A 127,523-nucleotide genomic window follows, 5' to 3' on the forward strand; every position below is an offset into this window, starting at 1 on the left:
TCAAGACTGCCTTCAAAACAGACAGAAATATAGCAGCCATCCTAAGAAAACCCAAAGATAAGACTGACCTGAAAAACCAAGGCATATATGAAGTCCCCTGAGCATCATGCCCTGCCACATACATCAGACAGACCAATAGAAGAATAAGTACCCACTTGGATGAACACAAAAATGCAGTAAAAAAGCTGGAACACACTTCCTCACTAGTCCAACATGTGAAAGCCACAGGTCATAGCATCAACTTCAATGGCACCAAAACCCTAGCCACTATAGAAAACCCCAGCCACAGAATTATCAGAGAAGCCATAGAGATTGAAAAAAGACCTGAAAGCATGAATAGAAGAGATGACTCCACCAGACTGTCAATCATCTGGAAGCCTGCACTCACAAACAAAAAAATCTCCACACCACAAGCTAAGCAAACACCTGGGCACAAACAGACCTCCCCTGATACCTCCAGCTCAAACACACCCCAACCAGGCACCCAGATGAAACCTAGCTTCCTAATAAATGATAGCCATCCATTTACTCATAGCCAAGCCATACTAAAAGCCTCCAATACAGGAAATACAATGTTGCCAATCAATCAAGACAAAAAATGCTGCAAAACAGACAGAAGATATTAGAAACACCAATCAAGCAGAACACAGCAAACTCCAAGACCAATAAACACAGACCAAGACTCCCAACCAATCAGGATGAAGAAAAAACCATTCTGGCACAGCAGTAGGCTAGCCCCAAATTTAAAACTGAAACAACTGTAAAAGTCTGACTCACAGACGAACACAATACAGAAGCCTGATGATGGCAGATGAGATTCTGCCAAAACGTTGCTACAACTTTAAAAGCACAACTATAATGAGGTGGGAAAATACCCGAACAAAGCTGAATACCATACATATAGATACCCGAAAACTTGAGAGAGAGAGAGAGAGAGAGAGAGAGAGAGAGAGAGAGAGAGAGAGAGAGAGAGAGAGAGAGAGAGAGTTCCTTTAAGCTATTGCATCTATTTGAGGTTGCTAAACATTTAATTCAAGTGTGTTGTATTTAAATCATTTATTGATATGGAGACAGTGAGTAAATGATTTCCTAAAAAGTGAAAAATAAGACAGATCTGGTTAAACATGGGAGCCCAAACAATATCCTTGGCAGAAATTTTGAGGAGCTTATCTGGGGGAGCCAGGGGGTTGATCTTTCCTTCTTGAACTCTTAGAAAGAATTTGTTTGGGAATGTGCCCCTATTGAAAATTTCAAATCCTCTTTCTAATTCCCCATTGGGACCAAAATAAATTTGTTCTCCAACACTGTTGTTAAAGGAGACTTTCTTCAAAAATGATGGAACTAAATAAACAAAGAATAAAAGAAACAAAGTTAACAAGATTCATTAAAAGATATGAAGAAAACCCAGTTTCTTCATTTCAATTTGGTCTATGCTTAATGAAAAGTAAGCTATTAGATTGTTAACCTACACTACTTCAAACTGGAAGGGAAATATATTTCTATGACATGTATTCTTCTATTTTATTGTCTAACTTTTTTTTGAGTTGAAAACTTCATAAAAGAATGCAATGACAAAATCTAGTAAGGGATAAAGTAATCAATTTCTCTGATCAATTTAGCAATCCAAGTATTTTGACTTCACTTGCATAAAAGGTAGAGAATAGAAAATTCTCCAATGTAGAAAATTCTAAGCCAAGATTGCCTTTCTGCCAAACCAGATATTTACCTTTAAAAATGTTAAAAGGGTAGCTTCAAACATTTCCTTTAAACAGTTCAATTGCAAATTTGTTATCCATTTGAAATAACACTATTTACATTTAACATGATTTGTTGGCAACTCATTTTCCCTTGTCTTACAAATTTAAGTATAGATGTGTGAAATAGTGCTCAGGAATTCTTAACATTCTCATAGAGACCTAGAAAACTATGGTAGCTAAGAGATAGTATCACCCAGGAAAGTCCTACATTGGATCCTGAGATTTAGTTATTCTCTGTGAGTTGTAGTCCTTCCAAAATTAAAACAGTAACCTGGATTACCTGTCATGGTAACTGGAACATTGCCTGTCATGGTGGTTGTAACAATACCTTCCTTTTCTCTCATGAAAAAACCCCAAGAAAATTAACAGGATTTCTTGAAGGGTATGAACATTTGGCTTTGATTAATGAAAAGTTGTGTGCTACTTAAAACTGGAAAAATAAGTATGTTCTGTCATGTGTATTTTCTGTTCTTCTGCCTAGCTAAAATATTTCAATTGAAAATATTTCAAATGAAAATTCCATGAAAATGTTGACAAAAGGAGAAAACAAATAGATCACTTTGCTTTCAATAATTGAGCAAGTCAATGCTGCTTATACAACCTCATGCACTTCCTGAATTTTGTATTAGCCAACATTACCTGCCATGGTGATTGAAGGAAGAGCTTCCATCTCCTCTTATCAATTTTTTTGACTCACTTTGAATTTGGGAGTGTGGGACCGTATGGCCCCTAGAGCATATGCCACAGCATAGACTGCATTGTAGATGCTGTAGCTATGTCCACCCATGATGGTCTCAAAGACAGAATTAGAAAGACTCTCCAGCTTTTCCTCTCCAGTGCAGATCCTTTCAACTTTCCCTTCTGTAACATCAGTGGAGAATGAGCGTTCAAATTCATCTTTCCAGAAATTCCTAATAAAACCATCTTCTTTTTCTAAATTTGGGCTTCCCTTCTACATATATTCTTGGAATCCAGGTAGCTGCCTTGAATGAATTGCAAAGGAAAAAGAACCATGGAGAAAATTAATGGGCAAGCATCTTTGCATTAGAATGGAAGTAAAATCCTTCTGAGCTGCCATGACCCAAACTTTGGCTTTCTTTTCCTTTGGAATACCATCAGCGTCTAAAACATAGATCATTAGCTTCAAAATCACAATGCTTGTAATTTCATCATTTAAGATCACTGCAGTGACTATATTCCCCATGACCATTGAATATAGTTGATCTGCCTCCTCCACCATTTCAGCAGCTAAATTGCCATACATCATTTGTGGGATACATTTTTATTTATTTATTTATTCATTTATTTTATTTTCTCAAATAATTATTAGATAACAGATATAAGTATAAACATGGTTATAAATACATGAAATGGATAGGAATAAGAAAGAAAGAAAGAATAGGACAGGGATGGTAGACATATTTTGGTGCGCTTATGCATGCCCCCTTAGACCTCTTAGGAAAGGGGTGAGGTCAATAGTAAATAGTCTAATGTTGAAGATTTTGGGGTTTGGGAAAGAAACCATAGAGTCAGGTAGAGTATTCCAGACATTGACTACTCTGTTGCTGAAGTTGTATTTCCTGCAATCAAGTTTGATGCAGTTTATCTTTAGTTTGTATCTATTTTGTGCTCTTGTATTGTTTTGGTTGAAGCCGAATTATTCATTGATAGGTAGGACATTGCAATATATAATTTTATGTACTATACTTAGATCGAACTGAAGGCAGCGTAGTTCTAGGTTTTCTAGGTCTAAAATGTCAAGTCTGGTGGCATAAGGTATTCTGCTATGAGTAAAGGAGTGGAGGACTCTTCTCATAAAATATTTCTGGACTTTCTCAATTGTATTAATATCAGAAATGTAATGCAGGTTCCAGACTGATGAGTTGTATTCAAGTATTGGTCTAGCAAATGTTTTATATGCTCTGGTTAGTAGAGTGATATTACTGGAGAAAAAGCTACGGAGGATTAGGTTAACAACTCTTAATTCCTTTTTGGCTATGTAATTACAGTGGCTCTAGCACTTAGATCATTTGAGATGAGTACTCCAAGATCCTTGACAAAGTTTTTGTCATCAACAAGGTCTTGATTATTCAGCCTGTATTTTATTTTCTGATTCCCCCCCCCCCCAATATGTAAGATAGAGCATTTATTTGTTGAGATTTGAAGTTGCCATTTGTTTGACGATTCTGACACATAGTCAAAGTCTTTTTGAAGGGTAGCAGCATTGTCAGTGGTATTGAATAGCTTTACATCATCAGCGAAAAGAATGCCATTGCTCTTAATATAATCACAGAGGTCATTAATATAGAATATGAAGAGAGTTGATCCTAAAACAGTGCCTTGGGGGACACCACTGTTGACAGGTACAGGATTTGATAGGACACTCAAAATTTTGACCATTTTTGCCTGTTTGACAGGAATGCTTCTATCCAGTTAAGGAGATATCCAGAGATACCATAAGACCTTAATTTTAGGAGTAGTTTGTCATGTACCTCTGAATCAAAGGCTTTACATAATATATTATATTTATACATTCTATAAAATCAAAGCAGATTCCCCTCTCTGAGTACATGAAAAGACTCTTTTGAATGAACCTCTCTCTATCTTCCTCATACAGAGATATCAACCCAACCCAGGTCCATCTAAAATACAACAGTAAGAGTAGTATTCTTTAAGCTGGTGCATCTCATCTGGGAACATCCATTTGACAAAATGTGCTGCTGTTTCCTTATTCATCAGAGGAGCTGATCCATATGAGATATAAATGGGGGGAAAGAATACAAGCAAAAAAGAGATTGTTCCAAAGTGGATGACATTTCTGTCCCCAGCAACCTAAAACTAATAAGAATACCAGTGCATGCAAAATAGATGTTTGTGCAGGTAAGATTATCAACCTTAATGCCAACCAAAACAAAGTATTTAATAGTGAGTGCCATACCAAGTGCCTTAATCAAACAGGTGGCAAGAAAGTAGGGGCAGACAGGTACAACACAGGTTATGGAGACAATAAACACAGTGTCAGACATAAAGATCTCAAGTGCCTATATACAAATGCACAAAGTCTGGGGAACAAACAGGGTGAACTCAAACTAAGAATACATGAAGGTAAATATGATATAGTTGGAATAACAGAAACTTGGTGGGATGAAACCCATGACTGGAACATACCGGTAGAAGGATACAAACTATTAAAGAAAAAAACCAGACCCCATAAAAGAGGAGGTGGAGTTGCACTGTATGTAAAGGACCACTATATTGCTACCGAAATGCATGAAACCAAAGATGAAAACCTCCTAGAATGCATATGGGTCAATATAAAAGAAAAAAAGAATGACATGGCCATAGATGTATATTATAGGCCACCCAATCAAGCAGAAAAAATAGATGTCCTTTTTGTCAACTAACAAACATATGCAGGAAACCCACAACAATAGTAATGGGAGACTTCAATTATCCTGATATCAATTGGAAAACTAATTCTGCACCAAGTGAGAAATCAAATTAGTTCCTAACCAACCTAGCTGACAACTTTGTTGTCCAAAAGGTAGAGGGTGAAACTAGAGGGACAGCCATACTGGACTTAATTCTTACAAACAGAATAAGTGATAGAGGGAGTTGAAACTGCAGGAACCTTGGGTGAGAGTGACCATGTCATGCTAGAATTCAACATAACACAAACACAAGCAACAGAACATAATGACACCAGAGTCTTGGATTTTAAAAGAGCTGATTTCAATAAACTCAGAGAGAACTTGGGAAAGATTCCATGGATGAAAATCCTAAAGGAGAAAACAACTCAAGAATCTTGGGAAACTCTAAAAAGTATGATCATAGAAGCCCAGACCAGCACAATACCACTGAGAAAGAAAAACAAGAAATCCAAGAAGAAACCAGCATGGTTGCACAAAGATCTCTCTGGAAAATTGAAAGAAAAAAAGGACAAGTACAAAAAATGGAAAGAAGGATGTACAACTAAGGCAGAATATCAGCAGATAGCTGATGGCTATTTTATATGTGAAATTATGAAATGAATTTGAGTAGAGATCCTGGGAAAGTGTCAGAATAACAAAATAATACTTAGAGGGACCTTGGGGAACCCTATACCATTTCAGAGAAATGGCTGTCCAGTCTTTTCTGAAAAACTTCCAGTGATTGAGCACCCAGAACTTCTGGAGACAAGCAGGCCCACTGGTTACTTGTTCTCACTGTCAGGAAGTTTCTCCTTAGTTTTAGGTTGCTACTCTCTTTGTTCAGTTTACATCCATTGCTTCTTGTTTGCATTGTGCTTTTTTGGAAAATATATTGCCCCTACTTCTTTGTGGCAGCCCTTAAAAGCCTATTGACTATCACACTCTTGGGCAAAGCATGTGAGCCATTTCCTCCTTTCAGTGATCCATGAAAGTACATCTATAGTATGCAGATAATAAAGTCAAAAAAAGGTGAATAACATTTTTACAGAACTATAGATATTTTTATTTATTTATTTATTTATTTTGTCAAACAATTATGAGATAACAGGTATGTATAAACATGGTTATAAATACATGAAATGGATACAAATAAGAAAAAAGAAACAATAAGACAGGGACGGTAGGCATGTTTTGGTGCATTTATGCACGGCCCGTACAGACCTCTTAGGAAAGGGGTGAGATATGTTGAGACTGGGTGTGGCAAGGAATGGCTGGGAGGGGAGGGGCCAGGCAAGGCACCCCTTGATGTGAGTGACATTGAGTTGGCCATGCCCACCCAATCACATGACCACCAAGCTGTGCCCACCCAGCCACATGACCACCAAGCCATGACCACCCAGTCACATGACTGCCAAGCCACACCCACCAAATAAGCCACATCCATAAAACCGGTAGTAAAAATGTTTGAATCCCACCACTGGTTCTTGGTGACATGCAAGGGAAGAAAATTCAGAAAGTACAAGAATATATGTAGACTATTTTCAGAACAGCTCTACAGTTTAGATAATATTATTGTCTCCTAATGAAACAAAGGACTGTGAATATACTTTACGGGGAAAAACTTTGTAATAAATAATAAAATTAAAAGCAACAATATTTCCCTCATTTGAAACTTCAGAATTGGGGGAGCTTAGGCCTCCCTGAGCTTTAGAATTAAAACATGGGTAAGAGTGATGCAGTATGGTAATCATAGGAAGGAAGGAAAGAAGGAAGGAAGGAAGGAAGGAAGGAAGGAAGGAAGGAAGGAAGGAAGGAAGGAAGGAAGGAAGGAAGGGAGGGAGGGAGGGAGGGAGGGAGGGAGGGAGGGAGGGGGAGGGAGGAAATGAACATTATAGTGGTGATGTGTATGAGTCTGTGAATGACAATACTTACAGATACTGATCAGGACATCATGTGAAGGAACACTTTGAAAATTGATCTCATTTGAAAGAAATAACACCACTACTATTACTATTAATTCTCATCACTCCTTATCGCCCATCTCTTCCCACTTGTGACTGTATGACTATAACTTTGTTGCTTGTATTCTTCTGATTTATATTGACTGTTTCCTAATATGATTAGATTGCTTATTGTACCCTATGATTATTAATAAGTGTTGTACCTTATGATTCTTAACTCTTGATGAATCTATCTTTTCTTTCATGTACACTGAGAACATTTGCACCAAGATAAATTCCTTGTGTGTCCAATCACACTTGGCCAATAAAGAATTCTATTATATTCTGATAAATGATAGCAGCAATGATTAAATCTCCCAACTGATAATACTTATGAACAATTGGAAGAGGACCTCTGAGGTTACAAGTGAAAGAAATATACATTGTCTCAGAAAAAAAGAATAAACCAGTGTTCTGAATAGAAGCAACTCAATATATATTAGCCATTGTAACTTCAATATTACCATTCCACTAAACAGCTGAATCATTATCAATCAACCTCTCATGAATGTTATATTAAATGAAATATCACAGATTAAATGTACATCTTTCTTGTTCTCTCTACTTTTAATTCTGTATTTCTGAGGTGATATTAATGTAATGCAATTTTATTTAACCTAGGTTCATAATCTCATGTTTATTGGATTCCCTTGATATCTGGAGAAAATTACAATATTTTTTTATTTGATAGTTACCTGGGAATAGTGTTGCAGAATTACCTTCCTTGCATTTTTAAAAAATGTCAAAAGGAAACATGTTGATTTTATCATAGCTGTACTGCTGTGAACTTTTAAAACTTAGATGTAGAGCAGAAAATAAGAAAGAAACTTGGGAAAAAATTGTTCTAAATGTGTTTGTATGTTGGACAGAAACATATGCAAGGTCCTTAGTGCTGTCTGGACTTGGTTGTTTTCTTTAAAAAAAAATCATGACCCAAACTAGGTAGCATCATCAGTGCAGCAAGGTTGATGTTACCTAATTTGGATAATGAAACATCTGCAAGAAAACAGCCAAGCTCAGAAAGCACCATACACTCCTCATTTCAACCCTGAGCTACAAATATTCTCCTTTATATAATCAAGTCCCATATTTTTTTTCCTTTAAGCATAGTTTAAAAAGAAGGTAAATGCAACTGGCTTAGGGATTACATGATGGAGTGCAGCCTATTAGATGTTTATAACATAATTAATTGGAATTCATGCTCTTGCATCTTTTTCCCCATTTTGTTTTTACCAATTTAACTTAAATTGATTGAATTTAATCTACATGGATTGTATTAGTATGTATGCTACCCAATGTCATGACATGAGGTGAGGGTGGGTGGTATAAATAAATAAATAAATTCACATTAAATCATGGTCTTAAAAAAGGTGAATTACATCTGGGAAAGTGAGAAGAAATTCTGCAACACCACTTTCTTCCAACTTCTCAGTTCCCACAACAGCACATCATCTGTGACCTAGGGGAGGATTACAATTCATTATTTCTCAGCTTTTTATCCAGAACCTTGCCTCCTAACCAGATTTGGGTTAGAGATATTAATGTGAATTTTCTTCCACATTTAAAAATTGAATATGGAAGTTATTAGAAGGGCTTTTCTTTTTTTGCAGAGGCAGGGATGTTGTGAAACCTATAGGTTGAATTGACTTTCACACAGAATTGTCTTAGGCACTCTATTCTGAACAAGGCCAGAAAAATTAACATTTGAAAGAATAGATGTGGAAGAGGAGGAGATTGTCACCTTGCATGTCACCTTGATTTGCTCGTGTAGGGAAAAATGCAAAACCACAAAATTGCAAAAAACCTATATGCTGATAGTAACCAATCTGGCTTCTTTCAAGGAGTCTAATATAAAAATAAGCTTCATTTCTTTATTAGTTGCTCCTTCTTGTTCAGGTCAGATCTTAGAATAATGATGTAGCATTTGGGGGAAAAGATGCAGACCAGTAATCCAGCTGCTGAAGCCAAAATGGAAAAGATCTCCACAGCCACCATGTATTTTCCTTTGGTGCTTAGGTAGGTTGGAACAAATGATACCCAAACACTACAAAAGACCAACATGCTGAAGGTGATGAATTTGGCTTCATTGAAGCTGTCAGGTAAATTTCTAGCTAGGAAGGCAACTGTGAAGCTGACAGCAGTCAAGAACCCCATAAAGCCAAAGACGGTATAAAACATAGGGGCTGAACCTTCATTACATTGCAGGACAATTTCTTCTGTCATTGAATGCATGTCAGAATCTGGGAACGGGGGGAAAGTTGCCAACCATGCTAGACAAATAGTAAATTGTATCACTGAGCAAGGTAGGACAATTGAAGCAGCCAATCTTTTCCCTACCCATTTCCGCATTTTGGAACCAGGCTTGGTGGCCATTAAAGCAAGAACAACAATGGCTGTTTTTCCCAATATACAAGAAAGAGCTACAGAAAAGATTAGGCCAAAAGCAATTTGTCTCAAAAGACATTTCACTTGGTCAGGTTGTCCAATGAAGAGTAAAGTGCAAAGAAAGGAGAGAAGGAGAGCAATGAGAAGGGTATAAGTAAGGTTCCTATTGTTGGCTTTGACAATGGGAGTGTCTTGGTATTTAATGAAGATCCCCAATACTAAGACTGAGCTGAAAGACAAGAAGACTGCTGTGGCCAGCAAAGAAATGCCCAAAGGCTCTTGATAAGTCAAATAAGTTATGTTTTTCTGAAGACAACTATCCTGGTCTTTGTTTGGGTATTGATCTTCTGGACATGAGAAACAATCATCTAAGTCTGGAGAAAACAAACAAACAAGGAAACCATTAATGGAAACAGTATTTTTTTCCAGCATCAATCATCAATAAAACAATAGATCCACTAAGGTTCTGTGACTTACATAGGGAATCTGATTACTTTTTCTTAAAATAATTCATAGTATAATTTACAGTATGTTTCCTGAGAATGCTAGGTACATTTGAACTTGGTTGTTTGATATGAAGATAAAGTATATTTAATTCAAAAGAAACAATGTATACCTAAGAAGGAAACCAGGACAAAACACATGCTCTGAAACCTCTAGCTCCAACAACTGTCTAAAACAAGGGTATCAAAGTCATGGTACCACATTGCCACTACATGACATTTCATGACTTTTTTCTGTTTGCAGAACTGGGGTGGGCATGGCCTACACATGATGCATCTGGCCCATGGGCTACTAGCTTGACACCCTTGGTCTAAAAGAAAGAAATGAACAGCTTTCTGCAAGGAATATAAAACCTTCCATCCCTCACCATCCAGTCAAAGCTGAAGAAGCTTGTTGTATGACAAGTGAAATGTCTTCAAAGAAAAACTCCAAAGTCCATTTGCCTCTTGAAAAAGCAGCCATGACCTGGATGACTGAGAATCTCTATAGCCAAGCTCTGAAACATCTAACAGCCAGATAAGCATGGATTAAAGCAAGACAAACTATCTGGCAGAAAACTATGCCTGTCAACCTGCAAAATGACTTCAGTTGAAACTATTCTTTCTCATGCTTACTCCTGCTTTGTTTCTTGGTTGACATTCATGGGGGGGAGGGATGGGGGAGCTTAGGAATGTGGTGCCTCATCTGCTAGTCATAACATCACCCAGCATGTGAATGAAGGTCACATTAATAGACACCTGTCGGAGCCGAGTGGGAACCTGTGGCTGAATTGATTGGCCCATGTGATCTGGAAGATACAGGGGGGTGGGGAATTTCTATTATTTTAACTAACCCTAAATGAGGAAACCATTTAGAGCTAGCTTCTACTTTCTAAATGCTGATATGATGTATTTAATAAAGGGCTTCTTGAACCTGTGCAAACTGTCAAGAGTCTTGACTGCTTTGAGTTCATTATTTGGAATGATTACAACACTCTAATCATGGAACTACTTAAGAGAAAATAATATTCCCATCAAAATGGCATCACAATTTACTGCATAAAGACAGGAAGAAAACCCAACAGTGACTTGTGCTGTGAAACATTTGCTAACCAAAAAACCAAGCTCAAAGAACATGAAGAACTCAACAATACAAACCTAATATTCCCATATTCTACTCTGTTGTGCCATAGTTGGGCAGATACATATCTGCAGTCTGAACCCTGATTTTTATAGCATTCTCTAGCCTTATTGAAGTGCCAAGTGGATTGCTGGATGTCCTCTGCATGGGACTTCCATTGAATACCATTTGAAAACAGAAACTTTTCCCCAATGCAGCAACACATGCAGTTTTGGTGCCCCACAATTCACCTGAGTTGCACTACTGCAACAAGTGATTTGTTGCAGTAGTACAACAAACAATTGAAAGAAACAGATACTCGCTTACAGTATCTGTTTCTTTCAATAAGTCAGCTAGATGAACATATTGTAAGTCTCATGCATTAAATGTTGTCAACTGATGGGAGTTAGAAGTGTACTTTCTCAGTAAATGCCCAGGCTTTTCCAATATTCTCTCCTCTGAATTTTCAGGTAGTCCTATCTTTTTATCCCTGTACTAGGCTGGAAAGACTTGTCTCCTGATCGAAATGTTGGTCTAGGATGGGACAAGAATGAGACAATTAGATCATTCATGTAGGGCTGGTGGGAGGGTATTTTTATAAATTTTTAAACTTATTGTGGTGATCCATCTGCTGTAGGTATAATCACCTAGGTTGATGACATGAGATAGGCAGCCATATAAGATCAATAAGCAATAAACATTGTGAGGAAATAGGAAGTAAAATCCAGTGAAAAGATCACATCTGCAGTAAATGCAATCACCATTACCAGTTACCTTTACTTCCAAAAAAAGAAGGTACAAAGGAAGTATTTCAGATAGTCTACCCAGAAGAAACTTTAATTTAAAAAATAATAGAGTATATTCAAAGAAATATTAAAAAGGGACAATTCAAATCTGGAAAATCTGCTGAACCTTCTAGTTAGAGTAAACTGATTAGTCTTATCATCAAATATCCTGTGGAGGTATGAACATTCAGTTCAAATATTTCATTGTCAAATAGTTAAATGTGATGTGAAGCTCAAGATTTTCAGTCATGATAATTTTTGTTCATAATTGAGCCCCCAATTATATTTATTAATATAATAAAAATATTCAATATATTCCTTTGCTTACCCATGTGGTTTGCTATCTTCCCTTCTGGACAATTTATACAGTCATAGCAGCAAGATAATTTCCCTTCCACTTTTATCTTGCTATGACCAAGAGAACATTTCTTGTTACAAATGGAAAGAGGTAATGTCTGTTCATAAATAAAATCAGAATTCTTTCACATGAAAAATTTATGCTTTAGCGTTGTTCTTTTCATTGCTTAGACATACCCAAATTGTTCATATTGCATCTAGATCTTGCTATTCCATTCCCAGGTTGGTTTCTGGCTTAAATTCCCCACTCCCTCAACTGGTCCTTATTTCATACCTATCATACTAATCAACCCAAGAATACTACTCTAAAGATTTGTTCTGAGAAAATCAGAACTGTGTGAAAATGTTTAACTTGGGAGCTCTTCAAATATGCTTTCCTTGAGGTTCCACATTTTGAGGAGGTCTCCTACATCTGTAATAGCTGTTTCAAAACTTGCTTGATTTTTCCATCATTTAATGAGACTTTTGTGATTTTAAATAGCAAAAATCTGATTTTCAAAATTCAGCATTTTCTGTCTGCCTGCTTATAGTAGAATGATGTCATTTTGGGAGGCTTTTGTATTTGTTTGAAACTTGGAACAGATTGAATACAAATGTAATTTGATCTTTTCTTTAAGGATTGACAGATAATACAGATCATTTACTCTCTCACAAACTTCCAAAAGATCTTTTTTTCTGGGGTACTTCCATTAAAGTTTTTTTTGTCCACAGACTCAAAAATTGAGAGGTGGATATGATTGTCTGAAAATATTAAACTAAATAGGGATATGATGCTTTTCTAAATCAAGTGTAGAACTCTGTCATACAAATGTAGAAAGAAAGATTTTTATGTCACATGATTAATTTATGGGGGTTTTTTTGGAAAATGAATTTTAGGTGATGTATAATCATATTTCCAATAGTAATATACTTCAAAGAGATAGACAGACTGAATTTCTGAAATTATTTTTGAATAATATATTTCAATACTTTAAATTTTGCTATATATCAAATACATTTGAAATATATTTTGAAAGTAAAGTTTCTTTAGGCTATTTCAAGAATGTGAGGCTGCTTAAATTTTAAGCCAATTGTTCTTATTGTATTTACATCATTTATTGATATGGGGCAGTGACTTAAATGATTTCCTAAAAAGTACAAAATGAGACACACCTGGTTAAATGTGAAGGGCCAAGTAATATCCTTCACAGAAATGGTGAGAAACTTACCTAGGGGAGCCATGGGATCAATTTTTCCAACCTGGACTCTCTGAAAGGACTTGTTTGGGAATGTGACCCAATTTAGAATATCAAATCCAGTTACTAATTCCCCATTGGGGCCAAATGAAATCTCTTCCCCCGCACTGTTGTTAAAGGAGACTTTCTGCAAAAAATGGTGAAGCTAAATGAAGAAAAAAGAAGGAAACCAGAAAGTTAACAGGACTTCTTAAAAGATATGAGAAAAAAAAAAAACAGTTTCTTCATTTCAATCTGGACTATGCTTAATGAAAAGTAACCTGTTAATTTTTTTTGCTTCAGTCTACACTATTTAAAACTGAATGGGAATATATTTCTTTTTTAACTTGAAATTTTTTCAGAGGAAAATACCATCACAAAATCCAAAAGCACACTTTGCTCTGTTCAATTGAGCAATCCAAAAATTGTGATTTTACATTGCTTCCATTAAATGCAGAGAATATTAAGTTATCCACAGAATCCTCAGGGAAAAAATATAAGTAAAGATGGCCTTTCCTTCCAACTTTAAAAAAAAACCTAAAAGGATAACTTAAAACAAATTTACATGGAAAATCCATTTGAATTAACACTAGAGATAGTCCTTGACTTAAAACAGTTCACTTTTTGATCATTTAAAGTTACAAGGGAACTGAAAATAGTGACTTATGACCATTTTTAACATTTATGACCATTGCAGCATCCCCATGGTCATGTGATTTACATTTGGATGCTTGACAGATGGTTCATACTTATGACAGTTGCAGTGTGCTGTGGTCATGTTGTCATTAAGGTTTTCAGGTCTGGTTTAGTAAAATAAAAGACAGAGTTGAGGTGTCTGTGATGATAAGCCAATGTGTTTATTCAGCATTGTGGAAGGAACCCAGATCTATGCAAGGAAGATAGTAATAGATTTCTTTAACTTTCATTTTATTATATAATATGCAGCTGGCATCCTACAATAAGATATAGAAAATATAGAAAGCATGAAAATAGTCAAGCATGGTTCTGTGGTTTCAGTCACATGCCTAATCCACAGGCTAATGGTTTCCTGTGAAACTTTCCATGGCTTCAAAGGCTTGCTGAGGCCTAGTCTTAAGTTCTGTCATCTCACCATATGTCTCACTTGGGCATTCATCAGAATCATCTGATTCCTGACCAACAATATGGCCCTTTTTTGCAAACATCTGAAAAGCAATGTCAATGGGGCAGCCAGATTCATTTAACCATGTTACTAATTTAACAACTGCAGTGATTCACTTAACAAATGTGGCAAGAAAAGTCATAAAATGGGATAAAATTCATTTAACAAATTTGTCACTTAGCAGTCTATTCTGGGTCAAGGACTGCCTGAATTAAATTTCAGCATGAGTTGTTCATATCTATTTTCCTTTTGCCTTATGTTGATAGTTTAATGAAGAGGGAATAGAGTTTGGAATCATCTTCAGGAATTCTTAACACTCTCATAGAGACCTAGAAAACTATAATTTTATTTATTTATTTATTTCATCAAGCAAGAATTTGATAATATATATGTATAAACATGATTATGTATACATGAAATAGATATGAATAAAAGGGAACTTTAAGACAGAGACGGTAGGCACATTGGTGTGCTTATTATGCATGCCCCTTACAGACCTCTTAAGAATGTGGTGAGGTCAACAGTAGACAATCTGAGGTTAAAGTGTTTGGGGTTTGGGGAAAAAACCACAGAGTCAGGTAGAGCATTCCAGGCATTGACTACTCTGTTGCTGAAGTCGTATTTCCTGCAATTGAGTTTGTGTGGTTTACCCTGAGTTTGTATCTATTGTATGCTCGTGTATTGTTGAGGTTGAAGCTGAAGTAGTCATTGATGGGTAGGACATTGCAATGGATAATTTTATGTACTATGCTTAGGTCAGACTGAAGGTGGTGTAGTTCTAAGTTATCTAAACCCAAAATTTGAAGACTCGTGGCATAGGGTATTGGGTTGCAAGTAGAAGAGTGGAGGACTCTTCTCATGAAATATTTCTTGACTCTCTTAATTGTATTAATGTCCAATATGCAGTGTGGATTCCAGACAGATGAGCTGTATTCAAGAATTGGTCTAGCAAATGTTTTGTAACAGATAGGTAACAGATCAGTCCGGAAAGCCCTACACTGGATCCTGCTATTTGGTTTATATTTCTCTAGGAAATAACAATACATGGGCCATCTAGGATTGCCTAGAAAAGCTATTATTTATGAGTTTTAGTCTTTCCAACATTAACACAGTAACCTGGATTACTGAACAACATATGCACAGTGATTGAAGCACTAGCTTTCCTCTTCTCTCATTAAAAAAAAGGTGGGGGAATTAATAGGACTCTTTAAGCGTATGCACAAATCACACTTTGTTTCTTTTAATTTGGCTTTGCTTAATGAAAGATTATATGTTAAATTTCACATCAGTCTCCACTATTTAAAACTGGAAGAGACTTAATGTTCTGTATCATATTCATTTTTCACCCTACTGCATAACTATAGTATTTCAAATGAAAATATTTCAGATGAGAATTCCATGAAAATATTAACACATGAAGAAAAGCAGTAGATCACTTTGCTTTGATTAATTGATTAATTCAGTGTTGCTTATATACCTGATGACTTTCCTGAATTTTGTATTAGCCAATATTACCTGCCATGGTGACTGAAGCAACATCTTCAATCTCCTTTCATCAATTACTTGACCATCTTTGAATTTGGGGGTTTGGCAGAATATGGCCCTCAGAGCATGTGCCACAGCATAGACTGCATTGTAGATGCTGTAACTATGTCCACTCACAGTAGTCTCAAAGACAGAATTAGGAAGAGTCTCCAGCTTCTCTTCTCCAGTGCAGATCCTTTCAGCATTCCTATCTGTCATCTCACTGGGGAATGAGCAGTCAAATGCATCTTTCCAAAAATCCCTTATAAATCCATCTTCTCTTTCAAAGTTTGGACTTCTATTCAACATAAATTTTTGGAAACCTATTAATGATTTTGAATGAATTGCAAAGGAAAGAGCACCATGGAGAAAATCAATGGGCAAGTGTCTTTGCATTAGAATAGAGGTAAAATCCATCTGAGCTGCCATGATCCAAACTTTGGCTTTTCTTTTCATTGGAATATCATCAGCATCTAAAATGTAGATCATTATTCTCAAAATCACAATGGTTGTAATTTCAGCATTTAAGATCACTGCAACGACTGTACTTCCCATAATCACTTTATATAATTTATCCGCCTGCTCCATCATTTCAGCAACTAAATTACCATACATCATTTGTGGGATACACTCTATGAAGTCAAAGCAGATTCCCCTCTCTGAAAAAATGGAAAGACTCTTTTGAATGAACCTCTCTCTATCTTCCTCATACAGAGAAATCAACCCAACCCAGGTCCACCGGAAATGCAACAATAAGTGTAGTATTCCTTTAAACTGGTGGATCTCATCTGGGAACATCCATTTGACAAAATATGCTGCTGTTTCCCTATTCATCAGTGGGGCTGATCCATATGTGATCTAAATGGGGGGAAAAGAATACAGGCAAAAAAAGAGATTGTTCCAAAGAGAAGTGTGTGATGTGTATATTTGTTAATTGTTACCCTTGCTTTTGGTACAAATGGCATACAAGTCTTTCTTATGAGTTCAACAACTAGGCATAAGGAAGTTTCACAGTATGTTTAAGAACAGTTGTGGTGGTGATTTTCATTGTAGATCATTAACTGGTTGTCTTGAGATTCTGCCATGAGGACTCGGCATCTGAAAGTAATAAATAATTGAACTTCCCCTCCTGTTCCAATTTTGATCTCACCTGTGGAAACTTGTAGTTACACAGAACAGTTGCCATATTGACACAGGTCTTAGTACGGGGTCCTCCAATGACAGCTACTGTGTTGGTCTGGTCATTACATTTGTAGTTGGGGATAAATTTATCTTTTGTAGATAGAAATTCCATTGCTAAAAGGTAAATTGTAATATCATCAAAATAGTCAGTAGTGATGTAGAAACCAAGGGTAATATTGGGTAAAATCCCAGAATGTTCATTGATCTCTTTTATAGCAAATGCCAGAGCCAAATTGTGTTGGTAATTATGAGTGAGGAACCTTCAGTGAAAGTTATAAACTGTGTCAATATATTTTTGCTTCATAATTAAACATTGGCATTTAAAATTATTACATATATTTATAAATACAGAAAATGTGCTTCTTATTGTTTATTCTAGACATCTGGGGTGTGGCCTAAGGCAAATAATAGTCCTAAATTCTATGAACTGAAAAGAACTGATATGGGAAATGGATAAGTAAACATTATTCTGTAGCTCACTTCCTTCTCTATTTAAGTCTCTTTTTCTGGAAAACATCATGGTGAGATGTATCTTCCAGGATTAATATGGTTGTTTGCAATAACATTCCTATCTGGAATGAATGAAGGGAGAATAGATACGATTTCAATTGTATGCTTATAACATTCTTACAAGTAATTTGACATTTGGACTTTGTAATCTGTAAAAATAATAATCCAGTTCCATTGCCTATCACAGTTTCTTCACTCCATAGTGATGGGCAAGGGAAGAAAATTCAGAAAGTACCAGGATATATATAGACTATTTTTAGAACAGCCCTACAATTTAGATTAATCACGATTTTCTCCTAATGAAACAAAGGACTGTGAATGTTATTTATGGGAAATGACCTTTGTAATAGTAATATTAAAAGCAACAATACTTCCTTCAGTTGAAACTTCAGAATTTGAGGAGCTTAAATCTCTCTTAGCTTTAGAATTAAGACATGGCTAAAGATCATGTGGTATGGTAACTATTTTACAGAAGGAAGGAAGGAAGGAAGGAAGGAAGGAAGGAAGGAAGGAAGGAAGGAAGGAAGGAAGGAAGGGGGAGGGAGGAAATGAACATTATAGTGGTGATGTGTATGACTCTGTGAATGACAATACTTACAGATACTGATCAAGGACATCATGTGAAGGAACACTTTGAAAAGTGATCTCATTTGAAACAAATAACATCTGATATATGATGGCAGCAATGATTAAATCTCCTGATTGATAATACTTATGAACAATTGGAAGAGGACCTCTGAGGTTACAAGTGAAAGAAATGCACATTGTCTCAGAAAAGAAGAATAAAACCAGTGTTCTGAATAGAAGCAACTCAATATATAAAATAATCATTGTACAAATCAAAGTGTAACTTCAGTGTTACCATTCCACTAGTGAGCTGAGACATAATCAATCAGCCTCTCATGAATATTTTATAAAGTGTAGTATCACATATTAAATATACCTTTTCTCTACTTTTAATTCTGTATTTCTGAGCTGGTATTAATGCAATGCAATGTTTTTAACCTAAGTTCATACTTTTCTCATGTTTATTAGGATTCCCTTGATATCTGGAGAAAAGAATAACAAGTTTTAATTTGATAATTACCTGGGAAATAACAGCTTATTTGTGGAACTACCTTCCTTGCATTTTTGTAAAATGTCAAAAGGAAACATATTGATTTTATCTTAGCTCTACTACTATGAATTTTTGAAACTTAGATGTAGGGCACAAAATGAGGAAGAAACTTGGGACATTTTGATGAGTTTTCATGTTGGGGCTGGGCAGATATATATGTGAGGTCCTTAGTGCTCTCTGAGCTTGGCTGTTTTCTTGCAAACATTTCATGACCCAAATTAGGTAGCATCAGGAATGCAGCATGGTTGATGTTACCTAATTTGGGTAATGAAATATCTGCAAGAAAGCAGCCAAGCTCAGAAAGCACCATGGATCCCTTGTTTCAACCCTGAGCTACAAATATTCTCCTTTATAGATGCTTATGTATACTCAAATCCTAGATTTTGTTCATTTAAGCATAATTTAAAAAGAAGGTAAATTCATTTACTGTCAGTTTCTACTAAATGCAGTATCTATTAAAAATGAAGATATAACATGATCCTTGAGGTCAAGAATGGTCTGAAAGAGGGAGATAATGCTGAACCCATGGTATGAATCAATTAATTAAGATGTAGTTATTTATATACTTTTCTTATTTATCAATTTTTATTGTAATAGATACCACTGGTTACTGTTCTGACCTAGGCTTCCCAACAGCATGAAGCTGGGTCCTCATCCCGATAAACTCCTTTTATTTGATTTACAATGAATTGCCTCTCCAACAAAGTCCCAGCCAATAGCCTGTCAGGATTCCAGCAGTTACCCCCATTTAAATAATGGGTCTCGAGCCAAACTTCAAAAACTTTAAAAGGATTTATTGATAGTTAACATGCCGGCACTGCCTGGGTGTAGCCAACTCTGAGACACATAATTCATTGTCATCCTTGACCCTGGTTTCCCACCACCACCCCCTGGGTGTATCATAATTCATATTCTCCAATGGGACACATCCATAGCCAAGAGTCATAAATCATGTTCTCCAGTTAGAATTTTGCATGGCAGAAACTTCAGTCATCTAGTTACTATCTTTGAAAACATTTATGGAATGCAGATTCAGTTTTGCAAGCTGCTGCACTGCTCCCCCTCCCTTTCTTGTTGGCAACTATAAAAAGACTGGATAAATATTTTATGATTCTTTTATGATAGCTCCCAATTAGAAACCTTTATCAGGCTGGGAGGGCTTTTCTTTTTGGGGGGAGGCAGGGATATTGTGAAACTCAGGCTGCAAGACAAAGATTAGTGTGCGTTATCTGATGAAAAATTGATTTTCACACAACATTGTCTTAGGCACTCTATTCTGATCAAGGCCATAAAAAAACCATTTGAAAGAATAGATGAGGAGCAGCTGTCTAGATTCTGCAAAAACCTTGGAGGAGATTGTCACCTTGATTTGCTAGTACAGAAAAGAATGCCAAACTGCCAAAAACTAGTATGTTGATAGTAACCAATTTGGCTTCTTTTGAGGGATCTAATATAAAAATAAGCTTTATTTCTTTATTAGTTGCTCCTTGTTCAGGTCAGGTCTCAGAATAATGATGTAGCATTTGGGGGGAAATATGCAGACCAGTAATCCACCTGCTGAAGCCAAGATAGAAAAGATCTCCACAGCAATCATGTATTTCCCCTTGGTGCTCAAATAGGTGGGAACAAATGATACCCAGACACTGCAAAAGACCAACATGCTGAAGGTGATGAATTTGGCTTCATTGAAGCTGTCAGGTAAATTCCTAGCTAAGAAGGCTACTGTGAAGCTCACAGCTGTCAAGAACCCCATAAAGCCAAGGACAGTATAAAACATAGTAGTTGAACTTTCATTACATTGCAGGACAATTTCTTCAGCCATGAAGTGCATCTGGGAATGGGGGGAAAGTTGTCAACCAATCTATACAGATAGCAAATTGTACCATGGAGCAAGGTAGGACAATTGAAACAGCCAACCTTTGCCCCACCCATTTCCTCATTTTGGAACCAGGCTTGGTGGCTATGAAAGCAAGAACAACAATTGCTGTTTTTCCCAATATACAAGAAAGAGCTACAGAAAAAATGATACCAAAGGCAGTTTGTTGCAAGAGACATTTCACTTGGTCAGGTTGCCCAATGAAGAGAAAAGCGCAAAGGAAGGAGAGCAATGAGAAGGCTATAAGTGAGGTTTCTGTTATTGGCTTTAACAATTGGAGTGTCTTGGTGTGTAATGAAGATCCCCAGTACTAAAACTGAGCTGAAAGACAAGAAGACTGCTAAGACCAGCAAAGAACTTCCCAAAGGCTCTTGATAAGTCAAGTAAGGGAGAGAGAGGGAGGAAAACCCGAGGAGCGCCGGCCGGGAGGATCGTTGAGCGAGAGCGCTCCAACTGTGGCTTTTCCCTCGACTTCGAGAGTTTTCCCCTCGACTGCTGAGTGAGAATCTGACTTTTCCCAGGAGCGACCCAGCCCAGAGAGCGATCATCTTTGGAGTCGGTGAGAGCCCAGAGAGCGATCATCTTTGGAGTCGGTGAGATTCATCCCATCCTTGCAGGGCGGTGAGCACTGGGAGCTGTGAGACTGTCTCAGAAGTTTGCAGCTAGGGTGTGAAGCAGACTACCTCCTCCCTGCCGCCCCCATTTCCCTCTTCCCTCTTTTCTCCTCGCCAAATTGCTAATCCGGACTCCAGGAGTGATAGAAGCAGAGGTATATTAAAGCCAGGAGTGAATGCTCAATACAAACCTGAGTCTACACAGTAAAAATATAAACTGTTTGAATTTACCAGTGCAAGACGTGCCTCTTTCTCTTAAAAGCAACAAACTTTGAAAGTGTATTCAGTTAACTAGGAGGGGCCCAGAAATCTCATTCATCAAGGGAAAACAAAAACAAATAGTTTCCTGTGAGCTGTTCAATCTTTCCTTCACTCGGATAAAAACCCTTGGAACATTGTGTTACAACTTCCTGTTTACAGAGTAATAGCGATCTGCTATTCAAAGAGCGATAAATTCCTCTCATTCAGTTGCCAGTAAAACAATTAACCCGTTCCTTGCAGACTCTTAATACTACCTCATTACCTCAAAACTTACAACTTTTCTACCTCATCACCTATATCAACGATTAGATAATCAATTTCTATAAAATATTTTATTAATGGTTTAATTGATTTATTGTTTTAATTGATTAATGTGATTAGAGTGTTTAGTGCAAATAGTGTGATTACTGACTAGTTTAAAAGATCAAAATTCATGTAATTTAATTGAATAGCAAAATCATTGATTTAGTGAATTTAAATGAACAGTGTGATTAATGATTAATGTAATTAATTGATTAGTGATTAGAGTAATTAATTGATCAGGCTGATCGTTGCTCAGGAATATTATCTGACTTGAGAGATTACTGCAATTGATTGTTTGATGTAATATTGGCTATATAGATTACCCAAAATTGTTCCTTTAATTAATTCAATCAATGTACTATTTTAACAATCCTACCATGCCAAAAAGAAAATCCTATGCCAAACCACAACCTAAAGAAAAGATAATCCCCATCAATGAACCACAAGACTCCTGCACATGCCTTAAATGCTACAAAAATCTAAAGGATAATGAAAACTACATCAAATGTTCTCTGTGTAAAAAATACGCTCAGCATGACTGCTTGGGATTACCTGAGCAAATGATTCAATACCTAGAATCATCCAATGAGTTTCCATATTTCTGCAAATCATGCAGACCCAAACTGGATCTGTCTGAAAGAGTTGATACCATCGAAACCATTGAAACATCCCCTACCATCGAAACCATTGAAACATCCCTCAACACCATAGTAGCATCCCTAGACGCCGTAAAAGAAAGAATATCCAACCTTGAAAAAAAAAGACACAATGCAAAAACCTGAACATCCAATAGCTACAAACCACATCTCTACCCAACAACCACAATCCAATCCAAAACCCAATCCACAAATAAACACAACCCAGACAAATATTGATATCCCAATCCTCATCAGAGAAGCCGTTGAGCGTGAACGGAAACGTCCAACGCCATCTTATTTGGTCTAGAAGACATCAATGTCAATGATGACATCACAACTGTCGAAACATCATCAGAGATTATCAAGCATCAACCATCTCCGCTGATGAAATACTTGACATTTCCGCGCTCGACCGAGAGCTCAAAAATAGAGACGGCTCTGTGGTTGCACGCTTGTGCAGGGTCATTTGCAAAAATGAATCAAGCAAACGTAAATTCATTTATACTATAAACTCACTCGCCAAAACCAACACCAACCATAAGAACCTCCGTTGCCGCCTGACCTAACCATACAGCAACGTGCCCGCTCCCGTGTACTCCGCATCGAACTCAAAAACCGTCTAGACAATGGAGAGAAGGACCTGTACATTGACTACCATGCTGACTGTATCAAAAGTAAGCCACGCAACCCAATACTCAACTTTTACCCTCAACCACAACCCTACCTCAACCCATCCACCACCACCCAAAACTAGGCACGCACGCCCCCAATTACCTCAATTCCAACTACTGCCGGCCTTAAATGCAAACTACTCAATGCCAGAAGCCTCGTGAATAAAATACTTGAATTTCTCATCCTCCTATATATGGCTAACTTCGACATTATATTTGTCTGTGAAACCTGGCTCAATGCATCTCTCCCCGACTCCATTACCACAGTAAGAGACTATCATGTTTACCGATCAGATCGTGAAAATCGTCGAGGAGGTGGTGTTGCTATATTCTATAAAAAATCCTTACATCTAAAAAATATCCAAGTTACCCAGGAGCTTGCCCTTCCTGAAACCATCATCTGTGAACTATCCTTAAATATCACAATTCGATTCTTACTATGTTACAGAGCACCTGATTATGACATCGAACATGTAAACAAGCTAAATACATTACTAACATGGGCTGCATCCTGCCCATACCCTTTTATCCTTCTTGGTGATTTCAATCTGCCTCATATTGACTGGACCCTAAATGATTGTACAACTGAAATCATACATGCAATCTTCTACAATGCTGTAACAAATCTGGGACTGGAACAACTAGTAACCAACAATACTAGACTAAACAACTGCCTCGATCTCATCTTCTGCAATAGTTTGAATTTAATTTACGGAATACAAACTAAAGAACCCTTTTCCAGTAGCGACCACAATATGATTGACTTTTGTCTCAACATACGTCCACACAAAAATCACCACAATGATGTAATCCCCAATTGTAACTTCAAAAAAGGCAACTATGATCTTATAGACAACGATCTCTGATCCCTTGATTGGCAATCTCTATTCACTGGATGCAATACCGTTGAAGACCATTACAACATATTTTTACTTGAAGTCAAAAGAGTCATCAAACTATATGTTCCAACAACAACTCCCCAAACAAAACAAAAAAGTAGATTACCCATATCAATAAGGAAACTTCAATCCAAAAAGAGATCACTCTGGCGGAAAAACAAATCTGGTCATGTTGCCAATTTCAAAAACCGATACAAAAATTTATGCCACCAGATAAAGACTGAATGCACCAATTATCACATTAAACAAGAGGAAAACCTTCTAAGTACCAATTCCACCCGTGCTTTTTACAATTTTGTAAACAACAAACTAAAAGACTCAAGGTCCATCCCTCCCTTGATAGGACCTGATGGTAAAGACTGCAACGACGACACCATTAAAGCCAACATCATTAACACATTCTTCGGCTCAGTATTTGTAAACAGCAATGGATCATGCCCAGTATTTCCTAGCCGTACCACAGATAACAACAATGATCTAATACATATCGATTTCACAGAAGACAATGTTAAAAAATCACTACGCAATCTAAAACCATCTCTATCTATTGGACCGGATGGAATATGTGCCTACTTCTTAAGAAAGCTATCCACTGCCATAGCCAAACCTCTAAGCATAATCTTTGAAAAATCTTTCAGGACCAGCTCCTTGCCTAACCTATGGTCACAAGCCACAGTCATCCCCATCTTCAAAAAGGGAGACCCAAGCCTAGTTGAAAATTACAGGCCAATCTCCTTATGCTGCGTCACCTGTAAAGTCATGGAATCAATTATTAACCAATCCATCATCCTCCACTTAGAGACAAACAACCTACTCTCCAATAAACAATTTGGTTTCAGAAAAAAACTATCCTGTAATCTGCAACTCTTACACTGCAAAAACATATGGACGACACAACTCGACCAAGGCAAAGCAATAGACGCAATCTACATAGACTTCTGTAAAGCCTTTGATTCAGTGGTACACGACAAACTACTTCTAAAAATAAAATCCTATGGTATCTCTGGACCACTGAATAAATGGATAGAAGCATTCCTGTCAAACAGACAACAAATGGTCAAAATCGGGAGCGTCCTATCAAATCCAGTACCTGTCAATAGTGGTGTCCCCCAGGGCAGTGTTCTAGGACCAACTCTCTTCATACTGTGATCATATTAAGAGCAATTGCATTCTCTTCGCTGATGATGTAAAGCTGTTCAATACCACAGACAATACTGCTACCCTACAAAAAGATATTGACTATGTATCTGAATGGTCAAACAAATGGCAACTTCAAATCTCAACAAATAAATGCTCTGTCCTACATATTGGCAAAAAAAATCAGAAAATAAAATACAAGCTGAATAGCCAAGATCTTGTTGATGACCCAAGCTCTGTAAAGGACCTTGGAATACTCACCTCTAATGATCTAAGTGCTAGAGCCCACTGCAACTACATAGCCAAAAGGCATTAAGAGTTGTTAACCTAATCCTCACGTAGCTTTTTCTCTGGTAATATCACACTACTAACCAGAGCATACAAAACATTTGCTAGACCAATACTCGAATACAGTTCATCAGTCTGGAACCCTCATTACGTATCTGATATTAACACAATTGAGAAAGTCCAGAAATATTTCACAAGAAGAGTTCTCCACTCTTCTACTCGTTGTAGAATACCTTATGCCACCAGACTTGAAATTCTAGAACTAGAAAACCTTGAATTACGCCGTCTTCGGTCTGACTTAAGCATGGTATATAAAATCATACATTGCAATGTCCTACCTGTCAATGAATACTTCAGCTTCAACCATAACAACACAAGAGCACACAATAGATACAAACTCAAAGTAAACCGCACCAAACTTGATTGCAGGAAATACGACTTCAGCAATAGAGTGGTCAATGTCTGGAATACTCTACCCGACTCTGTAGTCTCTTCCCCAAACCCCAAAAACTTTAACCTTAGACTGTCTACTATTGACCTCACCCCTTTCCTAAGAGGTCTGTAGGGGCGTGCATAAGCGCACCAACATGCCTACCATCCCTGTCCTATTGTTTCTCTTATTCTTTTATTTTTCTTATATGTACCCATTTCATGTATTCACAACTATGTATACACTTATACTTATTATCTTGTAAACAATTGGAAAATCAAATAAATAAATAAATAAAAATAAATAAGTTATAGTTTTTTGGAGACAACTATCCTGATCTTTGTTTGAATTTGGGGGTTTGGCAGCATATGGCCCTCAGAGCATGTGCCACAGCATAGACTGCATTATAGATGCTGTAGCTATGTCCACTCACAATAGTTTCAAAAACAGAATTAGGAGTCTCTTCTCTTCTCCAGTACACATCCTTTCAGCCTTCCTATCTATCATCTCACTAGGGAATGAGCAGTCAAATGCATCTTTCCAAAAAATCCCTTATAAACCCATCTTCTTTTTCAAAGTTTGGGTTTCTCTTCCACATAAATTTTTTGAAACCTGGTAAGTCCTTTGAATGAATTGCAAAGGAAAGAGCACCATGGAGAAAATCAATGAGCAAGTGTCTTTGCATTAGAATAGAGGTAAAATCCATCTGAGCTGTTATGATCCAAACTTTGGCCTTTCTCTCCTTTGGAATATCATCAGCATCTAAAACATAGATAATTATTCTCAAAGGCACAATGGTTGTAATTTCAGCATTCAAGATCCCTGCAATGACTGTACTTCCCATGATCACTTTATATAATTTATCTGCCTCCTCCATCATTTCAGCAGCTAAATTGCCATACATCATTTGTGGGATACATTCTATAAAGTCAAAACAGATGCCTCTCTCTGAGTATATGGAAATACTTTTTTGAATGAAGCGCTCTCTATCTTCCTTATACAGAGAAATCAATCCAACCCAGGTCCATCCAAAATGTAACAATAAATGTAGTATTCCTTTAAGCTGGTGGACCTCATCTGGAAACATCCATTTGACAAAATGTGCTGTTGTTTCCTTATTCATCAGTGAAGCTGATCCATATGTGATCTAAATGAGGAAAAAAGAATACAGTCAAAAAAGAAATGTTCCAAAGAGAAGTGTATGATGTGTATGTTTTTTAATTGTCACTCTTGATGTCTTTTTTGGAGACAGTCTCCAAGTCTTGGCACAAGCCAACAGTTTCCTTTTGTAGAAAGAGCATAAAAAGCCTTTCTTAACAGTTTAACAGATTAGCATCAGGAAGTTTCACAGTGTGTTTATGAACAGCTGTGGCAATTTCCATTGCATTGCATTCCATTCCATCATGAACTGGTTGTCTTATGGTTTTAGGAGACCTATCATGAGGACTCAATATCTGAGAGTAACAAATAACTGTTGAATTTCCACCCCTGTTCCAGTTTTGATCTCACCTGAGGAAACTTGTAGTTACACAGAGCAGTTGCCATGTTGACACAGGTCTTAGAACGGGGTCCTCCAATGACAGCTACTGTATTGTTCTCATCATTACATTTGTAGTTGGGGATAAATTTATCTTTTGTAGACAGAAATTCCATTGCTAAATGTTAAGATGTAATGTCATCAAATAGTCGGGTCTGATGTGGAAACCCAGGGTAACATTAGGTAAAATCCCAGAATTTTCATTGATCTCTTTTATAGCAAATGCCAGAGCCAAATTGTGTTGGTAATTATGAGTAAGGAACCTTCAGTGAGGGTTATAAACTATGTAAATATGTTTACTTCAGAATTATACAGTTGGTATTTTTAATTTTTATATATATTTATAAATAAAGAAAATGTGGACCTTATTTTTTACTCTGGGCATCTGGCATATGATCTCTAGAAACTATAGCTCTAGGTTGTATGGATTTGACAGCACTGATATGAGAAAGGAATAGACTAATATTGAAGTGAGAAAGAGTTTTTTCTCTTTTTTAAGACTCTTCATCTGAAAAACTGACAAATTCATTGTGAGATATATATTCCAATATTAACTAGGATAGAATAATGTTTCTATTTAAAGTGAACTGAGGGAGGGATATACACAGTTCTACTCTTATGACATTCTTACAAGCAGGGATGGGATCCGACCAGTATAACTACCGGTTCTGTTGCTCTGTGTCACATGCACATGTGTGAGTTGGGTGAGTCACACGAGTCACACATGTGCAATTTACAACCTGCTGAGCTGCTCGGACAACTGAGCAGTGCTCCGTGCAAGTGCACAGCGGTTGGAATAGCCTTTTTTTCCTGTTTTTTCAACCGCAGCTGTGTTGCGCAAAGCAGCTGCAGTTGAAAAAGCAGGAAATAAAGATCAGGTAAGAGCCCAGGCAGGCAGGTGGGCCAAAACAGCAGCAGACATAGAATTGGTTCTATGTCTGCTGCTCTTCAGAGCTACTGGTTCTACAGAGGGGGACAGAACCTGTAGAATCCCACCCCTGCTTACAAGTAATTTGTCCTTTGGGCTTGTATTCTGTAAAATATAATAATCTAGTTCCATTGCTCACCACAATTTTCTTCATTCCATGGTGACATGCAAGGGAAGAAAATTTAGAAAGAGTGTTACAGCTTTGATTAGTCATAATTTTCTGCCAATGAAACAAAGGACCGTGGATTCTTTTAATGGGAAATAACACTTGCAAAATTAAAAGCAACAATGCTTTTAATGCTCTTTTGAGACTTTAGAAATTGGGGAGTTTAAGTCCGTAGAGGAGGTGGTATTGCTATCTTCTATAAAAAGTCCTTACATCTAAAATACATCCAAGTTACCCAAGAGCTTGCTCTTCCTGAGACCATTATCTGTGAACTGACCTTAAATATCACATTTTGGTTTTTACTATGTTACAGAGCCCCTGATTATGACATTGAACATATAAACAAGCTAAATACACTACTAACATGGGCAGCATCCTGCCCACACACTTTTATCTTTCTTGGAAACTTCAATCTACCTCGTATTAACTGGACCCTAAATGAATGTACAACTGAATCCATACATGCAATCTTCTACAATGCTGTAACAAATCTGGGACTGGAACAACTAGTAACCAACAATACTAGGCTTAACAACTGCCTCGATCCCATCTTCTACAATAATTTGAATTCAATTTATGGAATACAAATTAAAGAAACCTTTTCCAACAGTGACCACAACATGATTGATTTGTGTCTCAACATACATCCACACAATGACAAAATCCCCAATTATAACTTCAAAAAAGGAAACTATGATCTTATAATCAACTATATCTCTTCCCTTGATTGGCAATTTCTATTCACTGGGTATAATACTGTTGAAGACCATTACAACATATTCTTACTAGAAATCAAAAGAGCTATCAAATTATATGTACCAATAACAACTCCCCAAACCAGGAAAAACAGATTACCCATAACAATAAGGAAGCTTCAATCCAAAAAGAGATCACTTTGGTGAAAAAACAAATCTGGTCACGTTGCCAACTTCAAAAGCTGATACAAAAATCTATGCCACCAGATAAAAACTAATTATCACATTAAACAAGAGGAAAACCTTCTACACACAAATTCCACCCATGCTTTCTACAATTTTGTAAACAACAAACTAAAAGACTCAAGGTCCATCCCACCCCTGAAAGGACCTAATGGCAAAGACAGCAATGACGACACCATCAAAGCAAACCTCTTTAACACATTCTTTGGCTCAGTATTTGTAAACAGCAATGAATCATGCCCAGTACTTCCTAGTCAAACCACAGACAACTACAATGATCAAATACATATCGATTTTACAGAAGACAATGTTGAAAAAGCACTTCGCAATCTAAAACCATCTCTATCTATTGGACCGGATGGAATATGTGCCTACTTCTTTAAAAAGCTGCCCACTGCCATAGCCAAACCTCTAAGCATAATCTTTGAAAAATCTTTCAGGACCAGCTCCTTGCCAAAACTATGGTTACAGGCCACAGTCATCCCCATTTTCAAAAAGGGAGACCCCAGCCTAATTGAAAATTACAGACCAATCTCCTTATGCTGTGTCACCTGTAAAGTCGTGGAATCAATTATTAACCAATCCATTATCTTCCACTTAGAGACAAACAACCTACTCTCTAATAAACAATTTGGTTTCAGAAAAAAACTATCCTGTAATCTGCAACTCTTACACTGCAAAAACATATGGACTACACAACTCGATCAGGGCAAAGCAATAGAAGCAATCTAAATAGACTTCTGTAAAGCCTTTGATTCAGTGGTACATGACAAACTACTGCTAAAAGTAAAATCTTATGGTATCTCTGGACACCTACATACCTGGATAGAAGCATTCCTGTCAAACAGACAACAAATGGTCAAAATTGGGAGCGTCCTATCAAATTCTGTACCTGTCAACAGTGGTGTTCCCCAAGGCAGTGTTTTAGGACCAACTCTCTTCATACACTAGATAAATGACCTCTGTGATCATATTAAGAGCAATTCTCTTCGCTGATGATGTAAAGCTATTCAACACCACAGACAATACTCTTACCCTCCCAAAAGACCTTGACTATGTATCAGAATTGTCAATCAAATGGCAACTTCAAATCTCAACAAATAAATGCTCTGTCTTACATGTTGGCAGAAAAAAAAAATCAGAAAATAAAATACAATCTAAATAGTCAAGACCTTGTTGAGGATCCAAACTTTGTCAAGGACCTTGGAGTACTCATCTCAAATGATCTAAGTGCTAGAGCCCAGTGTAACTACATAGCCAGAAAGGCATTAAGAGTTGTTAACCTAATCCTACCAAGCTTCTTCTCTGGTAATATCACACTACTAACTAGAGCATGCATTTGCTAGACCTATACTTGAATACAGCTCATCAGTCTGGAATCCATATCATGTATCTGATATTAACACAATTGAAAAAGTCCAGAAATATTTCACAAGAAGAGCTCTCTGCTCCTCTACTCATTGCAGAATACTTTATGCCACCAGACTTGAAACTCTAGACCTAGAAAACTTAGAACTATTCCACTGCTGGTCCGAACTAAATATCATATATAAAATCATACATTGCAATGTCCTACCTGCAAATGAATACTTCAGCTTCAACCATAACAATACAAGAGCAAACAATAGATACAAGCTCAAGGTTTATCGCACCAAACTTGATTGCAGGAAATATGACTTCAGGAACAGAGTGGTCAATGTCTGGAATACTCTACCTGACTCTGTGGTTTTTTTCCCCAAACCCCAAAAACTTTAACCTTAGACTGTCTACGCTTGACCTCACCCCCTTCCTAAGAAGCCTGTAGGGGGCGTGCATAAGTGCACCAATCGTGCCTGCTGTCCCTGTCCTATTGTTTTTTTTTTCTTATAAGTATCTTTCTCATGTATTCAAACTATATTTATTCTTATACCTGCATCTTGTAAGTGATTGAGAAATCAAATAAATACTAAATGAATAACATGTGATATATGATAGCAGCAATGATTAAATCTCCTGATTGATAATATTTTTGAACAATTTGAAGAGGATCTTTGAGGTTGCAGATGGAGACAGAAGAAATGCACATTGTCTTAGGAAAAAAGAGGTAAACCAGTGTTCTGAATAGAAGCAACTCAATGTGTAATGTGGTCATTGTATAAATCAAAGAGCTGCTCCAGTGTTACCATTTTACAGAGAAACCGAGCTGGAATTAGCCAGCCTCTTATGGATGTGAAGACAATGACATATCATACATAAAATATGTATCCTTCTTGTTTTCCTTACCTGTTTTTTTTCTGAGATTATATTAACATAGTGTAATGTAATGTTTTAACCTGCCAGCATTGGCTTTTCAGTCTCAAGTCTAGTGGGATTCCCTTGAGATGTGGAATAGAAGGGATCATGATGATACTTAATTTGATAATTACTTTGAAGATAATAGCTTAGTTGTAATAATATTTACTTTGCTTCTTTGAAAAATATCAAAAGGGAATAAAACAGTTGCATGTCATTAATGTTTAAAACTTAGACATGAAGCAGAAAATGGAGAGCACCATATCCATCAACCCACCCCCCAAAAGAGGAAATTTTGGGACCTTTTTTATATCAAAGATGCTACCATATTGGGCAGATACATATTTGCAGTCAGGTTCCAAAACTTGCCAGTTCAAAACACAGGGTAAAAACCACTGAACTTCATTTGCTGTGATCATTTTATCAGTCCTCTGATTAATGCAGGATCTGCTATGAAGAATGGCAGTATAACACAACTGCTTCAGTTCAAGGATGGTTTGAAAGAAAGAGATAATGCTGAAGTCATGATGTGAGTCACCAGACAGCATACTAAAAAGCAGAGACATCACCCTGCCAACCAAAGTGTGTATAGTCAAGGCTATGGTTTTCCCAGTTGCAATATATGGTTGTGAAAGTTGGATTGTAAGAAAGGCTGAGTGCCAAAGAATTGAGGCCTTTGAACTATGGTGCTAGAGAAGACTCCTACGGGTCCCTTGGACTGCAAGGTGATCAAACCAGTCAGTCCTAGAAAAGATCAACCCTGACTGCCCTTTAGAAGGCCAGATCCTGAAGGTGAAACTCAAAAACTTTGGCCACCTAATGAGAAGGAAGGACTCGGGAGAAGAGCCTAATGCTGGGAAAGATTGAGGGCAAAAGAAGACAGGAACAACAGAGAAAGAGGTGGCTGGATGGAATCACTGAAGTAGTAGGTGTGAGCTTAAATGGACTATGGAGGATGGTAGAGGACAGGAAGGCCTGGAAGAATGTTGTCCATAAGGTTGTGATGAGTCAGACATAACTTCACAACTAACAACACAACAACAATACTCTCCTTAAAGAGAAAGTCTATCCTATCCTATTTATAGTATTTTAGAGATTAGCCTACCTCTCTGGCAACAGCAGAAGAGATATGCTGCAGACCCCACTATCCAACAAATTTCAGCTGATGGGATCAAGAAGAGTCTTTTCTGCCATAGCTCACACCCTCTAGAACATGAATGTCAAACTCAGAGCATCATGTTGCCAACAGGTAACATTTTGGGCCAGACAAGAAAACTCCTTCTTGCTTAAAAGTCTGTGCTGACCAATTGGCCCCCATCTTCACCCGAATCTTCAATAGATCACTAGAGATGTGCTATGTTCCTTCCTGCTTCAAACTGTTTCAACTCCTTCCTTCAAAATGATGCTATAGAGCACTGCACACCAGTACAACTAGACACAAGAACAGTTTTTCCCCAAAAGCCATCGCTCTGCTAATAATTCCCTCAACATTGTTCAACTATTTACAAAGTGTACACTACTATAACTGTTAATCTTCTCATCACTCCTTATCACCCATCCCCTCCCACTTGTGATTGTAGGACTGTAACTTTGTTGCTTGTATCCTTACAATTTATATTGACTGTTTCCTAGTATGATTTGATTGTTGATTGTACCCTATGACTATCATTAAGTGTTGTACATTATGGTTTTTGATTCTTAATGAATGTACCTTTTCTTTATGTATGCTGAGAGTATTTACACCAAGACAAATTCCTTATGTGTCCAATCACACTTGGCCAATAAATTATTCTGTTCTATTCTATTCTATTCTATTCTATTCTATTCTATTCTATTCTATTCTATTCTATTCTATTCTATTCTATTCTATTTGTGATGTTTTTCTCTTTCTCAGAGCTGGGAGGGAGTGGTCTGCATGTGATATATCCAGCCCACAGTCCGCCAGTTTGGCACTCCTGCTCTAGAACATCATGACCCACAGTGAAATCTGCATTCACCATTTTGGCTTTTGAAAAGACATTGAAGACACGGCTATGCAAACCACTGTAGCCTGGTGCCTCAATGTAATTGTAACATTTTGGATAATGTTGTAAATAATACCTTATCCTTGAACATAATTTGCTCCCTCTCTCTTCCTCTTGGTTAGTTTTATTTTAATTGAATTTTAATTGAATTGAATTGAATTTTTAAATTTAAGATTGCTATTTGTTTTATTGTTTTATGGTGCACTTTTAATGAATGTCTGTAAGCTACCTAGAGTTGTCTCTGGTGAGATAAGTGGTATGCAAATTTAATCAATAAAATAAACATTAGATAAATTTAAAAAAAAACAAAGGTGAATTTACAAACCAAATACTGATGTTCCTTTACAAGCAACTTTTCCCTCTTTATTTTTCTTCTTTATTTTTCCACCTATTATAAGCAACAATAAATAACAGCCAAGTGGAGAATGAAATATTATATTGAGTCTTCAGCTCAAGATAGAAACATTTATTATATTTCAAAATACATCCATTCTTTTTGCCATGGTCTATCAATGACACATTTAGTTTTAAATATACAATTTAAACAATCTTTTGCTCACTAACATTTCAGAAACCAGAGTTAATATTAACCAGAATATTTTTCCTTATCTGTAAAACCTTTAAGTTATCTAAATCATGTATGTGTCTTAATCCCATTGGACATGTTAAAATTAATCTATTACTTACATCCTTACACTATCCTATAGTCTAGTATTTACATCTTATATTAAAAGAAAACAATATCTTTAACATGTGAAAAAAATTGCATTCATCAATTTCAAATGAAATTATAAAAAGAAGAAAAAGCTTTCTGAAAAATCTCAGCAAGCGGAATGAAATATCATCCAAGGTTTAAGAACAAGGAGAGAAATAACATAGAACTAAGAAGAAAGTTCCTGACAATTACAACAATTAATCAGAAAAAGAAAATAAAAAGTCCTGTATTGTATTGATGATATTCAACCAGACCCCATAAAAGAGGAGGTTGAGTTGCACTGTATGTAAAGGATGTGATCTAAATGGGGGAAGAAGAGGAACAAAGGAAAAAGGAGTTTTCTAGGAAAAATAAAGGAACAATGCATGTGTGTTTATATAGAAAGAGGGTTCTGAAAATCTACTTTATAACATCACATCTGCAAATTGAGTACAGGCAAAAGGAACAGTGTTTGATAATATTCTTCATATCTCATAAATTTCTCACTGTTATATGACACATATTTGTCATATATTTGTCACATTTTCTGTAAGAAGTTAACCTGTTAAGAGTTATCACAAGGAAACAAACTATGAAAATAACAAATAGATCATGAACCACCTTGCATATTACTTTTCACTTCGGGAAATTTGGAGTTGCACAGAGTTGTTGCCATGTTGAGACAAGTTTTAGTATGGGGTCCTCCAATGACAGCTACTGTATTGGTCTAGTCATTACATTTGTAGTTGGGAATAAATTTATCCTTTGTAGGTAGAAATTCCATTGCTAAAAGATAAGTTGTATATTCCTCAAGATAGTTGGTAGCTATTGGAAACCAAGGCTAATATTAGATAAAATCTCAGAGTGTTCATTGATCTCCTTTACAGAAAATGCCAGAGCCAAAGTGTGCTGGTAATTTTGAGTGAGGAACCTTCAGTGAGAGTTATAAACTTTGTCAATATATTTGTGCTTCAGATTCAGACAGTTGATACTGTAAATTTTTAAATGTAATTAAAAACACACACCATGGAATCTGTTAGCAAACTGTAGACCTAGATTGTATGGATAGGGAATCATTGATGAGAAGCTGGAAAATCATTTGTAGCCAACTTTCCATTATATTTAAGACTCCTCTTTTGGCAAAATATTAAATTCAAGGTAAAATATTTCATCCAGGATTATTTTGGATTTTAATTTCATTTCCATTCTATCTGTAATTTTTCAGTACTTTCCTAAGGTTCCATTTTTTCAATCCTAGACTTGTAAAGACAAAAAAAAAATTCTCAAATGCACTTGAGGGCTCCCTGTTTCATTTTTGGGCTAAATAAAATGTGAAACAGTTCAGGATTAAACCAAGGGCATCTGTAACTTCTAAAACCATCAAGGTCTTTACTTTCAAAATAAAATTGTCTCAATTTAATTTTCTGTATTTGGACAAGCTGTTATTTTCTCTGAGTTGTGGAATTAAGAATGGCTAAATATGCCCACTGGAATTAGCATATTAACTGAACAACTTGATACGTTTCGGTAGAAAAAATGAAATAAAGATAATACAGCACAAGTTATGATAAGGGAAAGAATAGGAGGAAGAGGGGGAGGGGGAAGAAAAAGATATTTACAGGTACTGATCAAGCACTTCTCGAGAAGGAAGGCTTTGAAAAGTGATCTCGTTTGAAAGAAAGAAGACTAGATAAATAATTGCAGCAATGATTAAGTCCCTGATTGATAATACTTGTGAGGAATTGGAAGAGAACTACTGAGTTTGCAGTTGTAAATAGGAGAAATTAGCATCATGTTAGGAAAAAAAAATAAGATTAAGGTCCTGAATATAACCAGCTCACTGTAATATATAGTCATTGTAGACGTTAAAGAATATTTCTATGTTACTGAACAAGTCAATTGGCCACTCATTAATATTGTCTACAGTTAATACAATAAACATTATCTGGAATTCAAATATCATTGATCAGACATGAATCTTCCATCCTTCATGGAATTCTGTGTTTCAGAGAAGATAATAAAGGAATGAAAGGTCTTGACCTGGACTCACAGTTAGAATAATAGAGTTGGAACGGACCTTGAAGGTCTTCTAGTCCAACCTCCTGCTTAAGCAGGAAACCTTACACCACTTCAGACAAATGGTTATCCAACATCATTTAAAAAACTTCCAGTGTTGGAACATTCACAATTTCTAAGGCAAATTGTGTCAGTTTCTCCTGAAATCGCCTTGGTAGATGGGAGAATGACTATACTTGATCAGTAATCAGCATTATTACTTGCAATAATACTGTGTTTGAAGAATGTCAGAATATATATTTATAGTGTCTCAGTAGATACTGTAACACTGTTATGATCTTTTGGAACTAATACATTAAGGAGAAAATGGGGGAATGGGAAGTCATATACACAAAAGAAGAAAAGAAAACACAATTGGAAAATATATGGGAATATATCTGTTGAGGTCATATTGCTCTCCCTTTTTCTTAATACAGGATCTATCTTGACAAGTAGTACCATAACAGCTTCAAACAACCTTTCGTATTATCACAATTGCTTAGGTCCTAGAAGGATATCATCCTGGAAGTACATCAAAGTAGATTCAATAGGAAGTAAGAGTTCAGTCTATTATAGCAATAGCACTTAGACTTATATACTGCTTTACAATGCTTTCCAGCCCTCTCAAAGTGGTTTACAGAGTCAGCATATTGCCCTCAACAATTTGGGTCCTCATTTTACCCACCTCAGAAGGATGGAAGGCTGAGTCAACCTTGAGCCTGGTGGGATTCGATCTGCCAAATTGCAGTAGGAGTAGCTTGCAGTACTGCACTCTAACCACTGCGCCGCCTAGCCCCCCCAAACTTATGCTCCCCAAAGGAGCATGTGAACATTATCAGAGTACTCCTTCTGTTACATTTTCTTCTTCAGACCCTTAAACAATCAGGAGAACATTTGTGGTACCACCCTTATTATAAAAGTTTGATCAATAAATAAACAATGACGACATTGCAAACCAAACACTAATTTAGTTTTACAAATAAATTTCTTTTTCTTTTCCTTTTTCTTTATTTTCTCTCTGCCATTTGTAAACAACAATAAATAAGAACTCAGTGAAGTTCTCAGTGTTAAGGATTGAACTCAAGATAAAAAAAAAACATGTATTGAATTACAAAATAAATTCATCCATTTTGCAATTGTCTACCAAGCCACATTTAGTTTTCAAAGTACAATTTAAACAACTTATATTTGTTAGCATTCCAGAAACCATAATTCATATTGACATTATTTTTTCCTTTAGCTTTAAAAATGTAAGTTATGTAAATAATCCTAGGGTTAACTTTTTAAAATTACTACTGGATTGATACCACTGTTAAGAAGTAAAAAATGCCACACTCATCAATATAAAAAAGCCTCCCCTACATTTAAGCTTAATTCCAATGATTATTATTGTTATTATTGATAGGTATTATTATATATTTTATTCATCAACCATGAAACTCAGTCAACTGAATATTCAAAAATGCATCACAAATACCATTGACTAAGTGCTAATGGTTGATACAGGTTGCTGCCAGCATCCTAGGTATCAACCAAGTACTTTCTGAAAATGTACGATGTTGCGAATAGCACAGTTTTTTGAAGTTCCACTGGTGATATTGCAGGAAGCTGGAATATCTTGATGTATTTTATAAAATTATTGGACATGGTACAAAGTTTCCCAATGACAATGGGTATCACTGTTACATGTTTCATCCATAATTGCGTAGTTTTGATGTCTAGGTCACAATATTTCATGATTTTTCCAGGTTGCTGTTGTTGTACATTTTTTGTCATCCTGATAAGTACAGCAAAATACTTAGACTTTCTGATACATTTTGGGAGTTTTATGCTTGAAATTTATTGAAAACACGAAACAAAACAGATATAAAACCACTATTAGACCAATACCTTTAAGGAAATTGCAGATTTCTCTCTCTTTCTCCTCTCTCTCTCTCTCGCATACACAGCAGATGAATGCAAGAGTGAATTGATTTCTAATATCATTGCTTTCACCATCTAGATAAATCCACATTAATCAAAATGAAAAACCAAAGAGGAGAAAAGCTAACTTTATGCAACATTCTCAGCAAGCACAATGAGATGTCACCCAAGACTTCTTGGGTGTATGAGAGTGATATCACAATTGATATCATAAGATTGTAAATATAGGGCACTTATCATAAACAAGAGTAGTTACATGAAGGAAATTAAGAAGTAATTCTCCATCATAATCTTCTTCCAAATTCTTTATTCAATTCCCACAACAACATAACATTAGGACGGTTGGTAGTAGTTGGTGTTTTTTATTCAGATATGTTATGAAGCTTATGGATTCCAGGACACAAAGTCAATAAGTATGCACATTGTAATATTAAAAACCAATTTTCAGACACAATTGTCTTCTTGATTAGCTATTCCCATTTATTCTTATTGGAGCTGAGAATAATGATCTAATAATTCAAAGAAAGGATTCAGGGAAACTCTCTAGATCCTACAGTGAACTTGGAAATACAATCACAGCCAATGCTTTGAAAGTCTCCTTCTTCTACCTCTCTATCTACGGATCCTAAAAAATTATGAAACAGTAGTTATAGAAGAGAAACATGTCTGCATGTTAAATGAGAGTTTGCAGTTACACAGGTTCTTTGTGTGTTTATTTTACTAGTACTGTCTAACTTCCTGACTTGTCTTATTTTCTGGGAATCTTCATGCAGAACAAAAGTGTCATGCTACATTATCTGTCATAGTTTTGCAGAGTCGGTGTAATAGGGACATATATCTGTGTCCTTATATATCAAGGTACTGTCTTATATGTCACATTGATGTGCTGAAATGAGGGAACAACATAGAAACCCCAAAGCACCCCCCAAAACCCGCAAACCCTTTATATTATATTGAAAATAAACAAATAGTCATCATTCAAGGGGTCTGGTTTAAACATCAGTTTCATTTCTTTTTAAGTTGCTCCTTCTTATTCAAATCAGGTCTCAGAATAATGATATAGCACTTGAGGGAAAAGATGCAGCCCAGTAATCCAGCTGCTGAAGCCAAAACTATGCAAAAACTATGGTCACAAGCCACGGTCATTCCCATCTTCAAAAAGGGAGACCCCAGACTAGTTGAAAATTATAGACCAATCTCTTTATGCTGCATCACCTGTAAAATCATGGAATCAATTATTAACCAATCCATTATCCTCCACTTAGAGACAAATAACCTATTCTCTTAGAAACAATTTGGTTTTAGGAACAAACTATCCTGTAATCTGCAACTCTTACACTGCAAAAACATATAGACTACACAACTTGATCAGGGTAAAGCAATAGACGCAATCTACATAGACTTCTGTAAAGCCTTTGATTCAGTGGTACATGACAAACTACACCTAAAACTAAAATCTTACGGTATCTCTGGACACCTGCATTACTGGATAGAAGCATTCCTGTCAAACAGACAACAAATAGTTAAAATTGGGAGCATCCTATCAAATTCTGTACCTGTCAACAGTGGTGTCCCCCAAGGCAGTGTTCTAGGACCAACTCTCTTCATAGTCTACATAAATGACCTCTGTGATCATGTTAAGAGCAACTGCATTCTCTTCACTAATGATGTAGCTATTCACCATCACAGACAATACTGCTACCCTTCAAAAAGACCTCGACTATGTATCAGAATGGTCAAACAAATGGCAACTTCAAATCTCAACAAATAAATGCTGTCTTACATATTGGCAAAAAAAATATATCAGAAAATAAAATACAGGCTGAATAGTCAAGATCTTGTTGATGATCCAAACTCTGTCAAGGATCTTGGAGTACTCATCTCAAATGACCTAAGTGCTAGAGCCCATTGTAACTACACAGCCAAAAAGGCATTAAGAGTTGTTAACCTAATCTTACGTAGCTTTTTCTCTGGTAATATTACACTACTAACTAGAGCATACGAAACATTTGCTAGACCAATACTCGAATACAGCTCATCAGTCTGGAACCCACATTACGTATCTGATATTAACACAGTTGAGAAAGTCCACAAATATTTCACCAGAAGAGTTCTCCACTCCTCTAGTCATTGCAGAATACCTTATGCCACCAGACTCAAAATTTTAGACCTAGAAAACCTAGAACGATGCCGCCCTCAGTTTGATCTAAGTATAGTATATAAAATCATACATTGCAATGTCCTACCTGCAAATGAATACTTCAGCTTCAATCATAACAATACAAGAGCACACAATAGATACAAACTCAAGGTTAATCACACCAAACTTGATTTCAGGAAATACAACTTCAGCAACAGAGTGGTCAATATCTGGAATACTCTACCTGACTCTGTGGTTTTTTTCCCCAAACCCCAAAACTTTAACTTTAGACTGTCTACTATTGACCTCACCCCTTTCCTAAGAGGTCTGGAAGGGGCCTAGATCAGCACACCAACGTGCCTACCATCCTTGTCCTATTGTTTCTTTTTTATTTTTTTTATTTTTCTTATATGTATCCATGTATTCATAACTATGTTTTTACTTATACCTATTATCTTGTAAGCCAGGGGTCCCCAACCACCGGTCCGTGGAACAAGTCCTACCGGGCCGCTGGTTTGCTGGGCGCCGCTATCTTTTTTTGATGAAAAAGTGCTTCCGGTGAGCTTTTCTGGGTAGAAAGCTCACCGGAAGCACTTTTTCATCAAAAGATGGCGCGCCAATATGCGATACCGGGCCACGCCATAAAAAAGGTTGGGGATACCGGGCCGCGGCATAAGAAAGGTTGGGGATCACTGTTGTAAGCAATTGACAAATAAAAATAAATAAATAAATAATCTTACAATAGTAATAATCAGCATTATAGCTATTCATTTTCTCCCTCTATATCTATGTCAATATCTTTAAGTCAAATATGTAACTACAGAATTGTGTGTCTTCTTCTCTCCCCCTCCCATTCACAAACTTAATATACATACATACATACATAGAAACATACATACATACATACATACATACATACATACATACATACAAGAGAGAGAGAGTAATATACAAATAAATACAACAATAAATTGGATTTTTATATCATATATATATATACACATATATATCATATATATCAAATTATTGTCTCAAATTGCAAAAAACCCCTATTGAATGAAAGTAACCAACTTGGCTTTATTCAAGGGATAAATAAGGCCTTTCATTTCTTTTTCAGTTGCTCCTTCTTATTCAGATCAGGTCTCAGAATAATGTTATAACACTTGGGAGAAAAAATGCAGCCCAGCAATCCAGCTTCTGAAGCCAAAATGGAGAAGATGTCCACCGCAACCACATATTTCCGCTTGGTGCTAAAATAGGTGGGGACAAATGACACCCAGACACTGCAAAAGACCAACATGCTGAAAGTGATGAATTTGGCTTCATTGAAGCTGTCAAGTAAATTCCTAGCGAAGAAGGCTACCACGAAGGTGACAGCAGTCAAGAACCCCATGAAGCCAAGGACAGTATAAAACATTGCAGCTGAACCTTCATTACATTCCAGGACAATTTCTTCAACCATGAAATACATATCCAAATCTGGAAACGGGGGAGAAATTGCCAACCACACTGCATAAATGAGCTATAAAGACAGAGAGGACAATAGTGTTGGCCATCCTTCTCCCCACCCATTTCCTCATTTTGGAGCCTGGCTTTGTGGCCATGAAAGCAAGAACTACTATGGTTGTTTTACCCAAAATACAAGAAAGCGGTATAGAGAAAGTTATGCCAAAAACAGTTTGCCGCATGAGATATTTCACTAGATCATGTTGTCCAATGAAGAGCAGAGTGCAAAGGAAGGAGAGCAATGAGAAGTGTGTAGGTGAGGTTCCTCTTGTTGGCTTTAACAATGGGAGTGTCCTGGTGTTTAATGAAGATTCCAGGTACCACAGCAAAGTTGACAGAAAAGGAGACTGCAATCATTACCAAAGAAATACCCAACAGCTCTTGGGAAGTTAAATAAGTTACAGTTCTTTGAAGACAATTATCTTGACCAATGTTTGGATATTGATCCTCTTGACATGGGAAACAATAATCTGAGTCTGGGGAAAAATAAAACAAAGCTGTAGAATCATGGTGTAGAACCACAATTGTTTTTATGCATGAAGAATTGAGAAATTGAGTCTACCAAGATCCTATGAATTACATAGAGTTCATATCGGTTTTTCTTAAAATACTGTACAATGCAATATATTATATAATGCAGAGTTCAGTTTTAATCACCCTTAATTTATATAGGTACAATAGCTCTCTGTCTTTCATTCTATCTATCTATCTATCTATCTATCTATCTATCTATCTATCTATCTATCTATCTATCTATCTATCTTTCTATCTATCTATCTATCTATCTATCTATCTATCTATCTATCTATCTATCTATCTATCTACCTATCTACCTATCTACCTATCTATCATCTATCTATCTATTTATCTATCTATCTATCTATATCTATCTATCTATCTATCTATCTATCTATCTATCTATCTATCTATCTACTATCTATCTATCTATTTATCTATCTGTCTATTTAATTATATAAAAGAATATTACACTAATAAAGAATTGTTGATTTCATACCAACAAACATTGCTTCCCTGTCAAACTTTTTATAATTCTTCAAGTAATAGGAATAATCTAAATTTGAGTAATCTATTTTTCTCAAGTATGTTTTACTATTTAGAATGAACTGATTGGATTTAGCATTAAATATCTCACTGAACTATGAAGAAGTTTTTCATTGCTATACTTTATAAACTAAAAAGTTCAATCTTTTCAGCTACAATTATACTTATTAAAAATTCAGTCCCATTTCTATTTATTATATCATTGATATAGTCAATATATTTCTTTGCTTACCCATTTGGTCAGCAATCTTGCCTTCTGGACAGGGTCTACAGTCATAGCAGCAAGATAATTTCCCTTCCACTTTTACCTTGCTGTAGCCAAAAGGACATTTCTCATTACAGATGGAAAGGGGCATTGTCTGTTTATAAATAAAATCAGATTTTGTTTATATGAAGAACTTATGTTTTGAGAATGTTCCATCTATACATATCCAAAAGATTCACAACTTTATTCAAGCCTCCATGTCCCACTTCCCCATTTTCTTTGATTTTAAATTAATGACAAAATGTCTTAACTCAGTTTTTCTCAAACCTGAGTGATGAAGAAGTATGATCTTCAACTGCCAGAATTGCCCAGCCAGCTCGCTGAAGCTGAGAGTTGGAGTCTCTTCAACAAACATTAACTGCTCATATTTTCTCTTGTACTCAATTACATCTGATTGTTGGAGAACACTTGGAATAGTTCTTGCAGTTTGTTGCAAGATTTTTCATAGGTGATTTGCCACTGCCTGTGACTAGCCCAAAATCATTCCGTTGTCTTTGGGTCTAAGGCAGAATAGAACTCACAGCCTCCCAGTTTCTTGCCTGATGCCTCAACCTCTACAGCAAACTAATTTTTCACACCTACTCATTCCAAGAGCTCTTTCCATGCTTGGTACAATGTAGTGAAATACTTGTAGAATAAATATACTACACAAGTCATAAACAAGGATAAATCATCTTGCCTTTATTGTCTTTCCTCATAGAAAATGATTAGTTGAACTCGTACTGCAGAAGTTGTATATGCTTAATATTCCATTGACACTCAATACCACATTTTATTTTAACTTTTATGAATGTTTCATTGCAGCAATCTGATTTTCAAAGGCAAATTATTTATAATCTTGCTGCAACAAGGGGAATAATTTAGTTTTCTGTGGTTTTGTTGGTTTGTTTGAAGCATGCAAAAGATTGGGGGGAAAATGGAATTCAACCTTCTTTTTAATGATTTGCAGAAAATATTGATCTCCAATTTAAAGTCTCTCGCTCACTTGTTTTCAACAGAAGCTGATTAACTTAACTCTATCCATAACCCTTTTTGTTCAGAATTTAATAACTTGGGAAATATATTCTTTGAATGTACGAAGCTGAACTCTCTATGAAGCTATTTATAAATCCATTTCCCTCTTGTAAATTTGTTGCATTTCAGAAATCAATTTTCTGCTTGCTTGTTGATTGGTATATGTTTTTTTTTTAAAGTGTCTGTCTCTCCTTCAACATTTTTAATTTATTTCTGTTGCAATGAATGGTTTCCTTCCATTGAGCTATGTAGGTCTATGGAGATTCTCATTCATCCAGTTCATGGCTTTTTCAAGAGGCAACTGGACTTTCTGATTTTTCTATGAAGATGTTTCACTTCTCATCCAAGAATCTTGAAGAAGTTGACTTTTGTCTCAACATACGCCCACACAAAAACCACCACAATGACGTAATCCCCAATTATAACTTCAAAAAAGGCAACTATAATCTTATAGGCAACGATCTCTCATCCCTTGATTGGCAATCTCTATTCACTGGATGCAATACTGTTGAAGGCCATTACAACATATTTTTACTTGAAGTCAAAAGAGTCATCAAACTATATGTACCAACAACAACTCCCAAAACAAAACAAAAAAACAGATTACCCATAACAATAAGGAAACTTCAATCCAAAAAGAGATCACTCTGGCGGAAAAACAAATCTGGTCACGTTGCCAATTTCAAAAGCCGATACAATTTCAAATTCCAATTTCAAAAGCCGATACAAAAATTTATGCTACCAGATAAAGATTGAATGCACCAATTATCACATTAAACAAGAGGAAAACCTTCTAAGCACCAATTCCACCCGTGCTTTTTACAATTTTGTAAAAAACAAACTAAAAGACTCAAGGTCCACCCCACCCCTGATAGGACCTAATGCACCCCTGATAGGACCTAATGCAACTGCAACGATGACACCATTAAAGCCAACATCTTTAACACATTCTTCAGCTCAGTATTTGTAAACAGCAATGGATCATGCCCAGTATTTCCTAGCCGAACCACAGATAACTACAATGATCAAATACATATCGATTTTACAGAAGACAATGTTGAAAAAGCACTTCGCAATCTAAAACCATCTCTATCTATTGGACCGGATGGAATATGTGCCTACTTCTTAAAAAAGCTGCCCACTGCCATAGCCAAACCTCTAAGCATAATCTTTGAAAAATCTTTCAGGACCAGCTCCTTGCCTAACCTATGGTCGCAAGCCACAGTCATCCCCATCTTCAAAAAGGGAGACCCCAGCCTAGTTGAAAATTATAGACCAATCTCCTTATGCTGCATCACCTGTAAAGTTATGGAATCAATTATTAACCAATCCATCATCCTCCACTTAGAGACAAACAACCTACTCTCCAATAAACAATTTGGTTTCAGAAAAAAACTATACTGTAATCTGCAACTCTTACACTGCAAAAACATATGGACGACACAACTCGATCAGGGCAAAGCAATAGATGCAATCTACATAGACTTCTGTAAAGCCCTTGATTCAGTGGTACATGATAAACTACACCTAAAAATAAAATCATATGGTATCTCTGGACAACTGCATAACTGGATAGAAGCATTCCTGTCAAACAGACAACAAATGGTCAAAATTGGCAGCATCCTATCAAATTCTGTACCTGTCAATAGTGGTGTCCCCCAAGGCAGTGTTCTAGGACCAATTCTCTTCATACTCTACATAAATGACCTCTGTGATCATATTAAGAGCAACTGCATTCTCTTCGCTGATGATGTAAAGCTGTTCAATACCACAGACAATACTGCTACCCTTCAAAAAGATCTTGACTATGTATCAGAATGATCAAACAAATGGCAACTTCAAATCTCAACAAATAAATGCTCTGTCTTACATATTGGCAAAAAAAGTCAGAAAATAACATACAAGCTGAATAGTCAAGATCTTGTTGATGATCCAAGCTCTGTAAAAGACCTTGGAATACTCACCTCTAATGATCTAAGTGCTAGAGCCCACTGCAACTACATAGCCAAAAAGGCATTAAGAGTTGTTAACCTAATCCTACGTAGCTTTTTCTCTGGTAATATCACACTACTAACTAGAGCATACAAAACATTTGCTAGACCAATACTCGAATACAGCTCATCAGTCTGGAACCCACATTACATATCTGATATTAGCACAATTGAGAAAGTCCAGAAATATTTCACAAGAAGAGTTCTCCACTCCTCTACTCATTGTAGAATACCTTATGCCACCAGACTTGAAATTCTAGAACTAGAAAACCTTGAATTACGCCGTCTTCGGTCTGATTTAAGCATGGTATATAAAATCATACATTGCAATGTCCTACCTGTCAATGAATACTTCAGCTTCAACCATAACAACACAAGAGCACACAATAGATACAAACTCAAGGTTAACCGCACCAAACTTGATTGCAGGAAATACGACTTCAGCAACAGAGTGGTCAATGTCTGGAATACTCTACCTGACTCTGTAGTTTCTTCCCCAAACCCCCAAAACTTTAACCTTAGACTGTCTACTATTGACCTCACCCCTTTCCTAAGAGGTCTCTAGGGGGCGTGCATAAGCGCACCAACGTGCCTACCATCCCTGTCCTATTGTTTCTTTTATTTTTCTTTTATTTTTCTTATATGTACCCATTTCATGTATTCATAACTATGTATACACTTATACTTATTATCTTGTAAACAATTGACAAATAAATAAATAAATAAATAAATAAATAAATAAATAAATAAATAAATAAATAGATAAATAAATAAATAAATAAATAAATAAATAAATAAAGTTTCTTGAATGAGAAGTGAAACATCTTCAAAAAATACTAGAAAGTCTATTGTCTTTTTAAAAAGCATCTTTGGGGATTAAGCTATGTAATGTCCCAAAGTGTCATTGTTTTATTACTGTTAGGAATGATAGTCACCTAACAGTTGGGTTCGAAATATATAAACCAGGATAGTCATTTAACACTGTTGTATCTTTAAGAGAATGCTGTAATTGTGATTGGCTGAGGTTCCTCCAACGGCCATAAGATGGAGCCAGAAACCCGGTTTGTTCTCTTCTTGCATTTCCTTATTGCCTTTTGCCTGATCATCATTCTGCTTGGATTGCTGTGAGACTTGCAAACTGTTAGCAAACTCTGTTTACTGGACTTTGTTTATGATACTGGACTTTGTTTCTGGATTATCCCTGGACTGATTGTATTGAATACTACCTGCTTTAACCGTGTATGATTTGGACTGTTTGTTGGACTTTGTTTACCCGTTTATAGGAAGTAAAACCTACATTTTACTGTTCAGTGTATCTGTATGCTGTATGCTCACTATGTTTCCCTGAGTGTACTCATTCTTCTTCTTTTTTAATTTTTTTTTATTCTTTAAAAACAAAAAAAATACAAAAATCTCATTTCCATTAACAGTTATTGTGTCATTGTATATACATGTTTCTTATTTTGTGACTATACATTATTTTTATCCTTATCCTTCACCCATTCGTACCACCTCTCCCATGTCGCATAGTAGTCTCGATCCTCTTTTCCTTTCAGTTCCATAGTGAATTTATCTAATTCAGCACAGTCCATTATTTTTTTAATCAAAACTTCATCTGGTGGTATTTTATCACTCTTCCAATTTTGTACTAATGTGATTCTTGCTGCAGTTAAGATGTGTACAATAAGGTATCTTTTATCTTTATTCAAATTCCCTTTGATCATACCTAATAAAAATGTTTCGGGTTCCAAATTCAATTTATATTTTGTAATCTCAAAAAGCCATCTCTGTATTTTCTTCCAGTACGTTTTGACCTCTATACATTGCCACCACATATGGAAAATATGAAAATTTTGTTTGCACTTCCAGCATTCTCATTTTAAGGTTGAATACATTTTCACCAGTCATGCCTGCACTAAGTGCCATTTACAAAACATTTTATATTTATTTTCTTTGAATGCCGTCGACAAAGTCAGCTTCCAGTTCTTGGTCCAAGTCTTTTCCCACTCATCCAAATTTATATTATGACCCATATTTCTCACCCAGGCGATCATTGATCCCTTAACAATTTCCTCCTCTAGTTCTACCTCCAGTAAATAATTATATGTTCGTGTTATAAATTTTATATCCTTGCCTGTCAAGATTTGGTCCAATTTTTGTAAATCTTTATCTATCCCTAGCTCCTTTACATCTTTCTTAAATTTAGTTTGAATTTGCAAATATACCCACCAGTCTAATATTATCCCTTGTTCTTTTAGTTTATCCAGTTTTTTGAATTCCTTCTGTTCATCTACCAATTCTTTATATCTAATCATTTTTTTTAGTGTCCCTTGTATTTGGATATAATATAGCTTTCATAGGTGAGATCCAGTTTGGTCTTTTCAAATAATGCTTTTTTTTTTTTTAATTTTCTCCCATGTTTGTAAAAGTGAGTCCCTTATCAAATGTCTATGGAAATAGAAGTGGATCTTATTCTTTTTATCCCATAGAAAGGCATGCCCCAACTTGGAGGTCATGACCTTCTATCACCAAAATTCTTTTATTTTTTAAGTTTATCCACTCCTTAACCCATAGTAAAATTGCTGCTTCTTAATATATTTCCCATTTTGGGAGTCCAAGGCCGCCTCTGGTTCTGCTATCTTGTAACATTTTCAATTTTATTCATGCTTTTCCCCCCCATCCATATAAATTTCATTACCTTCCTATCTAATTCCTGAAAAAAATTCTTATCCAATTTTATAGGTATTGTTTGAAAATAGTATAATAGTTTCGGTAGTATGTTCATTTTTATGGCCACTATTCGGCCTAATAGTGATAGTTGTAATTTTCCCAAATTGGCCAGATCTTTCCTTATCTGTGAAAGTAATTTCATATAATTATCCTCTTTTATGGAAGAGCATCTTCCTGTTAACCAAATTCCTAGATACTTAAGTTTTTTGACATTTTGTAGTTCCAATTTCCTTTCCAATTTTTTTTACTTTTTTGGTTATTACTTTTGTTTTATCTTTATTAATTTTTAGTCCTGCTACCACCCCATATTCTTCTAATTCTTGGATTAGATAGGTCCCTGACTCCATTGGACCTTACACAAAAAACACTAAATCATCCGCAAACACCTGTACTTTATATTCTTCATTTTTGCTCTTCAGTCCAAGTATCTCCTTTCTTTGTCTAATCTGATTTAAAAGCACTTTGATGGTCAAAATAAAAAGCAGAGGCGACATTGGACATCCCTGCCTAACACCTTTCATTATCTAAAAGTTTTCAGTAATCTCCCCATTTATAATTACCCTAGCTTTTTGGTTCGAATAAATTGTGCCAATCATTTTCTTGAATTTAGATCCAAATCCCATATTTTCGACCTGTTGGATCAAGAACTGCCAGCTGAGATTGTCAAAGGCCTTCTGAGCATCCAAGAAAATCAACGCTGCCTGCTTTCACGGGTGGGCCTCATAGTATTCTAATATGTTTAATACTATCCTTATATTGTTCCTTATCTGCCTAGAAGGTAGAAAACCATTCTGGTCAATATGAATACATTCATTTAATATAAATTTTAGTCTTTCCAACATTATTGTTGCGAATATTTTAAATCTTCAAAGTAATCTTTTCCAAGCCTAATTGGAATTGTTTGAAACAAATATAAAATTCTGGGTAATATATTCATCTTGATTGTTGAAATTCTCCCTATTAGTGACAATTGTAAATTTTCCGATTTCAGCAGATCTCACGCTATCTGCTGTTTAAGTTTGATATAATTATTCTCTTTTAGTGTACTACATCTTGCTGTCAAATATATCCCCAAGAACTTGATCTTATTCGTGACCTGAATTTTCAATAGGTCTGCCCGTTCTTCCTTTTGTCTTGATAGCATATTCTTTGTCAAGATCTTTGTCTTATCTTTATTTATTTTCAAACCAGCCACCTTTCCATATGTCTCTATCTTTTCTATCAATTTTGGTGCTGTTTCTAGAGGGTCTTCTAAGATGAAAACCAGATCATCTGCAAATGCTTGCGGCTTAAATTCTTTTTTTTTGATTTTCATCCCTTTTATATTCTTTTCATCTCTAATATTTCTGTTTAGCACTTCCAAAGTTAACACAAACAACAAAGGTGATAGTGGGCACCCTTGTCTTGTTCCTTTTCTTATATTGATAGAGTCTGTCAGTTCTCCCTCTATCATTACCTTTGCCGTTTGCTTATAGTATATAGCTTCTATTGCTTGAATAAATTTTCTAGCAAAGCCCATCTGTTCCAGCAGTAATAACATGAATCGCCAATTCACATTATCAAATGCCTTCTGTGCATCTAGAAATATCAGAGCCATTTGTTTTTCAGGATGTGCCTCATAGTATTCCAAGGTGTCCAAGATTACTCTCATATTATCTTTAATTTGTCTCTTTGGCAGAAATCCATTTTGATCAGGATGAATAAAATTATTTAGATATTTTTAAGTCTTTCTGCCAATATTGAAGCAAAGATTTTATAATCTGCATTTAGTAGAGAAATAGGTCTATAGTTCTTAATTTGTAATGGATCGGCCTCCTCTTTTGGAATAAGTGTAATATAGGCTTCTGACCATGATTTAGGTATCTTCTTCTTTAACATAACTTCATTCATAACTTCTAGCAATGGAAGATTCAACGATTCTTGTAATGTTTTGTAAAATTCTGCCAGAAGTCCATCTGGGCCTGGTGCCTTTCCATTATTTTGCTTCTTGAGTGCTTCAGTTAACTCCATCATCATTATATTGCTTTCTAACATTGTTTCAATCTCTTTAGGTATCTGAGGTAAATTAGTATTCTGTAAGTACTGTTTAACTCTTTCCTCATCAATATTCTCTTGCATATATAGTTTCCCATAGAAGTCTCGAATGATTTCTTCTCTTTACTACCATAGCAAACTTGGCCTTGTTCATCTATTAATTGCAATATTTTCCTTGATTCTTTCTCCTTTCTCAATTTGTATGCTAACCATCTACCTGGTTTGTTTGCATCTTCAAAGTAGTTCTGTTTAGCACCTCTAATTTTCTGTGCTAATTCTTCTTTTTCTATTTTACCCATTTTATATTTAACTATATCCATTTTTAGCTTGATGTCCTTTTTCTGTGGCATTTTCTGTAGCTCTTTTTCAAGTATTTTATACTCATCCTCTAAGGCCTTAGAGGCTAATGTTTTCATAGTATTTCTTTTCCTTGTATAGTCTATTATCAAGCTTCTGGCATATGCCTTCATTGTATCCCATACATTCTGAATTGATGTATCTTCTTTTTTGTTTTCTCTAAGGAAAAAAGCCAATTCTTTCTCCATCCACTGTGTGAAGTCTTTTTCCTTTAAAATAGTATTATTTAATGTCCATCTAGATCTTCTTTTTTGTCCTTTCCATTTAATTGTCATTGGATTGTGATCTGCCCAAGTACTTGTTTCAATATTTATTTCTTGAATGTTAGGTATTAATTCTGTTGACATCCATATCATATCTATTCTGGACCATGATACGTGTCTATTTGAATAGAAGGTGTATTGTTTAGTTTTAGCATTTCTTTCTCTCCATGTATCTTTTAAGTTTATTTCATCTACCATTTTAAAAAAAGATTTAGGGAGAGTCTTTCTGTTTTGCTTTATTGTTTTCTGTGCTGTATAGTCCAATTTATTGTCTACAATTCCATTAAAATCTCCCATCATAACTATATTAGCATAGTCCAGTTCAATCATTTTCATATGTAATTTTTTGTAGAATTCTTCTTGTTTGTCATTCGGGGCATAAATTGCAATCAGGAGTGTTTTCATATTATTGTCCATTATTTCCACCATTAGTATTCTTCCGTCATCATCGGTATAAATCAATTTTGCTGGGATAGTCTCTTTAATATATAAAGCCACTCCTCTTTTCTTACATTGTGTCAAGGAAGTAAATATTTTCCCTAATTTTGGCTGTATCAACAATTGTTCATATTGTTTTTTAATATGTACTTCTTGTAGACAAATTATATCAAATTTTAATTTCTCTAATTTATGAAAGGTTTTCCTTCTTTTAACGGCTGAGTTAAGTTTATTTATATTAATTGTAATCATTTTTTCTCTTCCATGGTTATATTTTGTAGTTAAGTTTAGCAGCTCTCATAGATCATGGTTCACATTGTTCTTTGGCTTCCACCTTTCCACCTACTGCACCTTCTCCCTTTTCAATCGCCATTTGGCAGTCCTCTTGGAATTCAATTAATGAGATTTCTTTTTCTGCCTCTTCCTCTTTACCTCCAAAAACTTCTGTATAAAATAATTCCGCTTTCTCAATTGAGTCAATTCTATGTTCTTGCCATGTGAACATTAAACCTTCTGGAATCAGCCATCTATAATTCACCTCTTTTTTAAGTAGCATTTTAGTCAGGAATCGGTATTCTCTTCTCATCTCTCTCACTCTTCTGGGTATTTGTTTAAAGACCACAATCTCCTTGTCTTTATATTTCAATGTTTTCTCTTTTGCCAGTTGCAATATTCGCATTTTAATGGCTTTCTTTGTAAATCTAATGTGAACTTCTCTTGGTAAGCTATTTCTCATCGCATATCTTGTGAAAACTCGATAAACCTCATCTATTCCATCCATCACCTTCTCTTGAGTTATTTCCAAAGCTTCAGCCAGTATTTCTATCATTATCACAGCTAAGTTTTTTCCCTTTTCTTCCTCTACATTTTGGAATCTAAGATAGAATTCTGATCTATCCATCTCCCATCTCAACATACCACTTTTATCTTTTTTTTTATTTTTAAAACAAACTTTATTAAATTTTTTGACACACACAAACAAAACATAGGATGCAGTAACATAAAATATCTTTTCTAGAAAAAACAAATAAACCATCTTATTTGAAAAGAAGATAATTCCAAATTATCACACTTCTATATATATATATTTATCTTATCTAATAAACTTAATATCTTTTCAAAACTTTTCTTTATTACTCCCTTTCCTTCTATTTAATCATATTTCTTCTGCCTTAAAAATATATACTCATTGAATATATTTTCATTAGTATTCTTCCACATCCTGTCAGACTTAAACAAACATTACACAAAACATAAATACATAAAACTTCTTTTTGGAAGGTGGCTTACCCCGAGTTAACTCTTTTTATACAGACATCAATCAAAATTTATATTCACTTAATATACTAGCCCTTCCGGTTGCGTGGCTTCGGCGGCAGCAGGAATTCATGACTGCTCGCGATTCCTGCTGTGCTTGCTGCCAAGGTGCCCTTGATCCAAATGGGTCTGGGGGATATGGCTGCCCTGTAGAGGCAGCCTAAGAGAGAGGGGATCCGGACAGGGGTTTGAGGGTGTCGCAGACCCGCTCCCCAGCCGGAAAAACCCCTTTTTCCCAAGGTGGTGGAGCGGCGGTCAGTGATGGCCGTCACAAAGAAACCTGCAGCCGGGTAAGATTTGTGCTGGAGGAAACTGAAAGTGAAAGTGTTGGCTGAGCCGAGACAATAACAACTCTTAAATACCCTGGAAACTGAACTGCTTGAATTGCCTGAGGATACATTGTTTCCCAAAGAAGATTGGAAAGCTGTGGTGAAAGCTGTTAAGGGGAAGTTTTTTTTTTATTCTCCCTCCCCATAGAAATAACAGACAGAGATCTGGAAAATCTACTTGGGCACCGAAGGTAATTTAATTTAAAACTTAAAGCCAAGGGATAAAGGATTTCTGGACATTGGATTTAAAAAACTTAAAATTCCTTTTATTTTTTACAAGGGGAAGGGAAGAGATAAAGACTCATTATAAGATTGTACTGAAGGAGATTGCTTTGAGCTTATAAGAACAGGATTAAAAGACATTAAGACTTCTAGAAGATCATCTGAGAAGTGTGTGTTTGAATTCTACCCTAAAGGAGGTGAAAAGATAGAAAGAAGAAAGTGCTAAATGAAACTGTTTGCTCTGATTTGGTTTGCTTTGTGACTTTGAGATTTCGGTGAAAGCTTGTTAAAAAAAGGGATTAAAGACATTAGAGTTGCGTTAAAAAAGAAAGAAAGAAAAAATGGCATTATCTTTGAAGGATTACAAATGGAATTTCAAAGACTGAAAAAAGAAGATAAGGGCTCTTTTGGATCTATCTTTCACATCTCTACATCTCTATCCAACAACCACAACCCAATCCAAAACCCAATCCACAAAAAAACACAACCCAGACAAATATTGATATCCCAATCCTCATCAGAGAAGCTGTTGAGCATGAACGGAAACGTCCAAACGCCATCTTATTTGGTCTAGAGGACATCAATGACAATGATGACATCACAACTGTCCGAAACATCATCAGTGATTATCAAGCATCAACCATCTCCGCTGATGAAATACTTGACATTTCCCGCATTGGCCGAGAGCTCAAAAACAGAGACGGCTCTGTGGCCCCACGCTTGTGCAGAGTCATTTGCAAAAATGAATCAAGCAAACGTAAATTCATTTACACTATAAATTCACTCGCCAAAACCAACACCAACCATAAGAACCTCCGTTGTCGCCCTGACCTAACCATACAGCAACGTGCCCGCTCCCGTGTACTCCGCACTGAACTCAAAAAACGTCTAGACAATGGAGAGAAGGACCTGTACATTGACTACCATGCTGACTGTATCAAAAGTAAGCCACACAACCCGCAACTCAGCTTTAACCCTCAACCACAACCCTACCTCAACCGATCCACCATCACCCAAGACTAGGCATGCACGCCCCTAACTACCTCAATTCCAACTACTGCTGGCCTTAAATGCAAACTACTCAATGCAAGAAGCCTCGTGAATAAAATATCTGAATTTTTCCTCCTACTAAATATGGCTAAATTCGACATTATATTTGTCTGTGAAACATGGCTCAATGCATCTCTCCCGACTCCATTACCACAGTAAGAGACTATCATGTTTACCGATCAGATCGTGAAAATCGTCGAGGAGGTGGTGTTGCTATATTCTATAAAAAATCCTTACATCTAAAAAATATCCAAGTTACCCAGGAGCTTGCTCTTCCTGAGACCATCATCTGTGAACTATCCTTAAATATCACAATTCGATTCTTACTATGTTACAGAGCACCTGATTATGACATCGAACATGTAAACAAGCTAAATACATTACTAACATGGGCTGCATCCTGCCCATACCCTTTTATCTTTCTTGGTGATTTCAATCTACCTCATATTGACTGGACCCTAAATGATTGTACAACTGAAATCATACACACAACCTTCTACAATGCTATTACAAATCTGGGACTGGAACAACTAGTAACCAACAACACTAGACTAAACAACTGCCTCAATCTCATCTTCTGCAATAGTTTGAATTTAATTTATGGAATACAAACTAAAGAACCCTTTTCCAGCAGTGACCACAATATGATTGACTTTTGTCTCAACATACGCCCACACAAAAATGACCACAATGATGTAATCCCCAATTGTAACTTCAAAAAAGGCAACTATGATCTTATAGACAATGATCTCTCATCCCTTAATTGGCAATCTCTATTCACTGGATGCAATACTGTTGAAGACCATTACAACATATTTTTACTTGAAGTCAAAAGAGTCATCAAACTATATGTACCAACAACAACTCCCAAAACAAAACAAAAAAGCAGATTACCCATAACAGTAAGGAAACTTCAATCCAAAAAGAGATCATTCTGGCAGAAAAACAAATCTGGTCATGTTGCCAATTTCAAAAGCCGATACAAAAATTTATGCCACCAGATAAAGACCGAATGCACCAATTATCACATTAAACAAGAGGAAAACCTTCTAAGCACCAATTCCACCCGTGCTTTTTACAATTTTGTAAACAACAAACTAAAAGACTCAAGGTCCATCCCACCCCTGATAGGACCTGATGGTAAAGACTGCAACGACGACACCATTAAAGCCAACATCTTTAACACATTCTTCAGCTCAGTATTTGTAAACAGCAATGGATCATGCCCAGTATTTCCTAGCCGTACCACAGATAACAACAATGATCTAATACATATTGATTTTACAGAAGACAATGTTGAAAAAGCACTACGCAATCTAAAACCATCTCTATCTATTGGACCGGATGGAATATGTGCCTACTTCTTAAAAAAGCTATCCACTGCCATAGCCAAACCTCTAAGCATAATCTTTGAAAAATCTTTCAGGACCAGCTCCTTGCCTAACCTATGGTCACAAGCCACAGTCATCCCCATCTTCAAAAAGGGAGACCCAAGCCTAGTTGAAAATTACAGACCAATCTCCTTATGCTGCGTCACCTGTAAAGTCATGGAATCAATTATTAACCAATCCATCATCCTCCACTTAGAGACAAACAACCTACTCTCCAATAAACAATTTGGTTTCAGAAAAAAACTATCCTGTAGTCTGCAACTCTTACACTGCAAAAACATATGGACTACACAACTTGATCAGGGCAAAGCAATAGAAGCAATCTACATAGACTTCTGTAAAGCCTTCAATTTAGTGGTACATGACAAACTACTACTAAAACTAAAACCTTATGGTATCTCTGTTCAACTGCATAAATGGATTGAAGCATTCCTGGCAAACAGACAACAAATGGTCAAAATTGGGAGCGTCCTATCAAATTCTGTACCTGTCAATAGTGGTGTCCCCCAAGGCAGTGTTCTAGGACCAACTCTCTTCATACTCTACATAAATGACCTGTGTGATCATATTAAGAGCAATTGCGTTCTTTTCGCTGATGATGTAAAGCTGTTCAATACCTCAGACAATACTGCTACCTTACAAAAAGATCTTGACTATGTATCAGAATGATCAAACAAATGGCAACTTCAAATCTCAAGAAATAAATGCTCTGTCTTACATATTGGCAAAAAAAATCAGAAAATAAAATACAAGCTGAATAGTCAAGATCTTGTTGATGACCCAAGCTCTGTAAAGGACCTTGGAATACTCACCTCTAATGATCTAAGTGCTAGAGCCCACTGCAACTACATAGCCAAAAAGGCATTAAGAGTTGTTAACCTAATCCTACGTAGCTTTTTCTCTGGTAATATCACACTACTAACCAGAGCATACAAAACATTTGCTAGACCAATACTCGAATACAGCTCATCAGTCTGGAACCCACATTACGTATCTGATATTAGCACAATTGAGAAAGTCCAGAAATATTTCACAAGAAGAGTTCTCCACTCCTCTACTCATTGTAGAATACCTTATGCCACCAGACTTGAAATTCTAGAACTAGAAAACCTTGAATTACGCCGTCTTCGGTCTGATTTAAGCATGGTATATAAAATCATACATTGCAATGTCCTACCTGTCAATGAATACTTCAGCTTCAACCATAACAACACAAGAGCACACAATAGATACAAACTCAAAGTAAACCGCACCAAACTTGATTGCAGGAAATACGACTTCAGCAATAGAGTGGTCAATGTCTGGAATACTCTACCCGACTCTGTAGTTTCTTCCCCAAACCCCAAAAACTTTAACCTTAGACTGTCTACTATTGACCTCACCCCTTTCCTAAGAGGTCTGTAGGGGGCGTGCATAAGTGCACCAACGTGCTTACCATCCCTGTCCTATTGTTTCTCTTATTCTTCTTTTATTTTTCTTATATGTACCCATTTCATGTATTCACAACTATATATACACTTATACTTATTATCTTGTAAACAATTGGCAAATCAAATAAATAAATAAAATAAATAAATAAAAATAAAATATTTTTCTTGGAAATGGCAATTTCTACCTATCAAGAAATACAACGACAGGAAGACTGGGATGAAGGAGAAGAAGCCATCTTTAATGGACAAATGCACTTAGTGGAGGAAGAAAAGCGGAAGGGGGGCAAGGAAAAGATGAACTTAGAACTTAAAAAAGCAACCAAGAAAAAGAAAAATGAGATGAAAAAGCGATATGATGTCAGAAAGCAACAGAAAAGAGAAATACAACAGAGAGGGAAGATTAAGAGAGTGAATTTGGGGAGATGGGGGGTCAAAAAGTTAGAATGGAGAAGAAAGAAAGGGGGAAAGGAAACATTAATTCCTCGGGTGGGCTGGTACAGTAAGATTAAGAATAATGTCAGATGGTGCTCCATTCAAAATCCAAGAAAGAAATACTTAGACTCCATTAATTAGAGAAAATATATATTTTAGTGGAAGTCAAATGGTAGCAACAAAAGAATTTTGAATCTGAGAAAATGAGCGCGTAAATCACATATACAAAGTGATGGCAACATTCCCAACTCCAATAGTTCAATTGGCTCATCCAATTAAAAGTTGTGTATAGCATTATGTGGGCATCTCCAGGTGGTGATGAGGCCTCTGTCCATTGACCTTGACATATTTTGATAAAGAGTTGCAGCTGCACATAGCATAGGATAGAAACCTAAGCAAGAACCTTCCCCCCCAACTTGTACAGTTCTGTTTTGTAACACCTCCAGATTGCTTCTCATAACCATATCCCCCCTCCCCCCATTACTTTTGGCAGCCAAAAGATGCAAAGCAAAGGAAGAAAATCTTGAAGGATGACAGGAACATATACATCTATTAGGAGAAATAAGGAGAACTCACATGGAGAATAAAGTGTTTTGCACTTGATATGTAAAGACTCTAAGTTTTCATCATAGAACTTATATATTATAATTATATCCTGAGACCAGCTGTTGTTGATATATAAACATAATCTTCCACCCTTTGTTTTACCTGATGTCTCTTCAATTCTGTCTGATCTAAATGTCTGAAATCCTGGGATGTATATGGTGTTGTCCCCATGAATTTGTGGATTAAGCCAGGTTTCAGTAAAACAAAGAACAGTTGAATTGTAAAAATCAGAATTCCATCTATTTAAGAGATGAATTTCATCCATCTTGTTAGCAAGTGAGCGTAAATTAGTCAGAAAGATTGAAGGGAGAGGAGTTTTTTTCCCCCATTCCTTAGTCTGTTTAAAATTACCACTCATTTACCTCGTCTCCTTTTTCGGCATTGCCACTTCTTTGCTCTCATTGTTGTAATCCAAAGCACTGGGGAATTAGTTAGAATCTCCTCCGCGTTTGCAAAGACAGGTGGGGGTGATGAATCAGAAAGCTGCTCATTAAGGAAACATTGCCTAATTCTTAGCAGATGGTCTCGCGAGTATTAAATCTGTAGTGAATTGCAGATAATAATAAGGAATAAAGGAACCATTAGATAGCATTTCACTGAGGCAGCCATCATCAGCGCCATCTTGGTAACTTCTAAAACAGACAGAAAATATTAGAAACACCAATCAAGTAGAACACAGCCAACTCCAAGACCAATAAACACAGAGCAAAACTCCCAACCAATCAGGAGGAAGAAAAAAACATTCAAACAAAGCATGAGACTAGCATCAAATTTAAAACAGAAATGGCTATGAAACCCTGACACACACGACGAAGACAAACCCAATACACAAGCCTGATGATGGCAGATGAGATTCACTACAACTTTAAAAGCACAACTATAAAGATGTGGGAAAATACCCAAACAAAGCTGAATATATAGCTACTGCCTTGTAGGTCGCTTTGATGTGATGATATGAGGGAAGAATGCATATCCTGAAACTGGAAAGAAAGAACAAAACAGTCCTGAATGATGAAAGTAAATGATTAGGCTACATTCAAGGGATGTGATATAAATATCAGTTTTATTTTTTTATTAGTTGCTCCTTCTTATTCAAATCAGGTCTCAGAATAATGATATAGCACTTAGGAGAAAAGATGCAGCCCAGTAATCCAGCTGCTGAAGCCAAAATGGAGAAGATCTCAACAGCAACCACATATTTCCCCTTGGTACTCAAATAGGTTGGAACAAATGATACCCACACACTGCAAAAGACCAACATGCTGAAGGTGATGAATTTGGCTTCATTGAAACTGTCAGGTAAATTCCTAGCCAAAAAGGCCACAGTGAAGGTGACAGCGGTCAAGAGCCCCATAAAGCCAAGGACAGTATAAAACATTGCAGTTGAACCTTCATTACATTCCAGGACAATTTCTTCAACCATGGACTGCATGTCTGAATCTGGAAATGGGGGAGACATTGCCAACCACACTACACAGATGGTGAACTGAGCCATGAAGACAGATAGGACAATAATGTTGGCCATCCTTCTCCCCACCCATTTCCTCATTTTGGAGCCTGGCTTTGTGGCCATGAAAGCAAGAACTACTATGGTTGTTTTACCCAAAATACAAGAAAGAGCTATAGAGAAAGTGATACCAAACGTAGTTTGTTGCAAGAGACATTTCACTAAACCAGGTTGCCCAATGAAGAGCAGAGTGCAAAGGGAGGAGAGCAGGAGAGCAACGAGAAGAATGTAGGTGAGGTTCTTGTTGTTGGCTTTGACAATGGGAGTGTCCTGGTGTTTAATGAAGATTCCTAGTACCGCAGCTGAGACAACAGAAAAGGAGACTGCAATCATTACCAAAGAAATACCCAACGGCTCTTGGAAAGTCAAATAAGTTACAGTTTTTGGAAGACAATTATCTCGACCCTTGTTTGGATGTTGATCCTCTTGACATGGGAAACAATCATCTAAGTCTGGGGGAAAAGAACAAATAAGACTGTTTCACAGAACCATGATAGGTTTTAAGCACGAAAAAATAATAACATCCTACATTTTATAACTTTCTATGAGTTCATATTATTTTTCTCAAAATAATTTAAAATGAAATTCATTACATAATACAGTGTTGATTTTCTATATTCTTTTAGTTATACTGCTATCTCAAAAATTTTATATGACATTTTTACTCTACAGGTGGAATAGGAAGGAAAAACAGTTGAAACAGCAGGAAAAAAACAGCAGGGGAAAAAATGCAAATTGGAGAAATTTATTGAGCCTTATAAAATATTATGCTATTTAAATGAATTGGTTGATTGCAGCATTAAATATTTTCCAAAAGTTCTGTTTCAAAAAGCATCTGGACTTTCTTTGTTTTTCCTTGAAGACATTTTGCTTCTCATCCAAGAATCTTCTTCAGTTCTGAATGAAGCCAATCAGTCAGCCAATCAGTCAGAACTGAATAAGCTTCTTGGATGAGAAGTAAAATGTCTTCAAGGAAAAAAGAAAGTTCAACTGTTTTTTGAAAAAGCAACCTTGGGATAAGAAGCACTTTGGATGACTGAGAATCTCAACAGACATTATATCCAGACCTTCTTATTGAATGGGACATATTACTTGGAACCTTGATGCATTAAATAATCTCTTTGAATTATAAACAAGTAATTCACTGATCTATGCAACCTGTTAGATAACTCAAGATTTTCAGACACCATAATACTGATTAAAAATTCAACCTCATTTATATTTATTAAATTGTTCACATATTCAATATATTGCTTTGCTTACCCATTTGGTCAGCTATCTTCCCTTCTGGACACTGTCTACAGTCATAGCAGCAGGATAATTTTCCTTCTATTTTTACCTTGCTGTAGCCAAAAGGACATTTCTCATTACAGATGGAAAGAGGCAATGTCTGTTCATGAATAAAATCAGAATTATTTCACATGAAAAACTTACAGGTTGGAAGTGTTTATTTTATCTGGTATACATACCCTAACTTTTCACATCCTCATCAAAACTAAGTGTCCCATTACCCCATTTTATTTTGTTTTAAATTTTAAAAAGAGCATACTAGAAATATTGCATCCAAGGACTTCTGGTGATGTCACATTGTGGCGATGCAGGAGAAATTTGTTCTGCTCTCCTCCATCGGGTTTTTTGCCTTTAGACAGCCATTTGTGGTGGGGTTTGGTCCTGGAGGGACCAACAAAGTGAGGAGAGACTCTTGGAGTCAATTCAGGGAAGTTGTGATCCCGAATCATCAAAAAAGAGGGCCCAAATCCAAGGTGAAAGAAGTCGCTCTTTGTGAGCAGACCTGGAGGCACGACAAGACAGTAAAGAAGGAAGCAGCAAGAAGATAGTGAACTGAATTTTTTTTTAAACAATAAGTTAAGAGGGGGGGTTATAACTGGAATATTGGAATAGATATTTGCTTGTATTATGGAAGCCCAGAGTGAAAGGGGTGAAGGTGGAAATCGGTGGCAGCGATCTAGCTTCCCAACCCCAATGCTGGGAAAATAGTGAAAGTATTAGTTTAAGAGGAAATTTGGAAAAAAACTGGAATGAGAAGAGTTAAATGGATATTATTAGAAGGAATTATCCTTTGCTAACAGTTTGAATTGAGATTGTTAAGGCTATTTTAATTGAGAAAAGAGACTGGACAGAAACTTAAGGGAAACAACGAGGAGTGACTATGCAACTTTCAGAGGCTGCCATTGAGAGTGCTAAGTTCTGGTAAACTGTATAACTGTAACTAGAAGAGACCGAGAGAACTGTGGACAGGAATAAAACTGACACAAGACAAGTTGTAAGATTTGATTATTATATTTAATATTGTATATAATACCTGAATTTATCCACTTACTTATTATTAGACTATTTAGAGATTTCTTACCCATCTCCTCTTTAAGTTCTTGTGTCTTCTTTGAATTCACTGGAATCTGATAGTTCTACTTCATATAGATAAATTTTATTATAATAAAGGGTTATCAATTGAATATATTATATGGAAATTTGTTTGGAGAGTGATAATTAACTTTTTCACTTCGCCTTTTTTCTCTTCTCTGCTTTTCCTTTTTTCTTACTGATTTACTGTGGATTAATGAAGATATTATATTGCTTATTATAATGATAATTTAAATATTTTCTTCTTTCTTGTTGATTGTTAAGAGTTAAGAATTGATAATTTGTATTCTGAGAACTTTATATTTCGTTAAAAAGAGTAACAGTTATAACAAATTTAAATACTCATTCCCGGCTATAACATTAAGTGATACTTGATTATACTTATTAACATTTGTCAACATCTTAACTTATTGTTAATCTAAGAGTCAGATAATTGATAATTGATTTGCCTTTGAAAGATTGATTGACCTGTTGATTAATTGACAACAATTTTTCAAATTAGTAGTGATAGAGAATTAACCTAACTAATTAAATAACAAAAGAAACATTTTACTAATTAATAGGAAACATTTAAAATTTATTAACTACTTATAAAGTTGATGGTAATTTTGGATAATATAAATAGGATTGTAGATGAGCAATACAAAATTATCAAAGATATGACCAGTATTACCACTATGAAGAACAGGAAAAAACCTGTATCAACGGTGGCATTATCCAGTCCTGCAGTGTTGACTCAACGTATGATCAAAGGGATGTTGGTTCCTGAAAAATCTAGCATTACAACTAGCACTCAATCATTCCAAGCTTCTTTATTAGCAATTCAAGGAACAATGTTAATGTTACAAGAATCAATGTCAAAAAATCATATTGAAAGTAGAGCGGACAGGGAAACAATGAAAACTTAACTGAAAACTGAAATAGGGGAAATGAAAGCTGAAATTATGAACCTGGATGAGAAAATAGGTCTGATTCAGGAATCTATGAAAAGGAATGAAAAAAAGATTAGAACAATTGAACAACAATCTAACCAAACGGAGAAAAAAACTAGAACTTATGGACCAAAAAATTACTGACCATAACAAAGAGACAGAAGAGGCCTTAATTCACCTCAAGATGGTCAGAACCTCTTATTATCTTAGATTTCAGAATGTAGAGGAAGTCAAAGAGGAAAATTTAGCATTGGTGATGGCTGAGCTCTTAGCGGAACTTCTGCAAAGAGATAAGAATCAAATAATAAACAAAATAGATGACATTTACAGAATGTATACAAGCTACACAAGATGGCATAGACTTCCTTAGGAGGTCCACATTAGATTCGCTAGAAGGAAAGTCAAAGATATAATCTACAAGATTTCAAGGGAAGAAATAATAAAGTATAAAGATAGAGAAATAATTGTGCTGAAACAAATTCCAAGAAGAGTCCCGAAACAGAGGAAAGACTATCAGTTCCTCACCAACTATCTTAACAAAAAAAAAAAAAAAAATCCTTTAAATGGATCACTCCAGAAGGTATTTTGACAACATGGAAGGAGAAAAGAGTGAAAAGCGATAATTTAATTAAAGCACAAGACTTTTTTGAACAGATAGGTGGATTGGAAGAGGAAACCAGTAGTAAAGACAAACTTGAGACCTCAAGCCAAGAAGAAGTGCAACAATAAATTAAAGAGAAAGGAAAAGAGCAAGAGAAAGAAAGTAGGGGAGAAACAGCTGCTCGAGAAGAAATGAAGAGAAGAAAGGAATCAAAACTAGGAATCAAACAGCAACCAGAACTAACGAGGGATAAAGGCTAGAATAAGGAACAATGGAAAAAGGACTGAAATTAACATCTATTAATATTAATGGACTAAATGATTCATCCAAGAGAAAAAGAATATTTTCTAAATTAGAGAAATAGAAATTTGACAAAATATGTCTTCAAGAGGTTCATATCAAATTACAAGATCAGAGATATCTACAAAATAAAAAAATGGGGAAATTGTATACATCATTAGCAGAAGGGAAAAAGAGAGGAGTTGTATTATATATTAAAGAAGAAATAATATCAAAATTGATCTATAATAATACAATGGGGAGAATATTAATTGTAGAGGTGGTTATACAAAATAAAAGTATTTTACTGGTAGGGATATATGCCCCCAACAAAAATCAGAATGAATTTTATAAAACCTTATATGAGAAATGAATAGAATTAGGCAACCCAGAGATTTGCATAATTGGTGATTACAATGCAATTATTAATAATAAACAGGACTATGTGAGTGACCAAAAACATCCCCCAAAAAAAATGGAACATATTGTCCAAAAACTTTTTGACATGGCTGAAGAATTAGATTTAGTAGACACTTGGAGATAGTTGAAGCCAGGGGTGACTCAATTCAATTTCTACTCCAATCCGCACAAATCTTGGTCCAGATTAGATATGGCATGGGTGAATAGTGATTTATTTAAAGATATACAAGTTATAAAGATACTAACTAATACTTGGGCAGATCACAACCCACTGCAGATAATCTGGAAGGACTGAATCGGTAAAAAAAAGTAGGTGGACACTTAATTCACAACTATTGAAAGAAAAACGGTATAATAAAAAAATTAGGGAAGAATTAGATGGATTTTTTAAATTCAACAAAAAACAGGATACCTCATTGCAAAATCTCTGGGACACAGCGAAGGAATATCTAAGGGGAATATATATAGCCTACATGGCCAATAGAAATAAAGAAAGACAGAAGAAACAAAATACTTTAACAAAAAAATAAATAAGAGATTTGGAAGATAGATTAATGAGAATCCCGGGGGATGAACAAATTAGAAATGATCTGGCACTATCTAAACATGAAATGAATATTTTAGACCAGGAAGATTTAACCAAGAAATTACAATATATAAAACAAAACCATTTCAAGCACGCAAACAAACCCGGTGGATGGTTAGCGTACAAATTGAAAAAAGAAAACCAATAAAGAACTATATACCAATTAAAAGACAATAATGAAACAGTAGAGACTGACTTGGAAAAAAAGAAAATAATTCTAAGAGATTACTTTGAGAATCTATATAATCATGATAGAGTTGATTTAAATAAAATAGAAGAATATTTGAAAGAGAGAGCTTTATACCCACTACCGGAAGATAAGAAGGAGATATTAAATAAGGAAATAACTCTAAGTGAGTTAAAGGAGGTGATCAAAAAACAAAAAAGTAATAAAGCCCCAGGCCCAGATGGCTTCCCACTAGAGCCACTAGAAAACTTGTTACTAGAGATTTGCAATGAGGTATTATTAGAAGCTAAAATTCTGGAATCATAGAAGGAGGCCAATATCACACTAATTCCCAAAGAGGGTGCATAAATGCTAATCAAATAAAAAATTATAGACCAATATCCCTTTTGAATACAGACTATAAAATTTTTATGAGTGTGGTGGCAGAAAGATTGAAGAAAGTTCTTAATGATAGAATTCACTTTGATCAAAATGGACTTTTTTCCCATGTGACAGATTAGATATAATATGAGAACCATAACTGACATATTAGAATTTTTTTTAAAATAAATTTTATTAATTTTTAAAAGCATACAAAACATACAAGATAAACATAAAACCTTTTTTCTAAAAATTTCTAAAAATTATTTGAAAGTTTTACAACATTAACACATTTCCTTACAATCACATATTTTCCCTTTCTAACTTGCTTTATTTTCTTCTATCTTTCTCTCCATTGTCCTTTTCTAACCTTTCTCCAAGGTTTTATTAACTCATTCAAATATAAACACATAAAAACACAAAACATATAAACATAAAAAAAAAACATCTTTTCTGAAAGTTGCTTAATCCCGGGTCAAAACTCTTTGTACAGACACCAACTCAAATTCATATTCATTTTATATGCCATTCCATATCATTATTACCATTTTCAATTTTTTATATAGCTTCTTCTCTCTCTTAGATTCTCTTAATTTTATTTTATTTATCTCATCTCAATTCAAATCATAATATTTATTATTCTTTGTTTATTTCCAGCTATCGATTTATCTTTCTTCTTTAAAAAAAAAAAGCTTCTCCTGTACACTAATTGGAGTATGACGCCTTTATTTCCTTCCCCTACATTTATAATACTTAATATAAAATACCTAACTTACATTGGGATTCTATTTGGTACATTCTAAAATTATACAATATTATCAATACCAATACTAATCTATTCATTAATATTCATATTCTTTTATATCATAAACACTTAGCACATTACTTTTCAATTAATTAACATACTTTTGTGGGAGCACCTACTTTCCATAATTATTCCCCCCCACGTCACATATTTTAAATCATTATTTCATTAAGGTATTCCTGCTTCTCCTACTTCAAATTTCTCCTTTCAAAAAAAAAAAAAAAAAAAATTCCACTGAAATAACACAATCTAATTAATATTGACATTCATTTATATCTTTCTCTCCAACTCCTTTATATCTTAACCATTTTATCCATTTCAATTAAATAACATGCCTTTTGGGAATACTTATATTTTCCACAATTATTCCCCCCCCATCATATCTCAAATCCTTATTTCATAAAATGTTCCCCCTTTCTTAAGACAAGTTTCACTAAGTTATATTAAACATTTTATCACACTTTAAATTACACATTATTTCCAACTTTCTAAAATTATTTCTAAATACAAATATAAAAAAACAATCTTATGTACCATTAGAATCCCTTTATCAATAAAGTTTACCCATTATCTCTAAAAAAACTTTTGTTTCTTTACATCTTGCTCTCTTCTATTGAGGCTTCTCATCCCCTTTCTCCCTTGCTTATTCTTCTCTCTGTCCTCTTTACCCCTTTGCCTCTCCACCTCCCTTTTTCTCTGCTTTCCTCCTTTCTGTTGTCTTCTAACATAATATCTCTTTTTCATCTTGTTTTTCTCTTTTTTGATTGCTTTTATAGGTCTTAAAGTCTCTTTTTCCTTTTTCTCTTTCTCCTTTCCTTCCCCAGCCAAAGTCACTTGTTCATCAAAAATGGCTTCTTTGTCCCAGTCGTCCTGTTGTCCATTCAATTTTACATAAGTGTAGACCACCATTTCTAAATACTGAAAAAGAGTATCAAAAACATCCTTCCCTTCTTGCTTTTCTTTCTCATATTTTTGATATAAAAGTTTCAATCTTTCCACAAGTAATGCCATTATAAAGAGAAAAAGTTTTCCCAAGCAACCACCCAAGTGCTTTTAATCAGAGATAATTCTCAAAAGTGGTAAAATCACCAAGCAATCCAAGTAGGTTAATTCTTTTAAGCACTTTCTCCTTCACTTTCTCTTTCTGGGATTGGAGTTTGATCACAAAGTTCCATTTAATATATATCTTTCAGAAGCCTTGTTAGTATTTATAGCTCTTTAAAAATCCAGGCAGTCTTCTCCTTATTTTCAAATTCTAATCCAATTTTTCCCTCTCCCTTCCCACTCACAGCAAAAAATCTTTAAAGTCTTTTTTAAAAAAAAATCATTCAGAAATCCTTATCTCTTCAGTATTTAATTACCTAGATTTTCAGATTTCTCTTGTTATTCCATCCGCTGTCACGTTAGGAAGGAGAGTGAAGAAAAAAAAAACTTTCCCTTTTAAAATTCTGTGCGCCGCTTGTAACTCTCTCTGGAAACAATGTAGCAACTTCTCCGTAGCAATTTTCAAGCCCCAGGAAACTTTCTTATCCCTTGGAAGCTTTATCCCGGTCCAGAAACAACTCTCACAATTTCTCCGATTTTCTTCCTCCTGCACAATCTTATCCGTTAGCAGGTTTCTTCATGGCGGCCATTGCTGACCACCGCTCCTCTGCCTCAGAAAAAGGGGGTTTTGCTGGCTGGGGAGGGGGTCTGCAACACCCCTTGCCCCCTTTCCAGATCCCCCCTGTCTTCAGCTACCCTGCAGGGCAGCTATATCCCCCAGATCCAAACGGATCGGGGGAACCTTGGCAGTGAGCTCGGCAGGGATCGTGCTGGATCACAAATCCCTGCCGCTGCCGAAGCCTCACAAACCGGAAGTCCTGACATATTAGAATTTGAGATTAAAAAAAGGTGTCAGGCAGGGATGCCCACTATCGCCTCTGCTTTTTATAACAATATTAATATTAATATTAATATTAATTGGGATTTTATGAAATATCAGTTATGATTTTATGAAATATCAGATCAATTTGATGGAATTTGGTGGTAATTTTGCAAAAATGTTAAATTCAATTTACGCCACAAAGAAGGCAAGTGTAATGATAAGTTACTAAATCATTTGAGATTAAAAAAAGGTGTCAGGCAGGGATGCCCACAATCACCTCTGCTTTTTATAACAATATTAGAAACACTATTGGATAGAATTAGATTGAATAAAGAAATTAAGAGAACAAAAATAAAAAATCAAGAATATAAATTATAAGCATTTGTGGACGATATGGTATTTATCATAGAAGAGCCAATAGATTCAGGGCCAATATTATTGAACAAAATTGATAAATTTGGTAAATTAGCGGGGTTGAAAATCAATAAAGAAAAGACTAAAATGTTAGTTAAAAACTTAACAAATAACAGACAAAAAGAATTAGAGAAAACAATGGGATTACACATTGTAAACAAGATTAAATATTTAGGCATTTGGTTAAGACCTAGAACTTCAGCTCTGAAGGAAGACAATTATACCAAAATATTACAACAAATTGGAAGAGATCTGGAAAATTGGAGTAAAATGCAAATCTCGCTATTAGGTAGAATAGCTACGATCAAGATGAATGTTCTACCAAAACTGTTATATTTATTTCAAACGATCCCAATATTATTAGATAATTTTTTAAAGAACTGGACAAAATTATTATGAAATTTATTTGGGCAGGTAAAAAAACAAGAATTAAAAGAATTTATCTACAAGACAATAAAAGCAGAGGTTGCTTTGGACTTCCCACCTGGGAGACCCAGTATAGAGAGACAGCGCTCATGTGGATAAAGGATTGGTTCAAATTGGAAAATAAAATAATTTTAACATTAGAGGGCTATGATATATAAATAGGATGGCACACATTTCTGTGGAACCCAAACAGTAAAAACCATTCATATTTTTATAGACATACTCTGTGTAAATCTCTGATTAAAATATGGACAGTTATTAGGAGGAATCATTACACTAAAATTCCAAAATGGTTATCAACAATGGAGGCAATGTTTCATCCCAACACAATGGATATCAGTAAAAAGCTTAAATACCACCAAATTTTAGATAAATGAAGAAAAGCTTAAATCAATTCAAGAAATAGAAACCCATGAAATAATTATTGATCATTGGTCCTATTTCCAAATAGCAATGAGATATGATAGGGATTTAAAATAGTTCAGACTAGAAACAAAAAACACTCAATTCGATAAAATACTTTTGGGCCCAGAAAAATATATATCTAAATTATACCATTACCTATTAGAATATGAATTGGCTGAGGAAATTGTGAAAGGACCAATGTTAGCACGGGCAAAAAAAATTCAGCCATAATATAGATCTAGATGATTGGGAAGAAATTTGGCAAAGGAATCTCTTCTTAACAAAATCAGTATCCTATAAAGAAAATTTATATAAAAAGATATATAGATGGCATCTGGTACCCTCTAGACTAGCAAAAATATATCCAGCAGCAAACCCAAGCTGTTGGAAATGTAAAAAAAGAACATGGTACCTTTGGTGGACATGTCCAGAGGTTAAATTTTTTTGGATAAGGATTAAAATATGGATAGAGGAAATTACCCAAAGCGGATTGGAGTGGAAACCTGAATTGTACCTTCTGGGTATAATCAAAGGGGAGTGCCCTCTCAAAGTAAAGTACTTGATTATTCATATACTAACAGCAGCACGAATCTCAATGGCACAATATTGGAAAATGCCCAGATTATCACCTATACACATTATTATTCATAAAATTTATGAATGTGCTGAAATGGAAAGGCTCACACTAAAACTAAAAGGGAAAGATGATGCTGAATATTATTCTATATGGATAAATTGATAGACCGTAAGAAAAGAATATATAAAATAAATGAACCCAGGAAACATATTACTACATATAAGTCTAATGACAGGAATTTATAAAATATTAGTTTTATTTCTCTTTCTTATTGAATAAGTTATATAAAGGATTTATTTACAAAATAACACAGTTATAATCCAATAATAACAATAGACTATTATATAATATATAATATAGATATTATTTAGTTTACAAGGGATAAGGAATATTTGCCATTCAATATCAGTTATGAGTTACTTAAATCATTATCAAATGTATTAGAGAGAAATATGATTTGTGCAGATGTCTATTTGTATGATTATTATTATTTTATTTTTGTATATTTGTATATTTTAATCTTTTGTACTAAATAAAATATTTTTTGTAAAAAAGGAATATTACATTCAATTTTGGTTGTCACAATATAAAAAGGTGTGCAGAGTATAGAAAGAGTGCAGAGAAGAGAAACAAAGATGATTAGGAGTTGGAGGCTAAAACATATGAAGAACAGTTGCAACCAATCTTCCAATATCTTAGGGCCTTCCACAAAGAAGAGGCATTCAACCTATTCTCCAAAGCACCTGAAGGCAGGATAAGAAGCAATGGATGGAAACTAATTATATCTTGACTCTTGATGAGTGTATCTTTTCTTTTATGTATACTGAGAATATTTACACCAAAACAAATTCCCTGCATGTCCAATCACACTTGGCCAATAAAGTATTCTATAATCTAATTAAGGAGAGAACCAACTTAGAATTTAGGAGAAATTTCCTGACAATTAATTGGTGGAATGGCTTGCCTAGAAATTCTGGATCCTCCAACATGGGACATTTTAAAGAAGAGATTGGACAACCATTTGTCTGAACTGGTGTAGGGTTTCCTGAGTAGAGGGGGTTGGACTAGAATACCTCCCAAGTTATTCTGTTAGTTTCCCAACCAGCATCCTGAAGTTGGGAGTTGAAATCCACACTTCATAAAATTGCTGGATTGAAGAAACACTTGCTTAACTCTTTCTTTTTTTTTTTCTTGTTTCCACTGAAATGTGCCCAATTCTGAGTTTTTTAACTTTCTTGCAAGGTTTTCCAGAAGGGATTTGTTATTTCCTCCTTTCTAGAGTGAGAAGATGACTATCCCCAAATCATTCAGCTGGCTTTGTGGTTGTGGCAGGACTAACTATTAACTATTTGCTGGTAATTCCCTCATTCAACTGTTGCCACAAAAATGCTTATTAACTTAATGATAGCCCTAACCCTCAATCTTTTTTGTCCATAAGTCAACAATTTGGAAAAATATTTATATGCAATTATTAAGTTGAACTATGCATGATGCCACTTATAAATCAAATTCCCTCTTAGAAACCTGCAGTCCAATCACAAAGCAGTTTTCTGGGTCATATTGTTTTCCTCTTTTATTCATATAGATTATATAATTTTTATAAAAATAATATCTCCTTCCCCCCTTTTAGTTATTTTTATTTATTTTATTTGTTAAATTTACACGCTGCCCAGCAGCACATAAATGCCGTCAACAGTGAAAGGATAGTTTTTCTGCTTAGCATGCAATCATATTCCTTCACTTGGACTACCATAACTAGTTAGCTGGTTTGGCAGATATAGTATCTCCAACAGAAAGTCTGTGCTAAAACAAAGACTTTCTGCACCCTGTTTAATTTCTTTCAAGGAGGCAAATATAAATTTAAATTTAAGGAGATTTCACCAAACACCATGTTCATGCCATTTTAAAAATAATTTCACTCTGTTGCCACAAATGGTTTCTTTCCATTAAGCTATGAGCATTTCTAGAGTGTCATTATTTATAGTTAAAGATACCTGACTACTTCAGATATCCTAATCAATTCTCCATTATATGGCAGCTCAGCAAGGGCTCAATACATATTGTTTCACAAAAATGGTATACTAGTTCTCAAAGAAACAAACAAAAAATAATTTTATTTTGTCCAGGACCCGGATATATATCTAGTCACTTGAACTGTTAAGTTGATAGGATATCTTATATACCACACATTGAGTTTATATTTAAAAGTAATTAATTCACTTAAGTGCCTACTGTTTCCTATCTCTAGGATTCATTTCATTATATATCTTTGCATTATTTTTTACCATATCCCATTTTATTTTACTGTTTTATCTTCTCTAATTTTATTGTATTTTATTGTGGCTGATCCTCATTTTAATAATATGACCCACTGAGTAATTAGTAGAGATTACTACTTTGGTTTGGGGTGATTTTGTACTGGAACAAATAAATGCTATAGGCATTTAGACTTTTAAGCCATCTTTAGTAGTTTATGTTCATATGCATCAAACAAAAAATATTGAGGCTGTTAATTTGAGTTTGATTGTGATTGTTATTTAATTATTTACCTCTGTGGGTCAAAGAATACATGATTTCCTAAAAAGTGAAAATTAAGACGCACCTGGTTAAATATGAAGGGCCAAACAGCATTCTTGGCAGAAATGGTAAGGAGCTTTTCTGGGGGAGCCAGGGGGTTGATCTTTCCAATTTGCACTTTCAGAAAGGACTTGTTAGGAAATGTGACCCAATTGAAAACATCAAACCCAGTTTCCAATTCTCCATTGGGGCCAAAAGAAACGTGTTCTCCAGCACTGTTGTTAAAAGAGACTTGATGCAGAAAATGATGGAGCTGAATGAAAAAAACAAAAACAAAACAAAGAAATATAAATATTAACTGGATTCCTTGAATCATATGGAGAACTCTCACTTCCTTCAGTATGGTTTATGCCCAATGGTAAGTCATTTTTTTCCACCAAACTACACTGTTTATAATTTAAAAAGAAACATTTTCTCTATCACATAGATTTTTTATTCTGTTGTCTGTTTTCACCTGAAAAAGTGTTATATGAAAATTCCAGCATAACATTGAAAAGGAAGCAGAATGACATATTAACTTGCTTTGATCAACCTGGAATGTTAGGATTTATACATTTACTTTGCTGGCATACGATTTAGACACTATTAAAAACTCCAATATAGAAATTTCTAGGCCAAAACAGCCTTCTGTTCCACCTCAACAGTTATCAATTAGGGAAAAAATAAAATAGAATTGAAAACAAATTAACTTGAAACCTTGAAGTTTTCTTCATTCTAATCATTGACAAAGTTTTTACATGTGAAACTGTTAAATATAGTAAATTGAATATGATACTTTGCCTAGCATTTCATACATAAAATAAAGTTCATATGTCAGTGTTTTTTTCAGACTTTTTCAAAACCTTATGTTTATTTTCAAATTGCATCCAATTTTGCATAAATGCCCCTATTTGTCTAGACTATTCAGATAATATTAGAAAAAGATAATAGATTTTTTTTTTTTAGTTTTTGCATAAGGGAATGCCATGAACATTCAAATATCTGTAAAGGGAGGGAGGCGAACAGTTTAGAATTATGAAATATAAATAAATAAAGACACTTTCAAAAGGAAAGAGAAAAAAAAATATAAGCCAATTTTTTTTTCACATGATCTGATAATCTTCCTGATTTGGATTAGTAAACATTACCTGCCATGGAGACTGAAGGAAGTACTTCCAGCTCTTCTTATCAATTTTCCGACTGTCCTTGAGTTTGGAGGCATACAAGTCCCTCAGAGCATGTGCCACAGCATAGACTGCATTGTAGATGCTGTAACTATGTCCACCCATTGTGGTCTCAAAGACAGAATTAGGAAGAGTCTCCAGCTTTTCTTCTCCAGTGCAGATCCTTTCAGCATTCTCATCTGTAATATCACTGGAAAATGAGCATTCAAATGCATCTTTCCAGAAATCCCTAATAAATCCATCATCTTTTTCTAGGTTTGGGTTTTTCTTCTGCATAAATTGTTGAAATCCTGTCAGCTTCTTTGAGTGAAGCGCAAAGGAAATTGCACCATGGAGAAAATCAATAGGCAACGGTCTTTGCATTAGAATAGAGGTGAATTCCATTTGAGCTGTCATGACCCAAACTTTGGCTTTTCTTTCCGTTGGAATATCATCAGAATCTAAAACAGAGAGCATTATCCTCAATGTCACTATGCTTGTAATTTCAGCATTAAAGATCACTGCAATGACTGTACTCCACATGATCACTCTATATAATTTATCTGCTTCCTCCATCATTTCAGCAGCTTCACTACCATACATCATTTTGGGAATATGTTCCATAAAGTCAAAGCAGATTCCTCTCTCTAAAAACATGGAAAGACTCTTTTGAACAAATCTCTCCATATCTTCTTCATACAGAGAAATCATCCCAACCCAGGTCCATCCAAAATGCAATAGTAAGTGTAGCACTCCATTAAGTTGGTGGATCTCATCAGGGAACATCCATTTGACAAAAATTCCTGCTTGGTCATTACTCATCAAAGGTGCCGATCCATATGTGATCTAATTGGGGAAATATGGATAAACATAGGAAAAAAGGAAATAGACTTTTTAAAAAATAAAGGAAGAATGCATTTTTTTAACTTAACATAATACTTGGGTTTGAGTGGGATACAGAAAGAGGCTTCTCTGTGTTATAAAATACACACTGAGTTATGGACATCTGCACATTCAATACTGGTCATGAAGGAAAAAAGTGAAGGGCCTTTCGTGATATTCTTGTCATTATGACGAATTGCCTCCGGAATCTTTCTCTTAAGAATTATTTTGAGGACCCAACATCTGAAAAGAATAATTAGCTCCACATTTCTTCTCACCTGGGGAAATTTGTAGTTGCACAGGCTGATTGCCATGTTGAGACAGGTTTTAGTCTGGGGTCCTCCAATGACAGCTACACTATTGGTCTGGTCATTACATTTGTAGTTGGGGATAAATTTATCTTTAGCAGATAAAAATTCCATTGCTAAACGATAAGTTGTATATTCCTCAAGATAATTGGTAGCAATGTGAAAACCAAGGCTAACATTGGACAAAATCCCAGAACGTTCATTGATCTCCTTTACAGCAAATGCCAGAGCCAAAGCATGTTGATAATTATGAGTGAGGAACCTTCATTGGGAGTTACAAATGACATCAAATATTTCTGCTTCAGATTCAAAAAGTTGATATCTTTAATGTTATAGATGTAGTGCTTATGTATTTTGATGTTTGAAGCCTTGTCCTTAATGAACAATTGCACTAGATTGTATAGCGAATAACTGATGAGAAGGGGAGATAAGCTAACTTTGAACTGAGAAAGTTTTGCAGCCTGCTTTCTTCCATATTTTAGATACTTCTTTTGGCAAACTGTAAAATGCATGATAAAATATATATTCCAGGATTAATTTGGATGCCAAGGTGCATTTGATTTCAGTTTTATCAACATTTTGCCTGTATTTTTTTAAAGAGCCAGAAGTCAGTTCCATTTTTCCACCATAGAATTGTAAAAACTGGAAAAGTTTCTCAAACACATTGAAGGGCTTACTGTTTTAATTATTGGTTGAGATGAAATGTTAAAGAGCTCAGGATTATATTGAGGGCATCTCCATGTTTTAAATTTGTCAAGTGCCCTAGAAAGTTGAATTGTCTCAGTTTAATCTCCAGTAACTGGACAAGCTGATTTTCTCCTAGTTCTGGAATTAAAATGGCTAACCATAGACATTAGAATTAGCATGCTGAATTAGCATAATGTTTCGACAGAAAAATGGAACATAGATAATACAGTACAGGTAGAAATAAGGAAAATAAGAGGAGGAGCTGGAGGAGCAATAACAAGGGGATACTTACATGTACTGATCAAGTACTTCATGAGAAGGAAGGCTTTGGAAAGTGATCTCATTTGAAAGAAAGAAGACTTGATAAATAATTGCAGCAATGATTAAGTCCCCAGACTGATAATACTTGTGAACAACTGGAAGAGGTCTACTGAGCTTGCAATTGTAAATAGGAGAAATGAGCATGGTAGCAAAAAAAACTAGGGTCCCGAATATAACCAAATCACTGTAATATACTGTCATTATAGACATTAAAGTACAACTTCTATGTTACCATTTAACCAAGGATGTGGGTTGGCACTCATTTACATCATCACAAGATAATACAATGAAAATTATATGGAATTAAGACAAGGATGTATCACAGATCAAATTCAAAACCTTCTTTTTCTTCCTGTGTGCAGTTCTGTATTTCGGAGCAGATTTTAATGCTATGCAATGTCTTAATGTAGGATCATAGTTTTGTCAGTGTCTACTTAAATTCCCTTGAGAGATGGAGTAGAAGGGACACTGACTATACTTAATTAGTAATCAGGATTATTATTTTTCCAATAGTACTGTCTTTGAAAAATATTAGAAGCAAACATGTTTACTATATCTCAGTACTCACTGGAACATTGCTATTAACCTTTGGAACTAATGCACAAAGTAGAAAATGGTGGAGTGGGAGATTATGTGCACAGAAGAAGAAGGCAAAATACAATTAGAAAAAAAAAAGAAACACGTCTTTTTAGGTTATAGTATTCTCTCCTTTGCTAAATACAGGATGTACCTTGTAAAGTGATACTGTAACAATTACCTAAGCTCTAGAAGGACATTGTACTGAAAGCAGGATAGATTTAATAGGAAGTGGAGCTCAGAAATTGAGATTGAGCCTGTTATTGTGAATTTATTCTCTTCCAAGGAGTAGGTAGAAAAATGATTGAGTGCTCCTTCTGATCTATCTTGTTCTCTGGACACTGCAGCAACCACAGTAGAGTTCCATGTCTTAACAACAGAATTTTTACCAAATTCAAGGAATGATAATTTTTTAGTGTGCTTCATGGTTGGAGTAAAAACAAGGGTTATCTCTTATTTTTTCCTACCTATCTACATACTGTTGCTTCTATAATGTACTAGAGCTTGTCAAACTTGATTTCATTGAGGACCGCATCAGGGTTATGTTTGACCTCAGGGATGGGACATGGCCAAAGTGGGCATGGGCAGTTCAACATCACACCTGTTGGGGATGCCTGTGGTGACCCAAGCACTCTGCCAGTGAAAATGGGCTGCTGAATTCCATTTTTTGAATTTTTGGCTGCCACAGCCTCCTGAAACACTCTGAAAGTGAAAACGGAGTAGGGAGCCCATTTTCACTGGCAATAGCACTGTGAGTCAGTCATTCACTTGATCCAGCCTTGAGTTTGATACCCCTTTATTAGTGAGATGCCAGGCAGAAGAGGTATATTAATAATCGCATATCCCAAAAGCCTGGACATAGGTAGGATCTAGCATGAAAGCACTTTCTGCCCTGGCTGTGATGACCCAGGGAGTGGCACAAAGGCAGCACAGTCATATAATCAATAATAATCTCCAACTTTGCTTCCAATGCCTAGGTTACCTTCTGGCTGGAGAAAAACTTTCCCAGGAACAGCCTTTGACTGCAGAAAATTAAGTCCAAAACAGGGCAAACGCAAACTGTAACTTAAAGTCCAAACAAGCCAAACTGAAGTAATTAATTTGGCACAGCAGGGAGCAAGAATTTCAGACTTGAAAGCACGGCAAAACTCACACAGTTGGAAAGATGCCAGGATCACAGATAAGCCATGACAACACAAGATAAAGTCATGTTTGCTTCCAACAGCCTGCCACTTGCAGCTTGCCTTTTTCATTAACTGCGGCTCCTCTGAATTCCTTCTCCCTTGTTCTACCTCTCCCTGCTCTGCCCAGCCGGACTTTGCCATTTCCCAGTTTCCTCCACAGCCAATGGAGCCACACACCCACTCCCTGTCAGCTGTTCAGGTTCTTCCTCGGATTCAGACTTTGACAGGGGCACGACACTGGCTTTATCTTAGGAATCATTTTTGCTCTCAAGGTGTAGCTTGCCCCATTGCTTTTATTTTAATATTTTTTTTAAATGTATCTGGGCTGCTTTATTATATACGTTGCCAAGGGTGCTATAAGATGTCTTGGGTTATAAAAAAATTAACAAATAAATCAACAAGTGGAAGTTAAAATCAAATACAGATCTACTTTACAAGCAACTGCTTTTTATTTTTTATTTTCTTTCTTTTTTCTTTTTTCTTCGTCTGCCATTTATAAACAACAATAAATAACAATCTAATGGAGATTTAAGTATTAAGTATTAAGCTAAGACAGAAATATTTAACCAACCCTTTGGACATTAACTTTTCAGACACCATTATTAATATTGAAATGAATATTTTTCTTCATCTTAAAAAAATGATTTTCAAATCAGTATAGGGCTGAAAATAGTAACCAAAGAAAAGATGCGGAGAATCTACATTCTGAAATAAATTTTGAAGAGATTGTCACAACTATTGTTTTCCATATTACCTTCATATGTGGCTTTCAATGTCTCTACCTGTCCAATCACACATAGCCAATAAATAATTCTACTCTACTCTACTCTACTCTAATGTTAAAAATCATGCTACATCATCTCTCACGCTGTCATAGACTGACTTCAACTTAAATATAGGTGTACACACACACACACACACACACACACACACACACACAGAGAGAGAGAGAGACACCAAGTTAATGCCTTATATGTCACTTTCATATAGTGATATGAAGGAAGAATGCATACCCCTCTTTTAATTATTTTTATTTATTTTATTTGTTAAATTTACACCCTTCCCAACAACACATAAATGCTATCTACAGTGAAAGGGTGATTTTTTTGCTTTGTGTGCAATCATATCATTTCACTTGGACTAGCATAACTAGTTAGCTAAAGAGACTTCAAACTTGGCAAGTTTAAGACTTGTGGACTTCAATTCCCAGAATTCCTGAGCTAACATGAATGGAGGAGGAATTCTGGGAGTTGAAGTCCACAAGTGTTAAAGCTGTCAAGTTTGAAGATTCCTGAGTTAGCTGGTTAGGCAGATGAATAGTATCTCCGGCAGAAACTCTATGCTAAAACAAAAACTTTATGCTCCATGTTTAATTTCTTTCGGGGAGGCAAATATAAATTCAAATGTAGGGAGATTTAACCAAAAACCATGTTCATGCCATTTTAAAAATAGTCTCACTCTGTTGCAACAAATGGATTTTTTCCATTAAGCTATGAGCATTTCTAGAGTGTCATTATTTTACTAATGTAGTTAAAGATACCTGACTACTTCAGATGTCCTAGTCAATTGTCCATTATATGGCAGCTCAGCAAGGGCTCAATACATAGAGATATTCTTCATAAAAATGATATACTAGTTCTCAAACACAAACAAAAAGGAATTCTATTTTCTTTAGGGCACAACTATATATGGACAGTCACGGCAATGACTGTACTCCCTATGATCATTCTATATATTTTATCTGTTTCCTCCACCAGTTCAGCAGCTTCATTACCATACATTATTTGGGAAGACATTCTATAAAGTCAAAGCAGATTCCTCTATCTGAAAACATGGAAAGACTCTTTTGAACAAATCTCTCCATATCTTCTTCATACAAAGAAATCATCCCAACCCGGGTCCATCCAAAATGCAACAATAAGTACAGGATTCCTTTAAGCTGGTGGATCTTGTCAGGGAACATCCATTTTATGAAAAATGCTAAGTTGTCATTATACATCAAGGGTATTGATCCAAATGATCTACATGGGGGAAAGACAGAAGAACCTATTTAAAAGGGAGTTTTCTAGGAAAAAAATGAAGGACTTATGCATATATCAGTATGTACTAAATAACTAGGCTTGAGTGGATATCCAAGGAAAGATCCTAAAAACTAATTTTTTACCAAATAATGTCTGCAAATTTAGTACTGCTCATCAAGCAAAAAGGAGAGCCCTTTGTTGATAATCTTCATATCTACTAACTTCCTCCTCATTAAATTACACATATTTTTTTCTTACAGAATCCATTTCATAAGAGTGATTATCAGGACTCAAAATCTGAAAATAATAAACTTGTGGACTTTCCATCTTGCTCCATATTTTTCTCACCTGGGGAAATTTACAGTTGCACAGAGTGGTTGCCATATTGAGACAGGTTTTAGTCTGGGGTCCTCCCATGATGGCTACCATATTTGTCTGGTCATTACATTTGTAATTTGGGATACATTTATCCTTTGTAAAGAGAAATTCCATTGCTAGAATGTAAATTGTATAATCCTCAAGATAGTTGGTAGCGATGTGGAAACCGAGGCTCACATTGGACAAAATCTCTGAAGTTTTCCCCCCCTTCTTTTGCTGGTACTTTGCTTGTGTGGAGTAACCATTCAAAGTTACAATGGCACTGAAAAAAGTGACTTATGACCATTTTTCACACTTACGACTGTTGCAGCATCCCCATAGTCATGAGGGCCAGGCGAGGAGACGCGTGCCTCAATGTGAGTGATATTGAATTGGCCACACCCAGCCAATAACATGACCACCAAGCCATGTCCACCCAGTCACATGACCACCAAGCTGCGCCCACCACCTAAGCCATGCCCACAGAACCAGTTGTTAAAAAATTTGAATGCCATCCCTGAACATAGATAATACAGTACAGGTAGAAATAAGGAAAATAAGAGGAAGAGCTGGAGGAGCAATAACAAGGGGATACTTACATGTACTGATCAAGTACTCATGAGAAGGAAGGCTTTGGAAAGTGATCTCATTTGAAAGAAAGAAGACTTGATAAATAATTGCAGCAACGATTAAATCCCCAGACTGATAATACTTGTGAATGACTGGAAGAGGACTACTGAGCTTGCAATTGTGAATAGGAGAAATGAGCACGGTAACAAAAAAAGATAAAACTAGGGTCCAGAATATAACCAAATCACTGTAATATACTGTCATTATAGACATTAAAGTGCAACTTCTATGTTACCATTTAACCAAGGATGTGGGCTGGCAGTCATTACATCATCACAAGATAATACAATGAAGATTATATGGAATTAAGACAAGGATGTATCACAGATCAAATGCAAAATCTTTTTCTTTCTGTGTGCAGTTCCGTATTTCTGAGCAGATTTTAATGCTATGCAATGTCTTAATGTAGGATCATAGTTTTGTCAGTGTCTACTGAAATTCCCTTGAGACATGGAGTAGAAGAGACGTTGAATATACTTAATTAGTAATCAGGACTATTATTTTTCCAATAGGACTGTCTTTGACAAATATCAGAAGGATATTCTGATTTTGAAAAATATCAGAAGAAAACATGTTTAGTATATCTAAGTACTCACTGGAACAATACTATGAACCTTTGGAACTAAGGCACAAAGTAGAAAATGGTGGAGTGGGGGGTTATATGCACAGAAGAAGAAGGCAAAACACATTTGGTGCATTGAATGAGAAATTGCAGTCATATGAATTATCTGTATGTTCACGTTCCCGCGACTCTCTAAGTTCTTTGGCCCTCTCGCTTTCATGGGAATCTTCATATAGAGCAAGACCAATGCTGATTTCTTAATTTCTATTTGGTATTACTAATCCTCCAATCTCCCTCAGAGAGAACCACTGAGTAGTGTATAACATAATCAATAAAGTTAACATTAAATTCAAAATAATTTAACAATAAAACTTGTGTGTTGACTCACACATAGCCAATAAATAATTCTATTTTACTCTACTCTATTCTGCTCTACCGTATTTTACTCTACACTAGTCTTAAAAAAACATGCTACATCATCTCTCATACTGTCATACACTGACTGAAACTGAAACATATGTGTCCCTCTATAGATGAATGTAAATAATTAGGCATCATCCAAGGGATCTGATATAAATATCAGTTTTATTTTTTCATTAGTTGTTCCTTCTTATTCAAATCAGGTCTCAGAATAATGATATAGCACTTAGGAAAAAAGATGCAGCCCAGTAATCCAGCTGCTGAAGCCAAAATGGAGAAGATCTCCACTGCAACCACATATTTCCCCTTGGTGCTCAAATAAGTGGGAACAAATGATACCCACACACTGCAAAAGACCAACATGCTGAAGGTGATGAATTTGGCTTCATTGAAGCTGTCAGGTAAATTCCTAGCGAAGAAGGCTACAGTGAAGGTGACAGTGGTCAAGAGCCCCATAAAGCTAAGGACAGTATAAAACATTGCAGTTGAACCTTCATTACATTCCAGGACAATTTCTTCAACCATGGAGTGCATGTCTGAATCTGGAAATGGGGGAGACATTGCCAACCACACTACACAGATGGTGAACTGAGCCATGAAGACAGATAGGACAATAATGTTGGCCATCCTTCTCCCCACCCATTTCCTCATTTTGGAGCCTGGCTTTGTGGCCATGAAAGCAAGAACTACTATGGTTGTTTTACCCAAAATACAAGAAAGAGCTGTAGAGAAAGTGATGCCAAATGTAGTTTGTCGCAACAAACATTTCACTAAACCAGGTTGCCCAATGAAGAGCAGAGTACAAGGGAAGGAGAGCAGGAGAGCAACGAGAAGAACGTAGGTGAGGTTCTTGTTGTTGGCTTTGACAATGGGAGTATTTTGGTTTTTAATGAAGATTCCTAGTACCGCAGCTGAGACGACAGAAAAGGAGACTGCAGTCATTACCAAAGACATACCCAATGGCTCTTGGAAAGTCAAATAAGTTACAGTTTTTGGAAGACAATTATCTCGACCCTTGTTTGGATGTTGATCCTCTTGACATGGGAAACAATCATCTAAGTCTGGGGGGAAAGAACAAATAAAACTGTTTCACAGAACCATGATAGGTTTTAAGCATGAAAAAATAATAACATCCTACATTTTATAAGTTTATTTTTCTCAAAATAATTTAAAATGAAATTCATTATATAATGCAGTGTTCATTTTCTACATTCTTTTAGTTATACAGCTATCTCAAAAATTTTATATGACATTTTTACTCTCCAGGTAGAATAGGAAGGAAAAAGAATTGAAACAGCAGGAAAAAAACAGCAGGAAGAGAAGAAGAATGCAAATCAGAGAAATTTATTGATCCTTATGCTATTTAAATGAATTGGTTGATTGCAGCATTAAATATTTCCCAAAAGTGCTGTTTCAAAAAGCGTCTAGACTTTCCTTGTTTTTCCTTGAAGACGTTTTGCTTCTCATCCAAGAATCTTCTTCAATTCTGAATGAAGCCAATCAGTCAGAAGCCAATCAGTCAGAAATGAATAAGCTTCTTGGATGAGAAGTAAAATGTCTTCAAGGAAAAAAGAAAGTTCAATTGTTTTTTAAAAAAGCAACCTTGGGATAAAAATTATTTTTTTTTTTTTTTTAAACAAGTTTTATTAATTTTTAAAACACACAAATTATCATTATTCATTACATGTTTAAACCTTTTTCCATTGTAAATTTAACAAGTCAGATAAATTATGATTCTGTTTTAAACCATTTCCATATAATATACCAAAACCTCTTATTCAATTTCTCTTTACTTCTCTTTACTCTTATTCAATATCATTATTATTATTTCATCTGATTCTTTCTGACTTAGTTACCATTATTCTCATTCTATATTTCTACAAGTTTTTACCAATTCTCCCCCCAAAAAGAGACATATACACACACACAAAACATAAAAAAAAATCTTTTTGGAAAGTAACTTGGGCCCAGGTATCTCTCTCTTCATGGACTTCAATTATATTCATGCTCATCTTACATATCATTACTTATTTTATTTACCATTCTAAACCTTCTATATTAACTTCTCCACATATTTCACACTTCTTAATTCTACCTTAATTAATCATCTTAGTTTAAATCATTATACTTGTATCTTTTGTCCATTTTTATCATCCCTTTGTCTCATATCTTATGAAAAAAAAAGAAAATCAGTTTCTCCTGAAATCATTAATCAGAGTATGATGCCTTTCTATCTCCCCCCCTAAGTTAACCAAATTAATCTTTAAAATAATATCTAATACCCAATCAGATTTTGCTTGGTACATTCTATCTAACTAATACATCCAACACAATTAAGTGCATAATTAGACAATAAATCCAAATATTAAAAAGAAATACTATAATAAAAATTTTATAATAACATCAATACCATAATTTTATTAAACTCTTTAATTAAAACAATATTCTAAACCTCTCCTATTATTAAGTTTTAAAGCCAATCATTTTTAAACATTTTAACATTTTAATCTCTTATCAACTCTTAAACCATTACAATACTACCATCTCATCTTATGTACCTTGCAAAATCTTTTTAAAAAAAAAAAAAATTATACTTTATCCATTATCCATAAAAATTCCTTTTTTTCCATTTAATTTCAAAACGTTGTAGCTTTTCTCCACCTTTTCCCTTTCTTTCTTTTCCCAACAAACCTTTCTACCCCCCCTTCTTCTAGCCTCTGCCTTACCGGCTTCCCTTCTCTGTCGTATTTCTTTTCCCCTTTGTTTACAATCATCATATTGGTTTTGCACTTTATTTTTCCCTTTCTTAAATGTTTTTTTGGATCTTAAGTCCTTAAATCCTTTAGTTTTCTTCTTTTCTCTTCTTTTCTCTTCTTTCTCTCTTCCTTCTTTCTGGATCAAATTCTGAGATTCATTAAAGATGGCTCCTTCCTTTCTTTCTTGTTCCTCTGCTGTCTTCATCTGTTGTAATTTTTGTTGATAATTAGTAAGCGCCATTTCTAAGAAAAGGAAAGCTTCTTCCACACCATCTTTACCATTTTTTTTTTGCTTGTTCATATTCTTTTCTTAGTTCCTCAACAGAAAGAGCCATTATAAATCTTTTCTCTTCTTTTCTTCTTCTTTCTTCTTACAACAACCAGAATATTCAAAAAATAAATAAAAAGGATAAAACAGTCCCAAAGTTATCAATCAGTCCAAACCAAGGCAGAGTTCTCACTTTCTCCTTCTGGGGTAATATCAATCAAAGAGAAAGAAAGTCCAATTCTGTTTAAAATCTTATTACAATATATTCTAGTCTTCAAATCCTTAAGGCATCTGCTCCAACAAATCTTAGCATACAAATATTTTCTTCTTAATCCTCTCTCTTCCCACTCATCGCTTAAAACCAATTTCCACCTAAAAAATAGGTTTCTTAATATCCAGTTATTTATTCCGTAGGAAAAGAGGAAAGCTATCCTTTCAGCACCTTCAAGCAGCCGCTTTTTCCTCTTCTGGCAGGTATTATTCAGAGAATCATACTTTTCAGGAATTTTATTAAATATGTCTTAGAGTCCTAGGAGCCAAGAAAAACTTTCTCCTCTCAATCACTTTCTCCACTTCCTCCTGCGCATTCTTACCCGGCTGCCAGCTTCTTTGTGGCGGCCATTACGGACCGCCGCTGCACCGTCCTGGGAAAAGGGAGTTCTGCCGGCCAGGGAGGGAGTCTGCAGCACCCCAAACCCTTCTCCGGATCCCCTACTTCAGCTGCCCCTGCAGTCTCAGCCTGGCTCCGCACTCCGGCTGGGTCGGAGCCCAAAAAACGGCTAGCGCGGCGAGGATCGCGCAGCCATTTTAAATCCCTGCCATTTCATGGCCGACAAACCGGAAGTTTCGGATAAAAATTATTTTGGATGACTGAGAATCTCAATAGACATTATGTCCAGACCTTCTTATTGAATGGGACATATTACTTGGAACTTTGACGCATTAAATATCTCTTTGAATTATAAACAAGTAATTCACTGATCTATACAACCTGTTAGATAGCTCAAGATTTTCAGACACCATAATACTGATTAAAAATTCAACCCCATTTATATTTATTAAATTGTTCACATATTCAATATATTGCTTTGCTTACCCATTTGGTCAGCTATCTTCCCTTCTGGACACTGTCTACAGTCATAGCAGCAGGATAATTTCCCTTCTATTTTTACCTTGCTGTAGCCAAAAGGACATTTCTCATTACAGATGGAAAGAGGCAATGTCTGTTCATGAATAAAATCAGAATCATTTCACATGAAAAACTTACAGGTTGGAAGAGTTTATTTTATCTGGTATACATACCCTAACTTTTCACATCCTCATCAAAACTAAGTGTCCCATTTCCCCATTTTCTTTAGTTTGAACTTTCAAATGAGCATACTAGGAATATTGCATCCAATTTTGGCTGCCACAATATAAAAAGGTGTAGAGAGTATAGAAGGAGTGAAGTGAAGAGCAACATTGATGATTAGGGATTGGAAGCTAGAACATATGAAGAACATTTGCAGAAATTGGTTGTGTCTAGTTCAATGAAAAAAAGAACTTGGGGTGAAATGCAAGCAGTCTTCCAATATCTTGGAAGAAGAAGAGGTGGTCAACCTATTCTCCAAGGCACCTGAAGGCAGGATAAGAAGCAATGGATAGAAACTAGAAAATACCATTAGAGGAGGAAATTATTAAGAAAATATTGGAATGTGCTGAAATGAGTAGATTGACATTTGAAATTAGAGAACAAGAGGATAAACAATTTTATAAAATTTGGGACCTTTTCTATCAATGGTTAGATAATAAAATACAATAATAGAATATTTAGAATTTTAGAAAATAATGAATATATAAAGATGTTTTTCTTTTTTTTGTTATCATATTTATAAAATGTTTTTAGGATAGATTTGGGAGGATTATATGAATTGTTATAAAATAAACTAAGTAAATTATAGTTATCTCGCAAAGTATGAATGAACACAATTATAGTCAAATGATTGTTTAATAGTGATACTAGGGTATTCAATTTTTGATTGATAATATGAGTTATTATGCAATGTAACTGTAATTGAGACTATGAAATGGATGCACAAAAAATTTGTAAACCAACCGACACACTGCTTGTACACTTATGAAAGAAAGCTGGATGTTTTTATGTTTTTTTTTGTTTGTTTGTCTTTAAAAACCAATAAAACTTGTAAAAAAAAGAAGAAGCAATGGATAGAAACTAATTAAGGAGAGAACCAACTTAGAACTAAGGAGAAATTTCCTGATAGTTTGAACAATTAATTGGTGGAACGGTTTGCCTCCAGAAATTCTTGATCCTCCAACATGGGACATTTTAAAGAAGAGATTGTACAACCATTTGTCTGAACTGGTGTAGGGTTTCCCGAGTAGAGGGGGTTGGACTAGAATACCTCCCAAGTTATTCTGTTATTTCCCCAACCAATATGCTGAAGTTGGGAATTGAAATCCACACCTCATAAAATTGCTGGGTTGACGGGACACTTGCTTAACTGTCCCCCCCTTTTTTTTCTTGTTTCCACTGAATCGTGCCCAATTCTGAGAGACTGCCTGGAGAAGTTTTTGAAGTTTTTTTGCAAGGTTTTCCAGAAGTGATTTGTTATTTCCTCCTTCCTAGAGTGAGAGGATGACTAGCCCAAAGTAATTCAGCTGACTTTGTGCTTGTGGCAGGACTATAACCACACCTTCTCTTTAATGATTTGCATTAAAGATTTTCTGATAATTCCCTCACTATACGACTTTAATCCACCTATATATACTTTAGTAGTTTATGTTTATATACATCAAACAAAAAAAAAATGAGGTTGTTAAATCCAAGTTTGATTGTGATTGTGATTGTTGTTTAATTATTTACCTCTGTGGATCAATGAATAGATGATTTCCTAAAAAGTGAAAAATAAAACACACCTGGTTAAATATGAAGGGCCAAACAGCATTCTTGGCAGAAATGGTAAGGAGCTTTTCCTTGGGAGCCAGGGGGTCAATTTTTCCAATTTGGACTTTTAGAAAGGACTTGTTTGGAAATATGACCCAATTGAAAATATCAAATCCAGTTTTCAATTCTCCATTGGGGCCAAAAGAAACCTGTTCCCCAGCACTGTTGTTAAAAGAGATTTGCTGCAAAAAATGATGGAGCTGAATGAAAAAATAAAACAAAGAAATATAAGTATTAACTAGATTCCTTGAATCATATGGAGAGCTCTCAGTTCCTTCAGTATGGTTTATACCCAAAGGAAAGTAATTTAGATTTTCTATTCTGTTGTCTGTTTTCACCTGAAAAGGTGTTATATGAAAATTCCAGCATAACATTGAAAAGGAAGCGGAATGACATATTAACTTGCTTTGCTCAACCTGGAATGTTAGGATTTATACATTTACTTTGCTGGCATAAGATTTAGACACTTTTAAAAACTCCAATATAGAAATTTCTAGGCCAAAACAGCCTTCTGTTCCACCTCAGCAGTTATTTAGGGAAAAAAATAAAATAGAATTGAAAACAAATTAACTTGAAATCTTGAAGTTTTCTTCATTCTAATCATTGACAAAGTTTTTACATGTGAAACTGTTAAATATAGTAAATTGAATATGATACTTTGCCTAGCATTTCATACATAAAATAAAGTTCATATGTCAGTGTTTTTTTCAGACTTTTTCAAAACCTTAAGTTTATTTTCAAATTGCATCCAATTTTGCATAAATGCCCCTATTTGTCTAGACTATTCAGATAATATTAGAAAAAGATAATAGATTTTTTTTTTTTAGTTTTTGCATAAGGGAATGCCATGAACATTCAAAACTATCTGTAAAGGGAGGGAGGCGAACAGTTTAGAATTATGAAATATAAATAAATAAAAACACTTTCAAAAGAAAAGAGAAAAAAATATATAAGCCACATGATCTGATGATCTTCCTGATTTGGATTAGTAAACATTACCTGCCATGGTGACTGAAGGAAGTACTCCCAGCTCTTCTTATCAATTTTCCGACTGTCCTTGAGTTTGGAGGCATACAAGTCCCTCAGAGCATGTGCCACAGCATAGACTGCATTGTAGATGCTGTAACTATGTCCACCCATTGTGGTCTCAAAGACAGAATTAGGAAGAGTCTCCAGCTTTTCTTCTCCAGTGCAGATCCTTTCAGCATTCTCATCTGTAATATCACTGGAAAATGAGCATTCAAATGCATCTTTCCAGAAATCCCTAATAAATCCATCATCTTTTTCTAGGTTTGGGTTTTTCTTCTGCATAAATTGTTGAAATCCTGTCAGCTTCTTTGAGCGAAGTGCAAAGGAAATTGCACCATGGAGAAAATCAATAGGCAATGGTCTTTGCATTAGAATAGAAGTGAATTCCATTTGAGCTGTCATGACCCAAACTTTGGCTTTTCTCTCTTTTGGAATATCATCAGAATCTAAAACAGACAGCATCATCGTCAATGTCACTATGCTTGTAATTTCAGCATTGAAGATCACTGCAATGACTGTACTCCACATGATCACTTTGTATATTTTATCTGCCTTTTCCACCATTTCAGCAGCTTCACTACCATACATCATTTGAGGTAGACATTCTATAAAGTCAAAGCAGATTCCTCTCTCTGAAAACATGGAAAGGCTCTTTTGAACAAACCTCTCCCTATCTTCCTCAAACAGAGAAATCATCCCAACCCAGGTCCATCCAAAATGCAATAGCAAGTGTAGCACTCCTTTCAGTTGGTGGATCTCATCAGGGAACATCCATTTGACAAAAATTCCTGCTTGGTCATTACTCATCAAAGGTGCCGATCCATATGTGATCTAATTGGGGAAATATGAATGAACATGGGAAAAAAAGAAACAGACTTTTAAAAAAATTAAAGAAAGAATGCATTTTTTTAACTTAATACAATACTTGGGTTTGAGTGGGATACAGAAAGAGACTTCATAAAAGATATTCTTGTCATTACATGACAAATATTTCTTGCCTCTGTAATCTTTCTCATAGCAGTTATCATAAGGACTCAACATCTGAAAATAATAACTAGCTCATGAACTTTCCATCTTGCTCCACATTTTTTCTCACCTGGGGAAATTTGTAGTTGAACAGGCTGATTGCCATGTTGAGACAGGTTTTAGTCTGGGGTCCTCCAATGACAGCTACTGTATTGGTCTGGTCATTACATTTGTAGTTGGGGATAAATGTATCTTTAGCAGATAAAAATTCCATTGCTAAACGATAAGTTGTATATTCCTCAAGATAATTGGTAGAGATGTGGAAACCAAAACTAACATTGGACAAAATCCCAGAACGTTCATTGATCTCCTTTACAGCAAATGCCAGAGCCAAAGCATGTTGATAATTATGAGTGAGGAACCTTCAGTGAGAGTTACAAATAACATCAAATATTTCTGCTTCAGATTCAAAAAGTTGATATCTTTAATGTTATGGATCTAGTGCTTATGTATTTTGATGTTTGGAGCCTCGTCCTTAATGAACAATTGCATTAGATTGTATGGGGTTTGTATAAGGGGAGATAAGCTAAACATGAACCAAGAAATCATTTGTAGCCTGCTTTCTTCTGTATTTTAGATTCTTCTTCAATATTAGATTTTAAAAATCTGAAAAAAAAAATCTCAAATGCACTTCAGGATTTCCTGCTTTATTTCTGGATGAGAGGAAGCAGTGGGGCAGAAATCAGCATTAGCCTGAGGGCATCCACAACCTCTAGATTTTTATTTTCAACAGAGGACTTTGCTGAAGGAAGTTTTCTGAAGAAAGATTCATCTACTTTATGAGTCAAATCAATTTGTCTCCATTTGAACTTCTTTATTAAAACATGAGGTATTTCTGTGAGTTCTGTAATCAAAAATGGCCATATATGGACATTGGAAGTTGATTATTGACTAACTGGCAAATGATATGGTTCAGTAGAAAAATACTACAGGAAAGAAATGTAGGAGGAGAAGCAGCAGTAGAAGGATACTTACAAATACTGATCAAGCACTTCACGAGAGGGGAAGCTTTCAAAAGTGATCTCATTTGAAAGAAAGAAGACCTGATAAATAATTGCAGCAATGATTAAGTCTCCAGGCTGATAATACTTGTGAGCAATTGGAAGAGGACCACTGAGTTTGCAGTTGCAAGCAGGAGAAATTAATATTATGTTAGGAAAAAAGAATAAAATCAATGTTCTGAATATAACCATCTCAGTATAATATATTGCCATAGTAGATATTAAACAGAAGCTCCTATTTTATTATTCAGATGAGGAGTTAGGTTGGCCACCCATTAATGTTACCTACAGTTAAGACAATGAACCTTATCTGGAATTAAGACAAGGAAATATAAGTTCAAACACAAATCCTTTTCTCTCTCTCCCTACATGTAGTTCTATATTTCTGAGCAGAGATTAATGCAATGTAATGTTTTAATCTAGGGTCACAGTTTTGTCAGTGTCTGCCGGAATGCCCTTGTGACATGGAAAAGAAGGGACAAGGACTATACTTAATGAGTAATCAATAATATTACTTGCAACTTTGTTTGAAAAATATCAGAGAGAAACATGTTTATTATGTCTCAGTAGACACTACTGCATTGTTATGAATTTTTGGAACTAAGACATTAAATAGAAAATGGGAGAGTGAATGGTTATATGTACAGAAGAAAAAAATAGAGAAAACAATAGTGGAAATACATTTATTGAGTTCATTTTTCTTATTCTTTGCTTAATGTAGCATCTATCATGATACTATTACTAATATATCACAATACTACTACTATTATCCACTACTTTCCCCATCTCCTGCCCAGTGGTGTGATTCAAATTTTTTTACTACCGGTTCTGTGGGTGTGTCTTATTTGGTGGGTGTGGCTTGGTGGTCATGTGACTGGGTGGGCATGCCTGGTCATGTGATGGGTGGGCATGGCCAACTCAATGTCATTCACGTCAAGGGGTGCCTTGCCTGGCCCCTCCCATCCCAGCCATTCCTTATCATACCCAGCCTCAACATATCTATAGTTCTGTAAAAATTTAATTCACCTTTTTTTGACTTTATTATCTACATACTATAGATGTACTTTCATGGATCACTGAAAGTAAGAAATGGCTCACATGCTTTGACCAAGAGTGTGATAGGCAACAGGCTTTTAAGGACTGTCACAAAGAAGTGGGGGCAATATATTTTCCAAAGAAGCAGAACGCAAACAAGAAGCAATGGATGTAAACTGAACAAAGAGAGAAGCAACCTAAAACTAAAGAGAAACTTCCTGACAGTGATACCAATTAACCAGTGGACCTGCTTGTCTCTGGAAGTTCTGGGTGCTCAATCACTGGAAGTTTTTCAGAAAAGACTGGACAGCCATTTCTCTGAAATGGTATAGGGTTCCCCAAGGTCCCTCTAAGTATTATTCTGTTATTCTGACACTTTCTCAGGATCTCTACTCAAATTCATTTCATAATTTCACATATAAAATAGCCATTCGTGTAATACAACCTGCATATTGTTCAAAACAGTAATTATTATTGCTGATGTTTGACAGCAAGCTTATGTCAAAGATCACAAGAGTGCTTCTTTCTCTGTATGTATACAAAATATCACATATCAGGAATAGCATATTAAGCTGGACTTATGCAACCTGATGTACAAAATAAACACACACATATTTATGCTCTGCACTAGAAATTGAAAAATATGTGGTATCCCTGGGCAAAAGAAAAGCAGTAAAATCACTCTAGATGTAGTGTAGGGACAGTGTAAAATATCAACACATGATAAATAATGAAAATGTAGGGCTCCATGGAATCCTTGCCCGACAGCAACGTAATGGCAGATGGGAGAAGAGATAGTCTCGCCAAAAGAAAAATGTCATCAATGTCAGCCAAGTAGTTTAGAGGCTGAATAGTTTAGAAGAGAGTTTAATCTGAAGAGAGGGGGAGGGAACACTCTAGCCAGCCAGCTTGTTTATCTGGAACAGACTTAGGCAACGAAAGGAACAGTGGAAAGGAGTTGCAAAGAATGCGAGGGGGAATCCCTGCTGTAAGGGATAATTGGCAAGCAGTTAAACTGCTTAATGGAGGGGATAGAATGGGAGGAGTATTGTTGTGGGGAAAATAAGAATATAGCTGGGAATCGTGGATAGTGAACATACGATGTAGGACTATGGGGTTTGGGAAATTAGGGGTAATAGGATAATTGGGACACAAGTGTAGGGCGGAGGTAGAAACGTTTAGGTGGGTAGAGTAAGGGGATAAATTGCGCTGGAAGGTGGTTGCTTCCAGCACTAATCTTGCTTGGGTCTACCGTGCTTGCTGATTTACTGTACGTAGAAAATAAACTACTATAAACCATTCCATTTGTTGCTTCATATCTACGGATTCCAGGAAAACAGCTAAGAGAAACAATTAAAAATAATAACACAGAGTTTTCTCTCTTTCTCTCCCTTCCTATTTCTTTTTCTTTCTTTTTCTTTCGCATGCATACAAATGCAGAAATACAAACACACTCACAAAGATAAAGCCATCATCCTGATTTTTTTTAACCATCCAATTTCCATAGTTTGTAGGGAAAGGAAGCATAATATTTTTTTCCCCAAAAGAAGAAAATAAGCATCTACCAGCAGAGGGAAGAAGAACTAGGGGAAAACATGATAGTGTGAGATTGTGGCTAAGAAAATTCACCAGGATTCAAAGTTGATCCAAGGAAAAAGGCTTTATTGTAGCATTTCTGCAGAAATGGGTTCCTGCCCTGGCAGGTGGGAGGAACGAAAGGCAAAGCTTAAAGGCTCTACTCTTATACCCAAAACTACCCCCTAATACTCCCCCCCCCCAGTATACAAATGGCTTGATTTACAATCTATCTTTCAGGATACAAGTTACATTTTATTATCTTTCATGGTACCTAGCTCGTAACAGACACTTCTTTATCCGGTATCTAGCATTTCAAAAGCATTCCAAAATGTGTGATAGTTCCCAGCACTTCAAAAACATTCCAAGATCAGTTCTAATCAGTGCTTGGTACTGCCTTTTCTCACTTCAAAAGGAAACATCCCTTTTTCATCATGAGCTTTGAGTCATAAAATGAATACACTTCCCACAATCCCCCCTGTTCTTGTTCCATCTTTGACTCAAACTCACATTAATTTGTTCAAAATACATGGACCAAAGGTGAAGATTAATAATAACAAAATTAAGGATCCTATTAGAGTGGAGATTAGGGCGGCCATCCCTTTCTCTTTTTCTTTGGTTCAGTCCTTCCCTCAGTTTTTTCATGGAGTCCTGTACTATCCCAGAATGATCTGTATCAGATCACCTTTGAACAGAGGGTCCCACCAGATGTGTCCCGTAGACACACAACTCCAGGCTGCACAATAAAACTGATCAGCCCCTCCACAAGTCTTTTTGTAGCTTCTTTCAGTTTTATGTCCAGGGCAGACGTAAAAATGATGTTTCTTTATGAACGTGTCATCGGTGGTGGACAAGAGGACCCTTCCCAAATCAAATTGCAGTTCTGGAAACCAAGTATTGGGAGGCCTCTTTCCACTAGTCCAATTGATTATATCTGAATGGGAATCAAGTACAACCCAAGTAACATTCTGGGGTTGATGTGAATCCTCGCTTCCCCAGGAAGTTCCCAGTCCTAGTCCTAGAATAAAGACAATTAGCTCAGTCCAGGGTTCAGACTTCTTCATCTTTTCAAGGTGAGCTTCAGCGGCTGACCATCCACTGGAACTGCCCTCCAAGGTTTTTCAGGTTCCGGTGCCCTTTTGACTCTGCTGTAATGTGTCCAGCCTCCTTCCCGAGTGCGAACTGCAGATTCAGTTGTCAACACACCTGGTACGGGCCTTCCCAGCTAGGCTGCAGCTTCTCGCCTTTCCAAGTCTTTGTCAGAACCCAATCTCCAGTCTCAAAGGGATGTTGGCTCCCAGCAAGAGGTGGTGGTTGCACCAACAGTCTCTGTTTATAGAGAGAAAGCAAAAACCTGGACAGTACCTGCAAATATTTTCTCAAAAATAAATCTTTAAATTCAGGAATTGGATTCCCTATTTTCGCCCAGTAGCATCCCGAATGGAGAGACTCCTGTGTCTTTCCTTGGACATGTTCTGATTCTGAGCAGTGACAAAGATAAGTTCACAAGCAAGTATTTCCAACCCCCCCCCCCTTCTCTGGTAATTCAGTGAAATCAATTTGTGCTCTTTGAAAAGGCCAGCCCACTAGAGGTCGCCCTCCCTCATGTACCTTTTCCAGAATTCCCCTCATTGCATTCACAGAGACCACCCTCACCCCCTCTGAGGTTCTCCACCCATCCTCAGTTAATGTACACCCTTCTCTTTCCAAATCATCTTTCTCTTTTCCTTCAGGTTTCCAATCCTCATCTTCTTCCATTTCTAGCAAGGGAATTGATACCATCACCAGCTCTATCTCCCCTGCAGCTTCCTTCGCCCACTTGTCTGCCTACCTGTTCCCAACTACCTCTGGGGTGCTTCCTTTCTGATGAGCATACTATTGCCACTTGATTTGGCAGTTACAGGGTCCCCAAGGCTTGTTCCACAAGCTGTAATTGTTCAACTTGTTTCCCATCAGCCTTGATAAATCCCCTCTCCTGCCAGATCTTACCAAAGGTATGGACCACACCCCAGGCGTATTTGGAATCAGTCCAGATTGTCACATCAATTCCTTCAGCCAACTCCAAAGCCCTCTTCAAAGCAGACAACTCACATTTCTGCGCAGACCATGAAGAAGGAAGGGGGCCCTTTTCTATGACCTCCCCTTCTCCTGTCACGACTGCAAATCCTGATTTCCTCTTTCCTTCCTCAACCCTGCTTGATCCATCCACAAACCACCTTTCCCCTTCCTTCAAAGGAGTCTCTTCCAGATCCTCCCTTACCTTTGTCATCAAATCTACTTGCAACAAACAATCATGGTCCTCAGCTTCCCACTCCTGCCTTCTTCCTTCTAAAAATTCTGCTGGATTCAAATTCCTATCTGTCCCAATCACTACATCAGGGCTGGTTCTCAAAATGGTTTCATATTTGAGAATCCGCCCCTCTGTCATCCAAGTTGTTACTAACTGACTTAGCACAGAAGTGACCTGATGGGGAGAATGCACAACAAGCCCCCCCCAAAGGTTAACTTCCTGCTCTCTACCACCAGCATAGCTGTAGCAGCCACAGCCTGCACACACACCAGCCATCCTCTCACCATCGGCTCCAGAGTTTTGCTCAGAAAAGCGATGGGCTGGTATTGCCCCCCCTCTTCTGCGCCAACACTCCTAGTGCCGTTCCCTGAGCTGCTGACACATACAGATGAAATGGGAGCTTCAAATTGGGCAAAGCCAAAACCGGTGCGGATGACAATGCCTTCTTCAAAACCTCCCATCTCTCATCATCTCCCTCTAACCATTCTATACTCTCTCCTTTTCCTACCAGCTTCCTGTGCAAGAATTGAGCTAACACAGTGTATTGATCCACCCAAGCTCTGCAATACCCCAACAATCCAAGCGCTTTCCTGACTTCTGTCTTATTTCTGGGGGGAGCCAGGCTCATGATCCCTTTCACCCTTTCAGGATCCAAGGACCTCACCCCCTGCTGAATATAATGCCCTAAATATTTCACCTTCTTTTCCACAAACTGGATCTTTTCCCTTGAAACTGTCAATCCTTGCTCCTTTACAGATGCTGCTCTAACCTCTTTCTCTTTCTCTCCAGTCAACAACAGATCATCCACATACTGAATCAACATAATCCCCTTCCTTTTCTCAAAAGACACTAACTTTTCAAAGCCTGTCCAAACAACAAAGGAAACTGCTGTTTTCTTCCACTCTCAGGATCATCCCATTCAAATGCAAACAGGTCTCTACTTCCCTCCTCAAGGGGGCATGCCCAGAAGGCATCCTTCAGATCTATCACAGTAAACCATTTGTCTTTGGGAGGGATTCATCCCAAGATCACTGGGCTTCTCCCCTCCTGCCCAGACCTCATCTGAAATTGCTATCTCATCTTCCACAGTCATCTTCCACATCCTTACTCCCTTCCCGGTATCCCACAGCTGAAGCAACTCCTATCCATTCCAGGCTGCCTCATTCCCATACTTCTTCCTCTGGAACCTCTTCCTCTGCCCCAAAAACTTCCCTGATTGTATCCCTCAAAATTCTCCCTCCTTTCTCCAATTGAATCCTTTCTCAAAATTCCCACCTTTCTTCACCTCATTCTTTGCTGCAGCCTGTACAACTGCAACCATCATTTGTGACTTCTGTCTGGTTTTTACAGTGTCTCTGTTCACAAAACTTGTTGGGCTGCTTTCAGGAGATCAACAATCCCCACTGCTCCCCAATTATCCATCCCAATTTGGAACTGCTATGGGGAATTTTTGATCTCCTGCCAACCCCCTTGTTGCCCATTCACTCTTGCATCCCATGCTTTCCAGGCTGAAGTCCCAATGAGGTCACGCTTCTCAGGAGTAAATAGATGCCCCAAAATGTACATCATCTCTTGATAAGTGTAATCATTCGGACCCATCCACAGATCTAACTGTTCGGCCACCTCATGAGCATTTTCATGAAGTTTTGGAAGAGTCTTTTTTAATTCTCGCAACTCGGCTGGTTTTATGGGGACAGCCACAAAGACTGTCACCGGGTTGCCTGCAGCATTGATCCCATTAGGAGCTTCCCTAAGAGGAAATGCATCCACTTCAGGTTTTTCTCTGAAGGGAAAATTTTGAACACTTCTCTTCTCAACTGTTCCACTTCTTTTCTCAGCCGTGGATAAAGGGGCGGCTGAGGAGGGGGTTGGGGTGCCGGCAATGGCGGCGGTGCCATAGGAACATTGGCGGGCATGTTATTCAAATTAGGATTTGCGGGCGGCGGACTCTGCAGCCAATCGTCCGTCTCGCTTTCATTGTCTTTTTGTTGTGACATGTATTGACCCTCAATTGGAGGGACGGGACCTTCAAATTTCATATGAAACCATACATCTATGTATGCAATTTGAGTGGTCATTTTGTGTTGGAGAATATAGTCTTGCAATTTGGTCATCCAATAGATACTGGCTTCCCCCTCAGGACTCCAGTGATATGGAAATTTAGGATCAATCAAAGGGTATTTTAGCCATCGGTCTCGACAAAGATAAATCATGTTTTTCTTTTCGAGATGTCTGGTGAATTCCTTTAAATTCGGGGAGAACCACTGTTTTAGTACTTGTCCCAGGGGCGAATCTACCGGAATAGGTTTTCTGCCATTGTCAAATTTTCCCTGTCCCAGACAGGCTTCTTCCAGGCTCCCAGAGCCTTGCTTTGTCTCTTTCCCATCTCTATTCTTCCAGGCTCCCAGAGCCTTGACTCACCAGTCCTGTCCTCCAGCAGATGCTGGATTCTCCCAGAGAGTTTAAGGACCCCTCTTTCTTCCAGACTCCTAGTCCTAATCCTCCAGCAGACGCTGGATTCCCCCAGGGAGTTTAAGGACCTCTCTCTTTTGGCTACAAATGAAAGGAAACAAAGTTTACCTGATCTGATCACTCCTGGACTTTCCGCAGTCAGTCAAAGGATGTGTGGGCGTCCCCAACTCAGATCGATCTCATACACTCTCAGCCGGCATTTCTTCTCAGTCCTTTTTCCAAGGATCGTCTGGATTTCCCAGTCACCTCGGGAGTCTGACCGAATTCGGGGAGAGGTGCCTCTCAATGGGAGGTTGTGGCCACTCTCTTACCTGGTCCCTGTTTTCCAGTCGGCCGCCGTCGAGGATCCCGGACGAGCCCCCAAATTGTGAGATTGTGGCTAAGAAAAACCACCAGGATTCAAAGTTGATCCAAGGAAAAAGGCTTTATTGTAGCATTTCTGCAGAAACGGGTTCCTGCCCTGGCAGGTGGGAGGAACAAAAGGCAAAGCTTAAAGGCTCTACTCTTATACCCAAAACTACCCCTACTACTCCCCCAGTATACAAATGGCTTGATTTACAATCTATCTTTCAGGATACAAGTTACATTTTATTATCTTTCATGGTACCTAGCTCGTAACAGACACTTCTTTATCCGGTATCTAGCATTTCAAAAGCATTCCAAAATGTATGATAGTTCCCAGCACTTCAAAAACATTCCAAGATCAGTTCTAATCAGTGCTTGGTACTGCCTTTTCTCACTTCAAAAGGAAACATCCCTTTTTCATCATGAGCTTTGAGTCATAAAATGAATACACTTCCCACAATAGCATTGTTACACACACACACACACACACACACACACACACCCTCTCTCTCTCTCTCTCACACACACACACACATATGCATACACACATGCACACATACATGCTAGCTACGCTGCGCCAGCAATGAAGCAAGCGAAGTGAGCCCGGGAATGGTGGTGGGGGCCTTGGCAAACTCAGGGAATGGTAGGGAAGGGGAAGGCAAGCTCCGGGGATGCTGTGGGAGGCTAGCGCAATTCGCAGGCTTACCTTTCAGCAGGAAGATCAGAGCTGCTCAGTTGGGACATAGGGCCAGGCACCATGTGGGAAAGCAGGTTAAGCCACAAGGACCCAGTGTGGAGTGAGGAGTGACTGGGCGGGGCAAGCGTAGGGAAGGCAAGTGAGCAAGCTGCAACCAGGAACCGGTTCAGGGGTGTGGCCAGCCAGAAGTCGCTACCTATTCGGCAACCCACACCAAATTATTGCTACCGGTTCTCCCAAGTAGGTGCAAACCGGCTGAATACCACCTCTGTTCCTGCCCACTTAGCATGTTCCAAAGCATGCAAATATGAGCATATTTAATATATAAATAGGAGTCTCGGTTGTGCAATGGTTAGAGTGCAGTACTGCAGGCTACTCCTACTGCAATTTGGCAGATCAAATCCCACCAGGCTCAAGTTTGACTCAGCCTTCCATCCTTCCAAGGTGGGTAAAATGAGGACCAAAATTGTTGGGGGCAATATGCTGACTCTGTAAACTGCTTTGAGGGGGCTGTAAAGCACTATAAAGTGGTATATAAGTCTAAGTGCTATAGCTATATTAATAGGTACCATTTCAGTGGGAATGTAACAGCATTCTGTCTGCCTTTGGTGTATAGCCATGCTGGCTACATGCCCATGAAAATAGCATTGGACAATGCTGGCTCCCTTACCCAAGAAAAGGAAATGAGCACCATGCCCTAGAATTGGACATGACTGATAGGGAAACCTTTACCTTTGCCTTACATGATAAATAGTGATATAAAAATAACTTAAGTTCTAAAAGGAAGTATAGCAAGATAGAACCAATAGGAAATGGAGCTCAGGAATGGGGATTGAACCTGTTATGGTAGTCTTGGGTTCTTCCAAAAAGCAGATGAGCATTTTCAAAGTGGCCTTCCCCTATCTCATATTTTACAAGTCCTCAGTAATGAGGAGAACATTGTGGTAGTACACCTGTCATTGCCAGCTATTATCACTCCATTGACAAGCTAATTAGGCTACAGCAATCATTTCCCTGGCGTTCTTTCACTCATCAGTTCTCTACATAAGTCCTAAATTATGTAAAGGGCACACAGTTAAACAAATGAATTGAAAACTTTATACATGTCAATTTATTTATTAAGCAAAATGATCCAAAGGTACATACATTTGTGTGCCATATGTATGTGAACCTTTGCTTTCAATAACTGGGATGCCCCATCCCCTTTATTGGCATCAATGGTTGACAATAAATTTAAATAGTTCTTCATATCCATAAATGTGGTTCATATTATTTGGTCATTGATTTTATTGAAGCCATTAACTGTTCTGCATACCCTTACTAGCTATACACAGAACAGTGTTACTTTGTTTTTCATGTTCTCAGTGTCAAACAGCATGCTTTTTTGACTGAAAGTGTCTGATGCAAGATCATCTCATTTCACCAATGCCTAAGATTTCAATTTGCAGTTGTTTCACTTTCCATGTTCACATTTCTTCTGTTCCTCATTCATACTGAAATTCTGTGCAACTTTAGAGTTTCTTTTTCTGCATGGCAACATCTGTACTTACAAATCCTGAAGTGTTTAACTTAATTATAAGTACCATGAATACTCTGAAAGATCATCAGCTCTTCCTCAGTACCATGTTGAGTGCCATCTGACCTGAGGGGCTCATAATCAACATTATATTGTCAATAATTTTATATATTTTTCCATGTAGCTTTCTTGGTAAAAAAAATATAGGAGTGTTTCATTATTGCTTTTTCCCTTGCTGTATCAATTTGCAACTGTCCATATAGTGATATACGGATAAACCATGATCCATATATAAGAAGCATGATGACTCACATGGTTAGGATGTAGGAGGCCCTCCTTTGAGACCCAAGTGCTGCCATGGTGTGAGTTGAGCTCCAATTCTGTACTCCAGCTCCTACCAGAGACATGAAAGGAGCTTCCACTTGGGCATCCTCTGGGCAACAGTGATATCTCTGGCTAATCCTTTCAACCTAGAAGCATCACAGTGCCTCTGACATAAATGCAATGCAATCTGCTTCTGGCATCATTCTCTATTGATGCTCCCCCCCAAAATATAGGCACCTGTTTGTTTTAGCTGGGCAGCTGCCGTGATCTTCACCCTTGACTGACCCTGTTAGTGATATACTGTATACACACGGCATACACTGACAATATTTCTTGTTCACCCACTACAACTATAATGAGGCAGCATAGTAGGATCTGAGGAGGGAGAATTATTTTAATGCATCAGTTACTTAATCTGCATTGCTTACCAGTGTCCAACCTATTAAGCCATGTCTCCTTTAAAGGAAACCCTTCTTCGGCATTACAAAGTGCCTCTGGAATGGTATCAATCTACAGACTCATTGCAAGCCTTTAGATTGTTTTTAAAACTTTATTTATTTATTTATTTATTTATTTATTTGTTTGTTTGTTTGTTTGTTTGTTTGCTTGTCAATCGCTTACAAGATAATAAGTACAAGGATAAACATAGTTATGAATACATGAAATGAATACATATAAGAAAAATAAAAGAAATAATGGGGCAGGACCCTAGGCATGTTGGTGCACTTATGCTCGCCCCCTACAGACCTCTTAGGAAAGGGGTGAGGTCAATAGTAGACAGTCTAAGGTTAAAGTTTTTGGGGTTTGGGGAAGAAACCACAGAGTCAGATAGATTATTCCAGACATTGACCACTCTGTTGCTGAAGTCGTATTTCATGCAATCAAATTTGGTGCAGTTAACCTTGAGTTTGTATCTATTGTGTGCTTTTGTATTGTTATGGTTGAAGCTGAAGTATTCATTGACAGGTAGAACATTGCAATATATGATTTTATATATTATACTTAGATTGGACCGAAGATGGCATAGTTCTTGGTTTTCTAGGTCTAGAATTTCAAGTCTGGTGGCATAAGGTATTCTGCAACGAGTAGAGGAGTGTAGAATTCTTCTTGTGAAATATTTTTGGACTTTCTCAACTGTGTTAATATCAGACACATAATGTGGGTTCCAGACTGATGAGCTGTATTCGAGTATTGGTCTAGCAAATGTTTTGTATGCCCTAGTTAGTAGTGTGATATTACCAGAGAAAAGGCTACGTAGGATTAGATTAACAACTCTTAATGCCTTCTTGGCTATGTAGTTACAGTGGGTTCTAGCACTTCGATCATTAGAGATGAGTATTCCAAGGTCCTTTACAGAGCTTGGATCATCAACAAGGTTTTGACTATTCAGCTTGTATTTTATTTTCTGATTTTTTTTTGCCAACATGTAAGACAGAGCATTTGTTTGTTGAGATTTGAAGTTGCCATTTGTTTGACCATTCTGATACATAGTTGAGGTCTTTTTGAAGGGTAGCAGTATTGTCTGTGGTGTTGAATAGCTTTACATCATCAGCGAAAAGAACGGAGTTGCTCTTGATATGATCACAGAGGTCATTTATGTAGAGTGTGAAAAGAGTTGGTCCTAGAACACTGCCTTGGGGGACACCACTGTTGACAGGTACAGAATTTGATAAGACACTCCCAATTTTGACCATTTGTTGTCTGTTTGACAGGAATGCTTTAATCCATTTATGCAGTTGAACAGAGATACCATAAGGTTTTAGTTTTAGTAGTAGTTTGTCATGTACCACTAAATTGAAGGCTTTACAGAAGTCTACGTAGATTGCTTCTATTGCTTTGCCCTGATCAAGTTGTGTAGTCCATATGTTTTTGCAGTGTAAGAGTTGCAGATTGTAGGATAGTTTTTTTCTGAAACCAAATTGTTTATTAGAGAGTAGGTTGTTTGTCTCTAAGTGGTGGATAATGGATTGGTTAATAATTGATTCCATGACTTTACAAGTGACGCAGCATAAAGATATTGGTCTGTAATTTTCAACTAGGCTGGGGTCTCCCTTTTTGAAGATGGGGATGACCGTGGCTTGTGACCATAGGTTAGGCAAGGAGCTGGTCCTGAAAGATTTTTCAAAGATTATGCTTAGAGGTTCGGCTATGGCAGTGGATAGCTTTTTAAAGAAGTAGGCACATGTCCGGTCCAATAGACAGAGATGGTTTTAGATTGCGTACTGCTTTTTCAACATTATCTTTTGTAAAATCAATATGTATTAGATCATTGTAGTTGTCTGTGGTTTGACTAGGAAATACTGGGCATGATCCACTGCTGTTTACAAATACTGAGCCAAAGAATGTGTTAAAGAGGTTGGCTTTAATGGTGTCGTTGTTCCAGTCTTTACCATTATGTCCTTTCAGGGATGGGATGTATCTCAAGTCTTTTAGTTTGTTGTTTACAAAATTGTAGAAAGCATGGGTAGAATTGGTCCATAGAGGGTTTTCCTCTTGTTTAATGTGATAATTGGTGCATTCAGTCTTTATCTGGTGGCATAAATTTTTGTATCGGCTTTTGAAGTTGGCAACGTGACGAGATTTGTTTTTCCGCCAACGTGATTTCTTTTTGGATTGAAGCTTCCTTATTGTTTTGGGTAATTTGTTTTTTCTGGTTTTTGGAGTTATTATTGGTACATATAGTTCGATGACTCTTTTGACTTCAAGTAAAAAAATATGTTGTAATGCATAAAGTATTGCATCCAGTGTATAGAGATTGCCAATCAAGGGATGAGAGATCGTTGTCTATAAGATCATAGTTGCCTTTTTGAAGTTATAATTGGAGACCATGTTGTTGTGCTGATTTTTGTGCGGACATATGTTGAGACAAAAGTCAATCATGTTGTGGTCACTGTTGGAAAAGGGTTCTTTAATTTGTATTCCATAAATTAAGTTCAAACTATCGCAGAAGATGAGATTAAGGCAGTTGTTAAGTCCAGTATTGTTAGTTACTAGTTGTTCCAGTCCTAGATTTGTTACAGCATTGTAGAAGGCTGCATGTATGACTTCAGTATTACATTCGTTTAGGGTCCAGTTAATATGAGGTAGATTGAAGTCACCAATAAAGATAAAAGTGTGTGGGCAGGATGTTGCCCATGTTAGTAGTGAATTTAGCTTGTTTACATAGTCGATGTCATAATAAGGGGCTCGGTAACATAGTAAGAATCCAAATGTGACAGTTAAGGACAGTTTACAGATGATGGTCTCAGGAAGAGGAAGCCCTTCAGTAACTTGGATGTTTTTTAGATTTAAGGACTTTTTGTAGAAGATAGCAACACCACCTCCTTTACGGATTTCATGATATGATCAGTAAATATGATAGTCTCTTACTGTAGTAATGGAATCGGGGATTGATGCATTGAGCCATGTTTCACAGACAAATATGATGTCAAATTTAGCCATATTTAATAAGAGGAGAAATTCAGGTATTTTATTCACAAGGCTTCTTGAATTGAGTAGCATTTAAAGCCAGCTGTAGTTGGAATTGTGATAGTTAGGGGCATGTGTGCTTAGTCTTGGGTGATGTTGGATTGGTTGAAGTAGGGTTGGCTGAGATGTGGGTTGTGAGACTTATTTTTGATACAGTCAGCACAGTAGTCAATGTACAGGTCCTTCTCTCCATCATCTAGACGTTTTTTGAGTTCTGTGTGGAGTACACGGGAGCAGGCACATTGCTGTACGGTTAAATCAGGGCAAGAATGGAGGTTCTTATGATTGATGTTGCTTTTGGTGAGTGTATAGTGTGAATGAATTTACATTTGCTTAATTCATTTTTTCAAATGATCTTGTAGAAGCGTGGGGCCACAGAGCCGTCTCTGTTTTTGATCTCTGGGCCAATGCAGGAAATTTCATCAGGGGAGATGGTTGATGCTTGATAATCACTGATGATGTTGTGGACAATTGTGATGTCATCATTGTCATTAATTTCCTCTAGACCAAATTAGATGGCATTTGGACGTTTCCGTTCGCGCTCGACAGCTTCTCTGACAAGGATTGGGATATCATTATTTGTTGGATTTATGTTTTTTGGGGGTGGATTGGGTTATGGTTGTTGGGTAGAGATGTGGTTTGTACCTATTGGATGTTCGGTTTTTTGTGTTGTGTCTTTTTTTTTCAAGGTTAGTTAATCTTTCTTTTAAAGAGTCCAGGGATGCTACTATGGTGTCAAGGGATGACATTCATGTTTCTATTTTTTCAAACAGATCCAGTTTGGGTCTGCATGATTTGCAGAGTTATGGAAACTCATTGGATGATTCTAGGTATTGAATCATTTGCTCAGGTAATCTCAAGCAGTCATGATGAGCGTAGTTGTCACATAGAGAACATTTGATGGAATTTTCATTATCCTTTAGAGTTTCATGGCATTTAAGGCATGTGCAGGAGTCTTGTGGTTTATTGATGGGGATTTCTTTCTCTTTAGGTTGTGGTTTGGCATTGGATTTTTGTCTTGGCATGGTAGGTTTGCTTTGATAGTATGTTGATTAGATTGGTTAATGAAACAATTTTGGGTAATCAATATAGCCAATATCACATTAATTAATCAATTACAATAATCTCTCTAGTCAAATAATTTTGCTAAGCAACAATCAGCCTGATCAATTATTTACACTAATCACTAATCAATTAATTACACTAATCATTAATCACACTGTTCAATTAAATTCACTAAATCACTAATTTTACTAATCAATTAAATTTCATGAATCCTGATCTTTTAAACTAATCAGTAAATACTATTTGCACTAAACACTCTAATCACACTAATCAATTAAAACAATAAATCAATTAAACCATTTATAAATTAATTAATTTATAGAAATTGATTATTTAATCATTGATATAGGTAATGAGGTGGAAAAGTTATAAGTTTTAAGTTGGTGAAGTAATCAGTGTTTGATTAAAGTAATGAGGTACTATTGAGAGTCAGCAAGTAAAGGGTTAATTGTTTTACTAGCAGCTGCTATTTGATCCACTTGGTGGGAGGGATTTATTGCTCTGATGGCTGCTGCTATCATGCTGCAAAAGCTAGTTTGTAACAGGCTGTAACAGGATGTCCAAAAGCATGCTGGATTATTGAAACAGAGCAAAAAAAAGCTGAATTAAAACATTTTTACTACAATCAAAATGACTCTGAATAAGATGGTTTTCCAATAGTTTCCCAAAGTTCCTCAAGTTGAGTAGTAGTAAAAAATATAGTCCAGAAATTTGAGACAATTTTGGTTTTCACAGAGTTAAGCAATCCAATCTGTCCTTTTCTTTTAAAGTTTTTTCTTGTTGCAATATCTTTTCTTTCTTTACCAAATCTGACACTGAAGCATCCCCTATGCATTTATCACCCTGGCTCTGAGAAGCCTCAGGGCTTGAAAAAAGGGTTTGGGGAAGCCATACAAGAACGAGGCTTTGGCCGTTGCGATGGCGATGGTGAAGAAGGAAGGTTGCTGGGGCAGTTGCTGCGATGGTGATAGTGAAGGAGGAAGGGCGCCGGTTTTTTGTTTTTTGTTTTGCCAAGAGCAGCCTGCTTCACAGACCCACAGCTCTTGGTGCTGGTGAGCTCTGCTGTCTCACTGCCCTGCAAGGTTGGGAGGAATTGCAAATTGCCAAGTCCCCAGTGCTGGTGGGCCCTACCATCTCACTGCCCTGCAAGGATGGGGGGAATCACAGATCACTGAGTGTTTTCCAAGCAATGGAACTGCTGTCTCTCTGCTGGCTAGTCTCAGGCATCAGGCTCTCCACCTTGCTGTCTGGACTCATGAAGGATTAGTGGACTTGCCACCTGTCATTGCCTGTGCCAGCTGGAATTCCTCACACTGCCACTACTGCCACTGCCATCTTATAGATAGATGTTTACTCTCAAGCTTCATGATATGTCAATTATTTAGTACTGTTTGGTTTGATTCAAAATGTTTTCCTTCTGTCACATGAGTTGCCATTTAGGTTGTTGTGGTTTAGATCTTATACTGGGTTTAATGGTATGCGTCCAAAAGTAAGTTTTGGATTAGCCTAATTAATCCAAGGAAGGAAGGAAGGAAAGCAGACAGGCAGGCTTTTCCAAATCAACAAAATTTTTTAAAAAATATAAAGGAATTGGATGCTGATTAAAGTGGAACCAATTCTGGTAGAGGAGAGATTGGTAAAAGAAATATTGAGCACAACAATGAGACAGACCAGGCTAGAATCTACAGAATAAGAGCAGTGGGGAAAATCCAGACCTATTTCCCCAATGGTTCCCTTATGGGGAGATACCTGTCTAAAACAGGTGACTAAATAATTACAAACACCCTTTGTCCTCCTTCCTTGCTACATTATCCAGAACAGAGACATCAGCCCATCCTATGTTTTTCAGGACAGATAAATACATGACACACATTGATTCAACAAAATATTTTATTTAATAGATTATTTCTATGGCCACTGCTGGTAAAGTTGGAAAGAATTCAAGAAGTCATGTCTGTATGATTTCTATCTTACTTTGATATCAGAAAAATATATCAAGTACAGCATATAATTATATTGTTTGGAAATAGAGAAGTTGTTATTACCCATAGGAAAAAGTATTCCAGGAAATGAACAATTATAAAAAACTACAAAGCCCATGATCCATTGGGTCATCATTTCAGATATAGAAAGAAAAGCAAAATTACGGGGGCAAAAAATTGTGATTGTGTAAGTGACTTCTGAATTCCTGTTGGCTTCCCTATTGAATTTCTTCATGGGATGCTGGTAGGGAACATCCAAAACCTCTCTCTCTCCCTCCCTCCCTCCCTCTCTCCAATTCCTGATAGCTTCCACATTTATTTTTCTTGTGAGAAGATTTCTGGGAAAAAGTCAATGGGAAAGCTAGCAGGAAATTGCAAGACAAAGACCAGGAGGCAGGATATGATTGCTGATAGATGGGAGAGGAAGAAGGGAAGGTGGAGAAAGAATGATATGTGATGATCATTGAAACTGGTTCATAAGGATATGGCATAGGTTAGGATTGGTGTGCAGGGGTACATAAAAGTTGTGACATGGTTCAGGGAGGGTCCAGTCAGGAAGACTGGGGCTGAACAGGAATGCATGAGATGTACCAAATAGGTCATGGAAGGTACAATGTTATGATATGTACAGAATAAACTTTGAGTAACAAGGATATGCACATGGAAACATTTATGAAAGTAGTTATGAATTATTATTCAGCCACACACATACACTAAATTGAGTTAAAGTTTATTTTAAGAAATAGCACAGTCCAATAAACAGTCCAGATCATATACGTTTTACAGTCCAAAGAATATTGAATTACAAAATCTTCTTACCGGTTTCCTTTGTCATTTCCAGTAAAAAAAAATATCAAAGTATAAGCACAGCATAAATACAATAGAGAACCTTAGATAGCAACAAAATGTCAGAGAGACAGAATGTCAGAGAGACAGAATGTCAGAGAGAGCAAGCTATGATCTCTAGCTCCCTCTAATTGCTGATTGTTTGTCTTCATAAACAATAAATGGATCACGTACAGTAATTCCAATATCCTTCAACAATTGTTTATTATATCAATTCTGTACACATTAATGATAAACATGAGAATTCCGCTTCCATAGTGGATAAACTAATATGTTGTTGCCTAATAGACTTCCATCCTATTAAAGCATTACCCAACATTACCACTATACCTGATGTTGACTTACGAGTCATTATATCAGTAGCAAAACTTGCATCAGCATATGCAGTTAACACTAATTCATTACTTGGTTCTAAATATAATGAACAATTGATTGTGTGTTTTAAAAGGCTAATTATTCGCTTAGCTGCTTGCCAATGCCTTTCATTTGGTTCAGCGTTATACCTAGCCAATTGGTTTACACTGTAAGATATATCTGGTCTAGACCAATTATTCAGATATGACAGACTACTGATTAAGGATTGATATATTTCCTTATCAAACATAGGACTTTTGATATCACTATGTGTAAATTCCTTACTCATTGATGTCTTAGCAGATTTACAATGCTCCATGCTATAGCATTTTAATAATTGGCTAATCTTTTTGGTTTGTGAAATTTTAAAACCTTTATTCGTTTTCACTATATCAAGACCCAAATAATGCTTAATCTCCCCTAAATTTCTAATCCTGAACTTGTTCTGTAATCTATAAACAATATCATTTGCTTCTTGTTCAGTTTTAGTTATAATTGCTATGTCATCCATAAATAACAGTAATAGAGAAATCATCTTCTTCTCTTCAGAACAAACAAGGATCAGCTTCAAAACCTATTGAAAATAATTCCTTTACAATACATTTATTCCATTCATAACTGGATTGCTTTAGACCATAAAGGCTTTTCTTTAATTTCTAATAATCAGTTTTTCCATCATCCTTTAAACCTAATGGCTTTTCCATATAGATGGTATGTTGTAAAGGTGCATGTAGATATGCAATTTCAACATCTACATAGTTTATTTTACATTTATTCTTAGCTGTCCAAACTAATGCTGCTCTCAATGTATTTGCTGTCAGACTAGGTGCGAACACTTCATCATAGCCTTATCTGACTGAGCAAATCCTTGAGCAACTAATCTTACTTTATGGGTAATAGTCCCATCCACACCAGTCTTTACCTTATACATCCATTTGCAACCTATTGCATGCTCACCTGGTGGTAACTTTACATCCTCATACACCTCTAAATCCTTTAACAATTTTAACTCCCTATTCATAGCTTCCTGCCAAGCTACCTGATCCTTTGTAGGATACAGTTTTATTTCACTGAAGTTAGAAGGTACTGTATTCATACAATGCTTGCTTGAAAACTGTCAGATGGACGTCTCTCCCTAGTTGACCTCCTAGGCAACTCAGTACATGTTGTTGGCATGTCCTCTTCCTTTACCTCCCCTATCAAATCCTCATCTTCTACAGTCATAGAGGGTTCTTCTATTGATGATTCCTCCTTTGATGATTCCTCCACTATCTTATCATCAATATTATTATCATTAGGATTATCGGTAAAAAATGGAGTCTCAACAACAACACTATCCTGTACCTTATAATATTCCTGTTCAAGCTTTCTCCAGCCAACATGCTCCAGAAATTTAGCACTTGCACTGCAATATACATTAGTAGTACCTGGCTCCCAAAATCTAAATGATCTATGATTAGATTCATGGCCTACAAAATATAATTTTCTCACTCTATGTTGTCCCTTTTGCCTTACTTTCATGGGGATATGAACCCATGTTGGGGTTCCAAATGTATGTAAATAACTGAGATCTGGCTTTTTTCCATTCCAACGAGTAAATGGTAATTCACCAGTCATTGAATTCACTACTTTATTCAAAACATGGTTAGCACACATTATTGCTTTACCCCAAAGTTTCTCTGATAAACCAGAATGTGAAATCATAGTCCTAGCCATAACCTGTAATGTTTGTCCTCTACGTTCAATATATAGTTATGTTGTGTTTTATAAGGAGCAGAACACTTAAGTTCAATGCCAGCTTTCTGTAACATGGCTTCAAATTTTCTATTGGTAAATTCAGTACCATTATCTGTTACTAAGCTAATAACTTTCTATTTCTTTTTCCTTTCAGCAAATTTTAGCCAGTTTACAAAATGCTGGTATGTTTCCATCTTCGTTTTCATTAAATAACAGAAACCATATCTGGAAAAATGATCAATTATACTTAATATGTAACAGGCTCCACCTAAACTAGTTTTCTTAGGTCCAATAATATCAGTAAAAACAACCTCTAATCCATTTACCCTATTTGCAGGAGTTACCTTGCTTTTTTCTTGATTGCAAGCATTGCAGTTTAAATACTTTGTACAAGGTTTTAATTTTATACCATTAGATAACTCAACAGTTTTCTTTAGCATTTTGAAATTTATATGTCCCATACATCTATGGAGCACATGAATACATTCATCATGAGGCCTTTTATTCTCATAAACTGAGTTAGCATTAATTAATGGATTATCATGTATAATAAACAAACCATTATCCAATCTTGCAGTAACACTTTTACCCTGTTTTTCAATTAAACATTTATCTCCCTGAAAGGTTACAACAAATCCTGCTTTTAACATTGCTCTTACAGATAGCAAGTTAAATATCAGTCTAGGTACATATAACATCAGTAAACATTCATGAATACATGAACGATATGCAGAACCTTCTCAAGATGCTCTCAATTTCCATCCATTAGCTAATGGTACATGCTGTTTACTCTTTGTCATGTTAACAAACCTCTTTACTTTTAGTTATACACTGCGATGCTCCACTGTCAACTACCCATATATTATGGTTTACAGTTGTAGTTGTACTTGATATGGTTAAACTAACATCTTTATAAGCTCTCTATATATTAATAGCATTCTGTTTCTTATCCTTTTTACAGTATCTGGCTATATGACCTTTAGCCCCACAAGAAAAATATTCTCTAACAATATAGGCAGTTGAAAACAGTTTTTCTTCCTGTGGTTGTCTTTCTCTCAGTTGATTTCTATCTTGCCTTCTTCTTGACTCTTCTAACAGTCTTCCAGTTATGCCAGTCAATGTAAGTTCATCTCTGTTTAAAACTTCCAGTGAAGACACATAATCATCATAAGTTTCATCCAAAGAAGAAAGGATGATGTAAACTTGATGCAACTCCGAAAAAATTAGCTCCTTTTCTTGTAGCTCTTGTAAAGTGCTTTTCATAAACTCCAAATGAGCTAACATATCGCCATGTTTTATAAGACGGGCTCTAAACAGTTTATGTGTAAGGTGAATGTGTGCACCCACACTATCTCGAACATAAATCCTCTTCAAAATGCCCCAACACCTAGCAGCAGATACTTCACCACGAATATGGACTAACTGCTGATCACTCAGTGTCAGTCCAATTATACTAAGAGCCTTTTCATTATCCCGGTTAAAGTCAGCTATTTTTTTTTATCTTCATCATTCAATGGGTCCCAAGCTGTTACATCCAGTGGACTATTAACTACAGTCCATAATCCATCTTTATGCAGAAGTAGGCTGCACTTCATAGACCAGGAAACATAGTTTGTTCCAAGACAAAGACCAGGAGGCAGGATATGATTGCTGATAGATGGGAGAGGAAGAAGGGAAGGTGGAGAAAGAATGATATGTGATGATCATTGAAAATGGTTCATAAGGATATGGCATAGGTTAGGGTTGGTGTGCAGGGGTACATAAAAGTTGTGACATGGTTCAGGGAGGGTCCAGTCAGGAGGACTGGGGCTGCACAGGAATGCATGAGATGTACCAAATAGGTCAATAACATTGTGATGTTATGATATGTACAGTATAAACTTTGAGTAACAAGGATATGCACATGGAAACATTTATGAGAGTAGTTATGAATAATTATTCAGCCACACACAGATACACTAAATTGAGTTAAAGTTTATTTTAAGAAATAGCACAGTCCAATAAAACGGTCCAGGTTATATACATTTTACAGTCCAAAGACTATCCAATTACAAAGCCTTCTTACCGGTTGCCTTTGTCATTTCCAGTAAACAAAAATATCAAAGTATAAGCACAATAGAGAACCTTAGATAGCAACAGAATGTCAGAGAATGTCAGAGAGACATAATGTTAGAGAGACAGAATGTTAGAGAGAGCAAGCTATGTCTCTAGCTTCTTTTTATGGTAATTTGCAATATAATCAACCAATCAGAATAAATGAATCAATCAAATCAATACAGTGATTTTCTCTTAAAGCTACAAACATACATTGTTGGTTTATATATTGCCAACCCAACTAATTAGTGAACAGATTCCTAACACATATGATGGCAAATTGTGAAGAATATGTGGGGATATGGTGCAAGTCAAGAAAATAATGTGAGGGATATTTCATTCCCATGGGAGTAATGGGTCCTAGCATTGTGCAAGTTAGCCCATTTGAGGTACTGTCTTAAAATAATTGTTGCCCTATTACAAACCGCTCCTCCCAATTGAAGGTTACATACAAACAGACATAAAAGTTTTAGTAGTATATAGATAGCCACACATGAATGAAGAAATACAGATTAGTAAAAATATATTATTTGGCTGTTAGAAGTGAAAGTGAGTTTCTAAAATGACAACAATAGGCAGAGACTCATATAGCATTATCCTTAAATAATAGAATAAATGTCTCCTGGAAAAAAGCAGGTTTTGACTCAGTGATAAAGCAGCAATCAAGTGGATGAAGATCTAACTTCTATAGGCAGTGCATTTCATAGTTGAGATGAGACTCTCAATGCCCTAATCAAATGGGTTTCCACACAGTTGCAACCCAAACTTTTCAGAGTAGAAAATCAGAAGCTATATGAAAATTAAATAGTTAGTCTTGATAGTAGTCTGGTAGTAGAGAAGGCCATCTACCAGGCAGATAGTCTGGTGTGAAGGAATGTGATCCTTAGATATTATGGATGTAGGGTATACTTAGAATCTATATAACTCTATTGAATACAAATTGTATAGACAAGATAAAATTGGTCATGACAGGTACAAACTCAATTGCTTCTCTGGGGAAAAAAAAGCATTTAATATTGGTTGAAAAAGAACCTTGTGGTTTTAAAATCTGCTTTTTTTTCTAGTTAATTGTGCCTTATTGTTCAGCTCAGGTAATACTAAAATAACAAAGCATTTGGGGAAGAAGATATAGCTCAGTAAACCACCACTGGAAGCTAAGATGGAGAAGATCTCCACAACCACTGTATATTTTCCTTTGGTGCTAAGGTAAGTTGGAACAAAAGATATCCAAACACTACAAAACAGCAACATGCTGAAGGTGATGAATTTGGCTTCATTAAAACTGTCTGGTAGATTTCTGCTTAGGAAAGCCACAATGAAGCTGACAATTGCCAGGAAGCCCATAAATCCCAAGACACAATAGAACATGGTAGTAGAACCTTCATTACATTCTAGTAAAATCTCTTCTGCTACAGAGTGCATATTAAAATCTGGGAAAGGTGGATAAATTACAACCCATAAAGTACAGATAGTTATTTGAATAAAGGAGCATGAAACAACAATGGAAAGGCTCAACCTCCCCCCTACCCATTTCATCATTCTAGATCCTGGCTTTGTAACCAAGAAAGCAAGTACTACAATGATTGTTTTGGCCAAGATGCAAGAAACTGCTATAGAGAAGATGATGCCAAAGGCAATTTGTTGAAAAAGACATATCCACTTGTCTGGTTGGCCAATGAACAGAAAAGAACATAAAAAGGAGAACAACAGTGCTATTAGAAGAGTATAGGTAAGATTTTGATTGTTGGCTCTGACAATAGGAGTGTCTCTATATTTAAGGAAAATTCCAAGAAAATGCTGTTAAAGAAGTAAAGAAAATGGCAACAGTAGTCAAACTGACTCCCAAGGGTTCTTTGTAAGACAAAAAGCTTATACTTTTTGGAATGCAGAAGTCTCATTTATTGCTTGGATAATGATCTTCTGGACAATTAAAACACTTCTCCATGTCTAGAGAAGGGGAAAAGAAATGAAGTATTTTCAGTGCAGGATTCAAAAATTAATCTCAAATGAATGTTATTTCACCAACATATGTACTAGATTTAGACTAGCTTTGGCTGATGGGGGAGCTCTCTCTCCATTTGCAAAATGTCATTTTGTCAATGAACCAGTGTGTTCCCTCAAGGAAGGAAGTAACTCATTCCAGTGCTTCACTGGGGGGAAGTTATAATCAGAATGTTTTAGGAACAAGTCAAATGTAACATTTCTGGGTATGCAGAAATTTCCTACATCTCTATGGAAACGTTTTACTACATATAGTGGTGTCATTTCTCTTCTCACCAAATCACACATTCTTATTTATCTTATATATCCAGTAATCATTTTTACATCAATTAATTATAAAAAAGGTCACCAAATCAATATTTTGGGGTACACCAATATACTTTCCTTCCTTCCTTCCTTCCTTCCTTCCTTCCTTCCTTCCTTCCTTCCTTCCTTCCTTCCTTCCTTCCTTCCTTCCTTCCTTCCTTCCTTCCTTCCTCCCTCCCTCCCTCCCTCCCTCCCTCCCTCCCTCCCTCCCTCTTTCTTTCTTTCTTTCTTTCTTTCTTTCTTTCTTTCTTTCTTTCTTTCTTTCTTTCTTTCTTTCTTTCTTTCTTTCTTTCCCTTTGCCATATTTTGTTTTCTAAATTTCATGTTTATATATTGGATTTATATTCTGCCTTTTCAGGGAGAGCTCAAAGAAACACTTAAAAGTTCCACCCAGACCATGCCATTTTATTTTTGCATAATCTTAGAGGACAAACTGAATGGTTTAGAGCCAAACAATTAATGAAAAGATATTTGACTTGATATCTTGGTCCTGATCAAATCATGGAGATTTACCCAAGAGCAAACAAGGACACATATCATTACTTTAGCCAGGAACATTTCATTACTTTAGGCAGGGATATTTCATTATTTAGTAAATATATATATATATTACCACTCTTGTTTGAAATCTTCATTTTAGAGCATGGAAGGCATTCATAACAACAAAATGGCTTCTCTTCAATTTTTGTCTTCCTATAACCTGAAGGACAATTGCTGTTGCATAGAGAAAGAGGATGTATCTGTCGGTAAATGAGGCCAGGCATTGAATTAGAATTAATTTCATTTCACCTGCAAAATTCTGGTATAAAATATTGTCAATGGGGTATTTTTGGAAATTATTAGGGTATTCTCTGCCTAATGAAGGATTTAAAAATCAATATACTTCTAAATGGCATGCTGTCTATTTAGACTAAAAATGCAGTGTATTGTTCAGACAGGTAATTAATTATATGTAGATGACCTTGGCTGATCAAGGAAGCTGCATTTGTGCAACCCTATCATCTCCAAGAGATGTGACTGACAGGTGGGAGTTATCTGAATTCCCTTCCATTAGCTATTAAGTGAGATGACACTGTCATATTTTCTGAAATATGACCTACCTGGTTAAACATGGTGGGCCAGATGATGTCATCTGCAGAAATAGTGAGAACTGCTTCTGGTTGAGACAAAGGATCTATCTTTCCAACTTTGACTCTAATAAAGGACTGATTTGGAAATGTGATCCAGTTAATAATATCAAATGCAGCAATTAGTTTCCCATTTTTATCAAAAGAAACCTTTCCCCCAGCACTGTTGTTAAATGAAACACTTCTCAAATAGTAGTGGAGCTAAACAGAATCAAGAACTGTTATATATGAAAAGCATATAATGGATATTTAGTGGTCATGTCATTAACCTTTTATGATCTCTATGCATTTCAATAGTAAAAACAATTCAAGCTTTACAATTATATACTTACACTATACGTTCAAAGACTACACTATAGTCTATAATACTATCAAACAGTGTTATATGTAGACATTTTATTGTATTGTTTTGTGGTAAACCACTAGAAACATTCTGAAGTACAGGGATAAATTGCAAGGTTAATAAATACAATAAATTGCAATTAAGATTGTCAATATTGCACAGTTTCCAAAAAGAATAAAAATCTAATGAACATGAAACATAAATTGGTTGTAAAAGAGGAAAGATAGATGTAGATACTTAGATATAGATATATACTGGAATTCATATTATGACTAATACTTCTCAAAGATTTGATTTTTAAATAAAAATGTCTAAATACACCACAAATGATCATTTCACTGATTTGTGATGGTGAAGTTATCCATAGAATTCCACATTGGAATTCATCTATACCTGCTGTCTTTTTTTAAAAAATTCTATTAGTTTTATTAAGTTTTTTTAATATAAGCAGCCTTGATTTTTTCCAATTTGGTTGCTGTAAACATTGATGATAATGATATAATTTTGAGGATTCCATTCCAGGCACCCCATAATACCTTCTAGTCACATGATCTAAACTAGAGGTTGTGCAGATCATTCTTTGCAGATATGTGAACTGTGGAATAACATCCCTGGAGATCTAGTCATAGGGTGGAACAATATCCCCCCTTAGATTCGGATGGCCCTGATCATGCTAGCTTTTTACTTAGACCTGTTGGTTCTCTGAACCATTTGGAAAAATAAAATAAGAATGTTCTGCTGGTTAGATTGATTGTTGTTTTTTCTTTGTTTGAAGTTGGGTATTTTTTTACTTCTGATCTTGTTACTTTAATTTAATTGCTTTGGTTTGAATTTTTTGTACACCCATTAGAGTCATTGCTATGAGATGGCCAGTGTAAATAAATAAACAAATACAGAGAGATCAAGCATAAAGGGTTAATAAAAACATATCAAAGATGCAATTCATATGAATTCTTACTGATTAGACACCCCATATACCAGTACATATAGAGAGGCAATATATATAATTCATATAACACACACACACACTCACACACACAAGATGAAACAAAATAATTCACCACACAGAAGAAAACACCAAGGCCTTTGTTGACACTGCAGGTGGAAATTGAAAAGACTTTTACTGTGGAGGTTATGCTTTGCATGATGTTCCTATCTTGCTTTTAAAATAAACTTCAAGAAGATTTCTTTATCTCTAATGACAGGAAAAAAATATATTTAGCCTGCTACAATAGTTCTTTTCTTTTGGATATGTATTTGTGGGCAAGTTCTCTGAGCTTTCTGACTGCTATGCATTCCAACAGAAGAACACAATACAATAATTATTGCACACTTTTTATAATAATTGGATTGTATTTTTTCAAAACTCCAGGATACAAGTCATACTATCTAAATCATTGAGACAAAGCTTCTGAATAAAATTGAGAGTTAGATATTTCATATTCCAAGCTATGTTAATTAGCTTGGAATATGCATTAGTGAGCTGAGCCCCTTACCTGCCATAGAAACTTTCTTCCATTGCTGATACTTGTTCTATGTCTGAATTTGGATGAATACATGGCTTGCAGAGCATATGCTATGTTATAAACAGCATTGTAAATATTGTAGCTCTGGCCAGTCATACCCATTTCAAAAACAGATGCAGGAAGATCTTCCATCTTCTCATTCCCAGTCTATCTTTGGTCCCTTCATCTACGAAGGCCTTAGGTAAAGAGCATTCAAATACCTGCTCCCAGAAGGCATTGATGAAGCTGTCCTGGCTTTTGGAAGTTGGGTTTCAAGTCCGAACAAATTCCTCAAATCCTAACACTTCTTTTGAGGAAACTGCAAATGATATAGAGCACCATGGATGAAATCTAGTCCCTAGGTTTTTTGAAAAGGAAGGGATGTGAACTCCATCTGGGCTGTCATAACCCATACTTTATCTTTGGTTTTCAAATATATATCTTCAAACATTGAAATATAGAGAATCATTCTCAAAAATATCATGATCTGATTTTCTCCATATATGATGACAACATTGGCAGTGCTCTGCATGATACTTTTGAATGTTTCAAGCCAGTCATCTACCATTATACTTATATCAGTGGAAAAAGATTATTTGGGCAGTTCTTGTATGAAATCGAAGCAGATGCCTTTCTGGGAAAACACAATATATGCATTGTGTACAAACCTTTCACCACTGTGACTTTCCAAAAAAAAAAACCTAACCCAATCCATATCCATTTGAAATGCAGCAGCAATTGGAGAATCCCCATAGTTTGATCATCATCATCTGGAAACATTTGGTGAAAAAAATCAGCCTCGTCATAAGTTATTCATCAGTGGAGCAGATCCATAGATAATCTGAAGGATATTTTTAAAAAGTAAGGAGCTTACAGGATGAACCCCCAAACTCTTGGCATTGTTTTTCATTCTCTATAAAATTTAATTGCAAACACTTATTCACAAATAATTTAACAGAGTTTTCTAACTTATGAAAACATCGTTTCTCTTATTTACTCTGAATAGGCTTACAATTTCAAAGAGCAGATGTTGTAAATTGTTTATTCAGGAAATGTTACATACAAATGGGTGACTTTCAGCATGACTAAGAAGGATTATTGGACTTGAGTACAAATCAAAATATTTCTTCAAACTTAAGTGTCATATAAAAATATTATTTCATATTTAAGATATCTTTTATGACATGCTCACCACATTTTTTGATATCATAACACTATGTCTCCCAGACCTGAAGATCAATTTCACATAAGGAAATAATTAGTTCTATATTTTTAAATACTAAGATCCAATACTGGCAATATATTGTTTTATTCCTTTGCTCAGCTAAAATATTAGCAGTTCATATCAAAGGATTAAACACAATCATTAAGTATTTAAGTAATCTTGGCTTCCTTTAAGAAGTAGCATACATTATGGGAATTTAATAAATGTATGCTCATTTTCTATACTAAATAACTGTTGCAATGAAGCATCCTTAATGGGTTAACCTTGACATTTAAAAAATACAATAAATAAAATTAACAATGTCAACAGCTTATAAAGAAAATTTGTATAAGATGTTTTACAGATGGCATCTTCCCCAGCAAGACTGACAAAGATGTTTAAAGACAAATCAGTGAAATGTTGGAAATGTCATCAAATACCTGGATCATATTACTGGTGGTGGACATGCACAGAAGCTAAAATATACTAGACAAAAATACATAGATGATTAGAAAAGATAATAAAACAATATATACTTAAAGCCTAAGAAATTTTTACTGGGGATCCTACCAGAGAATTATAGTAACGAAAAAATATATTTAATTATACATATATTAATAGCAGCTAGAATTGTATTTGCTCAAAATTGGAAGGAGGAGGTGATTAAGAAAATATTGAATGTGCAGAAATGAATAGATTAACATTGGCAATTAGAGAACAAGAAGAAATGGAGTATTATATGATTTGGGATTTATTTTATAAATGGTTGAAAAATAAAGTAAGAAATTAAATGATATTGTTATAATGATATATAACGCTGAATAGGCTATAATATGAATGTAAACTTAGTAAGAAATGTATACAAATATTAATATATGCACAAGATATGTGTACCCAGTTGACACACTAATAATTGAAAGATTGTTTTATTTTTATTTTTTGTGTTTTTGTTATAAAAAAGAACTTTTTATAAAAAAGTACAATAAATAGAATGAATAGAATGGCAATACTGAGCTTCAAAATATAATTGCAGAAAAATATTTTGGACAAGGAAACCTGTCATTGTTGTCTGCCACTTTAAAGAAACCTATCTTTTCCAGGAAAAGAAGTATTTGATTTAAGGATGTATTAACAAATGTTGTCTAGCTTCTCCAAGTATCTTTTTCTCTTCAAACACCCCTAAAAATACCCATTTTTTTCAGCTGTGGATTGTGAGATTTAACTCTGCTGCTATAAACCCTCCAAAATATCTTGCTTTGCTCTATAATTCTATGTTTCCTAGGAGACCATTGATGGAATTCATTTCATCATAGGGGTAATAGGATATGATAAGAAAGGAAGCTTTGCCTTCTTAAAGCTTCTTATTTAGGCAGGATTAGCTCCTATGTCATGCTTTATACAAGTCACCCTGTCATGTTCATTATCAAATAATGTATATCACCTTGGATATCACCTTGAACAGGGTATGGTCAAATCAATAGAGGGAAAGACTACTATACATGATGATTATAGTGGAGATCCTCTAAAGAAAATAGTCCACCTGGTGAGTTGGTGTGGCAGATAGAATGTACATTGTCCAATAAATAGAGATGTAGTAATATCTGAGTTTCATCTGGAGCACAAAATCTTTACCTAAAATTCTGATGTGCTTGGAGATGTAGTTTGTTGCCAACCATCTGCACAAAAACTGTGTGTTAATAATGTTGGTGTTCTAAAACCATACGACCTAGCATCTATGAAATTTGATGTAAAGAACAACAAAAGTGGATATAACTTATAGGATACCCAATTTTTCTTGAGCGGTTTGTTTAATGAATCTAAAGGATGCTTTTTGTAAGAGAAAAATCTTACCTGTGGGACTTTATAAATCCTCAAAACATTGGCTATGTGTTGATAGATGTGAGAAGTTGGTCCTGTAGTTACAGCAATTGTACTGTCCTGGCTATTACATTTATAATTAGGGATGAATTTGTCCTTACTAGAGAGAAGGTTCAATGAAGCAAAATAAGTCCATCTTGCCATGAAATAGCTATTGAAAATTTGGATACCTAGAGTGATGTTAGGTAAAAGAGAAGACATTTCATTGATTTCATTGACCGTGAAAGCCAAGGATAGGATATATTGGTACTTCTGCAAGAATACCCTACAAGAAGAATATTTAGCCATAGTACAGTATATCTGATTTTTAAAAATGATTTTTTTAAATTTAAACATTTACGCTAGGAACAATTATTTTATTTATTTATATCCTTCATTTATTATTTTTACAAATAACTCAAGATAGTGAACATATCCAACACCTCCTTCCTCCTATTTTCCCTTCAACACCAACACTATGAAGTGAGTTGGTTGAAAAGAGAGTGACTCAGTTGGCTTTTATGGCTAAGGCAGGAGGAAACTCACTAGAACATTGGAACAGCATTTAGTCTCAAAATTTATAAAACCAGAAGCATTTTTGCTTCTCATCATAAAAAAAATCCAGTGATGCGAACTGCCCCTGTAGAGATCATTCCATTACATTTTTAAAAGGGGGGAATATTAAAATAAGCAACAAAGAATATAGATTACTAAAAGCAGCTATAGCTATACCAGAATGACAGGATGGCATAGGGAATATTCCAACAGTCTGGATACAGATAGAACAAAATGTTTATAATCAACTCTAACACATCTTTTCACACTAACCAGTTTGACCTCAAGGGACTGGGGGCAAATGAATTATTTTGCTGGCAATCATATTGTAGATTATGCAGCCTTCCCTCTTAGCACCTATTATACATTTGTGGTGTTTAAATGCCAACTGATATATTTGTCAGAAAGAAGCACTCAAAATAAATACAACTATTTAACTTCTTTTAAAAAATAGTGCAGCAATAATCTGGTCTCACTGAGATATAATTAAATCTCTCTCTCTCCCTCTCTCCCCCCCCCCCTCTCTCTCTCCTGCCCTGTGTATGCATTATGAAATGCCATATAATATGATGACAATTAACAACTCCATACATGACATCCCCAACCGGATCCTCAGATATATGTCTTCTGAATGTTGTCAGATCTGAAATCATGTAGATTTGAGAAATAATGCCCCGATCATCATGACAAAAAGTCCAGCTTTAGAATACAGTATATAGAGGGACGTCCAGAGGTGGAGAAGCCCAGCTGTGGCTTTCGATCACCTCTTCTCGCGTTTGGAGGGATCCCCAGTGGATACACGAAACCCGTAGAGCTTCGTGTCAGAAAAGAGGACCCCCGGGTTGCTGTTTGGGGGAAGGCAACTCCCCAGCAACGAAGGAAGAGCCTCTAAGACCAGCGCGATTGAGCCAGCCGCCAGCTAATGGCGGCTCCAAAGTCCCGTCTGTCACTGAATTAATGAAGCGAAAAGTGACAGCCTGAAAGATCCGAGCTGAAAAGGGCAGAAGGACTACAAAAGCCGTGAGTGAGATTGGTCTGACTCTCCCTCTTTCATTGTGAGTAACAGTGGGGGAAAGCTGGAGACAAGCGGCTAGAAAAGCGATTCGAAAAGTGAAAGGGGGATTAATGCAGACAGAATGGCTCAACACTTAACATGAAAGTGTGGATTGGAGCGTTTGGAAGAAGATTGTCGAGGAGAGAGGAAGGCGGTGGGATCTTTAAGAAGCTTGGGAGTGGATTGCCATCTGGGATCAGCGCCTGAGAAGACTAGAAGACTAGGGGAGAACTATAGCTGCGAAGGAGGGCAGAGCGAGCTGCAGAGGGCGAGATAGTGACGCACTGACTTTTATATGTAAGGTCCTCTTCCTTATAGCTACACTGCCTACAAAACTGATTTCTAAAAGGGATCGATTTGAGGCGGACACTCAAAGTGATTGTGGACTGACAATTGCTGACAGAAAGGAAGAAGAGGGAAGAAGAAGAAGGAAGAGACAGACGGAATCCTGGTAAAGACTGGTAAAGACTGAGTGCTGAGTGCTGACAGCAATTAGTCAGCACTTCCTCCCCTGCTCCTTCGGTGCGGCCAGGAAGAAAGGCTATAAGACTATCACACCAGCCCCAACTCAGACTTGTTTTTCTATGGAACTAATCCCACAGATACGTGTCTAGTGATTCCCTGAAATCTAAAAGACCCTTCTCTTCCCGCACCCTTTCTCTCTCTCCTTTCTCTCTTAGTCTTTCCTTTCTCTCTATAACAATTATAAATATAGATGTAAAGGCAAACTGCTTATTATTGTTATTAGGTTTACTGATTAGAGTCTTTTGAATACACAAAAATTGGAAGGTCTGTTAAATTGGGTTGACTTAGATTAACTGGAACCTTGAATATTAATTACATTATAGGACAAAGGTATATATAGAGTGAGAAATTTTAGAGTTGTTTGTTAGCTGTAAATAAGTTTGATTTGATATGATATTGATTTATTAGGGGTTAAATATAATTAATGAATTTTGGTATATGAACTTAGTATAGAGAACAATATATAATACTTAATATATAATATTTGATAATATTCTATTTATAGTATGTGATAACACTTTATTGAATTGGAATTTAAACTGCATAAGCTACAAATTGGGTCAAAGAAAGAGATCTAAAATAACTTGGTGTGTAAGCTTAGTAAATAGACTTGCAATCACATTTAAAGGGCTATTACATCGAATGGTGATTTGGGAAAATATTCTTAACATTATCCAATTGCAAAAACAAATCTTATCAGAGATGACTTCCACAACAACCACGGCCCTGAAAACGGGAAGGAAGAACACCCAGACCTTGACGACAACTTTGGCAACTGCCTCCCCAACAACGCAGAAAACTATAGAAGAGACCTTGACAGGAGAAAAACAACCGACCGTCACTAATGCCAATCTGCAAGCGACACTATTATCCCTGCAAGAGTCAATGTCTAGAATGCAGGAGATTATGATTAGGAATCACAATGAGACCAGAGCCGATATTAGCGAACTGAAGGAAGAAATGGGGAAATTAAAAGAGGAGATGAGAGCAGATATACAAAAAGTCGAAGATAAGGTGGGGACAATGCAATTGGCTATGGAAAGAACTGAAATAAAAATAAAAGAAATAGAGAGGAGGACAGAACGAGCGGAGAGGAACCTAGAAAGGACTGAAGAAGGCTTTAAAAGTATTAATAGAGAAATGGAAGATTCCTTGGTCCAACTTGAGATGGACAGAGCAGCGCATACCTAAGGTTCCAAAACGTGGAGGAATCCAAAATGAAGAACTAGCGCAATTAATGGCAGGTTTGTTGGCTGATCTAGTTGGAAAAGAAAAAGATGACTTACTCAAAGAATTCGGACGAAGTCTATAGGGTGAATACCAGTTACGCAAGGCGTCACAAGTGCCCAAGGGAGATCCATATCCGCTTTTCAAGAAGATACGAGAGAGACCTAATACTTAGAATGGCCAGAGATGAGAGAGTATTATATATGGGCAAAGAGATCATAGTTCTCAAGCAGATTCCAAGAAAAGTGAGGGCCTTAAGGCAAGAATATAAATTTTTAGCTAACCACTTAAATAAAAAAGAAATTTCATTTAAATGGCAAATTCCAGAAGGGATGCTAATATGGTGGAAGGGAAGGAAAATTAAAATAGATTCAATAGAACAAGCACAAGACTTTCTAGAACAGCTAACAACCACGGAGGATCAACACACTAAGGAGGAAACCCAAGGGAACATGCAGGAAGATCAGAACCGCCATAGGAACAAGGAAGAAAGACCTGTCCAAACTCAAGGAAAAGACAACTTACAACAAGAAAGAGTAGAAACATCCCCATACCTTCTACAAGAAGAGAGCCGTATAATTACGAGACAAAAAGCGAGGCAGACTTAAGTAAATGGAGGAAGGAAGTAAAATTCTTTCCATCAACATAAACGGCCTAAATTCAAGAGCTAAAAGGAAGAGGATTCTAAATAAACTAATAAAACAAAACGTTGATATAGTTTGCATACAAGAAACACACATTAGGAAAAGTGAGGAGAAATTTCTAGATTGTCCGAAACTGGGAAAATTATTCACAGCACCAGCAGATGAGCACAAAAAGAAAGGTATTGCAATATATGTGAGAGATGATTTAAAAGCGGAGTTAATCTGGGCGGATCCTGAAGGAAGAACCCTGGTGGTACAAACTTCGATTAATGGCATTACATTTTTACTGGTAGTAATCTATGCCCCAAATGATGATCAAGGTAAATTTTTCAAACATCTTCACCAAAAAAATAATAGATTTCGAAATGGCAATATTTTTCTGATTGGCGATTTTAACTCTATTGCTGACTACCGGAAGGATCATAGTAACATGAGTAAGAATAAAAAGGAAAAAGAGAATTTTCAAGCCATGTAAGGATATGATGTACGAACTGAATCTGGTAGATATTTGGAGAAAACTAAACCCAAAAAAAGAACAGTTTACCTTTTACTCTAACCCACACAAAATTTGGACAAGAATAGATATGGCTTGGATAAATGGTGAATTAATTAATGAAATCAAAGATAGCGAAATCTTACCAAACGACTGGGCTGATCACAACCCAATTCAAATAACCTGAGAGGTAGAAGAAAACCAAAAAGAAGATGGACTCTTAACACTCACTTAATAAAAGAAGAAGAATACACTAATAAATTGAAAGAAGAACTGAACTTCTTCTTAAAAGAAAATAATAATGAACTAACTTCGAAACAAAATATATGGGACACAATGAAGGCATTTATAAGAGGAACAACTATCTCTTACAATGCTATGAGAAATAAAAGAAAGTATGCCCAACAAAGTAACTTACAACAAGAAATTAAGGATTTAGAGAAATAATGCCCCCAATGATGAGATCTCCGGATTGATAATATTTATATTGAATAGGAAGAGGTTTTCTAACAATACATTTAGTTTCAGGGTTACAGGATACCCATTGGGGTAATAACAACAACACTAGCATTGTGAATGATGCCATGGCATGCCAACATTTATTTATTTTATTTATTTATTTATTTATTTATTTATTTGATTTGTCAATTGTTTACAAGATAATAAGTACAAGTGTATACATAGTTGTGAATATATGAAATGGGTACATATAAGAAAAATAAAAGAATAAGAGAAACAATAGGACAGGGACGGTAGGCACGTTGGTGCGCTTATGCACGCTTCACAGACCTCTTAGGAAAGGGGTGAGGTCAATAGTAGACAGTCTAAGGTTAAAGTTTTTGGGGTTTGGGGAAGAGACTACAGAGTCGGGTAGAGTATTCCAGACATTGACCACTCTATTGCTGAAGTCGTATTTCCTGCAATCAAGTTTGGTGCGGTTTATTTTGAGTTTGTATCTATTGTGTGCTCTTGTGTTGTTATGGTTAAAGCTGAAGTATTCATTGACAGGTAGGACATTGCAATGTATGATTTTATATACCATGCTTAAGTCGGACCGAAGACGGCGTAATTCGAGGTTTTCTAGTTTTAGAATTTGACTCTGGTGGCATAAGGTATTCTACAACGGGTAGAAGAGTGGAGAACTCTTCTTGTGAAATACTTCTGGACTTTCTCAATTGTGTTAATATCACATACGTAATAAGGATTCCAGACTGATGAACTGTATTTGA

The 127,523-nt window shown here is 36.1% G+C and overlaps 3 protein-coding genes and 1 pseudogene across 3 annotated transcripts; all 4 read right to left on the minus strand.

Annotated features, from left to right (window-relative positions):
* Positions 1-9,030: 9,030 nt before the first annotated feature.
* On the minus strand, positions 9,031-19,639 carry LOC113426452 (vomeronasal type-2 receptor 26-like). Its single transcript, XM_087947260.1, has 6 exons — positions 19,605-19,639; positions 17,326-17,617; positions 16,167-17,033; positions 13,449-13,676; positions 12,268-12,394; positions 9,031-9,926 (listed from the first exon to the last, which is right to left on the minus strand). Exons 1-6 carry the CDS (start codon positions 19,637-19,639, stop codon positions 9,031-9,033), a joined length of 2,445 nt encoding a protein of 814 aa, XP_087803386.1.
* Positions 19,640-60,277: 40,638 nt separating this feature from the next.
* LOC113426456 (vomeronasal type-2 receptor 26-like) lies at positions 60,278-77,023 on the minus strand. Its single transcript, XM_087947262.1, has 6 exons — positions 76,851-77,023; positions 75,842-76,133; positions 74,667-75,527; positions 73,565-73,792; positions 61,985-62,111; positions 60,278-61,173 (listed from the first exon to the last, which is right to left on the minus strand). The coding sequence occupies exons 1-6, from the start codon at positions 77,021-77,023 to the stop codon at positions 60,278-60,280; spliced, it is 2,577 nt and encodes an 858-aa protein (XP_087803388.1).
* Positions 77,024-82,794: 5,771 nt separating this feature from the next.
* Positions 82,795-90,214, minus strand: LOC113426457 (vomeronasal type-2 receptor 26-like). Its single transcript, XM_087947263.1, has 4 exons — positions 89,597-90,214; positions 88,570-88,797; positions 86,750-86,876; positions 82,795-83,690 (listed from the first exon to the last, which is right to left on the minus strand). The coding sequence occupies exons 1-4, from the start codon at positions 90,212-90,214 to the stop codon at positions 82,795-82,797; spliced, it is 1,869 nt and encodes a 622-aa protein (XP_087803389.1).
* A 20,500-nt stretch (positions 90,215-110,714) lies between these two features.
* LOC113426458 (vomeronasal type-2 receptor 26-like) lies at positions 110,715-118,749 on the minus strand (annotated as a pseudogene).
* Between the last annotated feature and the right edge of the window lie 8,774 nt (positions 118,750-127,523).

Source organism: Notechis scutatus, chromosome Z, assembly GCF_049901735.1.
Source record: "Notechis scutatus isolate UNSWTSFEM ecotype Mainland chromosome Z, rNotScu1.2, whole genome shotgun sequence".
Taxonomy (NCBI): domain Eukaryota; kingdom Metazoa; phylum Chordata; class Lepidosauria; order Squamata; family Elapidae; genus Notechis; species Notechis scutatus.

Bases quoted from the DNA above. Each gene is read 5' to 3' on its own strand.
- LOC113426457 (XM_087947263.1), bottom strand. From the start codon at position 90,214: ATGTATGGTAGTGAAGCTGCTGAAATGGTGGAAAAGGCAGATAAAATA. The intron at 88,798-89,596 runs GTAATGTTTACT...TTTTTCATTCAG, and splicing joins TCCTTCAGTCACCATGGCAG to CTCCATCATTTTTTGCAGCA. The intron at 83,691-86,749 runs GTAAGCAAAGCA...CTTTCCCCCCAG, and splicing joins GAAGATAGCTGACCAAATGG to ACTTAGATGATTGTTTCCCA.
- LOC113426452 (XM_087947260.1), bottom strand. From the start codon at position 19,639: ATGAGGACCCAGCTTCATGCTGTTGGGAAGCCTAG. The intron at 17,034-17,325 runs GTGAGATCAAAA...CCCCCCATTTAG, and splicing joins GTAACTACAAGTTTCCACAG to ATCACATATGGATCAGCCCC. The intron at 12,395-13,448 runs GTGTGTCTCATT...ATTTATGAACAG, and splicing joins GGCCCTTCACATTTAACCAG to ACATTACCTCTTTCCATTTG.
- LOC113426456 (XM_087947262.1), bottom strand. From the start codon at position 77,023: ATGCTCATTTCTCCTATTTACAATTGCAAGCTCAGTAGACCTCTTCCA. The intron at 75,528-75,841 runs GTGAGAAGAAAT...TTCCCCAATTAG, and splicing joins GCAACTACAAATTTCCCCAG to ATCACATATGGATCGGCACC. The intron at 61,174-61,984 runs GTAAGCAAAGCA...CTTTTCCCCCAG, and splicing joins GAAGATAGCTGACCAAATGG to ACTTAGATGATTGTTTCCCA.